The following is a 144179-nucleotide window of genomic DNA, read 5'->3' as shown; positions in this document are numbered from 1 at the left end:
GTATTCCAAACCCAGTAAAAATACACCATATGAATGTCAAGCTCTGAAGGTACCTATCTCCTCATTTTGTGCAGGATAACCCAGCTCATGAACTCTAGGAACAGAACAACATACTCTACCTTTCATAATTGAAAAGCTACACCACTAGTTCAGATTCAAGGACAATCTTTATTAAAAGCACCTCATTAATGTTCATCACCATCCTCCACCAAGAATGTAGTGTTTAAAAGCATATACAGTTTATCAATCTGTTATTTCACAGAATTAACAAAGCAGACTTGGCAAACTGTCCAAAAGCAAACACAGTATACCAAGTTTGTTTCCACCTTCTCTTATGCTTGCTTTGCATGCATCCATTTCTATGTAGCTTACTGAGCTCCTTCATAACAGTCTACCCAGCCTACACAGATTTATAAATCTAGCCTAAAATCAGCTTCTCTTAGTCCTTAATTACAATGACTTCAGCTAGAAGATCAAAGCTTTATACTTCGCTGGAAAACTTGCAGCCTCATAGCCATTAATATTGAAACACAAAGTTTCTCTTCCTTCCTTCCTCCCTCTAAGGAAAAATGGGTATGTATATACTCACCCTTAAAAAAAAAAAAAAAAAAAAGCTGATATCCTGGGTACAATTTTGTTCTACTTAAAAGCAAACAGCTCAAGGAATACAGATAAGAAAAGCATGCTTTCAGGAGAACTCCAAACAAAACCATAACTAACAACCCTCATAATAAAATGCTGACAGTCATCTAGAATAGATAAAAAATAGCAGGGCAACAAACTCAACATGAACCTTTAAATCTTCTGCTTGTCTACAAAGCAAATTCTTCTCAATACTATAAAAAAAATGCAACCCATGTTTCTTCGTAAGTATTTTAATTCTGAACATCATATATGAGCATCATTATACGAATATATGATAGGCAGTGTTTTTAAAAACCAGAATCTTTCCCTCTCATCTGGAGTTTTTATTGAAATTATTTGTTTCATTCCCTTAAAGGAGTGAATTCACATCTAGAGATACAAGTATACAGACACCCAACTGGGACATGGTCTCTTAGAAGGCAAGAGGCCACTTACATCCTGCAGCGTGCAGTGGGACCAAGCTCAGATGTTCTCTCTGCCTTTCTTCAAAGCATCCTTTCGCATCCTTAGTTTTGCAATCAAATAGCTCTTTGATATAATTTTGTCCCACATATACATTCAAATACTTTTCAGTTCAGTTTGACTGCTCAATATGCCAAAATTTCTAATCATACATTCCATCTGTTTTCATTAATTTCTAAGTGTAGTCTAGAAGTAATTGGTAGCCTGAAATTTAAAGCTACAGTTTAAACACGGAACCAATTTCAAATAAAATTGACTAGTTTTGCTTAAATTAAAAATAACTTTAGTGTTTCATATGCTTAAATTGACATCAAGTTCAAACATTGCTGAATTTTTTTTTGCATCAGCCAAGAAAATGGATTAACATCAGACTTCTGACAATAAACAATTTAAATTGGCTGACATATTACAGATTAAAAAGAATAAGAAGTATACAGAAACAAAAGCCACATTTAATAAAGTCTGATTTTTGTCCTAAGTACAAAAAAACCCCCCAAATTAGGGCCTCCTAAGAAAGTATGTTGATTCAAAAGAGTAAACCAGATCTGTTAAAGATACAGTAGTGATATTTACACCATTAACCTTGAGATTAATTGTTGCTGCAAGAGGCTGAAATACAAAAGATAAAGGAAATTATGGATTCTTCTTTGCTTACAAATAATTAGTGAGCTGTTAATACTCAACCTAAAATTAAAATATTTCCTTAGTCAGTGTCCATTTCAGGAACAGCTATGATACAAACACAGGGAACATACAGTATTACAATTCACCAGAATATCTCTGACACTCAGTCAAAAATAAAAATTTCACAACAGAAGTGGAAAGAAAAAAAAAAAAAAAGAAAAAGAAAGGAAAGAAAAAATAAGCAAAGGAAGGACTAACAGGCAAGGAATTGAGTCCTGACAGCTGACTGCATTAGGGAGCTGACACAGGACAGATGTAAAACTGAAACAAGGAGCTAACGAAGGACAGGATAAAGGCTCTTGATTTGAAACAACTACTGTGAGTGGAGGCAAAACCCGAGTCTGAATGTATAGAGCAAGAAAAGGCATCTTCACCAGTATTTTCCCAAACAATTAGAATAGTTTTATTCTTTTGTGTTAACAAAGAGTGTCAGGTGCCAACTACTGCCTCATTAAAAAAACAGAATCAGACAAAAAGTGAGAGATGTTGCATAATGCAAGTCCCCAAGAGCGTAGGCAAAATTTTTCTAGATGAAAAGAGGTCTGCCTTATCACTGTTCATGAAGAAAAACAAAAAAGCCTTACCCCTCACTGCCCTAATTTTTCAGCGATTTAAACTTCAAGCACAACACTTCATGCCTATATACAATTGTACTCTTAATTCTGGTTTAGACAATTTTAGAAAGTCAAAGGCCAAAAACTGATTCAAAACAATCTCAACTCTTTTCAGTTCTCAAACTGAAATGAAAACTGAATTTACTTACTGACTGCCAACTAGGTATAAAAGAAGGATGAAACACCCACTTCTTTAATATTCTTCAATATTTTAGCAACTTTTGACTCAGCAAGAGTTAACTCAGGATACAAATACCAAACTAGAAATACGCTTCGGGCATGCTGAGAAAAAAAGAATGCATCAAACACTAAGTGTCTGTTAAATCTGTTTTGCCATCCTCCTTAATTTGTATCTGATGTTGCTACAGATACTGACCAAGATGTTTAAATTGTAAAACTTGGTGGCTGCGGCATCACTAACATGTTGATAACTTTATATGAAATAAAAAAAATCTGACCTTGGGGTGCTATCACTTCAGCCAGACAAGGCTGCAGCATGAAGAGTGACTTCAGAAAACCCACATAGCACTACTGCTATTTGGCTCACAGGCTAAGCAATGACAGTATCTGCAGTCTATTGTGGATTGTGCTTGTCAGTGTTTGTCACCTAAGGGCACTCCCTTGGATCCTAAATTATGATGCAGTTCAGACTGCAAAGATAATTAATGTTCCTTTATCATGTTGTCTTAAATATTGATACCATCTCTATGGTGCTGCTTGTCATTGGGATTTTTGTCTCTGTAACCCTCAGACTGAATTATTACAAACTGCAATTACACAGATTTACGCTCAAAACCCAAACTATGATTAGCATACAACACAACTGCATACTCAGATGCAACCCATGGAACCAACCAGTTCAGTAACATTTCATCTGCTTTCCTTGGATTTATCTGTCTTATTTTACAGGTGCCACCAAGATAGAAAGTACTGTAATTCTTCACTGCCTTGGCGGTTCTCCTTTATTATCTCTACTTTATTAATTTTCATGACTATGATAATTTGGTGAGGTGAGATCCTGATAGAAGAGTCCTAACATTTAACCTGGACCACATTCAGTGGAGACAGAGATCTCAACTGACCATTACAGAAGAAATACTAACTTACACATGACTTTTGAGACGTGACTCCATGATTAGAGAGTAAGAAAGGTGAAGACTCTTTGCTTTCCATTAGTCAATATATTTTTAATGAGACACTTAAAACATTTTGAGAAGGTTCTAACATACACACAGGGAAACTATTATTTCTTTGGTGTTGAATATAAGTTCACAGAGAAAACATTTATAAAACAAAAAACCACAACATAATTCTGAGCTCATGACTTACTGCATATATCTTATTTCCCTTTGTAGTATCAGAACATTTTCAGGACTGAAATGGAGTCTCCCCAGCTTGCTCTTTTTGCAAAAGGATTTACACAATTCACCTGAGTTTAATTTCAGGTTTTTTGATTAATAAACATAAAAGCCTTGAAACATGGCCAGAAAGACCACTGGATAATACAGGACCCCATTAAGAGGCACTTTACCCAGAAACACATAGGAAACCTGCTCTGCAACAGAAGCCAAAACTTTGCAAAGTACTTTCCCAGAGTCCATTTAGATTTAAAAATAGGTAAGTAGTATTATGATACAGCAGTCACATGTGGTACATTTGATCTATTTTGAGCTAAAATTAATAAGCACTTTGAGAATGTGAAGTAAATTGATATACTAATTGCCATAAAATAAGGCAGAGTTATCTCTCTAACAAACTTGCCAATTTAAATGCATGACTGGCAAAAAATGAAGATACACATTATTTTAAGTTACTAGAAGTGTTACTATAAACCTACAGTAATTACAAAAAGTCACTGTATTGCTGTAAGCTGAAGTCTTCTAAAAAGTCAATTGTTTTATAAATATTTGCAGTGAGTTGTCAATTTTCAGATGAAAGGTGCTTAATAGTGCCAACTCATTTTAAAAAGCTAATAATTTTCCTAAAAGCTCTATTTTCCCTAACAGAAATTCAGAAATGGTTAAAAGCAATACAACTGCTAAGCCTGATTGCATTGCCTCTGCCTTGTTTTTCTGGAACATTGCGACTGAGGAGTGAGGATTTAGACAATCATATGACTCCCAAGTTTTAACAGCCCAGATTTTCAGTGCATCAAGACTAAGTAGGAAGGTCAACAAATACTGTGGTTTGACCTCGTATAGGAGCCAAACTGTATCTACAAACAATTTACATACTGTTATATCATAGCCTGACACATTTCTGTTATTCTTACAAAACACAGATAAGTAAGCTTTTAATGGATTTTTTAAGAGTAGTTCTGAATTTAGCAAAAAAACTTCCTAATAGTTCTGGTGAGCAAAGGCTTATCACCAGTACCTATTCCTTCCTCACGATCCCAAGTTTTCTTTTTTAAACTTGGGGTAGTATCTGTACAAAATGATGTCTTCTCAAAATTTTTAGTAAATTCCTCCAGCTTGAGCATAAAAATATACAAGCTACAAACTGTGCCACCAGAAAAGCTACTGTGTTACCCCTTAGCTTTATTGTACATTCAATAAATAATAAGCAGAAATTCAACTGACACTAGATAAAGTGAACTAATCCGTTATCATCCTATTGTAATACTATGAACATTTATGAATAAAGACAATAACTAGCTAGTAAAAGTTACTGCCTTTTTATCAGAAAACGTTTGCAAATCAAAGTGTATAAAGGAGTACTTTATATAGTATTTCAAACAGAAAACTGTTTTAAAAACATTTATATTTTGTATTTTGGTAATCAAAAGCATAAAAAAAAGTCAGAATTAGCATCATTTTAATAACCTCAGCACAGCCCTCTTTTACACACGCTTTGTAACAACAGATAAGAGTCATGTATTCGTTTTTCCATGGAGTGATACCTCCTGCAGTAGTGTACTGAACTGCCCAGGCAGTCATTCAGGATTAAGAAGTGAAGCAAATAGATCTGTAGGGCTCCTTTGTGTAGGGTGAAAAGATCTACACAACTCTGGGAAGCAGCAGGACACGCTGATGAGGAAGGCTACTAAATGCCATCCTTGAGGAGCGGACACTATCTCTGCTCTGTGACAAGTTTCTTAAACCATATTATTTTCAGCTGCACTTATTGCTGCTTTTCTATCCCCCATGATGACCAAATGGTATTTGGGTGCCCGTTTCACAAAGAAGAAGAAACAATTGCAACCGCCACAAATCTATATAAACAGCACCTGAATACTTCAGAGAATTTAATGTATTATGTGTCCCAAGAAAGAAAGCCTTTATCACATCAAACAGGGCTCCCTAAATAAAGAGAAACATTTTACCTTCATCTTTCTGTGCCTTAGTTCCCTATTCGTAAAGTAGGAATAATAAAACCTCCTCATTTAGCGGTATGTTGTAAAGGTAAATTCAAGGTTTGCAAAACAGTTGTATACCAAGATAATGATTTCTGTAAAAAGCTTCCAAGGAAAATAATAATATGCAGTAAATAAGGCAGACAGATATGCACTGAAAATAATAAATATAAATAAAACTTGTTTAATGAGTACTGCTCAATGTCCTGTGCACTGAAAGTAGCAAGATCCTTTTGGGGGTGGGGGGAAGAAGGAGCATATAATCATGCAATTTTCTCTCTTACAACACACAGGTGCAAGAAAGCTACAATACCCAGGTAATCTTAATTCTGCATTTCCTGCCTTTCAAAATCTGATTTTGGAACATCACTGGGTTTTTTTCTTTCTTTCTCATTTTGATCACAGAAACTTATAGGTTTTTAAAAAAGAAACCTAAAAGACAAGTATGACCTTGTGGCATCATCTACATTAAGAGGTGGTTCATCTGCAGACCCTCCCATAAACCTCTGTCACATCAGCTACAAAAATGTATGTCTCAGAAAACTTTCCAAACAGAAGAATGACAAAATTTGAAAATACTGGGTTCCTTTCATATTTCTGATGAAAACCAGTTCTACTGATCTCCTTGCCTTCTTTTCAGTTTTCTTCCTAATTCTTACATTTATTTTATCTGCAGTATGGTTCTGAACGATACATCTACAGTCACAGATACAGACTTGTACAATCCCCTACCTCAAAAAAAAAGAAAAGAATAAACCAAAGTTGTAACATAACAGTTTAAGAAGTCTCTAATGTCAATATTGCTAAGATTTCAAGGCTACTTGAACATTTCAATTTACAATACAATAGGGAAAATTGGTCCGATACTGCACTGAAGAATTATCTTTTGTTCCACAAAGTGATCAGAACAGTAAGAACATAAGCTGTGAGGAAACTATGGTTTTATTTTATTCTCTGTCCGTTGTATTGCTAAACTTTTGGTAACGTATCAAATAAAATAACTTTCACATAGTACTTCAACGGAAAATAGTTTGAAGTGATGTGTGTGTATTATTGTATAAATCCCAATCTGAACAAAACCATAATGGAGACGTAAAATTAATCAGGATGAAACAGATCTAGACAGAAAGACAGCTTGAAAAAAGGTGCAAGAAAAAAAAAAAGGGGGGGGGGGGATGGGGGGGAGGAGGTATGCTAATTATATCTGAAAATTTCAAGAAAAATCGCAAGAAGAATACATAGGAAGAGAAACAAATTCAATTTCTTAATAAAAACTTTCCTCCTCTCCCCACAATACTGATCTTAATTTGCCCAAGCAAGGAATCCTCCAACTGTTATCAAAGCTCTACAACCATAAAAGTTTATTTTTAAACTGACTTTTTTCAGACAGTAATGGTCTGACAGAACTGGAAGAGTTGCACCAGAGTTTTTTTTTTAAAGCTTATAATTTTATGTAAGAATTGTAAACTTGCTTAGCAGCAAGAAAGCGTCGGGCTTGCAAAATAAACTGACACACTGTCACACTGTGTATTTGGTGGCATGTGATCGCATTCTGAGAAGCAGTTTCTATAGAGAAAGCATATATTGTTATTTAACCACCCAGGAAAGGAAACTGATGTATCAGTTGAAAATTCATGTTTTAGCTTGTTGATTTAAAAAATAAACCATAAATCAACAACAAAGAAATATGATTAAGTAATATGGCAAAAGGATCTTCAGGACAGTACACATCATTACAGCAGTAAGTCAGTCAAGAAAGAAAAAAACCATGCTGCTTACACAAATGCACATTGCTACCTACTTGACCTGAGCTTTGGTTACCTGTTTCCATCATCCACTCACCACTTGAATAGAAATAGGTGAGATGCTGCTCTCTGCAGATTTTCTTGATTCAATCCCAAGTATTTACAAAGAATGTATAAAAGCCTACCTCTACAAAGAAGAAATGAACCCCAGGAGGCTGCTTTAGCCATGCTCAGCCAAAAAATACCTTGCTACATTCTTCACAGCCTGTGTTCCACTGTTTGCTCAAACTACATGTGGAGCTTTCTTGCTGTGTCTTTGACCCCCCTCAGAAACACACATCCACACATCTTTACCAAATGACATCCAGGAACACTCTCCCAAGTGCTATAGCTCTCCTACCTGAAATACTTCACCAGTGTGATGATTGGTATTTTTTACTTGAAAACATTAATGTGATTGGTTTGAGTTTTTGTGGGTTTTTTTATTTAACGAGAACAGAAAGGCTGCATTTTCATCCTTTCACTAAAAATTTATCCAACAACTGTGACAGCAAGAAGGGGCAGCAAAAGAAACATATCTCAAAAAGGTTTGAATAATCCTATACTTATCAGGCAAAGTAAGATACTGAAAACCACACTGAAATAATGTAATCTTTATTCTAAACAAGGCAAATTTTAACTACTATCTAGTAGTTAAAACCACTAGACACCAGAGTTTACTATTTAAAACTTCCTTATTATCCTGAAATAGGAGATAAAAATATCTTCTTGAAATACAGAGAGTTAAAAGTACCCTATGACACCTTGTTGCAACAAGATATAGGTGTCCACTTTTCTAAAAAAGTCGAAACGCCTTCCTGCTTATCTGAATAGGTGCAGGATTTGAAAGGTAAAGTTCAGTAAGAAAGACAATCCTGGCAGCCTGTGGTAATTTTTATACTAGATTTTAGAAGACAAAAGATGAAATAGACACAGTGTATAAACACCTGTTGGCAGGAAATATATAACCCCAATTTAAAATATTTTATTTTAGTGAGACTACTAATAGTGCTTGTGATTAAGATCACTTAACCAAAAGAACTTAACAGAAAATACTCTTTAATAAATAAGATTCATATTTTTGATGTTGCTATATGTACTAAAATAGAGACACTGAATTAAGACAAAGTGTCTCAATGCTCATAATTTTTCCCCAAACTAGACTCTCTTTATTAATAAATCACCAAGTAATACTGCATCATGCAACTGGAATTAATTAAAATGTTGTACTTACATTATCTAACAGAAATAAATTATTTTATTGTAAAAAATGTTTCCGTTTCTTAAAGTGAAAGTGACTTAAAAATGCTTTTCTTAAGAGGCTAAAAGTTCACTGAGATTAAAAAAAAAATATAATTGTACCATACTAGTGTGAACAAATGCTAACAGAAGTAGATCCCTTGCCCATTAATGAAATAATTAAAATTTCAACTTTGAACATAAGCGTCCAATTTTTTTTTTTTCTATCCTTAATCAGATACCCACTTTACAAAATGCAACTACCACACCACCACCACTAGACTGCCAATGATTTATGGCCTATTTACAGGGAGGTTACATATATACCATTATCTTCTGATCAAAATGACTGCTGTTTAGAATAGTAGTATCATCCATACATTCAGAGATTCAAATGAAAAAAAATAAAATTTCTATAGAGTACAAATATTTCAAATACACTATTTCCTTTTATATAAACAAATAAAAAAATATATCTGATTTTTAGAAAACACAACATATTGAAAGACCTTCCTTGAAACAGGCTTATTATTTTGGTTGCTTTGGCAAAATTGATGACTAAGATGTGAATGGAATAATAACTGGCCACAATCTCTACTCTTTTGTGCATCTACTTGGAAAAAAGTAAACTGATCTCCAATTGCACGTAGCATCTCGCATAACTCTACAGAATATTAGTGCATTATTACAGAATTTTAAACCACTAACACACGAATGCTTCAAGCTGTAACTGTTGACACATTAACTACCACTTTGTTCCATTTTTCTAACTTCAACTCAAATGTATCACTCACCAACACTGTACTTGTCAAAATACAAAAAAATCCTTACAAACAACTATCTTACCTAGAGCATAATCACATTTTTTGTAACAAAACTGTTATTCTGCTTACTTTCTCTAACCTGAAAAACCACAAAGTGGTGGTGGTGATGATGGGAAATTTCCTCTTCCCCTTGTTCAAAGATTTTCCTTCAGTTAAGTGAATCCCATATATATACACAGTATATGCATACTTCAGTATAAAGAAGCTGTAAATACCAGACGACTGCTATGACTACATTTTAGCCTTATTCAATTGTAACAACTTGAAGGACCAGATTTATATCTGCTTGTAGGTCATCCTTCAAAACTGTTCTAATTTTGCTGTCCCTTCTTAAATAGTATCACCACTGAAGAAGTACTTGAGAAAAACGATTAGCTGGAAGTACTTTTTAAACAGCAACAATGTCTAATTCTAAGCACGGTATTTTAGTACTTCACATAGCAGTCCTCTAAGTTCAATTCTAAACTATCCAACGCTGTGACAATTAAACTGTGTTTAGACCACAAAACCACACCAGTAAGAACAGACATCTATAAAAATAAAGTATTGTTTTCGTTTGTGGTTCCAGATTGTCTCCTATCAAAGAATACTGCAAAGTTGTTGCTGCTGCATGAGACAACTAACTATGATTTGGATAACCCTCCTCCAAATACACAAAGAAAAAGGAACCTCCCAAACAGTAACAGATGTCAGCAGCATCTGCAATTTAATCTTTCATGAGAGAATATGCTCTACCATATGATGAAACACCAGAAAAAAAATTTAATAACTTTTATTCAATAGTTCTTGATGTAACCACAAATAGGGAGATTTACTGTTTCATCATATTCTTGGGATGCAAGTAAAGGTCCAAGACCTTTATTCTGATGCTCTTGTCAGCAAGGGTCCCAAAGAAGAGTAACAGTAAGGGATTTATATAACAGAAGATGATCAGACCTTTTTTTTCTACTACATCAAGAAGTTAATGCTCCTTATTACCAATAAAGAAAAAATGGGTTTTTACATGAGTCTTTTTTTTTGTATTGTTGTTTTTGTGTTTGGGTTTTTTTGGTCTTGTTTGTTTGGGTTTTTTTTACACATAACACTAGTGTAATTTCTTTATTTTGGAAAAGGAAAAATATTCCTTGTGCTATAATGCTACTTCTGCTATCTATATTGCTAGTAAATAGTTAATATGAACTAATAATAATACAATTTCTTTATTCTCATATCTTTCTTCAGTGTTTACTACTGTCATGACTCTCAGAAAACTGCCAGCATTGTGTCTTACTCCCATAATACTGAATATATTCCATCGTTTGCAACCGCAGCATACGTTTTCCCCAAACTCACTAAATGTCTTTTTTTCATGATTAAATAAATGTACATTCAACAAGAAATCAAAGCGATTTTCATGTAACTCTTGCCCTCTTCAGACTATGCAATCACCATCATGCCATTTGAGAGGAATCCAAATTCTCACCACTGCTCTATTTGTCATAAATGTACCCAATCTCTGTTCTCCCCAACCTGTAGTTGCTTTCTATAAAGCCCTTTCAAGTGCTGCACATGTAAGAATCTCAAGCTCAACAGACTTGCTTTGCTACTCAGCTCCTCTATAACACATCACAGAATACCAGGTTGTAAGGGACCTCAAGGATCGTCTGGTCCAACCTTTCTTGGCAAAAGCAGGGTCTAGACAAGACGGCCCAGCACCCTGTTCAGCTGAATCTTAAAAGTCCAATGTTGGGGAACCCACCACATCCCCGAGATTATTCCTATGGCTGATTGTTCTCACTGGGAAAAATTTCCTCTTGTGTCCAAGTCTGAAGGGACTGCGTGTGAAAGGCTTGCATTTATATGCTTTCCATATTGAACATCTACTACTCTGTTTCCCCAGTCACTGCATGTTGGGCTAGTCCTCTTAACAAGACGACTGGCAGCAGAACAAGTAAGTTTGTATGTATTAGTGGAAATGAATGAGTCAATTTAGTCGGTGGAGAAAATTACAATGTTCTGAACAGGACTGTGGAAAAGCAGCCAATTACTATTTTCTGTTTGGAATTATTTTCACACAAAGAAAGGCAGAACTACCACAAGTTATCTTCTGAAAGTAAGTGTGGTATGGCTACAAACTTTATTTTCGCTTTAAATGAAAAATACATCCTGCAGAAAATCCGTATCTTTACTATTAAGTGGAAAAATTAGTTGAACTGCAGAAAAGTTAAATGCAAGAGATGCCTTAATTTTTCTAGTTGAAGATCAGGCTAAATTTGCAGTGCTTATACCTGTAGCCTTACTGTATCATTTAGACTAGCTTCGATATCTGGTTCTTTCACATCTCTCATTGTGCTACTGCACAGATCTGCATGTGTCTCTTCTTCCTCCTGTTACTCCCTACTCACATGCTGTATCTAAAATGAGTGTGTATGTATTAGTCATCTTCCAGTTTTATTTGTCCTAACAAATACTTGAGCACATTCTAGAGTAATTAAAAATACGGAGAGAAAGTCTGGTGATCCTTCTGATAATTTTGTCAAAATAAATTTCCCTCTGATGACTACGAGGGCAACCACACTTAATAGAACTAAAATGTTACAAATACTATTTTAGCCTTGGTAGTAAGCAAAAACTGGACTTTTGCTGACAGTATTTGAAAATACCATGGTGATGCATATTTTTACAAAAGTCATTCAGACCCATCTCTGGCTGAAGGGAAGACTCCAAAGAGCCCCTCAAATTAAAAACCATCTCAGGTTAACGTATCTAAAAGCTGAGATCAACACTGTGCAATGCTAGCATCTTCTCCTTCTTGTTAGTCAAATGCTTAGTACATTTTATTCAGTGGCAAACTTCACTTACAACAATGCTTCATCCTTTCTTTCGCATCCCTCCTTTGTATCTGTCCAACACAAGGTGGGGCCCTATTTTAAGATAGGTGTATGAAATTAATGGGTTAAAACAGCAGAGCTGGGTGGGAGTAAGGGTTTTAACCATTTTGGTGACACTTCAGAGGAGTCCTCAAACAGCTGTATCAATACAGGAGGAGTGGCAAATTGTAGCTGTGAGCAGAGTGGCAGGGGTGATCAAGCAGGAATTTTTAGTCAGCTTTACTGCCAGAGAAAATTGGTCATGTAACTACTCCGTAAGCAGCAAGTAGAAGAAAATTTCGTAATTATAGCCTCAAACCTCAAGTTGGAGACAATACAAACATGTTTTGTTTTGTTTTTTCAAAAAACATCATACCAGCAAAAATCAGGTTCTACTCTGAAAACACACCTCTTCCCAGCATTAACTATAAAACTGCTTCTAAAAGAGGACCTGAAAAAAACCATTCTAATACCAACAAGTAATTGTGGCTATAACTGATATAGGAATTCAACCAAATCATCATACAACACTGTGCTATGGTTGAAAAGCACAACAGTTATTTGGCCAAATTATGTTCTACATTCCTGCTGTCAATTACTTAGCAAATGCTTTTCTTTAATAAATGACATAGTTTCAAGCATCTGTTTAAAAAACAAACTGACACAACAACCAAAACGCCTCACCACCAAAGAACCCAACTCTTCTGAAGAGAACAACTTTGTAGTATCAGTTTAGCTCCTAAAAATAGCAAGCTTCTAAAGAGACACCATCCATTAAAAAAAATAAAATCCTGTTTGAAGGTATTCAGGTAGCACCTACAATTATCACAATAAAAAGATCATATAGAAGAGTACTGCTTTTGTACACCAAACAATGGACTTCTGCAGTGCAACATAAAACTGTCTTACATCAGACTACAGGAAAACAGAGGCAAAGACCGCTAGGAATACAGTTACATGCACAAAGATTAGGACTGTAGGTGAACGAGGGGCTCACTGTAACAGGTAAAGATGGCTGAAACTATACAACACACCAAGTATACCTGGCATCTGTGGCAGAACCAAAATACAGAATAATGGCTTCGGGTATCTGGGATGAAGCTAGTCATTGGTGCCCTGACCTGCAATGTCACCTCTACAGCAACAGCACAACCTCCTGGTTACAAGATTGAGGGAACTGTAACACCGGGAGAAGATTGTTGTCCCTGTGATACAGACATGCTTCCTCACACAGTATTTCAGTAGGCTTCATGACATCCAGTTCATCTTCACACCTTGTCTTGGAAAATTTCACTATGCATTCACACTTCACCTTCTCACCTTTTACCCTGCCCAGACAGTAGGGAACAGGATCTCCTGCCACCAGGAGAGGCAAGACACCAGGTGCACCGGCTTGTACTCTGGGCTAAATTCAGAGCCCAACCAGGAAAACCATTTTAAAAGAGATGGGCACATCCATACTGCTGTTCATGAGGTCTGAGAGCCTAGCTCCCTCTGGGATAAAGTAGAACGCACACATGTGCCATGGCCTGAGTGGGACAAGTGGCAACCCCTCCTCCAGCTTCTTGAAAACCTCTTATTAAGATGCTTTTCATTTATCTTTATATTTATACACTTCCCCTCTAATGACCTACATGATGTAGGATCTCTTCATCAACTCCACAGGCTCTCACCAAGCTGCAACTAGGAGGAAGAAGCTTCACAGGATGACCCTGACACCCATGGCATTTACTTCCACCTCCTCAGGCAAAGCATCTCTGGCCAGCATTCATCAGCTGCCTCTTCTGGGACTGGAGAACGTGGATGAGACCCACACCATACTCCGCTCAGCGCTGCCTATTTTTATATTTCTTGACCCACACTTCCTTCTTTTACCAGCTGTTGCCCGGTTTCTCTCCATTTCTTTTTCTGAAGTTCCTCACTGTAAAAGAGGGCTCTGATGTTTTATTAGGAATAAACTGCTATCTGTCCCTAAGGAAAAAGCCAATAGAAAGAGTCACTAGAAGCGGCAGCTTAACAAAAGAACAGGGCAAGCATAGGACACTTCTAACTTCCCAAGCCACACACCATTTTACAGATCATATCCTCTACCTATTCTAGACAGATGTCACTTACATAGTAATTCTTTGTATGGAAAACATTCAGTACCTTTTGCCATCCTTGCCAACCTTTTCTTGAGTGTTCACCTTAGATGCAACATGTTTGATATCTTTGTTTCCTACAAACGTAAGAAATGTTACCCAGCAATGAAAACAGGAGGTGGTAAAAAAAACAAACCTGTAGACACATTCATTTAAAGTTCAAGAATGTTCTACCTTGGAATTAAATATAAAAACCCTAAGTTGATATGCAAATGAAATAAATTAAAATTTATTTCATGAAAAATTCTGTATTCTCACACTAAACGAGCAGCTGGATAATGATGTAAGTAGAATCAAAAGAGCAATCTTTTGGCAGAAAGCATGTCATAACAAAATACAGTCTAGATAGAAATTGAACAGTTGTTAGGTATTAGAACAATCCGTGAAAACCTGAAGCTAATTTTGGTTTTGTGTAAGTTTTGCACCTGATCATCAGTCCTCAAGAAATTCAAAGAGGAAAAAAAACCCTGCTAATTTGCAAAAGAACCCGTAGACATCCTAAGAACCGTTACAAAGCACTACACACCCTGAACCTCCCAGGCAGTTCCACATCCCATGAAGCTGCTGTAGACTTAAATTAAATGGAAAACTTGATATTCATATATGCCATTAATTTAAGCTAAATAATCTAGCACCTTATTTCACTCTGAGTTCAGTTCACATAAACAAATACCACTAAAATGTTTTTTTTTTTTTAAGCCAATGGAGAAAAAAAACAGATTGACCACAGGATGCACTGTTGCAGCCTACTGATTTCGGATGTTTAACCCATAATTCCCAAAGCAGAGTGCCAGTGCTGGAAACTGTATTGCATGCATAGTCCTGGATTCCAATGAGACCCCTGCTTCTCACTGCAGAAGTTTTCACAAGGGGCAAATGTGTGACTCAAACATTGCATTTCTTAAAACTGTCTGGTATAAAATAGTCCTCAACAAGTCCATGAAAATATATCTGCTTTTGTCATGACACCTGTTAGAAGGAAATACCATGATCTTTCAAATTCGTTTGGCATGATTTTAGCTATGTAATGCTTTTTCTCTCTCTCACCACCTACCCCATTTTTCAATGAGAAACCCTGATTAAAACCTCCAGACTCCACATTAATCTATGGATCAGTTAATAAAATGCTTGAATGCAAGTAATTTGCATTAAAAACTTCATCTTAATGATAGACTTTGGTGCAGTTAAGTCACATTTTTCCCCCCCGTGCAAAGTAAAGCTAGATTATCATATGCTTAACAATGAGAATTTAAATATACAATAAACCTATTACTGTTACCTGCTACAAGGCAAACAAAGAATTTCGACCTGCCTAACATCATAGTAATCAAACTAACCTTAATTACTATTGCAATGCACCTGCTGATGTATCTGAGTACACACACCCTTAATTATGTCATTTCATGAGAGGGAAGAGCAAACGGATTCTGGGCACAGGCAAAATAACAATCTCTTCTATCTCTGAAGTTTCCATCTTTGTGCCAGAAACAGTTTCTTTGCTTTAATTTCTTGAACCACACTGCTGTGGAAGTCTGTGTGTTTACAGACAAGTGCTAACAGCAGGTGCAGTAGGTTAACAAGTACGTACTTGCTGGAAGCAGCTTAATGTGAATGAAATAAACAAAAAGATCCTGATGTCCTCTGTTTAAACATTACAGTATTTTAACAAAAGGATAGAAGTTAACAAGAGGCAGAGGGAAAACAAAACTAACACTTACCTTCACAAATCACCCAGCAGATTAGATATTCATCTAACAATGAGCTGAAGGAGCATTTTCGATGCTTCTTGTTCTAACATCACAGGTAAGATATTCTACTATTTCAGTGTTAGTCTATCACACAGATACTGTATCTCCCAGAGGAAAGTGTCAGTGCAAGGTAGAACAGTAACTCTCTGCCCTTCCTAAGGGAAGAACTTCACTCAGAATGCTCATCAGGCTTTCTCTGGTAGAGAACAGCTATGTCATGGAAAAGATTTTTGCTTTCTCACAGTGTGGAGGCTCATTTATCTTTCACATGCAGAGTGTATTTATACCTCTATGATTTTCTGCAAGATTTTCTAAAATCCTCAGAACTATGGTTCAAACTACAGATAGATGACATCCCAATGTAAGGAAACACTGAAAACAAACTGGTTGTTTAGTCTGAAGTCATAAAAATGGTGGCTTTTTAAAAAAAAAAAAAAAAAACAAAAGCAAAAAACCCCACCAAACTCAAAACAACAACATGTTTCCACACCTTTACTACACAGTAAAATGTTATGCAACCCAGTTAGCCTAACCCTTACTACATGTGTATCTAGGAATATATATCAGAAACTCATTATATTGCAAACTAGCAAGTCTTCTATGATTACAGATTAACCCCTCTGGGCATGGAAAAGCAGAAAATAGTTTAATGAAATAAAAACTTTGGTACATTTCTTAGCTTAAATATCAAATTGGCAAAAAGAGAACAAACTAAATACAAAATGAAATTTTTTTAAAAAAAAAAATCTTCTAAAATACTATTGTCTTAAAGACCCATACGATAAGTGCGGAGATGGAAAGAAGCAATGTTTTGCTATATCATTCTCCATGTAGCTTGAAAAAGCAAAGTCCAACTGCTAGGTGCTAACGTTTCACACTAAAAACTTCAAGCCTTGAAGTAATTCACTATAAGAACAAAGGCAGTCAGGAAAGGGGTAGTTTGGAATAATCACTTTTCCAAGAAGTTAACAGGGTGAGATCTTAGGAAACTGTTGAGTTCATCTAAGAGCCCAATGCTAAGAAAAGAGACTTCTTTTTCCTGCCACCTCACCATTTCATTGCCAACAGCGCTTTCAGTGCTTCCTTTGAATCTGTCTCTTGCCATCTGACACCTCAGTGAATTGATCTGGCATGCAAAATAATTATAGATAACCCAAAGAGATAAAATCCACACAGTTTTCTGCCTATGTAAAACAGCTTATCACTGGATCGGAAAAACACTAGAATTGTGACCTCTGAAAGGTCTAGGAATAAAAAGAGATTTTTCAACAGTACAAGCCACCAGATGGGCTCAGCTGTTTTGTGAAACCTTACTCTTAGTGGATGTTATTCTGCTGTGACGCTGAAGAAACAGCAAGCAGGATGCCAAAGAGACAGGCTCAACCGAGCACCAAAGAGACTGTCATTTACCGGTACTGATCCTGAAACACCACAGGCAGGGCTACCCCAGTATCTTCCTTTTAGTTCCCTGGATAGCAACATCTGTAAGCATACCTTCAAATTGCTTTATCCCGATTTTCCTGCTACACAGACTAACAATCTCACTTTCATCTCATACTTCCCATCTGTCTACATTCACCTTATTACCCAGAACAGAACGTGTGGGTTTGGGAGAATAAATTGTCTGGTTCGCGTTTGTTCAAACAAAATGGGGTCCTTATTCACGACTAGCCCTCCTGCACACCAGGATAACACAAATAAAATTACACTGAGGAATATATGTAATCCTTTCCCAACCATACCGACAGGGGAGGGAAAGTAAAAAGAGTAAGGTAATTTAATCTTCTAGTTTTGCAGCTCCTAAGACAACACATTTCTCACCTCACTTACCTCCTCAGAGCTCCACTGCTACTGTCCTCTCTCCCATTCCCCAGGAAGTGTTTCTACCTCACAGCATAGAAACTGTGTATGGTGGGAAAAGACTTGCAGTACAGCCTGAAACCACAGCACCACAGCTCTGCTTTCAGCAGCAGCAGGTCAGGCAGCCCCTACTTTGTGCCTGCTATCCAGTCTCACGTGTGTGACGTATCCCACCTGCACTGCTACAATTATTAGTACAGCTGCAGTGAACTGGATCAGGAAGCTGATCCAGGTTAACTAAAGTCCCTTCTGCTTTCCCTTTTCTGCAGGGTTATTTTTAACCTAGATCAATCTCAAATTCAGTTCACCTTGTTGTCTCATAAATAGTTGCTCCAGCACCCTTGAGGGCACAGAGGCAGGAAAAAAGTGGCAGGGGACAGAAAAGCAGAACTGCAACAGAAAGAAATGCTTATAAAATAACACCTTGCACCTGTAACAAAGACAAAGCGTGAGAGCAGCACTGCAGGGCACACTCTTTGCCAAGTTCTAGCCCTAAGCTGCACAAGTTTATAAGAGAAAACCCCATCAACTCAAGGCTCCTAACACTGGAAACTCTGAAAGCTTAAATAACCAGAAGCACTGATTAAAAAAATACTCTACTTGGATCTGATCCGGAAGCCACCTGCTGTTTAGCAGATACAATATCCTTTATTAAACTGCTGTAGTTGTTTTGGTTTTGTTTTTTTTTTTTTTAAAAAAAAAGCTTCTGGACAAACAAGTCCTTCGTGATGTCTATAATAAAGATGCAGGCAAAACACGCAAAATCTGACAGGCATCCAAAGGCCTTTCCAGAGCTTTGTCCAAAGGAGAGATGTGTCAGTTATGGAAGAACTTAACTAACTGGAAAAGACTCCCTGACAGCATTACGCGCAGCGTGGAGCACAGCCCTACACTTGGGCAGGGCAGCCCACACACCAGAACTCAGTGGTGCATCCTTACCGCTTTTCCACTTACTCCTCTGTCCACATTCTGCTCCCTGTACTAGCGAGACTTAATTTTTGAAGCACAGACACAGCCTTAATTACACTAAGGAACAATGTGACTGTTGCCAAAAATATGAGAAATCTGAGCATTTTTCAATACTATTGCCTGTGCCGTTTCTACGAATGTGGATATATGGGTAAATGAACGAACACTAAGGAAAACCAGCATCAAGGGAATGTCAAGTAATTTAAAATATTCTGTCTTTAAAGCAGTCTGAGCCTGTAATACAGCCCTAACTACAACAGCAAAATACATAAACTAATTTATCACTCAGAGGTCCTTCTGACCTTTTGTTATGCTACCACGTGGCTATCACTTACTGAGTGATAGCCTCTCTCTTTGCTAGTCCAAGCTGTGAAGAAGTATTTTGTTTTTAATTAAAGCAGAATTTTCAGATGGTGCATACTGGTAGTCTTACAGCAGTGATTAAAGCAAAGGAATTTTTAGATAGTTCTTCAGCAAGTAATTATAACTACTTCTGATTTTCAGATGATTGAGTTCCTTACTGCTGAAACCTAACTGATCAATAGTGAGACAATACAAGCCCAAAAATATATGGAAAGAAGTTTATGTATGTCTTTTAGAGATGTTATCAATACAGTCCATTCCAGCATCACTGGAATGTATATTGTTAATTACTCTTTATACAACATATACTATAGCTGACATTCTAAACTGTGTAAGCAAGGTTCCAAAAGCTATCCATTTCAAAATCAGAGAGCATGAACACAATGAGCAAAAGCAAGAAGACAGCTGTTGACAAAACTTCACTCAGATCAAAAACACTGAAACAAGGGTCTCTGGAAAAGTGACAGGGAATGAGTAAGCTTGGAATAGTAATGGACACATTCACCTCTGCTTCACCAATTTAAATCTAATCAAGGTCAGCAGTGACAGAGCTTTGCCTCATCCGGTCTTTACAAGAAACAAACTTGTGGTCTCTTCTAGTCCTCACTGAGTAAATACAACAGAATGACCCAGCACTGAATGCACGTGAAAAATAAGAAAAAAAAAAAAAAATCTCAGTTCCAAGAAACGTCCTGAGAAGGTTAAAATCTACTGGCAAAGGAAAATGAAGGTTGCATCTTCCTGTCAAGCATATTTCAAATGAGCACTACTTACAGAATAATTATAAGAGTTAAAAAGGGAAGAATTGACTATAATAGGAACTGTCATAATGAAGATACTGTAGTGGGAACACGTTGGGGAGGAGAAGGAGTGAATGAACATAAAATTCACATGCAGAATACACATCACACACTGTGCTTGGCTATTTAAAGACCACAGAAGTTGAAGTTAGTAGATTAATAAATTTCTCGTGCACTGAAAGCTGGAGATCTGGCTATCAGGTAAGAAGGTACGTGTACAGAATTATGTTTTGAAAATCATATATAGTTTTATTTAAAACATACATTTTAGGTGCAATTTACTGCCACATATTGCTACAGAAAAAGCAGCAAGGGCCATTTAAATCCTGGCTGACACAACTCAGAAGCCAAAACCATGTGGTTTCAAGACCTATTGGAAGAAGTATATAAATCTTCCAGTCACCAAAGAGCGTATTCTAATCACTTGGTCTCTAATCCAGTTTCGTGATTAAAAAGAAACAGACTGTATCACAACCAAGTATTCTTGAATCTAGGGAAAAAAACAAACCAAACAAAACACCAAGTGAGATTACTATTAATTTCTAAACAAACTTTTTGCCCTTATGTACGACACTACCTTGCATATTTAAAGTAAATCATTCCGAGCCATATGCAGTAATTACCTCAAAAATCTGTATTATGTGTATTATTGAGTTTTCTGAAGAAAAAAACCAACAACATAGCTTTCTCAAATTTTACGGTTTGCAGGGCTGACATTCACTCCAGTATAGAAAAAGAGTTCTGTTAAAGTTAAAACATTCCTGTTTTGTACTAAATCAATAATTATCTTTAACAGATTCACTTACTGGATTAAAAAAATACTATGGGACCTTTTTTAAACTCAGAGATGCGTTGTAGTTGTGTTTCTTTTATGCTGTGTGCTACTTTAAGAAATTATTCCAAGATAATGAATATTAATAAAGCTAACATTTTCCTACATTAATTGCAACAAGTTAAGGTAGACTTCCTGTGGCCTTTTTTTTTAAAAAAATAAAGTAATTTACCACATGCTGACATTTTTAACTTCTTTTGCAACCTGTGAGTTTTCTCAGTTACTGTAAACTGAGCAGCTGAAATAAAAACCCTAAAAAATGAAGTGAATAATTAAATGAGTATTAGGATGAGGGATCAAGCTTAAAGAAACTTTTAAGACAACTGACAATTGTGTGTCTTCAGATTTCAAATGAAAAATACTTATATTATTATTCTAAAAGACCCTCAGAATTTGAAGGTGACCGTGGCTTGTGGAAAACCATGAACCCATTTAAAACAGGTACAGAGTTTAAACAGGTATAGAAACCTTAAGCTTCTCTTTAGTAAAGGATCACTTCTAATTTTGGTCCTCCAAATCAAAATCTACAACCTATTAGGAGAACCTGGAAGAGAAGGGAAAGAAAACCCTAACAGACTACACTGAAGCTTTCCATCTTCTGTATATACACACATGTATCTTGCCGTCCCTGTTACGCAAACCTGGTTTACTTTTTTGGTGGCTAAGCTTAAGACACTTAACCAGCATGGAGATCTTTTTCACTTGTAACTTCTGCCCAGAAATACTCTGAAACATTTGCTCCATTCTACTACTGGTGTTCACACACAACTGGTTATATTCCTCTTCACAGCCTGAAGATATTTGAATATACACGGAAAGCTAAAATAAACAAGAAAGAATATAAGGGCCATGGTTAGGTGAACAGCATTTACTGTGCTGACCACAGATAGTGAAAGAGGTCTCAAATTACACTTCATGAACTAGTAAGTATAGTTATCAGTGGAAACTGCCTTACCCTTCATTGTTCTTTCAGGGACCTTAGCATGTCCTTGATCCACACAATACCATACGCTCCACGTGTAGATCAAGGGCATAACATCAACTTTACAAGCCAAACCTGGGTATTTTTATGTTACCACTTCAAACAACTTCATTTTCAGTATCCTTAAGTTTGGACTATGTGCTCCTACGGACACTTAATAAGCAACACAGGAAAACTGGCTCAACGATGCAAACATGTATCAGAAATATTAAAGCCCCCTCCTATTATGTTTCTTTAGTTTTTAGTTGCCATGTATCATAGGAATAGATTACACATCAACTTTCACTGCCAGTAAACCAAATATTGCTTCTAATAATTTCTTATGCATATAGTATTCATATACTATTGATCCTCCATAGTAAGTGAATCCTGGTCTTCCCCAACTGTATGTCAGTGATGATCAATTCCTTCTCCTAGTTACAGAAGCTGTATCATTACAGAGCTTTTTGCTGCTAAATATACTGAGTAATTGAACATTGGAGCTTGAAGTCTCTAGCAGCATTTCATTTTCAGACTCTAGCAAAGTGAGAGTAAGGACTTCTGAAGCAAACTCCTGTAATTTAAAAAACACTGTGTTTGGTAATACGAGAAATAAAACAGAAGTAAACGTTGTGTGGTGTAGTGTTATTTAACTGCACAGACTAATAGCAATACAGCTACCATAAAGTACAAAATGCAGTGTTTTGTCACCTGAAATACTTCCCACAATCCACCCTCTCTCCCTTCACATGTATCTTTATAGGTAGGCTAAAAATACTTCCTATCAGAAATTAACATACTGGGCTAAATTAAAAATAAAACCACTAAACAGTAACGGTCAAATACTCATAAAACGTTTGCATTGTGAAACCTATAATAATAGCGAGGTAAGATGCAAGAACTGCAAAGCCAGACCACACAGCAGAACTGGGAAGGTGAGGCAGAGCCCCTGGTCCCACAGCTGGAGCCAGCCGCGCAGATCCCCGGCCGCCGGAGGAATGCTGTGTGGGCAGGCACCGGCCCTGCAAACCGGGTGACCCGGTTCTACCCCAGATCTCCGTAGTAAACACACAAAAAGTAAACAAACTGCACAAAAAAGAACAAAAAGTAACTTTGATGTTTGAACTTCTTTCCATTTTAATAAAGCCCGAGGAATTGCCAGTAACAAGGGGTGCTGTTGTAGTAACGCTGAGTTTGCACAACTGGCTGCTCTCTACGTCTTGTGTTTTGTCTTATCCATCACAAACATACCCAAAGTTTTCCGCTAGAAGCGAAATAAGGAAGTTAACTTGCTAAAAATAAAGTCTGGGGTATTTTTTCCCAGCAACCGAATCGGCTTTATAGTATTTAAAGATTACGGTGAAAGACTTAGGGAAAACCAAAACAAAACATCCAGCAAAAAGCACCCTGCGATGGCAAGTTCGGATCGACGCTTTTGTCTTCCATTTTACCCAGAGCCAGGTTTGCGCCGACCGCTCTCCCAGCGCGCTCCCCGACGCTGTCAACACGCCGCGGGGCTGGGGCCGTGCCACGGGGCACGGGCAGGCCGCGGGGTCACCGGGGCCGCACGATCCGGGCAGGATTAGGAGCTCCTGACCTACATTCCCCGCAGCGGGATGGAAGCCCTCCCGCCGCAGACGGAGCGTGGCGGGCGGGCGGGCGGCCTCCCCCGCCGGCAAGGGTGTGTTCAGGGGTGGGGAAAGCGAGCCGGCCGGGGTGAGGATGGAGGCTGGAGGCTGGCGGCGGCGCTGACACCTGCCCGCCGCCACCCCGGCAGCTCCGCCTTCTCCGGGGACCGACACCTGCTGCGGGGCAGCCGGACGCGCGGGCCGGCGGCGGCCTCGGCCCAGCGGCCGCAGGCGGATTTATCCCGCTTATTTCCTGAGACGCTAAACCCCGAGGCGGGCGCGCCGAGAGGGAGGGAGAGAGGGAGGGAAGGAGGGAGGGAGGGAAGGAGGGAAGGGGGACGGGCGGCCCGGCGGCGGGCCGGGGCGGGCTCCCCGCGGCGCCGAGCAGGCCGCGCCGAGCTGGGGGCCTGCGCGGGGCAGGGGGCTCGGCGCCTCAGCCGCTAGGCCGCGGGGCCTGCGGCGGCGCGGGGCGGGCGCGCCGGGCCGGGCCCGCCGGCCCCTCCTCGGGGAGCGGAGCCAGGCGCCGGGCGGAGGCGGATCCCCCCCCCGCTCACTCACCGCTCTCGATCTCGTTGCCCTTCTTGGCGGTGGCTGCGTTCCCCATGGCCGGGCCGGGGCGGCGCGGGGCGGGGGGGGGCGGGAGGGATGCCGGGCGGCGGCGGGCAGGGCTCGGCTGGCGGGGCGGCGCGGCCCGCGGGCGGCGGCGGCGGCTGGCTCCCCTCGCCCCGCGCTGGGTCTCTGTGTCTCCGGCCGCCGCGGAGGAGGAGGCGAGCGCTCTGCCCCCCTCCCCCACCCCGACACACGGCGGAAATGACGGCCGGGGCGGCGCCTCCTCCCTGCTACGCCGCCCGCCGGGGGCGCGCGGGGCGCGGGACGCCGCCGTCCACGGCCCCGGCCGCCGCCTCAGGCCGCGGGGCACCGCCCCGGCCGCTCGGCCCGAGGGAGGCGGGGGGGGGGGGGGACTTGCGGGAGCCCGGGGCGGCGCCCGCCCGCGCCAGCAAGCGGCTCGCAGAGGGCCGGGGCGGGCGGGCTGCCCTCGGCCTCCGCGTCTGCCGCTGTGGCGGGGGCGCGGCCGCCTCCGTGTAGCCGCCGCCAGCGCCCGGCGGCGCGGGGCCGGCGGTGCGGGAGCGCTCCCGCTCCGCAGAGGGCGGGCGGGCCCGCGGGGCGCAGCGCCTGGGGCGGGGGCGAGGCGCGCCGTGCCCAAGGTGACCCCGGGCGGCCGAGCGCGCCGCGGCCGTGCGGCTGCGCTCCCCCGGCGGCGGCGGGGAGGGGGGGGGCGCTCGGCCGCCTCCCGCGGAGCATCTTTGGCGGCCCGGGGGCCCCCACCCGCGGAGCTGCCACCGCGGGGCCCGCGGCCGCCGCTCGGGCCGTCCTGTCACCTCCCGGCCGGGCCTGCGTCGCGGCGGCGTACACGCGGAAACTCGCACTTGCCGCCTGTTCACAAACTGTTTTCACATGGCTCAACAGACTATAGAAAAAAAAAATGAACGAGCTGCCAGGAAAGATTTTTTTTTTCCTCCCCCCCTTTTGCTGCCACTCATGTCATAAATAGCTGCAGCTACGCATTTTCAAATGGTATTGTGACTTTCAAGTTGATGATAGCTCTCCTTAAATATATATGTTTACCATGTGAAACGCTTTGAGTGTTTTAGCTCTGGGAGGAAATGCTTATCAAAAAGGAGGCTCTACTGTATGTGCCTTAAAGTGGGGAGAGTGGAGAGCAGAAGTACTAATCTTGCAGATCACAAACCGTATATATTCTGCCAGGACAATTTATGTGATACTCGGCCTCTTCTGGCAGCGTTCTTTCCCCAGGGCTGCAGGCCGCATGAATTGTTCTGGCTGCAGCCATCCCGGCTACCATCTTTCCCAGCAGCTATCAAAATCCTCTCCTGACACTGTGGGCTGCTTGCTGGTGCAGCACATGCTGTCACAGCCTAATACTGAATTACCTTACTCTGTAAGCCAGGGTTTTATACACATAGATGTACTAACGGACACTAAAGCAGATACCTCTGGGAAATTTCCGATCTCCTGAGACCGTGCAGAGGAGGACATAGCATGCAGACACTGGGCAGATCGAGCCAGCGTGTGACTGACTCTACCTTGACAGCGGTACGAGCTGCCTGGGTTATCCAGCAGCAAAGTTTTGCGCACACTTACCTGAATTATCTTGACGCTTATGTTGAAGTTTTATTGATGAACGCTTCAGTTAAGGGACTTTCTCTTGATTTTCACCTTTTCACTTGCATTATCTTGATCTGTGTGATACTGCTTGCTTCAGAGGAGTACCTGTGTTTTTATGATTAAAGAAGCAGTCTCTGGGGAAGCCAGGTCTTTATTACTTTGAAGATTGGAAACAAGACACACAGTGAGGATATAACCTGCAAACCATTGGGGGCGGTAAAGCTGCTACTGTTGAAGAGGACTCTCTCATTTTGCCAAAGCTGGAGTCTCTGCATTCTTTATGCACTTACCCAGAGGTTCAGTGAGCTACTACTAATTCACTCTGCCAGGGAAGGGCATGTAGATTGCAATGGCCAGTTCTGCACCAGGAGAAGTTAAGCTTGGGAAAAGGGTAATTTTGCCATCCACTATCTTGATCACTCAGAGAATGACAAAAAGTAGAAACCTGGGGTGTAGTATTTAAATGTCTGAAGATGTTACAGATAGGTAAAGATGTTACCCCAGTTTTAAACATTTTCCCCGCTCCAGTCATCATCATTTTCATTTTGGCCAGATTGAATCTGAGTCAGCAGATTTTTATCCAGGTGCTGACAGGCATTTTGATATCCTTGAGAAGACAGCAGCAGCATCGCTAACAAATGAGATATGCTGCAGCATCTTTAGCGTATTCTTGGCATTACAGCCTATCCAAATTATGCTGCACAGGCTCCCTGTGTGAGGATCCACCAAGGTCCAATAGCCATTGCTGCCCTTTGGGATTTGGTGGACAAGGATCTGCTGGTCGTTGCACGTACTCCAGGAAAATCCTACATATACAGACATGCACTGCATAGGTATGTGCAGTGATGCATGACACTAGCACTCAAATAAGCACATGCTCTGAACACACATGCAGCACTCATGGATTTGCATAAATGCTATACCCAAAGACTCTCATAATCTAAAACATAACAAATGTAAGTCAACAGTGCTGTGAAACATTAAATGAACCACTTCTGCAATCCTAGCATTACATGTCTAAGCAAAGATAACAGAAACAAGGACTTAGGGCTGGACATTTGCATTGTCATTCACACCACTTACACAATTTATGCCATATTAACAAGTTAATATTTATTAATTAATTGCAGAACATAGCAATGTAGTATAGATTGTTATGTATATATATTTATCATTCAGAGCATCAACTTTTATTCTAGCCCTAATCTTCAGCTTGCCTTAATTTTCTTATATAAAATCCCTTAGTTTTCTTATATAAAATCCTTCAGTGCTGAAATGCCTCATAGCACTGCTCATACAAAAGTAGTTTGTCTTCTTTCTTTCAACACAATTGGTTAAAAAAAATCAAATGCAAATACGAAAAATGTTTTGTTTGGATGTGTTAGAACATTTCAGTAATGGCGCAATATAAGAAATTCAAGTTTCGTTTGTTTTGCTGATCCGTATAGGATTTTAAAAAATAGCTATACTCTAAGAAAGCCAGCTCAGCAGTTTTAGAACTATTCACATTTAATGATGTAGTTTCACTGACTCACAGTGGGTTTTAATCCATTTTTTTACATATTTATTGAGAACTATCAATTAGGAATATCCTAGCAAGACCAATCTTTTTCTCTGAGAAAGCCTAAAGCTCTGTAGCCGATGTATAGTTCCCTCACGAAACTTGCATATTCCGCTCTACATAGACTCAGAACTAAAAATGAGAGGGTCATTTCAGGACAGAAAGGAGAAATTTGTTAGATCAAAGACTCACGTGCTTTTAATGGAAATCACTTTTTCATACGGTAATTACTTCTGGAGCCACATATCACTTCACTTCATAATCACTCCAATTTCTAGATGAGATAGTGGCATTTCTGTAGCAACTACAGCAATTGTTTTCATTACACATTTGAAACAAGTCACTAAATTTAAATTATTACACATCTTAATTTTCTTCCCTCGCATTTAAGGCGTGCCTGCATTGCAAGGGATTGACATATACAGACTGATGGTTTTGCCCATCCGTACTGATAACTCTTACCCTGAGGATGTAAGCTCTGCTCAGGTTATGAATATGTACCTGCCTTAGTTGTAATCTTCTTCATATGGCCAGCCTGCCTTACCATTGCAGCAGTGCCTGTAAATTGCAGAGTTTGAATACCAGATTTGACTGCTCTTCCTCAAATCCCACATTCCTGCATCTTTGAATACCCCTGGCAGCCTCCTTCTCTCTACTCCTAAACAGACTGATATATCTGGCATTTAACTCTTTGTTTTCCTTTCAGTTTGTTCCAGACTGCTGGCACATTTCCTGCCCTCAGCTAACCCCTGCTCTGCCAGCGTGGGATGTTTTTCTAGCAGGTTGCTAACGTGCCAAGAAGCATATGTATCTCTTTGTGAATATGGAAGTTATTTTCTAAATTTTACAGCTTCTGACCCAGAAACAGGAATATTCATCACTGCAGCATAATTTCAGACCTGCCAAGAATATATCAATTATGTCATGTAGATGTGTAAGGGAAAGGATGAAAGTAGGAGTAGGCAATTCCCCCTGCTCCCTGCACTAGCTATACAGAGAGCAATCAGGTACATCCTTGTGCAGGTAAGACCAAATCCACTGATGCTCAGTTAATTCCTGTTGAGGACCCATCCTCACAGTGAAAGGTCTTTTTGTTTCCATAATATCTGAGATTGCCAGCCCCTGAATCTGTAATGAAACTCGAGCAACTTGGCCAACATCTTGCTCTGCCAGATATCCTGAAAAATGTTCTTTGATGCCCTCTGATTCTGAATCCAGAAGGAATCTGGAGCCTCAGGAAAGTATTATGCACACTGTGACTGTTACAATTTTGAGGGACATTTCGGGTCAAAGAAGGAGGGATTCTTAATTAAGGGTAACTTGGGCTTCCTTCAGTGAGACTATGTACATTTAAGCAAGAAGCTCCAAAGGAAGTTTACACCAGCAGCCAACACTTCACTGCTACCACCCTTCCCCTCTTGGCATTAGACGTTTCCCAAGATAGCCGCCATGTAAACATAGAAGCAAAGGGTTTATATATTCCCTCGTTGATTTTTAGCAATACCTACTTCACCACAAACGTCTCAAGAGCCATAAAGTTGTAAGGTGGGGGTTTTTTTGGATGTTTTTAAACATAATTTAAAGAAACAGGTATGTTCGGGCTATGCTTTTGCTGTCAGTATTTTCCCTTGACAAGATAGCTCCTGTCAAACTTTCTATGGATAGTGGCTATATATTCATTCATAGGAGGTGGCAGGTGCTGTCTTGTGGTCAATGTCCTGCCGAGTAGACATGTTTTTTGCAGACTTCCTTAATGGGCATGTCCAGCTGCTTAGTTCTTGGCCTTTATCTCCTATGATCATTCAGGAGAGGGGGTGTAGTCTCTTGCTATTGGCCAAGCAGTGCTTTTTTCAGTTGCTTATAGTTGTTCTGCAGATTATTCCATATTTATAGAAGATACTGCCTGCAAATTTGTGATTCAGAATAAATTGCTAATTACTGTTAAGGAAAATTCTTGCTGACCTGCCTCTGTGACTGACTTTGTGATCCTTTTGGCATCTGTCTGCCATCAGGGTCATTTTTAAAGTTTCCTTATCCACATTGAGAGAAGTCCATTGCTTTTCTACACAGGTGTTCCAAATTTTTTGAATCCATGGTAGATTGCTCAGCCTAAGAAAAGCAGGCTATTTTATATTATCTTGATTTTCTGCTCTTCTGAATAGTTGATTATGTACAAAAATTGAGTAGTAGTCCAGCATTGTATTTGGATTGCTGCACATGAACTACAGAAGGAATGAAACGTCAATCAAAATTGATGGTATAGTTGTCTGACATTAGATTCTAGTCTAGTCACACAGATCTGAGTAGAAATAGTACTTCTGTAGTCAAAGTTATTCAAATGCAGAGCTGTTTAAAAAAATCTACAGTAAACCACCTTCAGGATAGTTGACTTCATTATCTGCATGCTTACCGTAATTGAGAGGTGATCAATATTATACTGATTGTCTGTTCTTACTGTGTATTGAGACTCTGAATCACTTGCCTCTTACAGAATATAGAAGATTAAAACCAAAACCAGTTGTGTTTTTCAATTTCTCTTTTTAGGTCTTTTCTACAGAGATCTCAAGTTAATTACATCTCTTAATTTAAAGTAGACTAAGCTATATTAAATGCCTCAGTATTTATTTTTCTTCAGAATTAAAAATGACCTTAATTCAATTTAGCCTAACTCATTCTGGAAGTGAAATAGGTTATGTTAAATGATGGTCACTTTAATTCTAAATAAGAGAGTTCACACATGGAGTTCACCAGGCTTTTGTACATACTCTGTACCCAATAAATTAGGAATGATGAGGACTAGAAGTCATATATCTAAATCTAAGCTTCACTGTATTCTACTCAAATGCATGTCCTGTAAATCATGTCCCACTGTCACATAGCACTGTACTGGGTAAAGAAGTCTATCTAAAAAGCTTTTTAAGGCATAATCAGCCATTCAGCTGTAATATCTTAGTAGTGCCATCTAAAAATAGAAAAACAGTCCAAGATGTTTGTCCTGGTTTATTATTTATATGTAGAAGCATATTTTTTTAAACAGAAACAAAATCACTTTCCTAAACCTGGAATTTTACCCATTTATCTTTCTACAGCCTGGTGATTTTCTCTTATGGTTACAACACAGTCCTTAGAAATACTAGGAGTCATGCACATATGACTAATTGAAGGTAATACGTCCCATTTGCTCTCGTGGTTATTATTTCTTCTGCACACACCATCTTTTTCTGCAAGTGTCCTCTGTTCTTAAGAAAACAGTCACCCAAAGCAGAGGTGTCAGCAACCTGCAGTTTGTTCATGGTTCAGACCCCTGGCGCTTGCAGTCAAATTAATACAAGCTTTTGCTTAATGTTCAGCTTCTCCCATCTGCTTTATTTGTGTTGTTATTCCTTGCTTATGATTTCAAGCTCTGTGTGCTTTTCTGCCTCTTAATATCTTTGTCTTATGCTATTCTGAGCTCTTGGCCATATCTAAGGTGTCAGAGCACTGTCCAGTTAAACACTTATTCAAGTACTAGTTTCTTGGCAGATTCTAAATTGCCTCATCTGGAGTCTGCTTCTCCCAGGAGTCTATTTCTGTATTATTTCTCTATTTTCTGTTGGAAACCAGTGGCTTTTAAAAATTGGAAGTTGTATTTTAATCTACAAATCTTCTTTAGGTCTTACCCTAAGGCAGGCTAATTCCATGCTTTATCATAACACCTGTAACAGATAAAATTGTCTCCCCAATCTTATAAACTACAGAATACCTTTGAGTTCAAAACATATAACTTTGATATGCTTCATTTTTATTTAGGATGCAAGACGCCTCAGTTTTTTATAACAAACAGCTTCATGAATATTTTCCTTTGCTTGTATTGCTGAAAACTGTTAAATATGCCAAATGCATCAGCACTTGCTGTTTTCAGAAGGAAAACCTCCTTCTGGTTGACTTGCTTTTAAATAACACTGCTTCCAGATGTACGTTGCAGTGTTCTTTCCTTCTTTTCCAGTAGTTTCTGGTATTTCCAGAGTTTGAGTCTTTAAATGCTTCAATTTCTTCTCAGTGTCCTTCTTTGATCTCTTTTTATTGCTAGTGCCATAAATGAAGAGTCATTCCAGGCTCAGAGGATGACGGTAGAGTTGTGTGTGTCCACAGTGCCTTTTCCTCATACTTACAAGCCAGAAAGCTAAACCTCTAAAAGAACATTTAGATCAGTAACCTTTCAGCAGGAGAAATAATAATAATAATAAAAAAAAATTATAGTATCATACTCATAGGTGTGAATCTATTGAAGAAAAAAACCACACCAAAACATGCAAGAAACAAACAGTAAAAGCCACTTGGCATTTGAAAAGAATCAGCCAAGAAAACAACTTTGACAGTTTATTTAATATTTGTAGCTCTATTTTTGGTTTGTGTTTGACTGACAAAGCTAGAAGGAGAAATATCTATGGTGCTAGCCAAGAAGAGCACACAGCAAGAACTCAGCAACACATAGAAATGGCTATTTCAATTTAAAAGCTTTTTCCTCTCAACTCCAGAATCTGAGAAGCCGTTGGCAGAATGTGCTTTGATATTAGATGTTCTCTATATTTGATAGATGCATGACTGATCCACCAAGAGAGAAATAGAATGTTTTCAAGCATTTTTTTAATCTTATGAAACAGAGAACTTTGACTTCTACTTGCATTTAGTCCAAGCCAGATTTTCTTTAAACTTAGTTTCACATCTGAAATGTTGAGCTAATTTTCTAATAATAGTTGAAATAAATATAGTGCTTACAGTGAAACTTCTATTTTTTTAATCCATATTAAAGATGATAACCATGTAAAATACAGGGATTTTTTCACAGGAATGTGAAAGACAAGGCTTTTAAATTAGTATTAGGTATTACCATTTTAATTGTCACATTTACACGAAAGAACTCTATTCATTCCATTCTGTGCAAAGGGCAGATCCATTCCCAAGTAATGTATCCCAAGTAAATGCCTATATATAAAAATTACCATCAAGCATTTCTTGTTTCCGATGCCGTAATTCCTTTCAAATAATTTCAGGTAAAGACAATCAATCAAGGTTTCTAACAAAGGATGTATAGAAGTCTGACTGTGGTAGGGATAATATCTGCACTTATTTGTTATGTCCAGGTGCAATGTTTTAACTCAGAGGTGATGGGATTTTATGTGTAGATTACTTGAAACAGCTGATTTTTGTCCTTTGATCTCTCTCCTCAGAAATCTTCCCTTCTGTGTACTTTATTTTTTATCACAATAAAAATTATCCTCTGATTTAAACATAATTTTCTTTTGTTCTTCCCAGTTTTACTTCTTTATATTGCCAAAATTATATATAAAAAAAAATTCCATTCCTCTCCAAGAAATGTCTCATTCCGTACCCCAAAGACTTAATATGTCTTCAGTCTTGCACTCTGCTTTTCCTCCTTTCTTATCCCTTTTGGTGTCTCTTCAACCCCTCTCCCACCCTGTTCTATTTACTTGCTCTTTCCCTTTATTGTACTGCAAATTTACTACCAGAATAATTATTTTGTAAGGGTCCACAAAGCTAATGAAATTCAGCAGCACACTTGGGTAGTGTTTAGCATCCCTTGCTTCATCCAAAGAATTGGGATATTAGATCTTATTTTCACTAATAGTGTTGAACATAAAGAGATGCAGGCATGTCTAAATTGACCGCGGCCCTACCTGGTCATTACTGAAAAGACAAACCACAGTTGAGGTTTCAAATCCCCTGAGCACACACAGGGGAAAGGCCATAAAAGCCATTGCTGCAGAGAAAATATGTTTGTCAAGTCTCGAATGAAACCTTGCTTTCTTCATACTCAAATGAAGTTTTGCTATCAGCGGTATCAGGATGTTATCTGCAACACTGGGCCTGGGTTGATTTTCTATTTTTACAGCTGTTACTTCTCATAAACTATCTTAAAGAAAATACTTTGCTTACATGCTGTCTTTCATTTCTGCCATACCATTGCATCAATTTATTGCAGAGACAAGTATAACTAGCCATATCCATTCCCTTAAGGTTAGCATAGGATGGTATACTGAAAGGGCACAAAAGACATGTTAGAAATGGTTCTCCTGGGTAAATAATTTATTCCTATAATTTCTTAGGAATTATGAATACAGGTTACATTGCTTTCCTTCAGTTAAAAGTATTTTCCCTATGGAGCACAGGGAAAGGATATTTCCTTTCTATCCACTACCTGTTTGAAGGGAGAACTAAGTGGTTTGTATAATGATGCTTTAAAATGCAAATATAATACAATCAATAGCAATACTTATCATTTATACAGTGCTTTTTCATCCATAGGTGTCGGGGTGAGACATCACATGAAGTCAGAGGCTTCTGAAAGTTTCAGTGGTGTTGGAGAGCAACAGTCCCACGGCAGCTGGGATTCGAAGGGAGGAAAAAGGAGAAAGGCTGGAGGAGGTACAGGGAGAGCAGCAATACCCCTTGGGGAGGACAGCTTTACCCTGTTGCAGAGAGGAGGGCATAGTAACTGGTAAAGGAATGAAATAGTGCAGGACAGAAGAGAATAGGGTTTGAAAATGGTAAAGAGAGGAAAACAAACCCAGGAGAATTGGAGCACATGCATGTTCAGACAAAGGAAAAAATCATCATGTAGAATTTGCCTCATTCAACAGGAAAATATGCAATACGGTCTTTTAAGAAAGAGAAAAGTAGGGGAGGTAACGTGTTTTGTTTGGAGAGAAAAGGTGTTGCTTATGACTAGGAGAACCTGTGATTTTTTTAAAATCTCGGCAATACACACGTGGTCCAGGTTCCTCCCTGCCTGTGAGTCTGCTCTGTGTGTGGATCTCTCTACTCACTCCCTGATGGCTCTGAGTGGAATAATTTGCAGACTTCTGGTCTGGACACAGTCTTTTAGTCTTTGTTTGGACAGCTGCATCACAATGGAGGCCTAATTTTCAATGGGGTCTCTTGTTTTCTAACCATAATTGAAATAATAAATCATAATCACTCAACAACCTCGTCACTATCACTTCTCAGACATAAAAATCCCATGCGATCATAAGAAAATGTAAATCATGTTAGTATTATCTATTCTATTCACAACAATTACAATACATAGTCTGAACCAAAACCAAAAATCATCATGTCTATGTAAAGTATAATTTAGCAGTCTTTTGTTTCTTTGTAGTTGTGAAGACTTTGAAGGATTCTCCTACCCCAGGCTGTGCATTTCTCCATAGTCTGCAAAGTTCCTTTCCTTTTTGTGATTGTGGAGACTACAGCACAGACAGGACAGGCCCCTTTAAATCCCTCTGGTTTATCTGGTTGCTTAGGACAGCCCCTGTAAACATCAGTGGAACAACATGTGGTCTTCAAAAAGCTGGGGACCTTGAGGAAAAACTAGGTCATTTTGGGATGGACGGATCCTGTGTATCTGTACCCATACAAAGAGACATGTGCTTTTGCAGAGAGTTATTTTGGATATTTCTTTTGGAATGCTTCTTGCTTTTATGGTCTGTTTAAATTTGTGATATATGGCAAAAATAAACATGTTTTCTGGCAGCAGCTTTTTTTCTTGTTTTCTATATTGCTTTCTGTTGTGACATAAATATTTACTGATTAAGTGTTCATATATAATGAAAGAATAATATGAGAAAGAAGGCTGACTACAAAAGTGACAATCATTTTATTATTTTATTTTGATAGTGTGTTTTTATTGTGCGTTTTGAGGTGATAGCTTTAGAAAGGTGAAAAGCCTATTAGAAAGCTAATTAAACAACAGCAGGGAAGTTTGAATTAGAGTGAAAATGTTACCCTTTGCAATATGAGTTGCCAATTAGACATAATAAATAGAGGGGTTAAATATTAGCTGATAAATATCTCAGAGCTTGTTCTTACTGATATGAAAGTTCTTTCTTATTCAGAATTCTGAGGAATTAAAAATCCATCTGGCAGTTCCAAGTCCCTGATACTTCAGAACTCCTCTCCTCTCCTCTCCTCTCCTCTCCTCTCCTCTCCTCTCCTCTCCTCTCCTCTCCTTTTTCAGATAATGTTTTAGAAATTAGATTAAAAGTTTATCTACTTTGTCTCCTGTCCTGGCAGTGTTTCATTACAATGAGGTGCTTTAAAAATTATTACTATTACTACTATATATGTTATTACACTACTACTTTTATGGGTTTAAAATGTGATATTCTTCCTATATATTCCTCCTTTTCATCGCTGTCTATAAAACAATTGCTACCTGTGGGAAATACATAGACAGGTGAACCTGGTCATACACGAACTAATTAACTTTGACCTCCATTTTATGTCTGTAATATTTAAGGTTAAAATCTCCATTTAGTTCTTGCTAACAGTGTAGCTCTATAACATGTTCAGTATAAAAATACACCTCTTAAAACTTTAGCTGTGAAAAACTCATGACACAATATCATATTATTTCTTTATAAAACCTGTGGGTTTGGGTTTAAATGATGAAAAAAGTCTGAAAGAGTAACTTTACTAGACTAACTGAATCTCACAAATGAATATTAAGTTATTTGGAACTTATGGCTGAATCCTATGAATGTCACTCTTCCGTTCATTTTTCTGAGAGTGAAAGGAATTTAAAGCAATTCTTGCTTATGTAATCCAAATTCATATCATCTGAAGTCTTATATAGTTTTTCAAATGAGAGCAAAGTAACCAGAATATATAACTGAGTCAAAACAAGGAAAAATGCAGAAAAATTAAACTGAATGTGAATTTAAATCTTGTGTAACTGTGGCTGAAACTTTAAATGGTAAAAAAAAAAGTCTTCATAGACCTGCTGATTCCAGTGCACTTTTTATAAAATGTGAAGTTGTACCGAGTGATTTCTCTTCTACCAACTTTGTTGCAATTGACTTTTAGTCCAACATAGGGGTAGGATGGGACTTGGAGAGTAAAAAACCCATAATCTGCCACTGTCTGTTCTAAATCATTAGCTGAAAAACTGTTTTATTTTTAAACAGAAGCATGGTGCTTTAAAAAAATGAGGGTTATTATCAAACTATCCTTTCTACATTTGCATCCTACTCATTACCTTAAAGAGAGATAAAACAGCTTTGAAGACACGAGCTGTTTTTTGCATGGAATCAGCAAAAACTCAGTGAGATCATTTCATAGTGTAGTATTACAGAAGTCTTCACTCCTCACATTTCAGTTTACTTTATAATCTCTTAATAGTTCAGGCTGATGAATGCTACACAATAAAGACAAATTTTAAATCTCTAAAAATGATAGGACAAGAGTGATTAGACATTATTCAGCCTGTAGAAAATCCCTCTGTTGGGATATTCTTTGTTATTCTGTGAGATAACCCCTACATTGTTTATCTTTTCTAGAGCCAGAACTTCCTGTTGTAAACAGCAAGCAAGATTTGACTGAAAGGGTTAGGTAAACAAAACTCTATTGCTGAATAGGGAAGTTCCTTCTATAGTCTGCATTGAATTTCATGTAACTATTTAGACAAATACTGATTAAGTTAATATGAGATATGCAGTACAAAATTTCCCTGTAAAGGATAAGAACCCCCCCCAAATTTGCACTACAAAATTTCAAAGGAAAGATGCTCAAATTCCAAGTTGCTCTGAATCCTGTTGTATTAGAGCACTGAGGGCACTAATAAGCCTTAATGGCCCTGACCAGCCTCACCTGGAGACTCCCCTACACCCATGGGCTCAGGAGCTCTATGTAAGTTCAGCCCTGAGCCCTCAGCTCTTGTTAGAGCTATGCTGCAGGAATGCTGATCTCCTGTCTGGTCACAGCCTGGCCATGGCCCCTGTTGATCCCTGGCCCGTGGGATGGCTTCCCAGCTTTATATCAGTCCTGTCTCATTGTTCTGGATTTGCCTGGCAATTACTGGCCCTTATCCTTGCCTCTGGGCTGGCTTCCTGGCCTGCCCTTGCACCTGCCTCATCACCGTGATACTGCCTTGTGGTATGGGCTCTTGGCTGGGTCTGTCCACAATCTCACTTGGGTACTGGGGAGCTGGTCCCTGGGGTTGTGGGTTCTCTATTGTTCTCTTAGCAAGCAGACTTATTATTGTTGCCTCCTGACATGTTGCATCTTTGTAATATAAATCTGAGTTCTTAAAGGTTCATTTAATTTGCAGAAGACTCAGGCTGCTGCCCAGAGCATGTGAGTACTTCCACTCAGGGCCTTCCTGTGTACTGTATTTCTTGTGTGCAGAGTTGTCCCATCTAAATAGATACTGATCTTGCATTATTTACTGTTGCATGGCGCAAGCTCACGTTTGGTAGGATTTACTATATGTTGCAAAAGAGGCTGCTATAATTCTAGATTTAACAATTCCTCTAAATGCAAATGGATAGTTCTTGTCCCTGCTACAGTAACTGCCACTTTCTATCTGCAGAAATATCTTGCCACTTCTATCTCCTTTATGTCCTCTGCGACGTCCCAATTTGTGTGGGTGAGAAGCAACGTAGCAACATGTGCTGACTTCAAGCTGCCCACTTTGCCAGGCTGACAGGCGCTCCAGGAAACTGAATTGCCTTGCAGAGGCACCCGAGCATCTGACACCATCTGTAAGCAAGTAAGCCCGGATGGATCAGAATGTGGTACATGTAGTTAGATGTTTCTGCATTATGTAGCCCAGTGCATCTAGTAGTACTGGTATTAGGAAGATTTTTCCACTGTTAATGAAATTTCTTTATCTTGCTGCCCTGGAGAAGCCAGTACTGATTCTAATGTTGTATCACTGTATTGGTTTCTCTCAAACACCTACCTAGTAATGAAATGACTGAATACGGAATTATTTCATCCTTATTTCAGTGTACCACATAGTATAGATACATCTATCATGCCTTTGTAAAGAAGGATAAATATCATTCCTGTTTTACAGGTGAAAGAAAATCAAGTATGTATACTAGAAAAAGAAAAATCTAGGAGGATTCTATAAGCATTAAAAAGTCATTATCATTAACATTGTCACCATTGTAAAATTATTTAATACAATTTTTTATTTTATACAATATTTATTGTATTATTTACAATTTTTTATTTTATACAATATTTATTGTATTATTTACAATTTTTTATTTTATACAATATTTATTGTATAAAATAAAAACTCTTTCTCCACGAACCCAAAACATGTTACCTGTGCAGTTGGAAACTGCTCTGAGGTAGGCCCAAATGAAGAGGTTCTCATATCACCTAGGATTTTTTGAGAATTTTGTATGTAGAAACAGTGAAGAACTAACATATTTTCAATGTTTTAAGAGTGCATAGTAATGAAAACTGAACTTCAGATTAATAGTCTCCATACAGTTTTATTTTGCGTAAGTAAAGATCAACTCTTCAACCGTCCTTTTCATATGAAAAATACTGTATTTCTGTGGTATGAAGTTCTCCGTAGTTTAGCTAATGTAAAGACTTGCATCTAGAACCCAGAGTCTGGAAACAGAGTTGCTAGTTTACTGTAGGAATGCTCTGCAGAACACAAATTCTGAAGATAACTGTATGAAAAAAATGTTTTTCAACTATTTATTAAGAAACATCACAAGTCTAAAAATGAATACATTTCAAATACGCTAAATTTGGTAAGACTTTGACATCTAATCTATTGAGCACATGAATGGGATCTGGGAGGACTTGTGCACTTTATTCTGCCAGGGACTCCAGAGGTCATGTTCCAAGCAGTGTACTGTGTGAAGTAAATTAGACTGATGCTGAAAATAGATTTTTCTCAACCTTGTACATATTTCAGATATCTTCTGTGTGGCTTTTGATGATGTACTTATCTGATAGGCAAAAATTCATTGCTGACATGACATTGAACAAATGGCATTAGAATAAATTTCAATCTGTATCCATTGCCTTAACAGAGATGCATAATATTTACCTAATATAATTGCTCTCACAACATTCCTTGCACAGTATTGTCAAGTGACTAAAAGTTTTGCTTATGACAAAGTATATTAGCCTATCCAAACATATTCTAATATTCTATGCAAAATGATTTAATTCCTTTCTACCCAGCCCAAGTTTAGGTTAACAAAGCATCAGGAGACCCTGATAATGAAAGTAACTGCAGACTTTTCTCAATTGAATTGACATTTTCAAAAGACTTAGAGCTTCTTTAGGTCATAAAGCTTAGATATCAAGTATCTTCCTTAAAAATGGTCATGGTGATAGTAATACCATAGAATGCATAACAGTTGTCACATCAAACTAATGAACTGATACTTCAGAATTATTTCAATAAACCTGTATGGAACAATTTTCAGTTCCACCTGATAAAGTGTGGATTGAAAAAATATTAAGAACTTTTATACTGTGAAAGGACAAGCTAACTGCATGAGAAACAGCACAACTTTGCTGGGGCAGAAATTTCATTCCCACTTTTCTCAGTGATTCCTGACCATATTGCTTAAGGAATGGTTTAATTCCCATGTCCAACTGCAAAGGAGGAGTGGCTTACACCCCTCTACTTGGGCCTGCAAGCTAGCAATAGCATAGGTAGCCTTTAGTAACACTATGTGATCTTACCCCTATTTATGAATATTTATGAAAACTGTTATTACCTGGATGACCACATTAATTTAATTGACCAGCAGATATAAATTTCCACTTTCCTTCAACTTATGCCTCATTTGATGTAATAGCCTTCATACAGTGGACATTTTTTTTTTTTTCTGGCTTGATGGCTGCTCAACAAAAATGCCTCCCTAAACTGCTGAAGTTCTGGGGCTCCCTTTTTCTTAAACACAAGCAGACAGCAGATGGGAACTTGAAGAGATTATTTGGAAAAAACCTCCAAGCTTTGATTACTAAACAGATAAAGACACTCTCAAATGATATTTTGTGTGGTTAAAAATAGACGTGCTCATATCTTAGAGCTGTTCAAAAATATGCATGAACCAAAGGGGCCCCATTAAGCTTGAATGTAATCAACTGTAATCTGTGGATACCCCTGGTGTGACAGTATCTGCTTACATCGGTACTGAATTTCACCCAGAGCATGTTTGGCGTGATGAGAACTATAAAAAGTTATTGTATATGAAATGCTACTTTATGTCAATATCATACTGCTACAGCTCATAAATTCACATTGATCTGTATAATAAAAGATGTTTACAGCGGTGATGAACTCAATCAAGCACATGTTTGCTGATATATAAAAAAAGTAACAAGCTGTCTTGCTGGGCATTTGATTTCCAAGAGATAATCCCAGACAGTACTCTGAAGATTAGAGAGAGGGAAGATAAGAAGCTGTGACAGGCTGGCAGTATCTGTGTGAAACACCATCCCCTATTACCAGGTGTTGGTGCTGCTGGGAAGCTGTTGCATAGATTTTGCTAACGCATGGAGCAGATGGCTTATTATCAAAGAAATGGGTGTTGCTTTTTGAGGCAAAAAATATGTATGGACTAAGAAGTCTTGTGAGAATCCCAAGGGAATTTAAAGTATAGGGAGGGAACTTGAGCTGAACCTTGTTCCTTCATTGGTAATATTTTCTAGTCAGACACTAGGAAATGGGATGTTTTTGACAGCACAGACTCTGTTTGGACATAGTTTTATAGAAAGGGGGAAAAATGCACCTGTTCAGAAAAGCATAATTAACTACTTGGTGAATATATTCCAAGATGACTGTTTTGCAAACAAAAGAAAACACACTTGGAATAGCTAAGTTTCCTATTATACAGCTACATGCTGGTTCAAAGGCTTTGAAACAGGGCCTCATGATTGTTACTTCTAGTGTTTTGAAACTCTCTAATTTTGGCATTCCCCAGCACTAACAGTTGCATGAAGATAGAAGCTATTTCAACAGCAGAAGCAAAATGCAACTTCAGTTTTTCAGGACTGTAGCAGACTGCATCCTACTGCAGCTCTGAAAGCTGATGGTTGTAGTGGACAAGAGGAATAAGTTTGCATTTCAAAACCTATTTTGTGACTTTGAACAAAGACCAATATTTTTTAGAGAATTTAATTATCCTCTTTGTAATTTGAAGAAATGATATTTACTGACTTTGAGATAGATTACATATATGCAGCATTACAGTGCTCATAATTATTCAGGGAGTATGTTACGAAAGACAGGAAAGGTGAAATAGGAACCGTGCTCAAATAAATAATCAACCTTTCTCTGAAAGATACGACTGATCTGATTGACTCCATCGTTCCACTATAACAATTGAAAGTCATAAAGGTACCCAGGATCCCTGGATGGAAAACCAGGAAAAAATCTAAGAAAATTCATAGAAATATGCAGATTTCTAAGAAAGCACATTCTTCCTTTCTGGTTTTCTGTTTTGCCTATGTTTGTTTATTTTTATTTATTTGCCTTTGTTTAAATTCCTAAGATGATCTTCATGCCATAAAAGATAACTTTATTGCTAGTTCTGTTTACAATAATTATCTAGGCACATCTGTTGTCTGAAGTGTATCAATGTTCAATAGTTAAACTAGCTCAATAGTAAAAATAAAACTCTAATGCTCTTAATCAAGCAGCTGTGTATTTAATAGCCTGTTTTGGTTTCTTACTAAATTTTTTTACCTCTGGGGTTTCAACATGGAGGTAGTGAGTACCATCTACTTTCAGAGTGATTCAGAATGCAGATCACATTAAAAAAAGTAAATCTGATCTGCTTCTGGGAAACAACAACTAAAAGCACATTCCGGAAGAGATTAATGCCTCCCAGGAATGGAGATGAGAAAAAGCATTTATGCTGTCAGGCTCTGGTCTTTGCTGGGAGGCTGTCATAGGTTGTGATTTCCCAGCTGAGACCGGCATCTGTTTGTACCAGCCCTCCCCTGGAAAGGAGAAGCATTAGCTGCACCTTGGATGTGAGGCTGTTAGAAAAAGCCTCCCAGGAGCAGAGCAGGGCCCAGTCACATTGCCAAGCTCCAGGTTTGTCTGTGAAGGATAAAGCAACAGCTGGGTACAATCTCTCATCATAAACTCTCATTTGTGATTTGCTGCTCTTCCTGCTCTATAACATAATTCACTCGGCAGAGGTGCACCTCAGACTTTGGGGTGCAGAGACCTGGTTTAGGGTACAGAATGTGGACATACAGTTAAAATAAAGCAGGCAGGATCTGCCGTAGGCCTGAAGCCAGCTTTGACCCGGAGATAACATGCAATGCATGTAAACCATGTAAATGGTTTCATCTGCAGTCAGTGGCAGGATTCCAAATGACTAACAGAAAGAAAATCAAACCTTTCCCCACAAGCATCCTGTAACACAGCTTTCTCATAGCTGTGAGAAAAATAAAGAATGCTTACATGGGGTCAAATTTAGAGCCCATTGCCTCTGCTTTTACATGGGATTTCTTTCATTAAAATTTAGATCTGTTCCTACAAACACTTACCTACGCAAACAAGCATGTGAATTTCCATGAGATTACATGATTGTGGGCAGAAATTCTACGTGCTTCTTTTTTGACTAGCCTAACAAAGGTTTGAGTGGTAAATAAATTATAATCTCTGCATATCAGTAAAAAACACAAACTGCAATCAAACCCAATGAAAAATACCATGTCTGTAAAAAGTAAGAAATTCTTCAACTTTATAAGCTACAAATCCATACCATACATGAGAAAAGAGTCTGACATCTTTCTAGGATTCCCTAAAGGATTTTTCATGTGGCTTTCTGTCCTTAACAATCATTCTAGTATTTGCAAGAAGCCCACAATCTGTTCTTATTAAAATATCAGCTTACCTTGCAAGATGTTAAAGTAGAGCAAAGCCCGTAATGCTGACCAAGTTGCAATTAAATTTTCAACCAACTTCACATCATTTAACATTGTCAATTTTCTCTGTTCCAGTTCTTTCTGACTAAGAAAAAGAAAACTTTAAGACTGCTGAATTTATTTATTTATAACTACCTTAGAAAGTAGTTATAGAGATTCTCATGTAAGGCCTATTTTAGCAAAGAGATTGTGGAGAAAAGGTTAGACTGAAATCAGTTTTAAGGGTAGGTAGTAGTAAAGAATGTGTGATGTAAGAATGTAATAATATTAATAAAGTAAGTTAATTGATAGGAAAACCCAAACGTTAGTAACCAGAGTAAGAGTATGCCTAGTTCCACAGCGAACACAAATCAGCCTAAATCCAACGCCATGGGATTTCCACTGCTTGTGGTTCTGGCTCCTAACCTTGATAAACAAAGAGGATACTACACAATCTATTGAGATAATGGATTAAATTTCATTTTGGCTTTTATTCTTTTAAAGAAAGATTTTTTGGACGTTTCTTATTCTTTTGCTAACATTCTTTAAAATCTGTATTTGACAGACGTTCCTCCATTTCTTGGATCTTTAAGGCACGTACCTGATTAGGTCACGTGCATTATTCTAGGATGCAAAGTATTTCAGGGAAGGACCGAAATGGCTCTTTCAGAGCGGCCAACAGCCGTTACGCACACAGGAGGAAAAACACAGGTGATACGACCAAACGGGAAGGGAGAAAAACTGCTTCGAAAACGCGTATAAATGCGCGCAGACCCACGGATTTCAGAGGGTGACGGCAGGACCCGCGGAAGCGGCGGCCGGGCCACACATCACGGCCGGCAGCCCCGGGGCCGCGCTCCCGCAGGGCCGCAGCCGCTCCCACCGCCCGCCGCGGCCGCCACCGAGTCCTGCGGGCGCCCGGGCGGGCTCCCCGCACCCCACGGCGATGCCCGCTCCGTGCTCCCGCGGGGCGCCGGGGCCGCCGGGAGCCGCCCGACCCGCGCTGCCCCGGCCCGCGGCCCTGCCCGCTCACGGCAGCAGCGCTGCGCGGGCTCCGGAGGCGCCGCCCGCCCGCCGGGGCCGGGATGGGTTCCCGCTCCCGGCGGCGCTGAGGGAGCGCTCCCGCACCTCCGGGCGGCCGCGGCGCCGTTGCTAGGTCCTGCGCTCGCGTCCCCGGGCGGGCGGACGGCGCCGGCCGCTCCCACCGCGCGCGGTCGGGGGGGGCGGCCGGCGGGGCGGGAGAGCTGCCCCCGGCGCCGCCGCCCCGCTCCGCCGCCACCGCCCGCCTCTCCTCAGGCGCTCCCCTCGCTCGTACCTGGGTGGGCGGGTCCGCCCGGCCCGGCCCGGCCCGGCCCGGCCCGCCCGGCCACCGGCGCTGCCCCCGCGCGGGGAATGGTTTCTCCCGGCTCCCCGCCGTAACCTCCCGCTCCTCCTCCCGCTAGTGCCCGGCTCGGCAGGCGCCGGCTCGGCAGGCGCCGGCTCGGGTGCCGCCGCCCGGGAGAGCCCCGCCGCGCCGCCCGCGAGGTGCAGCACGCTCCGCCCGGCCTGGCATCGCCCGGCAGGACCGGAGTGCCCGAGGGCCCCCACCCGCCGCCCCGACAGGTAACGGTGAGGGAGCGGCGGGGCGGTCGCCCCCTCCGCCCGCGCTTCGCCTCTCCCGCCGCCCCCCGCCTGCGGGGCCGCGCTGCCGTCCCCGGGAGAGGCGGCGGAGCCCGTCGTGATTCAGCATCGCCGCCCGCGAAGGAGGGGTGGCGGGGACGGGCAGCCCTGCCCGGCCGGGGGGCCGCGGGCGGGGGCGCTGGGCAGCCGCGGGGTGCGGGTCCCGCCTCTAGCCGAGCCGGAGCGGGGTCTGGTCGCCGGCTCGGGGCGATGCTGCGGCTCGGGGCCGCCGGCCCCCCGCTGCCCCTCGGGTGCCCGGGCCGAGGGCGTGCGGGCTGCGGGGAAGTGCCCTCCGCAGAACCGGGCCCCGGTCCCGCAGCGCTCCCCGGGGCGGCGGCGCAGGGGCCGGCCGCGGCCCCTCGGGAAGTTTCCTGAAGGCAGCGGGCAGCCCTCGTGTGGGGACGGAGGGGAGGGGAGGAACTGCGTGCGTGTCGCAGTGTGAGGAGTAAGGAACGAGGAGGCGGTTCAGGATGAAAGGTACGCGTTTCCTCTCCCCTCTCTCCCAGATGTTGCATGCGAAGTCCATCGACTGTGCCGGTCGCATCGCATGTAGGGCCAGGGCTCGTCGGAGCCTGTTAAGGTTAAAAAGGGATCGTCTGTTGGCAGTGGTACCCAGCGCAGGCTGAAATGTAGAACAAGTTAGATCTCTAGAGATGCAAGTCAAATACCTTCCTGTGCTTTCTGCGCTTCGTTGAAAGCCCTTAATCTCTGGGATCTTCTTGAATTTCTGCTGTTGAAGCCGCACGTAATTGTAAGCAAAAGGGAAGAGCAATTGATGCTGGAATTTGAACACACTGGTCAACTCTGTGAAGCTGACTGAAGGGCTCAGTATTGATGGCTTTTGTGACTTTCTTATGTAATTGCAGTTGAGTACCAAAAAAACCCTAAAGCAAACAAGCACACCCCACCCCTGTTTCAATATACTCTTATTTGTAAATCCTTCATTAGTTTTATGTAGCAGAGGGTTAGTACCTGTCTAAATGATACTCAGAGAAATCTTGCTGGTTGTTTTCATAGCTGAAAGACTTAGAAGCACTTTTCTGTGTGGGAATTGGTTGTCCCCCAAATTCTACAGAGTATTTCAAAATATACGGTGATTTGGCATCAGTAGCAGCTTTTGCCCCTGTTTTGAATACTAGGATGTAGTTTTTAATAGAAATAGGATATGTGTCAATGCTACAGAAAATGACAGAAGCAGTTATTATGCCAGGGTTTTTCCTACATGGTGAGTAAATATAATGTCTACACTGACATATGGAAGTATTATTTTTGAGGCTAGATTTTTCTGAAGATAAGTGTTACAAAGTTTCAGAAAATTACATGAGGTATTCTGTACAGAATATGGAATTTCTTTCATAAGGAAGGAATGGGTTTTTACCTGTAGGTATTGGCAATATTACACAAGAAAGTCTAGAACAATGGTTGTCACTTTATTTTATTTTATTTTATTTTTTTAGAAAAATGCCCCCTTTCTATATTTTTGATGGTTTGGATACATTCCCCATACTTCTGAAGGGATCTGCCCACCAGTTTGGGAGTGTTAGAAGAGGCCAGGAGATGAAGCCTGTCAGCAGTTATTAGGTAATTATTCCGGTAATCTACAATCATTTTAGTAATCCGAGGCTCAGGTTTGCAATCAAATAAGGGTTTGTTCCCACGCTCTTCCGAAGCTGGCAGTGTTAAATTGGCAGTGTAGATTAAGTTGTGGACAAGTCTGAAGAACTGGGAGATTAATTGGTCAACAAGCAGTTAGACACTAAGCCATCTTGCAATCTTTTGTATAGTTAAGATTTTTTTTAAGATCTTTGTAATACTGTATGTCGATAATGAAAGTCATGAATATATCTTTGAAGGTGAAATGTGATAGACTAATGCTGACTGTTGAACGTGCTTGCTCTGAATTGTCAGCATCAAGAAAGACTGAAATATGATTTCTTGATTTGAATCTCCATCTGTGGATATTTATTATAGGTTTTAAAAATCTCTGTAGGATACATATGGCAAATGAGGCATTTCTTGAACATCCACATTTTCTAATGTTCTGGGGTTGTTTCTTTTTTTTCCTTCCCTATGTATTAATGTTGTATTGAGGAGTATTTTTATATTTAATAGATACTTGCAAATGTCTCGTATGAATGGAGAACACATTATTAAGGATGGAAATCCTCAGAAAGCTAAGAAAATTGAAATGCAATCTTAGCATCTGAAATAGAGACATTGATAACATTTCCCAAGCTACCTTGCATTTACTTCTGTAAAGCTTCTGTCTTGTCTTAAAAGATGAGCGTAAGAACATGTTGGAGGATTTTGGTATGTAGGTCACTAATGTTTTTTAATTTTGTGCTATAGTTTTATTAGTGTAAAGACAGCTTATTGAAACCAGCAATGCTTATTTCTAATATCTATAACTTTCTGCAAATCTTTGGAAAACTTTGAGTGTTATTACTGCCTTTTGGGTCAATCCTAAACCATAAAGACACTGAATTGTATCAGTAGGCATTGCATCAGCTGCTGAAGAAAAAGATGAGTGCTTGTCAGTCTTTTACTTTTTGATGAGTTATTTCCATTATCCAGAGTTGACACTGTGACTCTAATGATCTGAGGGGGGAGGGAATAGTTGTATTTTCCTAAAAGAGGTCTAGAGTCTGCATGAAGATAGCAGGAGTTTGTTTTACTTTGCTGTGGTGATTTTCCTAACTTTGACACATCTTACATGTTGCAGAATATTAGCTGGATTTTGTTCTTCCTTTGTGAACTTTAGAATATTTAGCTTCAGGTTCACTTTTATTTTCTACACTCCTAGGAAGTTATCTGGGGTTGTCTGACTTCCGGAAGTAGGATTCAAATGGCCCTTATTAAGCATGAGGAAGCTCTTTAGAGCTCCATTAAGGCTTACCTAAAACTCTGCCAGAACCTTAGCAACTACTCCTTTTGCAGACATTACGAGCTTCCTTTAAAGTTTACTGGAACAAGTGAACCTTTTAAACATTAATATTTAAAATACTAATGTATTTTAAATTTAGAATGGAATTCGTTGATGTCTACTACACTCATGGGTAAGAGAATCATCTGTAATTGAGAATGGATTCAGGAGAAAAAATGTAGTGACATACTGAAGTGGTCAACCATTGAATCTCTTGAATATTAGAGCAAATGTTCCTGTTTTACCATAGCCGCCCTCTTGGAGCCAGAAGCTTTTTCAGAGCGGAATGTTCCATAGTGCCTCAGTCTACTGGATGCTTTTCTTTGTGGTGGTGGATGCAGGAACCTACAGGTTCTGTAGAGGTTGAAGTCTCAGCTTTTTGCTTGTTCCCCACGTTCTTCCTTGCCTTCTCTCTAAAATGTTCATACAGCTGTACGAAATGGTTTTAAAATACTAAGACATTAATTTGTACCCATTTATTGATATTTTTGCTCTTGCCCTGAATTCCATACACCAGGAAACAGGCTCTAACATAATAGAATAAATTTTTGGGTTTGTGTTTTAAAGGTCTAAATAAAGCAGGCATAATGGTTCTTACCTTCAAAATCAGTTTTAGTCAAAATATATATAATATGTAGAATATATATATTCTATATATAATATATATTATATGTAGAATATATATATTCTATATATAATATAAATAATATACATAATATATTATATATAATATATAAGAATATTATTATATTATATTCTTATATATTATTATATATAATATGTATAATATATAATATATTCTTATTCTATATATTCGTGACATATATATATAGAATATATAGAATATATAGAATATATAGAATATATAGAATATATAGAATATATAGAATATATAGAATATATAGAATATATAGAATATATAGAATATATAGAATATATAGAATATATAGAATATATAGAATATATAGAATATATAGAATATATAGAATATATAGAATATATAGAATATATAGAATATATAGAATATATAGAATATATAGAATATAATAGAATATATAGAATATAATAGAATATCTCCAAAATGAAGACCAGTGTATATAGTATTAGTATTTCTTTTCCCAGTGTTAAAAATATAAGCTCAAATAGTTTAAAATGTTAAAAGTATAGATATTAATTTTAAAAAAATCTTTGCTTCAAAGACAATATAATCACATGGGTTTTTGATGAACATAACTTTCTGGGGACATAGAAACAGTACTGCTTTATGGAGAGCCCAAATTAACAACAGTAGTGAAAGAAATACAAAAGAAAACAACATTCTGATTTAGGACTTGGCTTTACACTTCCCTTTTTGTGGAGTGAGTGGCATGCCAATTCCCACTTAGGCTTGTATTTGGTTTTGGAAGGATTCCAGATTGAAGTCTGATATGTACCACTGCTCAAATGCACCTTAGGTGGCTACATTACTGTTAATTGATAGAAAAACTGGCTGCCTAAAAGGGTAGAAGTGCTTTATACTGCAGTTAAGAAGCTGCTTCTGGCCAACAGTAGTAACAGAGTACTAACATTCACTCTTAAGAAGAAAGAAAGACTAAATCCATTTTTCATATATAATAAATGCTACAGAAAGAATTGAGTGGGGCGTGGGCTTCACAGTTAGACACAGCGATGTGTTGACAAGTTTATTTTCATCCTTGCTTAGTAGCAAAATGCTAAATATATTCTTCTTTGGTTACATTAAAGTATGTTTCCTTCCAACTTTGTCCTTGGGTTGACATGTGTTTGTTTTATTTTTAGCCCTTGAAAACCAGCACAGTAATATCCCTATAGGGTGCAGTGGAAGCATTGGAGTATAGCATGAGAAATTGAAATCAGATGCTTAACACTAAATTCATGCAGGTTTAGAGGCAAAGGTCTAGATACTGTTTATGATCACAAAAAAGAGGGGACTGACAGGGCAGAAGATTGTGAGATTTGATGAGGAAATTACTCTTATTTGCTTGCTCAGAGTGGACTTTTCTTGAAAAATACAGAATAGAGCTATGTGATGGAAGTCTGCATTTTCTTTGCTTTTGTGGGTGGTTGTCATGTGTTTATTGTTTATTGACCATGGAATTTCTGTAAATTTGGTATATTGTTTTATCCTTCCAAGTTTATCTTGGTATGGGGAGTGGGAGAAGTGTGCTAAAACCCTTTATATGAATTATTGGTGGAAGAGATCTGAAAGATGTGCAATTTATTCACCCAGGAAAACCCACCCTTTTCTATTACATGTTATTTCATGTGGCTTTTTAGAGGAATATAATATTATCCTAACTTTTTATCTTTATGTCAACCTGAAATCTTTGAAAGCCTATAAATTACTAGTGAGCATTAACAATTAGGCATTAATTTGAATAAAAGATTTTTTTGCTTAAAAATGAACAAGAGTGATGTGAGAACATGGCTTTGGTACACTTTGTACCATTTTTAAAATGGAAGCATTTTCTGAGAAGAATGTTTCTGAGGATGGAGAGGATATATTGAGTGAATAAAATAAAGTGTCACTGCCTGATGAGACAGGAATCACTGCTGGTTTGGACTGTTGCAAGATCTTCAGTAGAGTTGGGAATCTTGTAGGATATTGACCCAGAGCAGCATCCACAAGTGAAGAAGTAGAAGAAAAGTAGGGAACAATACGGAGTTAGATTTGCGATTCTGAACACCAGTAGAGAAATGATGCAGTTAATGACCCCAAGCAGTTGCTTTAAAAAGCCGATATATTACTTTCCTCTGTTTCTTACAGGCATGAAGAGAAAATGAAAGGGCATTGTGGCCTTTCTGCTGAAAGCAACACTCAGGAACACAAACATACAGGAAGCAAGTCTTTGCTATTTTATGAGAAAATGAAATAAAATTTATGACAAATGAAAATAAAAAAGAAGATATATTCTGGTGAGGGGATGTTTGGGAATGTTTCATGTAGATTGTCAGCACTCTAGTTTCATTGATTAAAGAAGAAATACCTCTCGGTCAGTCATGGAACATGCATGCGTAATGCTGTTCCAGCTGTTTGAGGATAATAGATTAATGGTGCAGTTGAGACTGACTCTGCAACAGCTGGCCGTTAGAAAATTGGAACCAAGACAGCATGAGGAGCCACGGGGAAAAGTAATCTCTGGGAAGAGACTTCAGGAGACATGTCCAGTTTTCACTCGCGGTTCTGTGCTTCTGTAGGAAATTGTGTCTCAGCTGGTTGCACTGAGTTTCCTCCTATTAATTTCCCACTGTTTCAAAGCCCTTGAATTAATCTTTTCTTCAATTTTGGAAAATGCACCTGTCTAACCATGGCCCAAATGGAGGCCTTAATCCTTGGAGGGTTGGTTTTTTTACATTTGTTTGGTAGTTTTTTGTTTATTTTAAGTAGAGTGAGATATTCATGCTGAGCAACTTGGATGAGATTCATCTCACCAGTGTTTAGACATCTACAATCTAGATAACCTGCAGCTGCCTACACTGACTATATGTAGGCTGTGTGTGAAGGCAGCCTGGAGAAACCAACTCAAAATGTACAGTGTAGGGGTCTACATTTACACAAATGAATCCAGTGTTGTGTCTTTACATTTGAGGAAAATAGGTGCTTGTAATGTCATCTGTGGGATTTCATTGTATTGTTTTTCCCTACTGATTTGTGTGAAAGGGAGAACCATACTTCTTATGAACTGGTGAAAATGGCAACAGTGGTAGAGCTATTACTGACTTTTCAGGGCCTTGTTTCTTTGTACTTATGGTGCAAATTGCACATTTGTTTGAGTTTTCTGTTTCACTTGAATGGGCTACCAAGAGAGACATTCTCTGTGGTTCAGAGACAACGTCTCTTACAGTTTGTAAACTAAGGGGGGAGGAAGTAATAGGAAATGTCTTTCGTGTATATTGTAGCCTTCACATATTTGACTCCCAGCTTCATTCCACTTGTATATGATTCCTGAAGGATGGTGCTACAGCTAGTAGGACTACAAACAGTTTATGTGAATATGTCCTCCATCTCACTAGAATCTGTCTCTCCACAATACTTTGTTGGGCAGGTGCGACAGTAGTGGTGCAGTTGGTCTTGTCTGGCACATGCGGTGGGCCTGACTGCTGCAAAATTGACACAAGAGAATGGAGTGTGCTTGATTTCTTCAGAGGATTTTTTTGTGTATGGGGTTTTTTTTGTTTGTTTGTTTGTTTTTTTTTTTTTGTTTCCTGTGAGGAGAAATAACCCATTTGAACAGAAGAATTTTCCAAACCTTTTATTGCCAGGGTCCACAGTCCACTGTTATTAAAATGTACTGAGCTGTCAGACCAAACCAATCTTTTCTTACTGAAAAAGAGAAATAATACGACAACGAAAAGTTATCTTGTGAAATGATGTCAGAAAACAGTTTCTCATTGATATAAATTGAGATAGTAAAATAAACCAACCAAATTTAAGAATTGTTACTGGTTTCAGAATACCACAGAAAACGTTATCCCAGGAAAGGAAGTAACATTTCACTTTTCATCACTTCACTTAGTATTTAATTTGGCTTAAAAATTGCTCTGTAAGGTTGTAATCTTGGCCTCACTGAAATCAATTCGATTTCAAAACCTGAATTCCAAGGCTGGAAGAGAATCATAACTGTTTATCTTATAGCACATTCATCTTCTTTAGCTTACTTCTCTGCTATATTTTATGTTATTGTGGTCTTGACCTCATAATTCTACATTTGGAGAAGTTATAGTTCTGGTTACAGTACCTCGTATCTCTGGTATAACTCCTTCCCAGCCACTGAGTCATTTTCTGGTTTTAGATTTTACTTCTCTTTAGCTTATTGTTATTGCTAAATCCTACTGACTTTCTGCCCATGGTGCTTGTCACACTATAAGTAGTGGGAAATAATGCATTATTTTCTTATAACATGTATCATGCCTTTCTCTTTTCACCCAAAACACAGGGAGAAAATACCTAGAAAGGGTTAAGAGAGATCTAGAAAGTGTTAGGGATAGGCTAAATGGGAAGGAGCTGTTCCTGCAGCAGGTCTTTCCCTGGTGTGCCAGTACTGCCTGAAACTGTATCACCTGTCAGTTATTGATAGAAAAATCTCTTTCCAGAGGGCTGACTCTTCATATAGTTTCAGCAGTGCAAAACTAGTGGTAAGTGATTTCATTTTGGTACTTCTACTGCAGAGTTATTTTAAATCTGTTTCCGTATCAGTGGGAGGTCCTGGTATGGCTGTTTATTCTGCAGTATGTAATCTTGTCAGTTAAATCCACGATAAATAAACATTTTACGCTCTTATCGGTAATTTGTATGCAGAAAAATTTGGTGTATCGTCCTGCCACATGCTGCTGCTAAGTTGGTGTTGTTTGGGGTTTTTTTTGTTGTTGTTTGGGGTTTTTTTTGTTGTTGTTTGGGTTTTTTTTGTTGTTGTTTGGGTTTTTTTTGTTGTTGTTTGGGTTTTTTTTTGTTGTTGTTTGGGGTTTTTTTTGTTGTTGTTTGGGGTTTTTTTTGTTGTTGTTTGGGGTTTTTTTTGTTGTTGTTTGGGGTTTTTTTTGTTGTTGTTTGGGGTTTTTTTTGTTGTTGTTTGGGGTTTTTTTTGTTGTTGTTTGGGGTTTTTTTTGTTGTTGTTTGGGGTTTTTTCTGTTGTTGTTTGGGGTTTTTTTGTTGTTTGGGTTTTTTTTTTTAATTTCCTTTCCCTGATATTGCTCTCTATTGCAGACTGTTAATTGAAATACATCACCTTCAGTTTCAATGCTTATGCATTCTATTCACCACATATATTTTGGAATGAGTTCTTTTTCTGGGATTCCTGCTCCTTTTCTCCATTTTTATGGTTGTTCTCATCCATCCTTGAGCTCACAGTTTATCTTTTCTTATAATAGAGAACTGGTGGCTGGACGACCGGGCCCAGAGAGTTGTGGAGTTAAATCCAGCTGGCGGCCAGTCACGAGTGGTATCCCCCAGGGTTCGGTTTTGGGGCCACTCCTGTTTAACGCCTTTACTGATGATCTAGACGAGGGGATTGAGTGCACTCTCCGTAAGTTTGCAGATGACACCCAGTTGGGTGGGAGTGTTGATCTGCTCGAGGGCGGGGAGGCTCTGCAGAGAGACCTGGACAGGCTGGAGCCATGGGCTGAGGCCAACTGGAGGAGTTTCAATAAGGCCAAATGCCGGGGGCTGCCCTTGGGCCACAACAACCCCCAGCAGCGCTACAGGCTTGGGGAGGAGTGGCTGGAGAGCTGCCAGTCAGAGAGGGACCTGGGGGTGTTGATTGACAGCCCGATGAACAGGAGCCAGCAGTGTGCCCAGGTGGCCAAGCAGGCCAATGGCATCCTGGCTTGTGTCAGCAATAGCGTGGCCAGCAGGGACAGGGAAGGGATCTGACCCCTGTCCTCAGCACTGGTGAGGCCACACCTCGATTCCTGTGTTCAGTTTTGGGCCCCTCACTACAAAAAGGACATTGAATGACTCGAGCGTGTCCAGAGAAGGGCAACGAAGCTGGTGCAGGGTCTGGAGCACATGTTGTACGAGGAGCAGCTGAGGGAACTGGGGGGGTTTAGTCTGGAGAAGAGGAGCCTGAGGGGAGACCTTATCACCCTTTACAAACAACTACCTGAAAGGAAGCTGCAGAGAGCTGGGTTTGAGCCTCTTTAGCCTAGTAGAAAGCAACAGGACACCTCAAGTTGTGTCAGGGAAAGTTTAGACTAGATATTAGGAAGTATTTCTTTCCAGAAGGGGTTGTTAGGCGTTGGAATGGGCTGCCCAGGGAGGTGGTGGAGTCCCCATCCCTGGGGGTGTTCAAGAGTAGGGTCGATTTAGAGCTTAAGGATATGCTGTAGGTGGGAACTGTGCTAGGCGAACGGTTGGACTAGATGGTCTCCAGGGTCCTTTCCAACCTAAATGATTCTATGATTCAGGAGCATCTTCTGAATACAGTAAATCTTGATCCATTAACTAGACAAAATATGCTTCTGGAGAAGAGCATGAAACTTTTTCTGTGGTGATATATATCACCTGCACAGTAATCCCTGTTTCTGAACCTGTGAATCCTACGTGAGCTACAAGTACGAAGCCCTGCATCTAGACAGCCAAGCAGTTCTGAAAGTGGTATTTGAAGCTTGTAATTTTTGTCAAGAAAGAAAGAAGTTCAGTGGCAAGTTGGTTATTTTTAGCTGTAATCTCTACTGTGATGAAGGTTTGTTTTAAATGGACTGTAGTTTTGACCTGGATGAGACATGGGTTGGTCTTGTTACCAAATGAGTCTGTCTTAATTATATTCCTAAATTGTGCCACCAGCAGGACTGTTCTGGAACTGAAACACTATGATATAAACACCACAAAAATAATTAGAAATGTCTATATTTACTTCACTGGGCTACAGAGAAATCTTGTTACATATGGCTTGATCTCATTTACACTGCAGACTTGAGACAAATTTTGTACTTGGTGTACATTTCTTCCAAATTATGGAACTGAGAAATTTCCTGGAGAAAAGCTGTTTCTTCATTTGAGCACTCAAAGGAGCATAAAAAATTGGGAAGAATTTTCATATTTGTGAAATAATATTGAGAGTTGTATCAATAACCAACTGTGAATCCTGGTTTATTCTCCATTTATTTCTGTTTGGATTATCAGTGGTCTTCTCCTTCATTCTTATTTGTACTAACACTTTGCATTAAACAATTACTGAAAGATTTATTCTTCTGGTTAATAGGTATGTTGTAACTTTTCCATACCTTTGTATTTATAAATGCATTTGGCTCAGTTTGGTGCATTTCTTTTTTCCTTATCTGTGGTTATCTGGTAAATATAATATTCTCTAGCTACAAAAATTCTTTTGTAGTTTGAAGGGTGTGTTATGTTTGCGAGTCAGAAGCACAAAACAAACACTGTAATTTTCAGCCTAAGATAATAGGATGATTCAAAAAGGATTGTGTGGATCAGTCATGTTTGATTTGGGGTGTTGGTGGTGTGTGTTGCTGTAAACTAGTAAGAAATTAATGTATTTGTTTCTTCTGAATATTTGAAAACCAGTTAACTTTGCTGTTAGCATGTATTTGACTGCATAAGTTTATGCCTTTCTGCTTCATTAAGAATGCACCTTTAAAAAATATAAGATTAACACAATGAAAAATCAAATTGAGCCCCGCTAAATGAACTGAATATCCCACTGCTTTAGCCTCTGGATGAGGGCTTTTATTTTAGTACATCTCTCAAGCGTAGCTCTTAACCAACTCAGAATGGCTTCTTTTTTTTTTTTTTTTTTTTTTTTCCGAAATAAACCCCAAACACACACTCCAGAGCCAATTGCTTTTAAGTGTTGCTTTTTGGGGGTTGACCAAGATGGATGAGGACAGGACTAACTGTGATACTGTTCCAAACTTGGAACTGTGCTGCTTCTGTGATTAAAGTAATGAAGGCAAATAGACATGCTTAGAGCAGTTATCTCCTCACATTTTGGAGTTATTTTAAACTACAGTAAAAGCTACAGAGAACATACTGACATTAGCATTGTAGCTCAGAGGCAATATATGATTACTCAATAAATAAACTGTTCAATACTACAGAGTTGCATTGGTAATGCTGTACTTGCTATTCAGAAGGTACATTATTCTGATCCTATGGATCCAAGCGTTTCCCGGAAAATTAATTTTGATAGGTTATTTTCATGCTTTGTTCTTTTAAGCAAAAATTAAACCTAGTGTGTATAGAGTCTGATGCACTAGATTTTTCTTTCTTGTTTCAGTATTCAAAGTATTCAATTTCAGGTCAATATTTAAGGCATGTTATTTTTTTATACTTTCTGACTACATACTATATTTCTTTACAGGTGAGTAGTATATACATAAAATGTTCCTGTAGTAGGATACTGGAGTCTCATCTCATTACTGATGAGGATAGTGACTCTCTTTTGATCTCCTACAATGGATAAAAATAGCATGACACAGAGGGTTTGAAGCCAATCCAGTCTTTTAAAGGAATTTTTATAAATTGGGTCAATTCCAGTTAGAGAAGCTTCTGAGGACTTGCATCCTTTTGAAAAATATTTTCAAATCAGTGGCACCCTATTGAGCCCCAAATACTAAGATGTGGGGAGAAAAGCATATTTTTGATGACATGTTTTGTAGCTGCTGGAGTTTCTGGCTGGCTTTATCAGCTATTTGTAAAATACTGCCAGCACTGAGTGTTTGTCGCAGTAGCCCTAATGATACTCTAGGCCAACTGTGAATATTTCTGGCTGTCATTTATTCTTTACAGACGAGAAGAAGATGGCACAGTCATTAAAATATATCAGAGGTTTACTGACTCTCATACAACCATGAGAGTATTCCCAGTGGAGCTGAGCAAATTGATCTGTAGTTGGAAGTATCAGTATAATGTGATAAACAATTTGGTGATCACGTAAGAGAACGTTTCTTGTACTTTCATGGTCAGGAAGACTTTGAATAGATGTTTCTTGTGAGTGCACTTGGTAGCTTATTCAAGGGCTGATTTTTGTTTAGCGCTTGCATATCAGGTGCTGAAACTTCAGGCTAATGTCTGCCAATTTATATTTCAGGCTGCTGTGGGAGTGTCATTCTTGTTGCTAAACTAGAAAACATTGTTATGTGGTAGCATGTAAATTAGTATGATGTAATCCTCAATCAGAGTCATCGTGGGCCATGTGTGATGACTGCAGTCCGTGTCTAGAGGTGCTGAAATAGATCTATGAATTGTAGGCCTGTAAAATAGCAGATGGAATGGGGTAGACTTCATGTGAAGTTAAGGTGTGTCTCACAATAAAAAGAGGTCTGTAGAAATTGTAATCATATTTGAATTCTCATATCCCTGAACTTGAGTCTGTTTTGACACCAAGCCAATGCCACCAACTTGAAGCAAGGGAGGCAGAATTTCATATGTGAGGGGGAACCTTCCAAAGATATCCTGTTTTTTTTTTTTTTTCTTGTTCCTTCCCCAAGATCCTTAGTAAATCTCCCCCCAAGGACTATTTATAATATTACAAATCATTGCAAATATATCAGCTTCGTTAAAGGATTAGTGCTTTTTCTGTTATACTAAGTCAACTGTGCTGATATATGTAAAATGTTAAATTGTTTTATCTTGTAGATCCCTAAGATCTTTAGCTCTTGCTAGAGAAATAAATCTTTTGAGATGTGAATGACAGGAAAAAGAAAGGAATAGTTTAATTCCAGCAGTGATTAGTGTGTTGTGTACAGAATGTAAAACACCCTTTAATACATGTTGATGTAGGTTAACATGCTGTAATAAAGAACATAGATGGCACACTGCAAAGTCAAAAGCAGAGCAGAGATGTTCCCATAGATGCCAATACTCAGTTCCCCTCCTAACTCTCCCTTGCTTACCGTTTCCCCTACCAAAACCACACTGTTAATGGTCAGACTTCAATATTACTCTTACACATAATAATTATTTTACATTATCATCTCTATTTCTTTCCTTAGTGGCCATGGCTCTCTCACCACAAAGAGCGTTGGCCCTTCGTGTGTGGTAGTCTGGCAGTCAGCAGGGCTTCCTTGACTTATGGTCCCTAAGACAAATTCAACAAGATCTTTCAGGTGTTTTCTTTAAAGGTCATGCTTCATTTGAGGTGACGGGGTCCAGCCCTCCTATGGGCGGTAGGTATCGTGCCACTTGGATGTTGTTTGTAGAGCTGATGTGGCCGATGCACTCTAACGTAGGGTATGTTTTGAGGGTAAAAATGCCTAGATTACTCCAACATGGTTTTAAATGGAGGTGGAATGATTGTTAGTGTTGCTGAGGTAGGTAGTTACAATAAATAGTGATAGTTTTCCGTTTAGCAGTGTTCAGTGGAGTGTATTGTGATCAGGGGCTAGGAATGCTTTCTGTTCTAGAGTTAGTGAAATGCTGCCCTGCTGACGGGTTTATGGTGAGGTTCATCACTTACTGAAGTGGTGAACATTACTGTGAGACCTATGCAATGTCTGTGCTTTTTTCTGAGAGTAGAACATTAAACCTGGTATTTTTTTTTTGCAGCAAGTGATGCAGATAGATGTTTTCTGAAATTAAGATTTTACTATACCTAGAACATGGTTACACTTTGGGTTGTTTGGACTATTTTGTCAGGATTTTTCATTGCCATTGTGAGTGCTAAATGATGTTTATTAAAAGTTCCCTGCATTTTATTTATGAATTATTGATTTGTAAGTCAAACAGTTTCTTTTCACTTGCCTTGTCAATTAATGTATTTCCTGTGTTTTACTGAACAAGAAAAAGGTTCACGCATTGCCCTTTTTATTGTAGTCTTCTAATTCTGTCTCACTTTCTTTGATGGCCCTCTCTTTCAAGATTCAGAACATAACTATGAAACTCTATAGTACTCAATTTGCTAACTGTATGAAATATGTTCTCACATTAGAAAGGTCTTTTGAAGGGTGAGAGTGAGCCAACAGATAGTCACATTGTGTGCTTTGGTATGAAAGACACTTTGGAGGTCATTTTTAAAAGAGAAAATCAATCTTCAGCTCTGATAGCTTTGACATTGATTTTAAATTTGGCCAAGGATTTGAAATTTCTTTTTGGAAAATGGATGAATGCAAAAAGAAGCAATATTGCTTCAAGATAACACTGAAAAGAATTGCTTCTGTGCCCAATTCTGATCTCTGTATATTGTGAGTAGGAAATGATTAATTCCTATGAAGCTCTTGTGCTGTGATACTCCCACCATCTTAACAGCTTCTAATACATTTCCTGTTTTCTTAATCAGGGATATATACTTGCCATTTCGTAGACCTTTTGTGATAATAAACAGTGAAAGAACTCAGCTCAAAGCTGTGAAGTACAAAGTCGGGAAAGACCAAAAGAAAATCTCCCATGAACTGAGACTGCAAAGCTCCTGGGGCTCTGTGCTGATGTGTGCGGCTGAGTCTTGGAGCTGGCACTGATGGGTTGTCTTCTGACCACACTCCAACCATTTAAGATAACACATCTCTTATGTTTTCCAGCAAAAGGCACAGGTTCACAATTGTAATACAGACTCTGCTTTGCATTGTTTTGAAGGTAGACTGGAAGGGTCAGATAGTTTATGGTTTCAGGCATTGTAAAATTATGTTTATTATATAAGTTGTGTTGGAGAAGGGTAAGACTGATTCTAGGCCTTTTACTGATTGGGGTCTCAAATGGGAAGTGGCAGTTGTAAGGTTAAACACACTAACTAACTTATGGGTTTAGTGGTAGAGTGCAGTTATCATAGCTTGGTTTGGTCATTTTGGTAGCTTGGTAGTTTAGGGAAGTTTTGGAAGTTTTAGAAATGCTGGCTATTTGGATGAGCTACTTTGGAGAATTGTTTTACAGAACTTCATGATTCAAAAAAGTTTTAAGTCATGTAAATCTTGCTGTTTGTATTCTTGTGTAGCTTGTAGCTGTCTCCAGCAAATCAAACTCTGTACATTTTATTGGAAAGAACTGCTGAATAAATGTCTAATCTCACTTGATGGTGAGAGTGAAGGGCATTGGAATTAATAGATTTAATTTGACTTCAGAATATTTTGAACCAAACCCTGATGTGTATGCATTTTTAAGCCAGCTGACAGATAGCCTTTTAAAAACAAGCTTATCACTTTGAGCCATTGAGCTTCAGAATGAGGACTGCTTCTTGCATTTAGAATTTATCTGTAGGAGTGAGACCTTGACACCATATTGTTCTCTTAGTGTGTTACAATAAAACTGTTTGGCTATGCTTGCTTGTAGCAGGAACACTTCAACATACATTTTGTCAAGACACATTAAAAAGAATTGTGAAGGGGTATGAGGCTTTTAATTCTGCAGTTTAATTACTGCAAATTGCTACTACCTTGCTATTCAAGAATGGTACTGAAAAATGCATTTTTCTCTATTATAATTTATGTTAATGTCTTAATCTCGTTTTCAATGTGGATTTTATAGTTTAACTCCAGATCAAGAGTGGATTATAATTTTGTATAACTAGTAAACAACAAATCTCTCACTATGTATCTAGACTCTCACACTCTAAGATTTAAGGGAGCAAAAACCATAATTATTTAGGTTTAGATTGAAAAATGAACCAGAACTCACATGTTCGCTAGGTCAGTGCTCTGATTCACTTCTTTCTTTTTCATGTTTCTTTGAAATTTTTGTTATTTTAATTTTCCAGCTGATTGGGAAGTGGGGCTTGCAGTGATGAGATGTTGTTCTTCTGTCCCTATGGTCATCTGCCAAGTTCTGTAACTCTGTCTTCAGTAGGTCTCCGTTTCAGAGTGAAAGCTCCTTATGTCAGGAGCTTTGTGGCTTTCTTCCCAGCTACTGGGCGTTTCCAGACACTTTTGGCAGCATTGAGTAAATTGCAATAATGGTCTCAGAGGAAAGCAGTCTGATAGTTTTAAAATCTATTCTAAAACATCCACTGTTGGTTAGTGATTACTTGTCTGTACACAAAGAATGCAGGAAATGAAAATAAAACTGACAGTCCAGTTTTTGTAGCATTTTACTTAGGTAAATAGGAAGACACTTAAGAAATGTTAGTTGTCTTTGAGAGGTCTTGTCATATGCGCCATGGCTTAAAATCTGAAGTCATGTTTTCAGTTCATATATGTAAAGTTAACTCATGGAGCTTTTCAAACTGGTCACCAGTAGTGTCACAATAGCTAGAAGGAGGGAAGAGATTCACATTAAAACCAGTACATTGAGTGATACAGTGTTTGTCTCTGCTTTGGAACATGGAGTATTTTGATAGTAGATGATTCTACCATTCTTAATGCTTAAATAGATTAAATCTAATTAGAATGTGCATATGCAATCTAGTCTCTTTTTGCTAGGGTACACAGTAGTGGTTTCATAGTTACTGGTATGGTCCAAAATAGCTTGAAGAATCTCATTGACTTGAATGTTCTTTGGAATAGATTCTCAAGTTGCACCACTTTATTTTAAGTTTGAATTTGACTCCCCATTCTCTATTTTGATCTGATTAATCCAACCTTTTTCTGGGATGCTTACTCTTTGAGAAAAAAAAAAAAAGGTCTGATGCCATGCAATTCCTGTTTAGAGATTAAAAATAACCTTTTCAGCTCCACACTGCATCAGGATGTGAAGTGAAGGATCATGAAAGGCAGAGGCCACTGATGAGCAGTATGGAGCAGATAATTTAAGAAATAAGAAAGGGATTTGTTCAAAAATACTTTGTATAATCTAGGCATGAAGAATATTTTTCAGGCAATTTAATAACTTCTTATGATATGCTTAATTTGTGTAATAGCAAAAAACCCTCTTAAATCTTAATTTTCTACAATATATTGCAACTTGTTATCAAGGAAACATGGATCAATTCTATTAACTATGAAACCACTTATTCCCACTGTCCCCTGCCCTTCACCCAGGCATCCTTGTTCCTTGCTCAGACTGTTCCCTTAGATGGACTCAAGTATCTGCTTTGGTCGCTGTCTGTGTGCAACACTTCCCTCTCCAGGAGGAGTATCCTACCTCTGCTGTCCCTGGAGGAAAGAAACTGCCTTTTTTTTTTCTTCTTTTTTTTCTTTTCTCTCCCTTCTTTTTTTTTCTTCTGTCAATTTCTGGGACAGGATTGTGTGCAGTGTATCTCTCTTGCTGGCTCTCTCACATGTTTGCCAGGCAACAGTAAAGATAACATCTAATCTTTTTTTTTCTTTTTGTTTTTTCCATGGAACACTTTTATTCAAAGTGCTTGTTTGTATAAGAATGTACTGACCTGATGATGATGTGTTCATTTCTTCTTCACAAGCCTTTCTCCATTTGTACGTTAACCATTTTGAATCAGTATGGGTGAGCAACAAACCTTCACCAATTTGTGTGTATTGTAATTTTAGGAGAGAAATGGTATATACAGAAGAAACCATGATCCTTTTCTGTCAGAGTGTGAATTCAGAGATTCCCAATTGCTGACTTGCGAAGGTTAAGTGAGCTCTGTCAGTCCCAGTTTGGAACTAGAATACTTTCTTCCATGTTATTAAAGGCAATCTCTTAGAAACAGGCCTTTCAGGTGGGTTATAAGAGGGTTATGCCTCTACATTGTTGTAGCTGGATGCAGGTTATAGGTTTTGCTTATTTTATAAGTAAAAAGTTGTCACAGTTATAAGAACTGGCTCAGAATTTGGTGTAATCATAACCTGACAACGCTGTTGCTGGTACTGTTGTGTGATCCAGTGGGCCCTGCAATAAGCTTTGCCCATGTATGTGGCAATTCTCTCGGGGCTGCAGTGGCTGCCTGCAAAGCAGTCTGCGCTGCGAGTCGTCTTCTTCAGTGTGCCTGAGAGCGCTGTGCTCTGGCCTGGGAGTAGAGCAGGGTAATAATAAGTCAAGAGATGTGAGCTAGAAGAAGGTGCCTGGGGAGGACCTGGGAATGTGGTAGGTCTGGGGTGGTTTCTGCTGTACAGAAGTCAAAAAGAGGAAAGACATCTGGGAGCTCATGGCTGCCGGGGCGGGTGGCACTGCAGTGTTGTGTCTCTGTTCTGTCAATGTGCACCCCTCTCCTTCCAGCTCCCTCCCCTCAGCAGCAGCCCTTCATTTATTTCTCTGAGATGTATTCCTGTCTCTCCCAAGTGACCCATTCCCCCAGTTAGAGAACTGCTCATCTCAAGTATAGTCTGAGGAACAGTTGCAGCATACTTGGGAGGACTGCAGCTCCCTCAGTAGCCTGATCTTAGGTTTTCTTGCTGTAGAATTGTAATTTCTTGTGGTACTGCCCTGGGGACATACAAAGCATGGAGGTCTAAGCAGGAGCAAGTCTACTGGTCCCGTGGTTTAGCCTGCAACTCACAGCTAGTGTTCTGCGTATTATGTTTGCCCAGATGAGATGCTGTACCTCTCATCTGTTGCTTGACGTGATGGGAAGAAAAGCTGAGACTGTCCAATTTCAGTGGAGCTGTATTTGCCCTTTGGAAGGAGATGGATCCAGTATGAACAAAGGAAAGGACTGCATCTTATGGAAAATATTTTTGAAAACTACTGATTTAGAACTGCTGGTGTTCTGGTATTTAGTGAAGTGGTTGTTTGGAGATCGGTGACTTAAGCAATTGTAAACCAATTTTGAATTATTATATACAAGCTTAAGGCAGAATACAGTTTAACTTTATTGGTATAGGACAGTGCTTGTGAAAAGTTAATACCCTAGAGTATGTATAAATACAGAGTGCAGTAATGATCCCTTTTATTTTTGAAGAGTTCAGTTTAAATCAGGATTTGACAAATAGACTGTGTGTCTTTAACAAGATGTGACATCATTAGAGGAGTACGTGGTTCAGCTCTGGTGATAAAAATTGTCATCCATAATCTTGTCAAGAAAAGAGTTATTTCAGTGATCAGTTTATAGAGATTTTTTGTGAGAGTCCAATTTGTTTTCCATATGGACAAACTTCTAACTGTCCACAGAACAAAGGTGACCATTAATCTTTACCATCAACTCATGATGTGTGCTAACAAGTTTGGTTGAAAGTCATAGACCTTGAGTGTTTCTACTTAAACCTTAAAGACTATCCTCAAAAGAGTAGAATAGTTTCTATATAAAGAAAAACCAATAATTCAACACTGTGGTGTGGTTTGGAGCTTTATGGTCGTCTGCCTTCAGAATACTATGTGTTAGAGTAACTTCGGGCAGATATTTTTCTGTTACTATAAGCTGAATGAAAGTTCTGTGAGCTGCTTGGTATTACTGTATCATAGCTTGTAAATCATGCTGTGTTAGTAAGGGCTGACGTACAGGGAATACTAGTTGTCTTGACATTCTTCCAAATTTGTTAAAAGTTTTTAGCCAGTACAGCAGAGGCACAACTGCTGTGTATGTGCATAGATGTCCTTAATTGACTAACAGATGTACTTCAGTATTATTCTCAGGAACTAAACATGTCTTGTACTCTGGTGGTATTCTTAGCTTGAGAAACAGATAACATGCAGTATTCAGTGAGTCATTGTGCCCAGCACTGCTTTTCCTTCACAGTGGTTTTAAGGAGGATGAGTGCTTTGCTTTCCCATCTCTGTGTCTACTTTTAGTAGGCCAGCGGGCAGGAGGACTTTCAAGCCACTTTCTCAGATGATGGTACCCAAAACATTAAAACTTCAAAATGGTTTGCCAGCTTCAGTTCAATTTGGGGGGATTTTGTTAGCGAATTCGGGTTCGGTAAAGTATGTTGCAAGTAGGTATGGCTGGGTGTTAACTGCTATGCTGTCAAACATTGTATCTGTGTATAAAACCTCTCCTGTTCTTTCTGGATAAATACACAGGGTCACGTTTTGGTATAATTAGTAGCATTCCACTAAATGGACATGAGGGAGGTTTGGTTGTTTTATTAAAAAGCAGAATTTGGCCCCTAGTACATTGGCAACAGTCTTAAAAGACCTATAATCTGTTCTTTTTATCCTCTTGTGTTAAGGGACTGTTAAGGGTAAATTTCTCTCTTGAAAGACAGTAAGATCTTGCAGCTCAAGGTATCTGCTTCTATATTTTCTTACCAACAGAGTGACTTGTTCAGAATATAATTGTATCTCTCTATTTCTTACCTTGATATCTGTGTACACACACACATATGCAAATAAAAAATGAGGATTTGAAAGTAAAGATTTGGTAATTTTGCTAATGCACATCTTGTCCAATCTTATGGCCAGATATGTTTCGCATCATAAGTCATGGCTGAATTTGACTTTACTGTAATTTTCTGCTATTTATAGCGGAAGAAATTCCTTGTGCTCTAGATAAAGCTATTTAAAATAAGTTTTGCAATCAGTACAAGTGCCAATATAAACCAATCTAAAGCTAGTGTAAGGAACTTTAGACACAAATACCATTGCAGAAAAGAAATGAAAGCATTTAAAAATCAGTAACTTATATTGTATATATTGCAAAAACTTGTAGATTTGTTTGAGGCAGCCTGCCAAAGACAGCATTTGTTTCCTTGCACACTTTGTTATAACAGTGCTGCGTGCCTGAAAACATGTAGCAGTGTGTTTAGAAGTAGTTTTGTTCCTGAAGGTTTTTTCCTAATATTTTAGCTCATTGTTCTAATATGCTTAAGCTGGACCTAAAAAACTTTTTAATATGTAGGATTTTTCACATGTGGTAGTGAATTCATAGAGAAAAAAGTTTGACATTTTGCATCAGTGTAGACATGAAAAATAACATTTTATGCAAATAATTCCTCATTTTAGAAACTGACAATTTAGATACTTGCCAATGCAAAGTGTCTTTGAAATTATGTGTGTTGTGTCATGAAGCAGTCATGAAACTGCAGCCTGTGTTATCAAGTGATTATTGGATAGTTGCTTTAAAAAAACGTTGAAAAATGAAAAAGTAGAAAAAGGTGATTTCAGTTATTTCCGATTTGGTACGTGAAAACGCATAGTACAGTGTGTCTGATTTAAAATTTTTTATTATGGTTTAAAAGGACTATAAATTCATGAACTTCGTGGAGATGAAAGTTTGCAGTATTGATTGAATTCAGTTACCTATTTTCATGCCCAAAATCTCCCATGCAAAAATAAAAAGAAGGAAATGAGGAAATATAATCTCATTTTGAAAATTAATACTGCAAAATTGTTTCAACCAGAAACAACTGAATTGTAATTAAAAGTTTCATATCTATAACACCTTGATCAATATTTTAAAATAAACATTACTTTTGACTTATTGCTGAAAGCATTTCTATATTTAGTATTCTGCTGTTTATATTTTTCAGGATTTCTCTATAACAAAGTCTCTATGGGTTTTTTTTTTGTTTGTTTGTTTGTTTTTTTAACACAGATATCTATCCATTCCAGAACTAATATTTGCTACAACCAGAGGCTGAAATGGTATGACTGGAGCTTTAAATAATTTGTCTTTGACAGCTCCATTATTTTCTGAGAACTTGGAACGGAATTTGGGCTCTGCTTCTGCACTATCCTGTTATAATGCCATCCTTGCCTAATGAGGGAGGTATGCTAGTCTTGGATTTTTAATGCAGCCTATTAATTATTCAGTATACATGTACCTCTAAGTTGCAACAAAGTAAATATTTGTATTTTTAGTTTATTTGTGTATGAAAAGATATAAAATGTTGATAGTTACAACATTATTTTTCAAAGATAACCATGGAACTGCTTCTCTGACTTTGAATTCGGAACTACCATTTCAAAGCACAATTAAAAGAAAAGTCAGAAAGAAGAATGGAGTCATCACTGCAAACGTTGCTGGCACAAAATATGAAATTGGTAGGAAGCTATGTATTTTGTTTTCATCCTAATAGCCATTGACCTGAGTGAATTACTAACTAATGAGGTGGTTTAGTGGACTCTGCATCAAGCTACAGTGAGACATTTCCAAAGGATTTTCTTTTGTAAGACACTTTTGTTCTTTTTTGGTAACATTGAGTTGACAGCTTTGAACACTCCATTTATTACTCCCCATTTGTTACTCAGGGAAGGGTCTTAAAATGCAAAAACTTAAGTAATCAAGAAGGCTGTGGAAAAACCTTCTAATTATGAGTTACTTATGTGTTTGGAAGCTTATGCCTTGAAAGATGAACAGTGCAAATTTAATGTTAAATGCTCTAATTATTATGCAGAAGTTTCTCAATAAAATCTACTAATGTTTTGTATTTTGATGCTTGGGACTACTTCAGAAAAATCTTTTCTTCTAGAACTTGTTTATGCCTGGCACACAATCAGTCTTTTCTCTTTTTTAGATTAAAATAGTAACTATTGTACCTTGACTAAGGAAGCATTCTTGTCCCCTGTCTGCAGTGACATAGTCATCATTGTTTTAAAATTAACATAAGTAATAGCCAAGATTAAGTCTAAAAGCAATACAAGTAAACTTTTACTAGATGATTGTGGAATGCCCTGAAACTCTTTAGAGTTCCAGTCAGTGGTTGTGGTCGGATTTCAGCTTCGGTACAAAATGCTGTGACGTTGTATTGACAGGTTTGCAATAGACTGAGGGTAATATTGCAAGATAAATAATAGCTTGTGTGCTAGCATTGTTCTTAGACAAAGATTGAATATTGGAAGTGATTAAAATATTGATTTATTTAAATTTTGAAACGAATCTATTTTAGAGATAAAAAATATTCCCTAAGTATATTATTTCTCTGTAGTACGTGTAGTAATACGAGAAATGGGATTTGTGAAAACACGTGATGAAGATGAAACAGCTAATCTTATATGGAGTGATTCTGCTGTGCAACAGGACAAGATTGCTGAACTTCGGAACTATCAGGTAGAGTGGTAGTTAGGATTTCCGAGATGTTTCAGTAAACTGCTGCAGTCCTGAAACGTTCAGTAATGTGTCACTTTTGGTCAGTTATATTTGTATGGAGAGAAAAAAAACCCAGCACAAACCACCACCAAACAGACTGTAGTAAGGCTATACCACTACATATTTTTAAATGCTGTTCTGTTTTCCAGAGTTATTTCTTCATACCACTTGGAATCTGGCATTTAAATATTTGGGGCTGTTCTTTCATGTTTTTGTCTGCCAGTTGGGTGCTGTGAATGATCAGAGCTTGAAAGAACATCATTTATAAGTTGCTCATAAGCTTTTAAGCAGTAAGTTAACAAGCAGAGCTCTCTCCACAGTTTGTGTGAATAAATAGTTCCTTTTTTTACCATTACTTTGATAGCATTCTTTGTTCCTAAATATGTGAATAAGAATATGATAGTCTTCTTTCATGCCTGAAATGAAATGAATGGGCATGCTTATGTTGGTGGAGGAGAATACAACTTACAGCATCTTTGGTATTATGAAGAATGCATAGTATAATGTGAGATATTATCTTAGATAACTTATACATAACACTAATTTTATTTGCCTGAGCATGTAGTTGAACATTTTAAATGGTTGTATTGGGTATGCCAAGAAAGCTAAAAAGTCCCAACCAACTTTCTTTTTTCTCTTTCCTCAGAGAATCAACCATTTTCCAGGAATGGGAGAGATCTGCAGGAAGGATTTTCTGGCAAGAAACATGACTAAGTAATCTTTCTTTTAATATTAAGTAATCTTTTTGCCATAATATTTAATGCAGTACAATACTGAATTGTTGCTTGTAAGGTGTGTTTATTTTTACTAAGAGGCTGACAGGACCAAGAATAATTTCCAGAGTTCCTTAAAACTTTGGCTTTGATCCTGGATCTGTAGCACTGGTGTGGGCTACTGTATCTCTCCAGTTGACTTCAGTGGAAAATGATGTGGGTTCAGTTCTTTGTCTATGCATTGCAGAATGTAGGAGAGCCTTAAGTTATTGTATAATACACTTAAGACGCATGTCCTGTAATGGTAAAACGAAAGAATAACTAGTATGTGGATGGATATTATTTGTCTAAAATTATTAAGAAGTATATTTTTGTGTATATAAAACTTTAAAAATATGAAGCATCTTACTGTTTATATAAGAAATAAGTCAGAGAGGCTCATTTGTCTTATTATAAATTCTCCTCACTCTAGTGGAATAACTGGGTTCTGAGGAATTACTCTAGCTGAGAATCTGTGGTGAATAAAACCTGTAGGAAAACAATACTAAATAATGATTCAACAGCCTGGCAATAAGGAAGAGTTTTGGGATAAATGTGTGTGAATGTCTTGATTCTTATAATCTAAACTGGTGTAAAGAGCAGTTATTAACAGAGCTAGTCTTTTGGCCCCTAATGTTACCTACACAGCATTTCCTGTTACCAGAACAGAATTTGTTTTCATATATTAATGTGATATCTCCTCTCTCTCTGTTTCCTTTTCTGTTTTGTAACTATGACACGTAACATGTAGAACGTAGGCAACTGTTATGATGCAAATATTATGTGCACTGCTATGTTGTCTACGTCTCCTACATGTGGGCCAGAACTCCCTTGTGTCAATAAATGCTACACAAACACTTTTCACTGCCCTTTCCAGACTAAAACTCAAAGTGAAAACACAGAGACAGAACACGGAGGCAAACAGCTATTTGGAGAGGTGTTGGAAACAGTGGAACAGCATTGGTCAGCTTGGTAGGCAGTGGTGTCCCTGTGTATTGCTACAGTTCTGTGATTTTTTTTTTTTTTTTTAAAAAAGTGCAAAATGGACAAAAGGCTTTTGTTATCATGCACACATTGTTTTCAAATACAGTCTGTTTATACCCCTCAACCTGCTGAATTCTGAGTTTCAAACACAGTTTAAAGGTACTCAGTGTGGAGATTGCACATATTATAGGTAAGATGGGAATAATTTCTCTGTGAAGTCACAACATATGTGTTTTGACTTCACTTAACATCAGTATATATAGCAGGGTTTTAATCAGTCTGTGTTTTGCAGTACTAACCTCACAATTCAATACTTACTGTTCATAATTTCTAAAAATCAGAGTGATACGCTTTGAGACTGCTTATGAAACAGACATATGTATGTGAAATCCCAAGTCAGCTGGGATACATGGTTGGACAGGCTGTTGTCTGTAGTTGAGGATTTTGTTCCATACAGCTGCTCCTGTGTCTTACAATTTATTAGAACAGGATTGTGCAGAAACACTAATTCTATTCTCTTGCTTTTCTGCTGCATGCAGTCTTTCCTATTCCTGTCACTGAGTCATATGGAATAGCTTCATTGGGAGTCATGAAACAACTGCTGAGAACTGGTGGAATGTAGACTTCCCTTTTTCTTTTACTTCTACCTTTGTTGTTATACTGATCTCAACCCTTCCATTTTATGCAAGCTGTTGGGAATGGAGTGAAAGAACAAATCTACTTGACTCTGAGAGGCAAATGCTATTCGGGAGGAATTGCACTTCAGGAATTCCTCTTGCAGTCAATATCCGGGCACTCTGGATCACAGGTCAATGCGGTTTTCACATGCAGAATGGTGGAATGGAGTGGTGTAATGTGTAGTGTGTGTAATATGAAAGAAGACAGCACAAAAAGTGTAGGGACACAGAGTAACGAGCAGATAGAAGCAGGAATGTAACTGAGAACAAAAGGAGGCACAAGCATTGTTTTCAAGGGGAATAATCAGAAGACAGAAAAGAAAAAAAATAGAGCTGCCATTATAGGGCCAACAAGATCTTAATTTCTGTAAATGGTCTCTTAGATGAGATCTCCTCATGTGAAGGATAAGTGGGGTTACAGAATGAATACAGTAAGTGGAGGAGAAGGTGTACAGGATGAATGGGAAGGGGAACAGATGCATGTATGAGAGTCTTCTTTGCATCACCTTTGTTGCTTATGTTTAAAAAGTTTGTGAACTATCATGGACCAAGATTTGTTCTCATCCATACCTATCCACTAACCTCCTTTCATGCTTGAGAAGTCAGAGGATCTTGAAACACCGGCAGTGGAACTTGCGTTATTAGACTGACAAGTCATGTCTTTAGTACCCTACGTTTCGTTCAACACCTTTGATTCTTTCGCACAGAAAGCACTCTGAGAAATGAGCACAGACTGACCACATCTGTCAGCTAAAATAGCACTCAGAAGAACAGTAATTTGCTGGTAAGGACTGCAAATGCTAAAGGATAGAACAGCATAGTGAAAAAGTGGTTACCCACAGCAGTGGATAGCAGATGTGCTGGAAAATAGGGCTATTGTAATGGAATAGGTCTTGGTTCCGCAAGCTACTTGATGATGTTTCCATTTCTGAATAGGGCCAAGCAGGGAAAGAACAGAGCTGAATTCTTTCATTGGAAGTTTTAGTGAGGACCAGAACTTGTACACAATGGTTAAGTATTTTGCTTCGTATTATTAAGTGTTAGTAGTCTATCCAGTTATGCATAAGATAGAAGAAGGGATACGGAACTCATGTACTTACAGTCACGAAATAATATATCTAGAATACCATGAAGCTATATTCAATGAGTACGGGGTACATGTATTGAAACCTGTGAGTAAGTTGAATGACATATCTCTGTCGGGTAACACTCCAGGATGCATATGATAAATAATTTGGAGAGGAGTGGAAACTAACACAGAAATTGCTTTTTGCCTAAAAATAGGATAATATCTATTAATTGCTATTTAGTTAGAAAGGTAATAATATTTGTAAATATATAGTAGATGGGGAGTAGTTTAAAAATATGCATGAATCATGAGTTATCTATGTTTTCTAAAACTTTTTCTGAATATTTGATGGCTTTCATAAAACCAAATTTGTAAAAATAATAGTTACAATGAAGCTGCAGAAGCACTGAACCTCATGCAGTACTTCAAGACTACTGTAGCTATTGTGGTTTCTGCAGAGTGTTTGTTGGGTAGCTGTCTAAACAATTTGGTGACAGTGTATCTATTATACCAGTTGGGCTTGGCTACAGTCCTAGCCTTACAGATGTGGTTGGCGGCCCTGTTTTTTCCATTAGTGTGTGAGCCACTTAAAGAAAAAGTGTCTAATGCTGCATCAGGAGTATTATGTAAGCTCAAAGTAGAAATGAAAAATTGAAATGATATTGTAAGTCTCTTTTACATTTAAGTTATCCTGATGCTGTTAGTTTTTCTTACAAAAGGAGAAGTATACCTAAATCTAATTAATTAATTAAAATCTAAGTAATTAATTAAAAAGTATTAGAATTCATCATAGTGCCATTTAAAAAAAAAAAAAATTAAAGTGGGGAACCTCCGATGTCAGTTAATTTATTTTTAAACATCCAGGGTCTGTGGATATTTGTATTTTAGATGTGTCTGCCCTGTGTTACAGAGTGGTTTTGAGTTACCCGAATTATTTTCATATGAGGTTGTGTATGAAGTTTCAGGTATTCTGAGTACCCGAAACAAGCTGTCTGCATCAGTATTTGACTCAGCAAAAACTAAATTTATTCTGCTGTGAACTATGGTATACCAGTCTGCATAGTCCCATCAAATTCACATTGCTCCTATAACTTGGCTGTTAAGCAGTATTAAAGCTACTTTGTTTAAAGCTAACCCATATCTATCCAGCCCATATGGCCAGTGTGGTGTGGGTATATGCTTCCTATCTGCCAGATGCACAGTTTGGGTGATGGAAACTTCTAACTGAATTTTCTACTGTTTTTCCTCTTCTATTTGTCTTTTCTGCACAGACAACAGGGCTATAAAATGAGTTATATTCACTACCTCTGCTGCCACAACCATTAAAGCAGGGAGATCAGGACCTTGCTGCATTCTTTAACCAGATTCAGTTTCAGAGATTGCTTCTTATGATGTTTTAACTTTATTTTTGTTTTAGTTCTATTTTTTCCTCCCCTTGTCTTGCTTTGTGTTTCTTTGCTTTCTTTTGACTAAACAAGGTGCTCAGGGAATTTTAATCACGATATGCTGGTAACAAACACAAATCCAAGCTTGTGTGTTTTTTGCCCTGTGCTGGAGGTGCATCAGCAGTTGCTTGGTCTGTGTCGAAGTATATTTACTACAATTCTTTATTTTTGAAATTCCTTCAAAAGACTAGAAAGACACAAAAAACTTTTAAAATTGCTTACATTTTAATTTTAAATTCAGTCCTTGTTGTTAATATTTTTTGCACCTGTGAAGAAACTCCAAATATCCCAGGTCCTCTTTTTGTGTGTGGTGATCCTCATACACCCCCAAAGACATACCTGTATGAAAATTAAAATATTTGCCAAATATCCCCAACCCTCCCAAGGAAAAGAGGAAAAAAAAAAAAAAGTAGGAACAGGAATCTAGGAATATATTGGGTAGAGAAAGATCTATAATCAAATGGACTATTATTTAGTTTAATATTTCTAAGAATAGGAATAGCATTAAATCATCTGAGTTACTGAACAAAAGCTGTAACGGGAGCAAGATGGATGCCAGTAACATAATCAGTGAATACGATAAACAAAACCGCACAGGATAGTCTGCTTTTGTTGTTCTAAAGTATGCATGCAAGTATGTTATAGAGCTCTAACTATTCTTAACAACTGCAGAAGTTTGCTTTCATATTACAGCATTTTGCTAAAAAGGATTTCTTGTCAAATTGTTGTAAATGCTTTTTAATCCTGAGGACCGAAACATCAAAGGAGTTAAAAGACTTTAACTCATTTACACTTGTTTTGCAGAATGATCAAGAGTCAGCCTCAGGAGTACAGTTTTATTCCTCGAACATGGATCTTCCCTGCAGAATACACACAGTTTCAGAACTATGTAAAAGAACTGAAGAAGAAACGTAGACAGAAAACTTTCATAGTCAAACCAGCTAATGGTGCAATGGGACATGGGTGAGTTGCATGTTAGCTTTAGTCATCTTACCCATTAAAGGTGACAACGTTAACAGAAGCTGTGTGTTAGTAAGAACATTGTATTTCCAGTTGTATGATGTATGAAAGTTCATGTATTGGACAAAGGCTTAACAAGCAGAAACAGCTAAAATATAAAGCTAAATCACAGGGGTATTTTATTGTTGTGAATGTGGTATAATTAGGGAATGCATTTTCTGATGAAGCTCAAATAATTCTTAAGATCAGGATTATTTTTGTTATTAGTTTATCTAAAAAATATATTGTGCTTACCCTTAGGAGTGAGTTTGTATTGGGTATAAATGGCAGAGTTTGGGTGGCTGTGGGTTGTAGAGTGCTCGTGTGAGAGAAAGTATCTTCCACAGCTCTGAGACCAGCCAAAACTGCAGTCAGTCAGAGAAACACAAACATATTTAAGAGTAGCAGCCATGAGGTGTAGGAGAAACAGAGGAGACACTGTTGGGGGTATGGCTGGAGGTGCACTCTTGGAAGGAGGTGATAACCATGCTGGAGGAGGGACACCCTTGAAGAGATTGCAACCTGCAGTTTAGTTGAAACAGTTTTGCCTATGACAGGGCTGCACAGTAAAAAACAATGACATAAATATTGCAATTTGATTCTTAACTCTGTTTTTGTTTTTAAATATTTCAATTTTAGCTTTTCTTGCTTCTAAAATCAATTTGGATTATAGAGTATATCAAAGCTATTAGTTCTTAAAAATATATTGGAATTATATATTATATATATTATAGCAGAGCCCCCAAACTTTTTCTGTTTTTTTTTGTCCTCTTGATAAGGGCAAAGATAAGCTGAAGGGAAAGGTAGTGTAGCAGCATAATCTAGAGAAATGCCTGGAAAGTACTTCAGTATGTTAGGAGTATTCAGCACCAGAACACTGAAATGCGTCATAAATAATAGTGGGTAAGATTAAGACAACAAAGCTATGGGAATTCAGGGTTAATAATTATGCACTGAAAAATATTAGCTATTACAGTTATTTAAAAGTCTGTGTAGTTATGTACTGCCAGTTTATTGTCCATATACAGACCACTTTACATTCTAATGTGGGGAAACCGGAATACAGAAATACTGAGCTTCATCTATCCTATCCTTATTCATACTGATCAGTGTCCTGCTTTAGTGAACATCATCACTAAGGTTAGCACTGAAAGTTCTTTGCGACCTGTACCTCGGGCAGAAGTTGTGACAAAGACTGGAAGCCTATTTTTAGAGCTGCATGGGGAATAATCACAGAAGCTGGGGACTGGTCGTTCTGCCAAACAATTTCTAAGTGTAGAGGGAATCCATTATTACAAACTGTTGAACCAAAGAAAGCAGAAAGTTATTTTCAAATGGCTCACTGCCTTTTTTCATCCAGTAAAGCACCATAAAGGACAGGAAACCAAAAGCCATGTAAGTGAATGGGACTTTTGCTCTACCCTACAAATCGAATATGCAAATTTCTTTCTCTAGGTAGACTTTAGCCTCGCTACCTGGCTGGACGACCATGAAAATTTTGAAGAGTAATGTCAAAGTTCCATGTTTTAAAAATAACTTCTGTTTTTACTAGGATCTCTTTAATAAGAAATGGAGAAAAGTTACAAGCTCAGGATCACTTGATTGTTCAGGAATATCTTGACAAACCATTTCTTATGGAAGGCTACAAATTTGATTTACGTGTGTATATTCTTGTAACATCCTGTGATCCATTAAAAGTATTCTTATATCATGATGGACTGGTGAGAATGGGCACAGAGAAGTATCATCCTCCCAGTGACTCAAATTTGGTAAGTTGGAGTTCATGAATAAGCAATAAATTAGAATGTAGACTTTTATCTGTGTAGTGTTTGGAGGAGGTAAAATAAGTTGTGACATGAGACTTAATTTGGTATTCATCTTGTTGAACTTTTGCATTGTCACTGAAGAGAAAAAGTTAAAATGAAAGATATTTAACTCATGCTTTTGTATCAAAATCACAAGTATAGCCATATTATTGCTTCTGTATAGAAATTTTATATGAATTTGTATGTATGCTAAAGAGTTTAAATATTTCCTAAAAGAAAGTAAACAATGTCAATTATTGTCATTCAACCCAGAAAAAAATCAAGAAAATAAGTTCAAGAACAGTTACATTGCTTTTGTATTTATCTGAGACTCAGTTTGGGGTGGGGATAAGGTTTCTCTCCTGCTGGATCATTGTTTAACATCACTGAAGTTTAGAGCTTCTGCTGAGGATCCTGCAGTGTTTCAGCCGTTGTGTTGGGAACCTGTGCAGAAAACAAACAGTGCTACAAAAGACCAGTGCATGAGAGTGGTCACTGCAGTCCCTGAACCTGAGGGAATCTGCTGCTGGTGCTGTTTGTCAGTGACCGCCTCAGCAGGAAAAGGAGTATGTTCTTGACAACTTTAGGACAGTGCAGCAGGGCTGCCTGTAAACGTGCAGAGAACCCAGAAATAGGAAGGGAGGTGCCAAAGTTTTTGGACACTTTAATCCTCCTGTTCACTTATAGCATCTTCCCCTGTTGAGAGGTGTAACCTCTCTTCTGGCAGAGACCAAAGTGCAGATGTCTGTTAAGAAAGAAGTAGATCTGAAGCACTGGGAGACATCAGTAGACTTGAGTTTCTTATACCTCACTCTGTCCTCTGTAGTTGCTGTGTCTTTCTTCTTCCATATCATATGCTTTCAGAGCTGCTTCGTTGTAATTATGCAATAGACAACGCATGAAGAACCTTTTTCTCTACTTGTCACTTAAAATTGTCACTATATCTTAGGGCATCTTTGAAGAATGCAGGTATAATTTGGAGCCCAGTACAAATGGTATATTTGGAAGAGGTCCAATATTATATTTGGAATAGTTTGCTTTTAATATTTTTTTTACTGTTACTAATCTCAGCATTAGCAGCACTGAAATACGCTGTGAGGAGATAAACAGAACAGGCAGTTGTTTCTGTGTTCTCACAACTGTTCATGTTGTAGTTTGTCTATTGTATGAAATAACCTGGTTTATCACTAATGACATTGTTCTTTGGATGACATTGTTCCACAGTGACATTGTTCCAGATAATTTCAGACGAAAGATTAATTCAGATGTTTAACAAAATACTTTTTTTTTTTTGTGATCTGAAAAAGAATTGCTTTTGTCTGAAATAATTTGAATTTCATGTGAAGATGACAGTTATAATGACGCAAAACCAATAGGTTTCAGAATGATTCTCAGAGTAGTAATTGGAATCCATGGGAGAAATTAATTACTTGCAGTACTAATACAATATATTGTTAATTAGCCTGCAATTACATTGATTGGCTTTGTTAATTTCATTAAGGTTTTTTTAAACATAAGTAAGTGCAGTGAAATAAATGACAGCAGAATGTTATCTGTTGGCTGTCTTATCAAAAATGAATTGTAACAGAAAGGCTTATGGTCAGCTTAGAATATCAATTAAACTCAAGTAAGGAATCAAACATGACAGAGGATTGTCACTGTGATAAGGACAGTTATCATGGTAGCGAAATGGAAAGCTGAATATCTGTACTGGAAGTAATGTAAACGTAATCATGATTTATAGATTGGCCTTGGCAAGATAATATTCTTTTTTTTTTTTTTTTTAAATGCAACTGGTAACATGCTAACATCTATTGCTGGTGACATTTTGCTCCATAAAGGAACTATAGCACTCAGTCATTTATATAATGTATATCTTGAAATTTACCTCCCTCTGATGTATGGCTACCAGCCAGTCAAAAATGAGCAATTTTGGCAGATACCAACATGGCAGATGAGTTTATATGTAAAAGATATTTTAAAGTATCACTATAATGAGAACATTTCTCATAAATAAAGTACAGTGAAAACTGAAATGTGGGATTGTCTATGAAACAGATGCCAGAGTGTTTTTTAGCACTTTTAAAGTAGCACTTCAAAATACCATCTTTATTGTTTGCTTCTTGTGGAGTGTAATAATTCTGTAAGTTATGATAATTGCTCTTCACTTTTTTAGGTAGCTGTTTATATACGACCTGTACAAATAGCAGATATATCCTATTGCCTAACCAGATGTTGTGTGGTAGGTCAATTGACTTCAACTGGCTTAAATGAGAGCACAGGTTTTTATAAGCAGCCTAGAACATTCAGTAGATGAAATCTCCAAGAAATCTGCATGTAGTGTATTTATAAATATGAACTGTTTGACTGTGTAATTGTTGATTTAAATATTTTTTTCTTTTAATTATTTTGAATTGACCATTCTAGAGTTGTATTTAAGGTTTTTTTTTAATGTCTTTTCTCTGTTTTCAGAGTCAATTGTATATGCATCTGACTAATTACTCTGTCAATAAACATAACGAACACTTTGAACGGGATGAAACAGAAGACAAAGGAAGCAAACGCTCCATAAAATGGTTTACTGAGTTTCTAGAAACAAATAATCTTGATGTCTCCAAATTCTGGAGTGATATTTCAGTAAGATAAAACTAATACAGTTTATTTTGTGTATTCTTACAAAATTAATTGCTTCTGCCATCCACTTTACTGGAATCCAAATGATTTTTGAAACTTTATTAATCCAGATTCTCAGCAATGCATGCTACAAAGGACATACTTGAAATGTTTATAATGTTTTTTAAAAGACTAAATTTAGAGTGTGATTATAGATTTAATGTTAACTTCTTCTGAGAGACAAAAGCCCTTTCAAACAGTTATTCACATAAATAATATGATACAAAGGAACCATCGCATTTAAATTCTTGGAGACTTTTCTAGAGTATAAAGTGCATTTTATGTGTGAATATTTACAAAATTGTGGTCAGCATTGCATATACCTGTGGACTTGAACCTGTGTGTTGAAGTCAGTGGTTATGTTACCAGGTATCTTTAGGTGAGGAGCAGACCTAAGATTGTTAGATCTTAGGCACCATCTGTAAGTGTAGTCCTGAGAATATTTATTGAAAATTACATTCTAATAAGAAATGGGTGAAGATTGGTTATACTATACTTTGTTTCCAATGTGCCTTGTGCATTTAAGTTATTACATATCTAAAAGTACATATGTACTATGGAAAGTATAACAATATACTCTAGAGCTATATAAAAATATGTATCTATTAATCCATAGGAATAGCTTATTTGTCTAGAAAATATTTGGTATTTTAAACCTTATTTTAGTAGATACTTTAATGGAATTTAAAAGATTAAAGTATGAAACACATTAACTTCATATATACTGGTGTCTTCTGACAAATTTTTCTGAAAAAAATCCCTACAGGAGTTAGTCGTGAAGACTCTCATAGTTGCAGAACCACATGTTCTTCATGCTTATCGGATGTGCAGGCCAGGGCAAGCACCAGGAAGTGACAGTGTCTGCTTTGAAGTCCTGGGATTTGATATTCTGCTGGACAGAAAACTAAAACCATGGCTCCTAGAGGTAAACCTCTTTAAACAAATGTAAATTTTTAAGAGTAAAGTTAACTAAGCCCCAGCTGAATTCATATCTGTGTAAGAAAGCTTCCAAAGAAAATCTGTGCATTGCAGGAGATACTGTTGTGGAGTACATAGGTGGTGCTTTTTCTGCAGCATCCTTATGGAAACAATGCCTTGCAGTGATTTTTGGAGACTCAAGTAAAGGTAATTCTTTTCCTGGAGGAATGCTGCATTTAGGTTGTTTTTGAAAGTTATAATGAGAAATGTGATATTATTAGCTGAAGGACCTTATTTATAGCAATTGTGTGCTACATAGATTTCCTTCATGACTATGGCTCTGTAATACAGCTCTGGCAACTTTTGTGAATGTATGGTATTAATTTTCTGGGTTTGGGGATATGTGTTCTTTTTCTCTCCTGTGGCTCTTAAAAGCACTCATGTAAGCAGAGGAAACTAGTTCAGTGTGCAGTTGGCGTGAATGCACTGGAAGAAACGTTTCTCCTTTCCACTTTTATCTCTTTCCACCATTTCCCTCTTGCCAAAACCCCCTTAGGGGAGTGAATCATTTGTTCTAACAGTAGTAACAAGTACTAATCACAAGGCCCTGAATGTTCCCAGTGTTATGGGAAAATTGCCAAAATAGGATTAGGATGGTAAATCTAGTTTCATGTTTCCATGCTTCATGTAGGTTTTCTTTTATAAAGATAGCTTAATAAACTACTATAAGAAATAAATTGTGTAACATTATAATGACTCTGCTTTCCTGAGATAACTTTTCTTTATATTGCCTTGATGCGATGTAGCTTTCCTGCTTCTTCATGCCACTGAACTTCCGGAACCTTCTGCCGAAGTGAGGGCTGTGGGAAATGCGTGATTGCCATCTTGTGGCACCAAATGTTTCTGGCAAGCATCTGTGCAGTCCCGGCAGCCTTCCATCATTTCTGAGTAGAAACAACTATCTAGATGTCCCTTCAGTTCCCAGAAAATCCAGTTTCACTCTTTGACCAAAATTTCCAAGCCAGGTTATTTTCTGTAAATAGGAAAATAATAGAGCTGAAGTTTTTGGATGGACTTCAGCCTTGTTCAGCCTCATTTGGGATCACAAAGTTGTGATCACTGGAGAGAAAGGTCACATTTTAATAACTGCATCAAGTTCAGGGTACCCAACTTTCCTGGTGATTTATGTGGGTGAGAGAAACTTACCTTATATACAGATCCACAAACGTATTACTTAGTGTAACTGAACTAGCAAAATCTATTCAAAACTTTGCTATCAGTCCCATTAAAATGACTTTGAACATCTTAAGCCAAAGTATCCAATTATTGCTAATTCCTATTAATGAAGTAGCTAAAGCTCATGTACACAAGCTTTCTGTTATCTGCTCCTTTCTCTTGGTTATGCTTACCCTCTCTGTGCCCCTGGAGATCCAAAGGCCAACAAGGGGCAGGAGGGGCCGTACCTCTCCAAAAAAAGATAGGTGAGTGGTTATAGCAAGTTGTGAGTGTCCTCTGTTCTTCCTGGTGAAGATTTCTTCCTCTTTGCTCTTAGCTTCACTTAGGGTTATTTTTATTCATTTGCTGCCACTGTCCACTTACTGGCTGTTCATTCACTGGCCAGCATTTTTGCATTGTCTCCAAGTTTTACCATAAGTGGTTTGTTTAACATTTCCTGGATTCTGCACTGTGTTCTCTTTGTTATCCCTAGACCCAGTGTTATCTTGTTCACAAGGGCTCATTACTTTAGTGAACACTACTTGGCCACTGTAATCGGTGTATACCTTGGGGTCTCTGGATTTTCAAGACCTTCGCTATCATTATTTGCTTGTACTTTTGGGGCCCCTCACAAAACCCTTTTTTGTCAACATCTTCAGGATGTGCCTTCCTGATCAAATTACTAATGTCATGTTAACACAACCTGTTCATGTGTATGTCCCAGTTCTTGGGACATTGAACTCTAGTCTCAGCCAACAGATCCATATACAGTGCTTTGGTAACCAGTTATTATGAATATCCACTGGGACAGTATTGCTGGTATGTTATCAGAATTATTACACTACTGTCTTACAGATTAGTCAGCAACCATATTTCTTGTCTGGAAACAAGGGATAGCAGCATGAAAAATAAGGGACAGTACTTTCTTTTAAGGGATGTTTTAAGAGAAAAGCACTCTTCTTAATGTTCTTGCCCAGGACTTCTCAAGATTTTGACCCATGATCACATTTGACAAAACAAGATACTTTATTCCAGTCAATATTTAGTCCCTTACATGAGTAAAATTATATGCTAGTATCAGCTGAATATATAGGATATAGTTTATAAATATGTGTATATATATAAAAGAAAAGCTGTAAAAGCTCAGTTGCCCCTTGACTCAAGAGATTAGCAATATTTAGAACCTTTACAGTTACCATTAAGAAGAGCAACTGATGAAACTACTCATCTAATTCTTTTGTTCAATCTTTTCCTTTTAATTTTATTTTATTTATAATGAAGATGACTTTCTTTCAGTGGTTCTTGTGCCCAGGCAGCCTTTCCCTCTGTTGCCTTGGAGAGCCATTTTTGGGGATCTTTCTCCTGCTGTCTGCTGGCTTTTTCCTCTTTCTGACACTTGTCCATGGGTTCTCTGCTCTCAAACAGTAGCAGTGAATCCGCTAAGCACACATGGCTTTAACTGGCTCAATATTTGCTTTCAGCGTAGCTCCTACTGTCCATGCTTTTCTAGTTAATAGAGTTAAAAAGAGTGCAGTTTAATATATAATATAGTATTACTGTGGGCAGTTGCCCAAACAGCTGATCTAGTAACTTGCCTCTATCTGGTGGCTGTGTCTATTAGATGAGATGTTTTTGGTTGCTGTTTGGATGAGCATCTAATTTATCCCAAGCAAACCATACTTTTACACTTATCTTGCAAAACTTCCTCGCGCAGGGACTGCACAGTGCTTAAACTGATCAATATACTGGCTATGAGATGTCTGCTCTCCTCTTCTCCTCTGTGGAAGGTATGCTCCCTGCCCCCTTCCCTGTGATGACACCAGTGCTTGTAGGATTCCTTCCTGAGATAATCAAGGACCTAATGAAAAGTAATTTTTTGTGTGGATTGTGGGATCAGCTTCCTTACTCTCTGTGAACCCCACTGCCAAGACAGTGAAGTAGGCAGAGCATGACAGCTTGGATTTGTATTAATTTAAACTTCTGTGGTAACCAGCCTTCTGCTTAAGCTAAGAAAAAGGTGGCTAGCACTCTCACAGTTTGTGAAGTTTAAAAATGTGTGATTAGAGTGAACTTCATGATTGTGTCTAATCAAGGACATCCTCAATGATAGCTACACGGGCATTCTGTGTAGTAGAATTTTTATGGCTTATAAAGTTCTTTCGCTTTTTGAATTCTATTGGCAATCTCAATCACTTAATAAAGAATGAGATCCTTTCCAAAACATTCATGCTGTTCTACAGATTGAACAGAGATTAAACCCCTGTTATTGAAAGGATGTAATATTTTATTCAGTTGGTTTTAGGTTTATGAAGTCATTCACGTAGTCTTTCTTTTATATTTGAAAGGCCTTTTCAATAGGTATGTGTGACAGATAGTGGAAAATTTCTTTTCCTACTCCATGTTAGTAGGCTGCAGCAGTGGGAGGTGAGAATATGCTCTTTGACTGCTTTGGTAAAGAGGTTAAATGCCAGACTGAAATTTATCCCATGTCTTGGTGAAGAAGAAAATGATGTATCTTACATACAGAGTTTAATTTTTGTAAAATCAGAATCCTTTGCAAATGTAACTGTGGATGGGAGCCTTCACAGGAGGTACTTCAATTTATGCTTCTTAATTTAAGCATTACAGATACGAGGTCCTCTGCTGACAAGTATGTATTTATGAAATACACTGAGCTACACAACATCTGTGCTTACAAGCCGTTTCATTAATTATATATGCTATATTCAGTGAAATTTTAATTATGAAACTAAAGTTGAAGATTTTAGTTGGAGGAATTAAAAACTACTGTGGACAGTTCTGTTCTATAGCTATTGAAGTCATAGAAGGTAAAGAAGCTAAAGTATCATTACCAGTAAAGCAGATATTTGGGAGATAAATCTGTGATATTGTAAAAAGAATAGATTTAAGAAACATTATGTCCAGGAGTCTATATAGAGAAATATTGAATGTGTTTATCAAGCAGTTTTTCTGTGCATTGTTGTATACAACAGATTAGAAAATTTGAAGTTTTGAAGGTAGTTTCTCCAAAGAAGCGTGATGCCAACACTGCCATAACTCCTAAATTCATGGTGTAAAATCAGTCATGGGTAGATTCAACCAGTTAGCTGCTAGTTTAAGAGTAGTGCTGATCACAGAAGATACTAATCTAAATTAAGTATGTAGTTATTTTATTCCTCTGAGTGAAGTCCTAGGTAGTTTATAATATGAAGACACTGTTAAGGAAAAAGGCATTAACCACCTCTGAGAACAACTGAGTGGAGCATTGAAAAGGCATTGTGTGGTGAGACTGTAAAATGTTGTGGTAGCTGGTTTAGTTGTGCCTTTTGCAGGGATCATATTATCTGTATGCTCTGGAGATTAGATTATCTGCTGCATGTTTCTTTTTTTTTTTTTTCTGGCATTGAAGAGGGCTTTTCTACTCTAAAAATGTTATTTGTGGATTAAACCCTTTGTTTTGTGATTTTAATTATAGTTTCTTTCAGATTTACCTTGAGTATAGGTGGTTCTGCACATCAGAGAATTATGTAGTGGGTTCAGGTTATAAAGTATTGGGTAGCAATGCTGGATGAAGATATTCCCTATTTGTATACCTCCCATAATTCCATCTACACTTAATGATAAGTAAACATTTTAGCTGACACTTAAGATCAGTGGTCAAAACTGTCACTTGAAGTTTCTGTTGTGAGAAGGGAGATGTATGAAACAGATCAAGAGGGTTAAAGTGAAAAGTTTGTGACATGTTCTTGCACATAGTCACACTAAATCAAGAGGCAGTTTAAGTATACACACAGATAGTTAGTACAGAATACCTAATGAACTTTAAATTCACACCTGCTTTCTGTCTCTTAACTTTCTGATGTAACCAGTTGCTTGGATCTTTTTTGTACTGGACCTGCATCTACTGCTACCTGAAACATATTACACCAAGCCAGTAGCTATCCAGAGCTGTATCACTGTTTTTACTGCCCCTCTAGTTACTCTTCAGGATTGAGGTCACAGCAGGATTGGGATTTCAAACATTAGTCATTAATGGTACGTCAAAAAATTGAGGATGCAGGTGATACAGCATGCTCCAGTTTTAACTATGAATGCCATAGCTTTTCAGCCTCTTAAATGACTGCATTAAAGTGGCAGAAACCTTAGTGTGGAGAGATTGTGTAATGTCTCATAATAGCATTTGAAATGCCTTTTTGTGTCTTTCCTAACCTTGCTTCAACTTTCTGCTTAATAAACACAATCAGTATGGTTTTGTTTGTTCAGAAGAGCTAGATGTAGTTTTTTGGCAAAATTCACCCTGTAGGAGAGAAACATTTAAATTATTTTACACTTCTCACACTGTTAATTCTCACTGGTGCTCATATAAGTAATGCATATTTATAACATTTTTATTAATGCAAATTATTATACTTCCAATTGTTGTAACTCTAGGAAGTACCTAAACTAAATATAAATACAACAGTTTGCATTTTTGTGTGCTCTCAAGTTGGGTGCTTCAGTGCTGTGTAAGTCTGTCTCTGTGCATCTCTAGGAATTCAGTACTGGACCAACATAGTGTTCTACATGTTCCTGATAAGTCCTTGTATCTAACTGCAGTCTCACTGGATTTATGGATTCATTGTACATAAAAAATTAGAAATTAGTTTGGTGGAAGTTTTAGTAATACATTTCTGATTGTTCACCTGTTTTTTAATGCATTGCAAAAAACATTATTTCAAAGTAGAACATTTTTAGTTGCCACGTGTTCATTAAAAAATTCAATACGTTGCACAAAACATAATTTTGTTCACTACCTAACATTTCTCCTCACTAAGAAGTTGGGGCTTGATTTTATATCTCTGTTTTCAGTCCAGTGAGCTTTTTGCGTACGTAGGTATTTCCTGGACAGAAGCATAAGGTTCCATATTGGATCTTCATGCATATGTTTTTAAGCATACATAAATCCTTCCTGGATTAGACAATACGGTATCTCAAAATCAGTATGTTTCAAACTTATTTCAGTTATCAGCTGTATTTAATCAATGCAGCTCTAGTTAAAGTGTTTTGTTTAAGCTTCATATTGAAAATGAGAACCAGTGTGTCTGTGGTCTTGTCAACTGCCACTATTCTGTAATGAAATGTTGGGAGAACTGGCTTTTAATCCTTGGGTTTGTTTCTCTGAATGTTTACATGTTTGCTTAGCTGAAAGTGGAACATTCACATTTAAAAAAAAAAGAATGTCAATAAATGTATGTATTGTATCAGTACATACAGTATAGGAAAAAAAAATTGCCTATGTGATGGGAGGCTTAACAGGTCAGTCTAAGAACATTGGTCAATTAAATATTTGGATGAAAGTCTTCCAGAAAAGAAAATGTATACACTTTTCCACTGTATCTGCTGAATTTTTGTGATTTTTCCTTCAGCATCAGATCTCATTGCTCACTTTGCCAGCCCGTCTGCAAAACCAGCAAACAAGCTGACTCTCAAAGCTAAAAGGCACCCTTTGGATATAAGAATAGGTGATGGGTCATCTGACACTCACCAACAGGACAGTTGGTGGCTCACCAGCCTGAGTATTTCTGTCCCATGACTGTAGAGGCTCTAAGATGCTTTAATGTATCTAAAGTGTTACAGTTTTAATGAACCTCTTTTGCCCTCTGCTTTGAACATACTAACTGCATCCCACTTCTTATCTGCATGGGGCACAAGGTATTATTTTTCAGTTCTGAAGCTCTTTAGCTGGAAAGATGCCAATCAGAGAGGGACCTGGGAGTATTGATTGACAGCTGGCTGAACAGGAGCCAGCAGTGTGCCCAGGTGGCCAAGAGGGCCAATGGCATCCTGGCTTGTGTCAGCACTAGCGTGGCCAGCAGGGACAGGGAAGTGATTTTGCCCCTGTACTCGGCACTGGTGAGGCCGCCCCTCGATTCCTGTGTTCAGTTTTGGGCCCCTCACTACAAAAAGGACATTGAATGACTCAAGCGTGTCCAGAGAAGGGCAACGGAGCTGGTGCAGGGTCTGGAGCACAGGTTGTATGAGGAGCTACTGAGGGAACTGGAGGGGTTTAGTCTGGAGAAGAGGAGGCAGAGGGGAGACCTCATCGCCCTCTACAGCTACCTGTGAAAGGAGGTTGCAGAGAGCTGGGGATGAGTCTCTTTAACCAAGTAGTAAGCGATAGCACAAGAGGTAATGGCCTAAAGTTGCACCAGGGGAGGTTTAGACTAGATGTCAGGAAGTATTTCTTTCCAGAAGGGGTTGTTGGGTGTTGGAATGGGCTGCCCAGGGAGGTGGTGGAGTCCCCATCCCTGGAGGGGTTTAAGAGTCGGGTTGGCATAGCGCTGAGGGATGTGGTGTAGTTGGGAACTGTCAGCGTTGGGTTAATGGTTGGGCTGAATGATCTTCAAGGTCTTTTCCAACCTAGATGATTCTGTGATTCTAGTATCTGCCCATTTTGTAACCAGCATTGCTCTTTCACTGTTGAGGTGAGATTCCTGCTTCTCATTAGCACCCATTGTTCACGTATGAATTTTTATACCAGCCTGGAAGGTGTTCCTAGAAATATTGACACGGCTACTTCATTATCTCTCCTCAAACCTTTCCAAAAACTGAAGTTCTGCAGGGGCTTCAAAGCTTGGCAGTGGTTATATGGTGGTTGGTTGAGTTTCCTGGCTACGTGATTTAGTCTCACTGATTCCCAGTTACATTTGCCTTGTTCCTCTATATTTATGGTAGTGTTTTTCATCTCTTATCCCATTCTTTGCTTATAAGGTTTTTGTTACTAAGACTTAATTATTTTATGTTTTCACACTATGTGCTGATTTAATAAGCTAGATCTCTAGGTGTTGCTGTAAAGCGTAGCTGAATAGTTATTTAAATATACTTGAGAAGACCTCGAATTACGGCTTATTTTTGTCTTTATATAGTTGTTACTTTTCAGAGAAGTATTCAGAGTTACTTTCAGACTGGGAACTAGGAAAGAGTTTAACTCTTCATGTGCTGGACTATCATAACATGACACATAGTTTGTTGTAATGTTTTTAACAGCACTTTGCATGGTAAATTTTCAGGTTGCAGCAACAAAGAATAGATTAGACTGGATTCACAGTGCCAGCACTTGAATGGTGTTCATTGTAAGTGTCTGGATAACTTGGTAGCTGGAAGGTACATCTCCTGTTTCCCAGTATCTGTGAAACTTAGTGCTCTATTTTTTAAACAATACAAATGGAAATGAGCTTCTTGGCGTGTATTCTCTTAATCTGCTATATTAGAAAGAATGTTTTTTCCAGAGCCTGTTACAATAGATGTGTTCCCCGTGAATGTGAACGTTCCTGAGTCTTCTGTATCTTGTTTTTTCAGATTAATCGTGCCCCAAGCTTTGGAACTGATCAAAAAATAGACTATGATGTAAAAAAAGGCGTTCTGCTAAATGCATTAAAGCTTCTCAACATACGGTAAACTTGTCCTCTTTTCTTCAGTTTGGCTCTCTCTGTTGCTTTGTTTTTTTTTGGTTTTTTTTTTTTTTAATTATTTTTTAATTTGAACTGGACTAGGAGAAAATGAAGACTTTTTTTTCCACCTTCATATTTTCAAAATATAAATGTTTCCATTGCTGTCAGTTTTCCTATTGAAATTAACCCAAATTTAATTTTTTTTCTTGCTCATGTGCTTGCAAAAAATGAGTGGTAATAGTAATTTTCATGCTTTCTTTTTTAATGGTTTTTCAAACAGGTCTCAAAGTGGGGATATGAGTGCACTCGTGGGCATGTGGCCAGGAAATTTGCTTTGGCCAAAGTTTCACATACAGTCAAAAGCCGTACCCCTGTACAGGAAAACTTTGTAGTTGGGGTATGTTGGAAAATAATCTATGCTTCAGGAAAACAGATACCATTATGTTTGTACATTAAATTTTAGTACAGAGTCATTACAGTACGCCTTAAAGTGTTAAAATATTGTAGTCATAAAGTTAATATTTACAAAAAGATTCTTAATGAGTGTTCAATTCAAATTTTATATCCTAAACCGCACATGACTGACTGGAAAATACAGATGATATAATTGAGATGAAAGTGCATCTCATCTCAGCTGAATTGGATTGACATATCTTAGTATCATCTGTGTTTCAGGACAAGTGATAAAAGGAGAAATTTAGCTCAACAGAAGGCTGAGGCTCAAAAAAGACTGTATGGTCAAGGTTCAATGAAAAAACTGTTGCCAGGTTCCTCAGACTGGGAGAAGCAGCGCCACACATTGGAAAGGAGAAAAGAAGAACTGGTAGGAAGGAAATAAAATGTGCTGTTTCTTGTCCATGGCTTATGCTATCTTTGTTTTAACTGTCTTATTTTCTTGATTTGTAGAAGGAAAGACTTGCACAAGTACGTAAACAGATTTCTAAAGAGGAGCATGAAAATAGACACATGGGGAACTACAGGTAACTATTTCTGGTTATATTAGTATGAAGTATTCAGTGCATTCTTTAGGAGTAATGGAAACAAGTATTTGTGGTAGATGATAATTTTCTATCAAAAATGTGTAGGCATTCGTAGAAAATATATACATGTACACCAGGTAGTAAGGTTTTTCTTCAGATAGTTCTTATTTTTATTCTAAATTTTTGCATGCACTTAAGAATTTATATGACATCAGTCACCCTAGTGTTTGTGTAAGATGTTTGCTTGAAAGACATGATTGTTCACATCCAGCGTACCAAGAACCATGACTGTCATTATGGACCTGTTCTGTAATCTCATACGATGATTCTTATCTCTGGGGCAGGCAATATAGGTGAGTGAGTATTCCCCTATAAAACAAAAATAAATCTGAATGTGATCTATGAGGTTTGCCAAAAGTTCAAAAGCTTTGTTGGTGCTTCCATCATTTTTGATAGAATGGCATTTGAAGTGTTCATATTTCTGCACTTTGATTTTGGATTTTAGTATGCTTAAATGTAAGTATCTTCGAATTCCTTAGTGAAATACATTCAAAAGGAAGCTTTAACTTGTTGGCTATAATAGAAATAGGTGAGAAAACAAGAGGTTTTTTGTTTTATGATGTTTTTATTATTTATTGATATTTGCTACAATGACAAGTGAAAGGAAGGCCTATGAATATTTGGCGAAAGGGGGCGGTGTGTGGCTGGGAAGAGATGATGAGAGTATTTACCCACTCTTTATAACATTCATTCAGGGTATGGGATGTCTGAGTTCACATCTCTTATTCCAAATTCGTCATAATGCCTCAACTGCTGTTTTTCATTTCTGCTTTTTTTGAGCAGATGTTCTATAATTCCCAGTAAAGTTCTCATTTAAATAGACATTTCTGTGAAATTTTAATTTTTGATCAATTAACATTTTGCTACAAGAAGTCTTTCTTTGTAACATTCGCAGTTTTAATTACATCCTTTCTCGACATATGTAGAACTAGTATATCCAAAAAAACCCACAATGAAGCAGGTTTTTTTCATTCTACTTAAACAATAAGAAAAAAAAATCGTGATTCTTTAATACATTTTGCTTTTTCAATAACTTCAAAGTCTAACTTTTAAACTGATCACACTGTAGGTTGCTTATTCACTTCTTGTCTGAAATGAGCCAAATGTTCTCTTTATGTAGCTTTTTGGTTGACGTAAATCAATAAAAATACAAAAAAATTATATTTCCTCAAGAAACAGTGAAGTGTCAGTTCATGAGCCATGTGCACATGTAAAAGGGCAGGACAGCTTCGTGTTTTCTTATTACCAAATGTTTGCAGGAAGGCTGAAGAATCAGTGGAACCTGAGAAGTAAAGGAATCTTGGCTAGAGATGCAGAGAAATTTTATCTGAGCATTATGCAGAATTTTTAGCTTGTGATGTTCTCCTGCAGAGTAGGACTAGCTTCTGTCAGGCATTGCCATAGAATTATAGAAATTTTGAGTGCTAGTATTGCTGCATGAAGTAATATTGCTTTGTGAATAAAAATCCAGAGAAACCTCAATCAACCCCAGCAGGCTTTGATTTAATATATGGATTTCATCTCAGCAATTGGCTTAGTCACATGTCTGTCTGCAAGGACAACTAGCTCACTGATTCCAGTAGGAGTTCTGGGGTGGTCAAAGTGGAGGAGCCATGCTTTCAAGCTTCTGTGAATTGATGAAGAACTGAAAAGGATGTATATCTCTTTGAAATGGCCTTTAGCTGCAGTGTATTTCTACATATATTTAAATGAATATCCTTTCTTTAAGGTATTGTTATATGGCATTTTTTCAGCTGTAGAATCAACACCATTAAAAAGTGTTGACTGCAACTAGATTAGAGCTCCTACAGGTGTTTCATGCAAACTGGAACCATCTTCAGTTTGCTCTACAACTGCCCTTAGTCTGATGGGGTCATAACTATCCTTTTTTTTTAATTGCAACAAAATCATCATTAAATATACCTTTTCAAGAAGGAGAAGACTAAAATGGAAGGAAAAAGAACCTTGTAAAGAGTTCACAAAAGATCCACAAAAACATAAGTCACATAATGCCAGTCAGTATATAAATGGTATCTATGCTTTGCACAGTGCAGACAGAATTAATTTATGGATTACTCCTTACAGTACATTAGAAATTAGTCTTCCACCTTCATCATTTCTGGCTGTGTTTCAGGCATTCATGACAAACGGATTGGAGTGGTTTTCTTCAAAGCCCATTGTTGCTTGATGAGCATGAATAAATCACTAAGTCCTGCTTCTCATGTTGTCATAATCCCCTTACCTGTGATTTTAGAGAATAATGGCATAGCTGCTCTAATGGAAAAATCAGTCACCCTGTACATCCATGTATCAGAATTTTTTTTTTTCTTATAGTATCTGTTTCTTCTTGTTGATTGGAGGATTCCATTCATTTGGAGTATTTAGCAATCAAGTGCAGTACATAGTCAATCTTTAATTTACATCATGCCCATTAACTCAAAGCAATTGCTTAGATTTTCACTGTTTTGTGTCCTTTTATTGCTAATACAAATTATTTTGTGGCTCTGAATTTTACATGCAATATTTGGTTAATATTTCATGAATCATTCACACCTGCATGCATCATTCACACCCACTGAAATTTCAGATCACTGCAAAACTGAGTTTTGGTATATCTCTGGAATGACCTGCATTGTATTTCTTTTGACTGGCTAATTGCTGGTTTAGACATGAATGTATTCGGTGAGTTAGAATTAGATTTAGAGAGCAATGTTCAGAGTATATATCATATCGTATATGTCATTTTATGATATTATATAATTGTTATAGATGGGATGTGTGTGCATTATGGAAGAGACCATGAATTAGCTGCATTACTTTTGTTCCTAGTGTTTGATAAGTAGCTCAGCTTCTATCTTAAACTCAATTTTTTTTTTCCCTATTTTAGGCGAATTTACCCTCCTGATGATAAGACATTACTTGAAAAGTATGAGAGTTTGTTAGCCACTGCTTTCCAGACATTTCTTGCTGGGAGAGCAGCTTCACTTCAGCGGGAAATGAATAACCCTTTAAAAAGAATGAAGGTACTGAAGCACCAGAAGTATTGTCTTTAGGAGTTATTGATCTTGGAATTCATGACCTTGTAGATTAGTTTTATGATAATCATGTGTGATGGCTAATAAATAGCATTTGATAATGTTTCCATCATTATGCAGCTTGTGGGCCACATCCTTGAATCTGGATGAACTGCAGTGGATGCAGGGTGGAGACAGACTAGATGGCTTTAAGCTACTTTACCATTTCCCTGATCCTCAGCTGTATCCCTGGCCAAACCAGAGGTTGGCAAAAACTGCTTTTCTGCTTTTGAGTTGGTCATTGCCACCTCCTTTCTCCAGTAATGTCCCCAGCCTATTCATCCACTTGTATGGACTGAAACGAGAGATATCATAAAACCAGCTCCGCCAGTTTAAGGCATAGAAAAACTCTGCCTGATTGCCTGCTTACATAGTCAGAGACAGTAGGAAAATGGCTATATTTAAAATAACCAACTAATGTGATTTAATTTGAAATCTGAGAAAGCATTTCCCATCTTTGTAGTTGACATCATCCAGCACTTTTACAGAAATCTTGTTCAAGACGTTCTTCAGACTTTTATCTTCAATAAATGTTAAGACTTGATTTTACCTTTTAATTTCATGTGGATTGCAAGTGGAGATGCATGCATCAGAAGAAATACTTTTATATCCTCCCATGGAGGGATTTGTGGTTTTATTTCAGGAATTATTAATCAAAGTAATCTCAAATTTCTACCACTTGGTGCTTGAATTTTGGAAGGATAGGGTATGGGTATATCCGGCGTTGAAATAATTGTAGTGAAATTCCTGTTTCTAGGAGGAGGACATTTTGGATCTTCTGGAGCAATGTGAAATAGATGATGAAAAACTAATGGGAAAATGCACCAGGCAGCGAGGACCTAAGGTATTGGAGTTTTAGGTACCAAATTTTTATTTCAGTCTGTAGAGAGGTAATCTCAGAATTTTAAGTGGGGAAATTAGCTAGCTGATAATAGTGGAAGTTTTCTTCCTCCAACTGCCATTAGCTTTTTTTTTTTTAAGTATGAAGAGAAGCATAACTACCATTTGTCCAACTAAATCCCATTAAAATTTTACCTGGATATGAGATCCTTCTTTTCCTCTGTAAACTATTTTGAAGAATTGTGCATGGCAACAACTGTTGTACTAGAGATTACTTGATTTCAGTGTGTGAAATTATTTTTATATCCATAGCCTGTCTCAAAAGAATGCTTTCATCTTTAATCGATTAGTGCCGCTAAGGAATTTTGAGATCATGGGATAAAAGGCACTGTGGAAGCTCAAAGGATTAATTATGACTGTGATGTATCTGTAGCTTCCTTACTGTACAACCCTTTTAGCAAGTATATCTTGAAGCCTGTTTTGTATCCAAAAACTGCTTTTAAAGTGAATGTATATTATTTTTAGCTTGATGCTTTCTGGTTGTATGCATAGTTCATAAAAGCCTTTGCCTTAAATACACTGCATATCTCTGTAAGCCAGTAAAGATAAATAGTTGGGGCTTGGCTAAAGTATGTTTCTTATGTCCTGAAAATATTTTAGATCAAGTCTGCTTGGAAGAGTCTACATTTGTATTCATGTTCCTGAGCTCTGATGGATTTGTTTATGGATACATCTACATTTTTTTACAGCATTTTATGTTTCTGATGACATGGTGTACAAATCTGGGCATTTCTTTATAAAATGAATACTGACAGTTCTACTGAGCTTGCAGGGGTATGTGCAAGAATCCAAAGAGCTACATCTTATTATAGGTGTGCATACTGGAAGGAAGATCTGCATACCCAATCTGGTATTACAATACATTTGCAGGAAGCCCATTACAAATACGGGGATTTTGTGAGCTAGTGCTTTAATGGTGGTGGATTCAATTAAAGAAGAAAAAAAAAATTGAGTCCACCCTAGCAACACACTCTCAATCCACATTCTTCAGGGATTCTTTTCCTTGAAGTTTTGTTTTCAGTTCTTTAACACAGGGTCACTTAATTCAAGTTTAACAGTTCAGTCATGTTTTTCCTTTTTCCAGAAGCCTATCTTTTCTCAGCAGCCCCCAGAGAACATCTATCTGGTTGACTGTATGCACACAGACTTGCTCTATACTGTCTCTACACTGGTTGCACAAAAGCCATTCCCAAGCTGGAGGCCATAAACATTTAATAGGGTACTGAACCCAAATTGAGAAACCTCTCTTAATTAGTTTCAAGATGAAGTTTGATCCATTTATGGGTGAGACTATATGACATGGTCTTCCTTTATAGCAGGCAAATGGATTCCATAGTTTACATGCTGTTCTGCCAACGAAGTGTTGTTTGCACTTACAGGAGAAAGGAAGAATTGCTTATGACCAAAATTCCCACTCTTTCTTGCCATAAAATTGATGACATCAAAAGGGAAGGCAATGAAGTTAGCTTATCCAAGGAGATTGTTTCTTTTTCTTGCAGTGTGCACACTTCATGCTGTACAGGATCTCTATTCCTGCATCTTTTTTAGGGTCCTGATATACTTCTCAATAATTTAAACCATGCCTACAGTGAAGTCATGTGACCGGAGACTTCCCTGGTTGCATAATATCCTATGCACTCCCTTTGAAATACAGATGCCCATTGCGGATGGTCCTTGTATCTTTTCACCAAAAGAGCATCACCTCTTTCCTGTAAGGGGTAAGGTGCATATGGCTAATAATGTGCATTTGATTGGCCCCCTTTCTGTAAAGGGTCTGTTATGAGATACGTAGTATCTAAATATATATCTGTATAGAAATCTGGTGAGTGAGGTGGGCAGTATAATTTATTATTGCCTGTCAATCTATCAAGTGAGAGAATAATCCAGCTGTAAGACTCATCTTCTTGTGGTCATGAAATCCCACAAATAGCGACCCATTAACATATCAAAAAGCTAACAAGCAAGATCTAATAGACAAAACAAACGTGAGGGAACAGTACTTTTCATGTCATGTTACCCACATGAAAGGTTCTTTCAGAAGGTCATAAAGTTCTGTCCTCCCTTAAACATCAGTGTCTGAACTGCTGACAGAAGCTACTGTTAGGAGGTCAGATGCTCTGCCTTGGACACACTCTGTTTCTCAGAAAAAGGAGCAGTCATGACTCAGAAAATTAGGTACAGAACAGCTGGAATAGTTAGGAGAAGGTTTTTTTTCCTCCTCATCCTCCTCCATACACAGAAACATATGTAGACATATGCATTAATATGTACATATATATATTTCTCTGAGGGGTGTGTGTGTGTGTATAAATTTTGCATGTAACAACTATTCCATATTTGCTACGAGTTTCAGCCTTATTTTTATCTGAATGTGATTAGGAGCTCAGAGTAGAAAACAAGTCAAGAATTTCCCGGAATGAAGGCATTTTTGCCTGCGATTAAAACGTTACTGAATTCTTCTTAAATTGAGAAATACATTCTGGAAATGTCTGGTTTATTTGTAGCCTCTAGAGGGCACCTTATACTTACACACTAAGGTTTACTCATGTTTACTACATTGCACCTGTTTGTGCAGGAAAAAGAACTAAGGAAATAACAGATATTTTAGAGGACATGAGCAATTTCTTTTATTTTTATTCTTCTGATATAAAATCAGATGAGTTTAATCAAGGAAAAATCAGGTTAGCATAAGGGGGAAAAATCAAGGTGATGAGAATTGCCAAGCAATCAAACATATCTTACTTTAACAGATCAGTTTAAACCCAGATCTAGCTATTGTTTAGCATTATTGCTTTTTTGTAATTTCATTGACCTTTTTATTCTTTGTTAATTGATGTGAAGTCTTGGTCAGGATGTTCTTACTGTTTATTGTAGAATGTGTGAGGAACATGCATATGGTAAGTGGCAATGAGATCTACCTTAAAGCCCCTGTGAGTTTTGATTGAAAATGTTTATTATACCCTGTATAATATAAATCAGGAATGTCTGATCAATATACCTGTGATACACAGCATTTCATGATTAGGACAGCTGTGTCCGAGAAAGCAATAAGTGTTGAGGCACCTTAATTTGTCCTTTTGGCAGGTAGGTAGATATCAAAATAGTATTTGTGTTACTGAACAATTGCCAGGGCTCTCTTCAATGGAATTTTCTTCAACTCTTCCTTATCTGGTCTAAGAGTTTGCGCTTGCATAAAGATGCTCTCACTTCTAAGTTAGTGGCAGAAATCTCTTTCCTTCCTTCCCTGGAATAGAAGTTCAGGTAGCATATGTTTAATTATTAAGTGTATCTTGTAGGAACAGTGTGTTTGGGGCTTTTTTCTATTGTCCTTCACAACAGATCTTGGTGCATTACATTACGCTAAGATAACAGGGTAATTTAAATTCATCCCAAGAGTTCTTTTATTTCACTCTCACTCAAAATATGTTCAGAAATCATGATACTAATATTTTTAAATCTGAGTTTTAATTGCAGTCCATTAGATGACTAGGAAGATGAGGCCATCACCATAGCTTCTTATAAGTGACAGTTACTAGAAAGAAAATGTGTAGGGGAAAAAAAATGACCATATGAACTTCCTTAAGGTAATAGATATAATGGAGGATAGTGCATTTTTCTTGTCTGCCTGATGGTAGATGGAAGAAGGAAAATTTTCATTTGTAGTTTCTGTTCTTGCATCAGTTTCTCTGTCTCATACTTTCTGATTTTTGTCTCCCAGTATCCTTAGTAATAGCACAAGATTAATTACCTAATGACACTGAATCCCATCTGATATGGGACACCAAATACACCTAGCATAGCTTGCTATGTTCTTCCAGTTTCTGCTTTATTCAGGATGTGAATCAATCACTTTCAGAAGTATACCAGCCAGAGTTCCCTGATGTATCTCTTTACTTGATGTTGGTCACTATTAAACTATAGCTTCAGTTACTGCAAATATCAGTGAGGGATTGAAACTGATTGTAAATGTTATTCTGTATCACTTGATTTATGATCTCAAACGATAATTCAGTATGTCTGGTAGTGTAAGTCATAGCTGAAATAAAACAGTTCTTTTTCCCCTTTACTGTATTATGCTGCTCTTCATCTGAGAGAGATCAGGATTACTGTGTAGTGAATTTCATGAAACATTTAAGCATTTATTCTAAAATTAAGGACAAACTTCCAATCTAATTTGAGAGGGTTTAAATAAGTACAAATGAACCTGCCTGAATCAGGAACCTAGTGTGATACTAAAGTGTTCTTTTGGCATTATGAAGGAATTCAATGTCTTGGGTGTTTTTTCTTTAGCCCTTGTGTTCAATGCCAGAAAGTTCACAGCCCTTAAGAAAACTTAAGAACTACAATAGTGATAGTAGCTGTGATAGCAGTAGCAGTATGTCAGAATCGGGAGAAGAAACTGAGAAGGAAGATCACAATGAAAAAAAAGAGAAAAGAGTTTCATATGATCTTGAAGAAAATAAATACAAATCTTTGGAACGATCAGGTAAGTTAAATGATCACTTTTCCAAGTAAGTTTGGCATTCAAAATGAATTATGTAAAATGTTTCAGTATTTTATAGTGTATCAATATTTGTAACTCAGGGTTAAACGCTGGTTTGCTGGTTTCATCTTCTTTAAAATCTTTTCTAAATCAATGAAAATGCATTTTAAAAAAAGTAAAAAATGAATATTGTATTGTCAAGAACGCTAGAGAGAAAAATAAACCTGGGCTACATTTGGAAAAGGTGTGAATGTTCCTCTTTGCTTTTAGATTTATTTTTTTTTGAGCAGATTATTATTTTTTTCCCTGTAAAAGGTAGTCGTATTATGCTTGAATTTGCTGGAATATAGAAAAGATAAAGTAATGTATTTGGAGACATAGAGAAGGTAATATATTCCAGATGAGATCCCTGCACAGATTTCTTTTTGTGATTGGTTTCTTGTTTGCTGCAGAGCATTGTTCTGTGGTGATTTTTTGTTTTAGCAGTGTCTTGTCTCAAATTTCATCATGTAATTGCACACATATAATGCTGCTTCTAAAACTTTAGTTTTCATAGCAACATCCTTTATTTAGCAGAAGGCTGAATTAAAAAACTGTATGGCTGTGCAGAAGCAGATGAGGGACACCAGATCTCCAAATATGGGATCCATTAACCAAATTTTCTCTCCTGCTTGCATATTCTTACAGTCAGGAAGTCACACGCAGTAGCTGCACACTTTTTGACCTATAGGGCATATGTACTCTGTCATAAAGCTGATGCATGTTATAGAGGACTGGAGTCTACCTGATTAAAGCTGACTACAAGGAAGAAATAAATATTCTTACAGAGTATGTAAAGTATGTATTATTAAGGGATCTGACATGACTGACTGCTACATGTATTGTTATTAGTCAACATACATTACAGTACGATATATGTGCACAAATGTTGGTCGTATATGCTGTTAGTTACAAAGACTGAAAAAATGGGTGAGAATAATAAATACTTACATTGTTCATTTAATTTGTCTGCAGGTAGAATGAACTGGAAACCTTCAATTAAAAACATCAAATCTCCATTATATTCATCTCCCACATCATCCACAGGTCCAATAAGGCGTTCTGTAAGCTGCCCTCGTTCAATATCAGTATTGACTATGCAGTCACAGGCAGCTGAACAACGTCCCTTTTCAGCCAAAGCATCTCTGCAAATCCAACGTGCGTCCTCGGTGAATAGATCGCATTCTTTAAATCGTAGCCCATCTTCGGCCAGAGTCTCTCAGACACCCAGCATGGGAACTATGAACTCTTCGGGGGTGAGTTAACACAGCAGTTTCATCCAAAATGTGTTGCATTTCTCTAATACTCAATAAATACCTTACTAATTTTTAAAGTGTCAGAAAACTTGAGGTAAAAAACTTGTGATGTTTCAGTGTTTCTGGTGCAGCAGTACAGATGTCACATTTTGTAAGAATGTAGATAGAATGTAGAATCTCAGAGTTTTTGTGACTGGGAAACATTCTCTCCTAAACAGTTTTTTGAGGATAGAAAGAGTTTTTACCTTTCTTTAAAAGTTTCTGTGATTTGGAGACTGCTGAAATAAGGATGTACCTACCTTCAAAATCTTTACAGTAACAAATGCATTAATATTTCAAAACCAGTATATACTCCAAGGGTAAATACATTGTACCAGAATAAAACATTAATAAGACTTTGTATGGGTGTTCGTTGTAGAAGAAGGTGTAATTAATTTTCAACCTACTGTACCTATTTTGCATACACTATACCACTGCAGTAGAGCTCTGCTTCCAAAGTGAACAATTTAAAATTTATAGATAGTTCTTGTCTTTAGGATCTGCCACTGCAGTGTGTCTCAGACGCCATCTTTTTTTTTTTAAAGTGAAGATAAAACTTCTTTTATTTTGAAGCCAGTCCCTGAGACAGACAAGCATTTATACTCAGGCAGTCTAGCTAAATAAATAATTGAATAAATAGATCACATGAAACACCTTTAGCTGTTTAGAATTTGTGTGGTTAGTTGTAATTTTACAATGTACTTCTGAACAATACATTTTTTTCTTTTGTGATTGAACTGTCATCCTCTCTGGTATCTCCTTTACAGTCCAGGCATTTCTTCTTTTGTGTTTGCATGATGGACTGCATATCCACTTATCCCTAGGTAGCATTTGATGGGATCAATCCCCAGCTTCATTCAGTATTGTACTATGTGCTGGTGCCAGTCTGTTTCCATTCATAATTTGGTGCCTGACCTATATATTTCATCACCTAAATAATTCATCTGGAGATAGGGAAAAACAAATTGGCACTTTTAACTCATATTTGCACCTTTCTCTATTGTGGTGAGCTTTGTCAGAAATCCTTTCATAATGCTAATTAACTTGCTTTGTAGTATTTACTATCTCTAATCATCATTTTTATCTGGTAGAACACTCATTGTCTGTTTTGCCTGTGAGGTTTTGTCTAAATGATGGAAAAGGATCCTTTAAAAGTTGTGTGCTGACATCTTGTGAAATACTCCTTAACATGGTTTTCCATCTCTAAAGTCAGCTAATAGAATTGGAAAGACATTAAGATTGTGTCTTCACTGCAACGTGTTCAAGGTATTTTTTATCACATTAGCTATCTCAAGTTTAAAAAGTACCCTTTTATCATCAAGATGTACTCTGAGAGTTTAATGAGACAGGGCTAATGTAGATTTTTCTATTCACATTAACTTTATATCAAATACAAATTACTGAAAGATTAAAAACAGTCTCTTACCATCTGACATTAAAAATGGGCTACTCACTTAAATTAACATTAGTAAGTAACCATACTCTCTTTTTCATTGAGAAAGCTCCACCACAGAAACGATCTTGATATGCAGAACAATTATGTTGGGTGACAGAGCTTAGGTCACGCTTCTTAAAATAATGTGAATAAAATTACAGAATGGATAGGAACTACTCATAATTTAGCACTGTATTGTGAATGGAACTCTGTTCATAATTATTTTTGCAACTAAGAATAATATACTATATATTACTCCTAGAATAAAATGAAAATTGATAAACTGTAACTTACTAAGAAGAAAAAATTTGTGCATGATGAAGTATTAGTTTATCCTTTAGGCAAGAAAAGAGTAGTATATTGCCATTTTTGGAGGCTGCTGAGATCCAAATGTTCTAAAGGTATGGAAGCTAAGTTTATAATAAGCCATTTACAGTTGTGAATTACAGACATATTATTACAGCAGTTACAAACAAAAATGGATTTGGAAATGTTTGCTATCTTATTTCAGCCACATTATTATGTATCATATAGCAAAATATTTTGTTATGCTTGGATTTATCACTTACTTAAGCAAAAATAGCCTTGAGTAAGTATTGTAGTTCTTATACCAAGATGTAGAAATGTCTAAAAATTCTGAATTTCACTCTTGAAATAACATGAAATTAAGCCTACTTAGTCTTGCAAATGCAAAAGTAAAGAACGAGGATCTGAAATACGTCTAACTAGTGTCTAAGATTTAAAGAAAATCCCCAAACCCTCCAGGGATAGTCTTACACAGACACTGTAGGAATTCAAGCTGGTGTTGCTATAAAAAGCACTGATACTTTAAACAAAATCCTGGACGGTCAAAGGCACTGTCAAAGCCACCACTGACCAGAGTAGGAGCAAATGCTTCCTGAAGTCTTGTCACAATGACGTCTAATTGGCAGTTTCTGTTAAATTGTTGCAGTGAAGAACTGAAAGAGTTTTTAGACTAATATTTTTTTCATTATGTTGAATTTAAATTCAAGGTCTGTTATCTAGATTTCAAATTTATATTTTAAATGGTGGGCATATTAGTTATCGACTATATACTTGTTTATTCTGTTAAACAAACTTACATTTCAACTGTTTTTCTTGAATTGCTTGACAACCATAAGTAATGGTGATGCATTTGTGTACAAGATATATGAGTGTATATTAGTTATGTATTAGATAATATGTCTATACCCTTTAATAATACATTTTATTTCACCATATTTAGAATTTATTTTTGTCAAGGAAACATCTTTGTAATGTGATCTAATGTCACACCTGAAATTTTTCCTCTGCTTCATATTGGTTTTTAGAGTGAGTCTTTGCTGCAGCAGAAAACAAAGGAGCAAGAAGTTGCTTTGACAAAAGAGACTCTTCTGATTATTAATGACATGAGAATGAAGTTCCCAGGAAAAACAGATGAAGAATCAGAATTAATTATAGAAGATGTAAGTAAATAAGAAAGAAGAGTAATAGACTACTAAAACAAAGGAAAGTGTAAAGTTCAGTTTAGGATTCATGACCTCCTGTGGCCTTAAAACTTCCAAAACTCAGGATAATTCAAGATTTCAAAAGCTTAGTGCAGCACTGAAAATGTTTCTATGTCTTTATAAAATAAATGAGAAACAATCAGGAAGGTTAGGAAAATTCAGTTTTTCATTGTGGAGAAAGTTCAGACTTTTTAAGTAAGCTAAGGAGAATGTTACAATTCATATTTCATCTGATATTGTTATTGTAGATCCTGACGTGTTTGACTTGCTCTTGAACAGGCATACTAGAGAATTCAGAATGATATGCTGCAAGGCAAACTGGAACTTTTCTAGTCATAAAGAACATGTCACAACCTTTTTGGCTCTTCTAGTCTGCCAGTTTACCCTTTCTTACATCCATTGTTGTCCTGAGCCTCATAATTTGGTATCAGAGACATGTGAAACAATGCCCAATCTAAAGGACAATTAAAAAGCAACACCTAATATTAAGGTATATAAGCCGAAAATACATTGTATCTAAATCCCTTTTAATTATCTAGCGCAAAGAAACTAACATCAGCTTGGAAAGGAAAAAAAAAAAAGAATATAGAAATTATTTTCTCAGTCTAGTAGAAATATGGAGGGGTCTAGTGATTTAACACCTATATTCTGATGTAGTAAGTACAGTCCACAGTATGTTAAAATTCATCTAGTTCATTATCTGGTTGGAAATGTCCTTTGCTCTGTGAGCTTCCAAAATGATATGTCTCTAGTAATATCACAGAATCACAGAGTTGTCTAGGTTAGAAAAGACCTTGAAGACCATCCAGTCCAACCGTTAACCTCGCACTGACAGTTCCCAACTACACCACATCCCTCAGCGCTATGCCAACCCGACTCTTAAACCCCTCCAGGGATGGGGACTCCACCACCTCCCTGGGCAGCCCATTCCAACACCTAACAACCCCTTCTGGAAAGAAATACTTCCTGACATCTAGTCTAAACCTCCCCTGGTGCAACTTTAGGCCATTACCTCTTGTCCTATCACTTACTACTTGGTTAAAGAGACTCATCCCCAGCTCTCTGCAACCTCCTTTCAGGGAGCTGTAGAGGGCGATGAGGTCTCCCCTCAGCCTCCTCTTCTCCAGACTAAACACCCCCAGTTCCCTCAGCCGCTCCCTGTACGACCTGTGCTCCAGACCCTGCACCAGCTTCATTGCCCTTCTCTGGACATGCTCGAGTCATTCAATGTCCTTTTTGTAGTGAGGGGCCCAAAACTGAACACAGGAATCGAGGTGCGGCCTCACCAGTGCCGAGTACAGGGGTCAGATCCCTTCCCTGTCCCTGCTGGCCACGCTATTGCTGACACAAGCCAGGATGCCATTGGCCTTCTTGGCCACCTGGGCACACTGCTGGCTCCTGTTCAGCCGGCTGTCAATCAACACCCCCAGGTCCCTCTCTGACTGGCAGCTCTCCAGCCACTCTTTCCCAAGTCTGTGCAACTACATCACAGTGGAAAGGAATTCTCCTGTAATGATGGTTGATTTGGATGATTCTGGAGGATAGCATTCATAACTAATTCGAGTTTCTCATTTTAGAAGCAGAAATAAAATGCTTCATTACATTTTCTCTTGCAGACTTGTGACAGTGTGTTTACATTTATGTACGTATGGGAGCATGTGTGTGTATGGACTCCATCTAGTGGTGCTTTCTCATACAATGTTAGCATGGCTATAAATGCACTTTTTTATTGCAGATTTCCTTTATAAATTTGTCTGTTTTTTAACCAGTTTCTGATGGGGAAACAATATTTTGTTGTGTAAGGAAACAAGTAATAGTATATTAGTTGTCAGTGAGGCAGAACTTGTTGTAGGTCTGGAATGGAATAGAAAGGTAAAATAACAAAATGAAAATAAAACGTATGTTCACAGCTTGAGTTATTTAGGTAGCATTTAGACATCATAAAAGGAGAGTATTGCAGTTCATATATGATCATTTATAGAAAGGATGGTTTCAAGGTATGTCTGATGTCCTTTATGCAGCAAAAACCCTTCACTATTTAAATATATTAACAGCTATGCATTATTGAACTTATCACTGTGTTCATGGAATATGAGCTGAGTCAATCAAGACAAATTTCTGTTTGCTCTGTAGCATACAACTGTCATTATCAGGTGGAAAAGAGGGTAGGATTAAACTGAAACATTAAGAGGGTAGGATTAAACTGAAACATTGAATATGTCTTTGCAGGTGTTCCCCCACATAAATTTGCAAGTATATTTCTATTTCTTTTAGAGAACAGTTCTTTTCACCGGGGTCTTTGATGCTCACACTATTTAGCATTAGAAATGCTCATTAATGAAATGCCAGCTTTCAGTTATTTTTATGTGTATTTCTTTTATCTTGTGTTTTGCAATGACTACAGATTATGGATAATTGGAAGTATCATAAAACAAAAGTGGCATCCTATTGGTTGGTAAAACTGGATTCTGTAAAGCAACGAAAAGTAAGTGACATATTTTTCATTTTCTGTAGACCCTCTGAAGTAGATGCGTAGCATTGTTTCTACTGATGTTTAGCAGTAGCTGAGAGTGACTTGATGCTAAAATACTGGCTATTAATACTAATATATATATATATTAATTCCATTGCAGGAAATCATGTTGCTCCATATTTAGATAAGCATAATTATCCTGGAATATAATTTCAAAAGGAATTTCTTAAAAACTTAGTCTGCTGAAAGAAAAGCAAACAAATAAATGATTAGTGGTTACATACCTGATTTTTAGCAAACATTCTTAGAAGTGTATTGATTCAGCAGATTTGATTGATAAGGGATAAACCAATCAGCAGTTTCAGACCAGGCACATTGAAACTTCATTAGAGTTAGTGGTATTGCACTTGGTTATTTGAGCCTTTGATCCACAGTATTGCAATAGATCTTGTTGAATAAAAAATAGACCTGCCACGCAAAGATTACTGACATTGTTATAATGTTCACCCAACAGGTTTAGTCTTGCAAAGGACTAACTATATTTGTTTATTATTCTGTCTTCGCTCATCTGCTTTCTAGGAGCTACTGTTTTACACAGAATCTAGAGAGTTATTAATCTGTTTAAAACCTGACATACAATAGTATGTGACTCATATCTGTATGTCATGTATCAGTCAAAACCATCTTCCCAGTGTAATATTTATTTTCCTTATTGTAGCAGAAATTATATGTTATTAATACTTTGATGCCCCTAAAGCAGTATTTTGGGTCTTTCTCTGCCTCGGTCACTGACATTATGTGGATTAGATATCAGGTCCAGGTATTTAATCTCTGTGTGTCTCAGTTTCACAATCTATTTTTATGGACCATAAAAGAAACTAACTAAATCAAAATGCTGCATATATGATAAATACTGTAATTGGAATAGGTTGTTAAATTGTTATAGAAGAATGGAAGAAAGATTTCAGATCCTCATCTCAAATTACTTTTTATAAAATCAGAAGTATGATCCTCAGTCTTTCAAATTGTATTTTGTTGGAATTGCATTAAATGCTTGTATTTTCTTAGTGGACAAAGAGCACATGTCCATTTAATGTGATGTCATATGATAGAAATATATTTATTCAAGTTAAGTTCAGATATTAAATGGAGTATGAGTCCACACGGCTTTCTAAAACTAAATTAGGCATGACAAACTGAAGAAGAACTTGGAAATGTAAGAGGCTATAATTTAATCAAAATTCTTCTCAAACCATGTGAAATGGCAGCACAGATCTATTATTTAGCAGAATTATTTCTTGTGCCATTGACAGGAGTCGGTAGAGCAACCAACTTAATTGGCTGAAATGGTGTCATTTTTTGTTTGACCTCTACAGCTGTTCTGCTGTGTCGTCCTTTGCTTAAAATGATCTCTTATTTCTTTTTAATTACTGCTGTAATCCCAATATACATGCACATAAATCTTTTCCATTGTGTGCATATGGCAGTTGTAGCCTTTTGCCTACAACCCGATAGAGTCTTAGTGGGGGCTTGTAGAAAACAGTGATGGAAGAGACAGACACATACATACATGCATAGATAACAGGGCCCAAAAGTCACACTGCTGCTGCAAAGGAGGTCTCATTTTCTCAGCAGAAAACTTTGGGACAGTTGGAACTGGTGGTTGATGTGTTGCTAGAATTGATTTCTTTAATCTGTGATGCCACAAGTGTGGGAAGAAGTGTCACCAGATTGAGCCCATTGTTGCAACTGAGATACAAGGGTTTCACACAAGACTGGTTAACGTGTCTCTTTCAACCCTTCCCCATAGGTCATTCCCCAGAACTATGGGAAGGAATTGCCACAGGGAGAGTGAGAAATCTGCTCTTTGAGGAACTGAGGCTGTTTATTACACATTCTTCAACTGCCCTTCCTAAGATCCTTTTGGCCATCTGGTTAATTTACCTGGGTTTTTTTACTACTTTTTTTTTTTTATTAGTCCAGTCAGAATTTTCTCCTTTAAGCAGTCAGAAGGCCTACAATAAAGGGCGGTTCTGTCCTTTATTTGACTGATAGTCATGTAAAACCAAGGGTACACATACAAAGTCAGGATGATGCAGGTTGATAGGCTAGGTAGTTGTTAGCAAAAACTGCACAATCAGAAATGTGCATTTCTTTGCTCTTCATGTGAGGACATCTTTTACAACTTTGGAGACTTATAATTCCTGAAGCACTAGTGGGCCCTTCATCTTTGCTTGCACTGGAAATGATTTACCTTTTTTTTTAAACTGCTTTTAACCTCAATCCCTTCAAGCAATCAGATAGTTATTCTTAGAAGGGTAGTTTATAAAAACGGATTAACTTTGACAATGACATTGCAGCTGAGGACTGCCAAATGTGTAAGCTTTCGTTGATTTGAAAGAAGTATGTTTTATATTCCAATGAGGTGGGTAAAGGAGAAATGAGCTCAAGGTGGAGAATATTTATGCTAAGTAAGGAATCTGTCTCAAAGGTACCTTCTGCAACTTTGTGAAATGCAAAACAGAAACTCAGTCCCCTTCACTATACTTCCTGGGAAATTCTAACACAAGAAGAAAATAGCTGGGCAATGTACTAGATTTCACAGTGTTTATACTTGACAGCTATATTTGCTTAACAGTTATCCAGCATGATGTAGAAAAATTAGATTTCTGCTCATATTCTTAGTGTGTAATATTCTGGCATTAAAGCAGAGGTACAGGAGTCATTTAGATGCAAGTTGAGAGTAAACCGATGAAATCAATATGTGCTAGAATGAAATTTAGTCTCCCAAGACTTTAAGGAAAAAGAGACATTTGTATGGGAGGAGTTGTGACTGCTTCATGTTACATCACTTTATATAATTGCTTTAAAAGTATTTTGATGGTTACCAGAGGGTTTTGAATATGCTCTTTCATAACATCTTGTTCTGTTACACCTAGATAATTGGTTATGTTAAGGTAAATGATGTATATTGAAGTAAAGAGAAAGATGGAGGCAAACTAAGGAAATTAACTTAGAAAAATGTGGATGTAGGTTTCATGAAGTTCCAGCTCTTCTGCAATGCCTTGTCCTTTTCTTAAATGGATGATTGAGGCCATGGTTGCAAATTAAGAACAAGTAACTGGGACATTTCCCCCTCTGGCGTATTGACAATATAAACAGAGTAAAACCAGCAAGAAAATGTTGTGGTTTGGGTTTTTTTTTTTTCCTTCAGGGTACCTGGCACTTGCGGCTGGCTTTAAGATCTAAGGTTCAGTCTTAGTTTTCTTCAACTCCAGGTGCTAAAGTAAAAGAAAAAGCTCTACATTGGCATCATAGTTCTTAGCTCATGTCTTTTGGACTAGGGAGAGAATATACATTGGGTGCAAACTGTTCTGTTTTACACAGGAAGATAAATTACTATTAGCCAGTGTAACATTGCAAAGAGAGGTATGGTTGATGTTTTATGTAATTTAGGGACTTAGCTGATTCAAATGGGTGTACTCAATCACAGCTACTGTCTATTTGTGTGGAAAAACCTTAATCAGGTGAGACACAAGGAAGAGGCTGCTTGATAAGCATTAAGACAGTAGGCTCTGCTGAGGGGATATCTGAATATCTGGACCCATTCCACAAGTGTGGGGCAGTCTAAAACCTGGGTTTAGTTCCTGCAGTCACTAGACAAGATTACCATTTTTTGGTTATGACTTACTACTCTTTCTATCTCACTCTGAGGATGAGGCCACAGATGTGGTTTTTAGTGTGTTAGACACCTGCGTTCATAAACATTCCAAACAGAGATGACAGCATTGTATTTGCATTGGGTTATTATGTACATGGAATTAGTGCAAGACCTATGCGTGCAGACTAATCTAAGGTTTTCAAGAAAGAGCTTAAATAACATGTAAATAATTTAGTTCATTGAGGTTGTCATTATTAGGTACCTATACACTTTCTGCCCGTTAAGCATTACTCTTTACTACACAGATTTGTTGGGCTATTGCAAGCATTTTGTTTATTTATGCTTTGTTTCCTTCATCAGGTCTAATCAGACTATTTATAAACATCACTTTGTTATGCAGAACCAAAAAATTGCTTCCATACTTTACTGTTCTACTAAATATCCTTCACTTTTTGAGAGTCAGACATTTCACTGTGTGAATCAGTTTGTCATGCATATCTGAGTTTCCTGGGAAAGTACTGTACCTTGTAATTTGCAACATCTTATACCAAATATAACTCCATTGCTTCACAACCCACTTGAGTCTGACTTGTTTTGAAAGATGCTGTTTTGTGTGAAAGAGGCAGTAAGGCTGTCTCCTTTACAGGAAATCACGTTGATTTCACTGACTTTTTTGTTAATAGGTTACACGTACCATAGGCTTTTTTTTAGGACAGATTTTACACTGTTCAGAATGCCAGTGTGAGGCCTTAATACTACTTTGATTATGAAACTATTCACAATCTTACTGATGTTATCTAAATAGACAGAAGCCAAGATACTGGAGCCTCTTTTCTCTCCTGTGATTATGGAGGGAACCTAGACACCTGACTTAAGAGAATGTGCAGATATTTAAAAGCAGACAAGATGAATCCTCCCTTCCATGTCCCAGTTCAGTGGGATATGCAAAGGTGTTTTCAGGAGGACTTTGATTAGTTGGATACAAAACTGCCTATAAGTGTGTGTGCTGAGTAGCTAGACTTACTGGGTAAATCTCTTGGTGCTGTACTGAATGCAGCTTAGTGTTTTTGTCACCCACATCTTGTACACTTGCATTTAAATGTAGTCTGTATATAATAAATCAGTTGCATTTCTATAAACATTGCTATTTTAAACATCTTGCTGTTTATTTTCTTACTGATTTCACTACACTGTTTCCTGCATGAAAAGTAAACTAAAGTGGTTTGACCTAGGGTAAGACTGAGGTTAAACAGACATTAAACCAAAAGCAGTTTATAGCTTTTCAGGACACTTTAGTTTTTTTATAAACTAGATGGTATTTGAAAAGGAAGTGGGAAAAGGAGATAATCTTCAAATATATGATATTTGGGTGGTTAATTATGTTGCTTCTGGTCTGTAATTGTGTCCATTTTGTTCCTTTTTAAACTCTTGTTTAAATGAGCTAGTATTGAACAGACTGAAAAAAAAAAAGAACTTTTCTGTAATAAAAATAAAATATTCTGATTTGGCTTTGCAAAATGTTATTGACAGAAAAAGTATATCATAAAAGTTTGCTGATGAATGCATAGAAAGGAAACAAAGACATCTGTGGGAATTTATAGCTATGCAGTCATCTGTGCATGTGTGTTTGTATGTGTATGTGTGCAGTGAATCAGTGAACAGTTGGTTTTAGGTTTTGCAATATGCCTTTGCTCTGATATGCTTGGAATACTCTTTCCTAGGTTTTGGATATAGTCAAGACAAGTGTTCGTGCAGTTCTGCAGCGTGTCTGGAAGGCTCCAGACATTGAAAATTTACATCTGTACCGTCTCTTTAACCGTGTATTTAATCGCTTACTTTGGAGCCATGGTCAAGGTCTATGGAACTGTTTCTGTAATTCAGGGTAAGCCTATTTTTCTTATCTTAGTCTTCTTCATAACTTCACAATTACAATCAATGCTGTCATACTTTGTTGCTCATTTTCATTCAAGAGAATGCTGTAATTGAACTTATTTTAAAATCATCTAAAGATATTATAATTAGAAATCTAATAATCTAGGCCAACTGTTTCAGTAATGAATCAGACATTTAGTAATGTATTTACAAATATAACAATCCAAAGAAAAAAATCTACTCTTCAGAATACCTGAGCTTTAGGTCAACTCTTTCATTGGATGGTCCAAAATTTTGAGGCCAGACAACTGTAATCACGATTTGTGGACTTACCATCAACAGAAATCATTGTCATATTTATTTGAGTTCAAGACTTACAATGGAAAAAGTCACAAGTGCAGCTGACATCTCTTGCCAAATGCAGTGTCAGCTCTCTGATTTACAAATGATGAGTTTGAATTTCTGTGCTTGATTACATTCAGTGTTTCCCATACTGGTGGGAATTTAAGTATATGCAGAGAAGGAAATGTCCACACTGGAGGTAAGCAGATGTTTTTAGTTTGGGTAGCAAATACGAGTTTTCTATGGGGAAAAAAAGATCAGGCCATATATTGAAAGTTCAATATCCTACACTTCAAAATCTACATTCCTGAAATCAGAGGCATTCATGTAAGGATAGGTTTGGTGGCTCAGATCTTGGGTATAAAATAATTCTACCCAATAATTCTATACCATAAGAATACAAATGTTTAAATATGACAGATGTTGCATAGAAAAAAGACATTTTCTCTATAAGTATATATAATATATAAACAATGTGAGAGGTTTTGATTAGCTTGCATAAGGTGTTCAAAGAGATTTATTGCAAATAAACTACAACAAACACAATGGTATGCTGATGGATATTGTATGTACCAAAGAATCAGGTCAATATGTGCGTTACATATGGTCATTTATCACATGTAGAGAATGCATGGAATGCACTTGTTAATTGTTTCCCAACAAAATAGATAACAACACGGATCCTCTCATTGCTGAAGACTTGTTGTTGTGCAAGCTCTTGGGATTCTACATACTTTTTTTCATGGAGATGGGCCATGGGAACATGCAGATAATGTCAGCCTTAAGATTTGCTAGAGGTAGTTACTGGGAATGCAGCACACTCCAAAAGTTAAAGTAGGATAACGAAAGATTTCTGTGTTTCCAATCTGAAACCTTTTTTTTGTATCCTCAGCAGATGCAAGGTCTCTTTTTCATGCCAAAGTGTGAAGTCTTGAATCCAAGCTCAATTTTTGTTGTCATAAAATACTACAATTACCTTCCCTTTTAATAATGCTATTATTTTTTTGAGTTTTACTTTTAGTTTTACAATCTTCTAATATGCATGAAAATTTTAATTTGCGATTTTTTTTCTCTACAAAGAATGTTTTTTGTTCAAAACCCTTGAACAACTCTGCTGCTCACTTGGCTTGGGAGGAGGGTCTTTGAGCCAGCAAAAGGGTTCAATAAAGAGTAGAATTTCTCATCTAGCAATAATTTCATTCATGCAGAACAAGACTCAACTGACTCCAAAGTGGACCTAAATTCTTTGACAAATATCCAGTTCCTTGTAAGAGAAGCTGCTGCGTTAAAGATTTTAAAAATACTGTAAAACAGAAATACCCAGTAGGTGTAGAGATCACTCTGCATATTACTTAATACAGAATTCACAGAAGAAAACAGACAGGCTGTTTTTACCTTCCCAGTATGTTCTTTATTCAGTTACACTCATTCTTCTTGCCACGTAATCCACAACAGAGAACTCATGACAGCACCTCTGTAGGAGAGAGGCTAACTTATCATCACTCTTCCTTAGAGTTCATTGTGCCATTTTTAAGAACAGATTGGAATAAACACAGGGCATGTGTAGAATCTGGGGAAACACGTCGGGAAGGGGTATTAATGTGCTAATTCAGAAAAAATGTGAGTATATGAAAATAGATTAAGGAATATAGTACTTTGACTATTTGTAAGATTGGGAGAAGAGCAGAGCTAATAGCCTTAAGGTTTCCTCTTGCTAGTTAGATCTTTGTTAGGCATATGCTATTTCACCAAAAAGAACGAACAAAGAAACAAAGAAAACTTCAGTGAAAACAACTGTGATGTAGATGGCTTCACAAAGCTATGTTTGTTTTACTGTATAATAAACAAAAAGAGAAAACTGGTAGAACCAGTTGACTTCAGATAGTTGTAAAAAGCATGACACATAACTGACAATATTGCACAGTCAAGAATAATACACCATTCTGGATCTGGTGTGGACTCCATGATGTCTTACTAATGTATGGAAACTAAAGTTACAGCATAACAAATTAAGCTTCCTTGGGTAACAGTACTCTGATCCCTGTTGACTGCAGTATGATGGTATATGAACTGAATCTGTGTAGCACATGGAGGAGGTTGCACAAGAACATGTTTATGGAAGCTCATTAAAATTCACATATATATTTCTTCAAATCTGAATCTTTATTATTAGAGTAACTGTATACCACTATTTTCATAATTGGCCATAGTTATAGCAGGCCACATATTATTCTTCACTGCTAAAATCCCTCCTAACTGTCGGAAAGTGAACACATACGTCAAAGTCCAGAACTTAAGGGATTTATCAGGAGAGTTTCTTCCACAGGATTTTAAAGATTTATGGATTGAATTAGAATATAATTATGTGTAGCACTGCGAATCTGTTGAACAAATGTAATACTTAGAACTTCATCTTGCTGCTTTCTACCAACCATCACATGACTTCATGAGGAAAGAACGAAGACTATAGATTAATTTCCATGTAACAATACATGTGGAAAGTGCCCAAGCAAGAAACAATATTGAGAAAAATATATTAAAGAAAATAGTAGCTCTTCAAGTTGTAGAATTATTCTGTTTATGAAATGAAACAGTTTTGATGACTTAGAAATTATTTCTCAAACAATTAATTCTGTGGATAATAACTAAGGAGAAATACTTGCGTCACTTAAAAATTGTGTGTGCAGTGGAAATTCTGTAGGACTGAACAGTTTCACCTGGAATATATCATCTAGTCTGAGGAGCCAGGCTGAAAAATCAGTTAGCTATACATACAGCTTATCTTTTAGACATTATTATTCATCATTCGATACTAATACAGTGTAACTTTAAAAATCTCAATAGGCAGAAGTAAGTTTGCTAGTTCTTTAATGTTGTTTTAAGGACAAACTTCCTATACCAGGGTTGTGAAATCTGCTGATCATGGTGGACAAGGCTAAATCATCCTGCATGCTATTTCGAGGCCAGATGCAGCAATTTTTCCTCACTCTGTGAAGTGCTTCTTTCATAAATGAACAAAACCCCTCAAGCTTACAAACCATCTGTGCTACTGGATGATGTTTTCACCAAAACAAAGTTTTCACAGGGACCGTGTTGCCTTTAAAACAGATGTAATGATCTGTAAGCTGGTCAGAATTTTTCACAAACAGGAGTGTTGAGTTATATCAAAAGAACTATTGTCATCTTCTGTGGTAAAATATACCTGCTTTATGGTGGTATGGTCAGGTTTGGGGTTTTTTTGGAAAGAAAAATGGCCTTTTAAGAAGACAAAAGCATGATGGTCTGCATTTCAAAAAGGAATGCTTCTATAGATACACTTTGCAAGTTGCACTTAATTGTAGCAGACCAATCTCATATGACCAGATGGAATAATAAAGTAGTATTTGAATGACTAAATGAGAAGCTCTCCTCATATGATTATTTGGATAAGGAAGCAGAGTGCATACTAATCTCCTGTAAATTAGTTTTGTATTTGTTTTTTACAATTATATACTTAAATTGGAAGAAGAGTCCTATTATGCTCTGTAGACATTTAGAAATAATTTATTACTTTTATTAATTCCCTTAATATCACATCACATTCAGGTAGTAGCCTCTTAAAAATAGTGTTTTTTGTTATTCCTGCTGTAAGGCACATATACATATGTGACAGTAAATCTTTATGTGCTAAACCTAAGTAACGGCCCTGTAAATGCTTTAGGGAACAGACCAAGTGAAAAATGGCTGTGGACATTTCACATATGAAGATTAACTTAATTTGTATTTTGGACTTAGCATCTGACACTATTTGTGTTAAACAGCATAGACCTTTCCTGTAAACAGGCAAGGTCATGCTTTTTCTCTTGTTCCTCTATTGTTAAATCTGATATAAAGCAGTAAAGCTCTCAGATTGCAATTTGTGACAGAAAAACACGAAGTCATGTTTTTTTCTGTAACAGGAGCTCTTGGGAAACCATATTCAGTAAAAGCACAGAGGTGTTGACTCCTGAACAGCTCCAGTGTTGCCAACGGATAGTACAGCTTTGTAAACACTGCCTGCTGGTGGTTTACAAATATTCATCAGATTCAAGAGGATCCCCTACAGGGACTAGCCCCCACTGGGATGGTACAAGGTACACATTTCGATATTCTCCTCCTGAACTGTAAGTATAATACTAGAACAGGTTTCAGTCTGTGTTGCTACCACTACACGTTAAGACTAGTTCACTATGTATTTAAGACAAAAAAAGCAGACCCCCCCCCAACATTTCCCTTCATCTTGAGTTTCTGTCATTCTGATCTCTCCAGCCCACTCATGAAGTGCTACTAAAAGAAGACCTGATACACACATTTTATGTGAAACTACACTTACTAAAGTCTTGATTGCCTGCTGCCCAAGCAGCTGCAGCAACGGCTTTCCGTAAAGTGAAGCCTTTCCATAAAGTGAACTGAAAATTTCATTTCTTCCCCTTCTCAGATTCCTCAAAGTCACTGATCCCAGATTTGCATTCCTAGAGGTATCCTAACATGTATGATACTTCTGGCTTCACATTCGCAGTGGGATGCTATAGGGGCACAGGTCCAGCCAAGGGTCAGGTAAGTGCCATCTGATTTACTGTATTGTACAGTTTTGCAAAGTTGATTTCCAAAACCTCCAGATTTGAAAGTTTTATTATTTCATTTTACAGAGCAAAAATGTATTTTCAAACCTTGCAAAACAGCATCATATAGTAAAAAAGTTATTTGGCACTTACCTGATTCTCCATTGGCTGGTTTAGTTCTTCAACTGGATATAATAAGGATTATAATATTGTCAGTATAGGGATTACTGAATATTCTCCAACTGTGGAACTCAACGATCTGCAGTTTAACAGTCGTAGGTGGAGAATTAAATGTAAGTTTCAAATTACTTAGGTTCCAAATTCTATCCATAATGGCAATTTGAATTATTATGTGCATAAACTTACAAATGCTTTGTTTATATAAAACATCTTATGGACATTATTTCATAGGACGGCTTTATGAGTTAAATAGTACGTGAAAAGCAAACCTTTGATATATTATCTGTTAAACTTATTTTATGGCTTAATTGCTTACTTGCTATATCTCAGACTAGTTATTTGATACACTGAACCCATTTGTTACTGGCAAATGGACCTTAAGTCACTCCAACGTAATTTAAAACCAACCAGAAACTGAATTTGTTTGGTCACAGCAAAAGTATGTAAGCCACAAAACAAATCATATTCAATATTAGTATCTACTGAGCACGAGTATGGTAAAGTCATTTGGATTAGCTAAGACTAGAAAATCTTCAGCCTTGAAGTTTTTATTGCTTTTATCTTAATACTGCAGAAAATTTTTCATCATGACCAACCACAGACTACTCAAACCAGTTGGATTACACTAATGTACTGCATCTAACAGGCTTGCATTTGGAAAACAGTGAAAGGGATGGTCCAACAGAACTTTCTCATTGCCAGTTTCTGTGTTTCTTTGAATGCTGAATGGAAGTTTATTCATAAATTTCACAGGCTAAAGGAATCTAAGCCCTCTATGTCCTAAATATCAGTATGTCTTCAGCAATGGTGTGTCATGACACCATTAAATGATTAAATTCACAGGTTTTATATTAATCTCCACAAATATTACATCTATACTGGGGATATAACAAAATGCCAGTTGACATATTCTGAATTTGTGAAATGAAAGATATGTATAGAAATAAATGCTCTTGCCCTTTATGCCCCACAATTCAAGGTAATGAACTATTTTTCTAGAAATGGGAGAACCACAATACTATTTCACTTTTCATCTAGGTTTCTGTTTTTAAATGATATAAGAAACTGCGCTGCTAGTAATAGTTTTCTTGACTCTCCATAACGTTGTGTGAAGTGCACAAAGAGATCAGAGTATAATTTAATAACTACAAGAAATCAATTTTTTCAAGACTTTATAAAATCTAATTTGAAGAACTTTGTTTTTTCTGAGCACAAACCAATTTTTTGTTTGTGTTTATGAAACAAATGTTTGTGAAACTAAAGCTTTCAAAGATTACAAATAGCTTGGAATACCTTGAAAAATTTATTTATACAGGAGAGAGGGAAAGGTAATGAAAACTGCCATAGAGGTCTTTTTTTACTTCAAATCTCAATCCCATCTCCTAACTACAAATCCACTATATGTCATGAAGAGAATGAAGAGTAGTATTAATGTAAATGTGTATTAACATAATTAATAAATGTCATAAAGCAGAGGTAGGACCCAGTCTGGTGACATAGTGAACCATCAAGCTCACCACCTACCCCTTCTAAATCAGACTTCATTTTTTTGTAAATTGTTTAAAAGAAATGTATTGATGATAATATTTTTATAACAGCTTTTTTCAAAGCTTAAAACATGTACACTTTCTTACATAGTCTGCCATTGACAGTGTGATGCAACTTCTATCCATGTGATTAGTAGGATCAGTCTCTTAACTTATTCATCATTAATCAATGTCATTCACTAGAATGATGCAACAATTTTTAAGCAATAATTTATATGTTGTGTTAATCCATCCTAACATTGATATAATTCATTATGAAATTCTGATTCAGTGTGAATGTTACTTTTGCACACTCACTATGCTCATCTAATGATTTCTATGATTAACTATTAAAAAATAACATGAACAGATTTGAGAATGTATATTAGGCATATGATAAGCTATTGTTTGTACTATTACACAAAAATACATGCTACACAGTTGCCTGAATTTAAAAGGTAAATAGTCACTAATGTTACTTGCTAGGTTGTAGCATCATTGTTTTTTGCTTTACTAGAGTAGTGACGATAGCATGTATATTTTTAGAGAATTAGAGCTGGAAAGCAAAGCTGAGATCTCTTGTGTTTTCCCTAATCAACTTTTTTTACAACCTAACTCTTTATAAGGTGGTTAACATAAGTTGTAGGTTTTACCCATTTTAAATTAAATAAATGAGACTGTAATAACAGAATAATGTATGAAATACTAATTTTTGGTGGTAGTGTTAGACAGGATTCCATTGTTTTATTTATCCTCTTACTTTAAACATAAAAGAATGGAAAGATGTTTGATTCTCATACATTGTCTTGAAATTTTGCTATGAGTTTCTCTGAATTTAGATCTGTTTCCTGAGTTAGCTAGTGCCTAATGCCCTGTATGTTTTATAAACAGAATTTATTGCACATAATTTATTGCATACAACGATTATAATGTATGGTGTGTGAATAACTAATTCTTTTGCTCTTGAATGCCACTTTGCCTGTAAACTCTGTTGTATTTTTCATATCCTTTCTAGGTATTTATTGCCAGGACCTTCACTGCTCATCATGAAGTCATCCTCATCCAACCTTAGCTGCAGTTCATCTGGAATGCCTCGCCCTAACATTTTGTTCACACACAGATACAGTCACTTGTGAAGCAAAAGGAAGGTTGCTGTTCTTTGTAAATAATGGCACTCCATTTTTTTTCAAATTAAAGTTTGTGATGGAGCAAAATATAAGCACTGTTATATATTTACTACCATATTATGATAACATTTAGCTGAAATCCTACTGTAAAAGCATAGCTTTTCTGGAAACAGAATAAACCTTGTTAAGTTGTTTACACACATGTGAATGTGTAGATCTTGCTAGGTTTGTAAGTAATGCCTTCCTACTAGAAATGTTATTTTTGCTGCAGAATATATAAAATGGAATTGATCTTGAGGATCTTATAGTGTTACATTATTTTGTAAGTACTATAGTTTGAATTGAATATTATTTATTGTAAAGTATACTATTTATTGTCTCAAATGTAATTGATCCTTTAACAAGGCAGATGATTAAGAAACTAGTAGAACAGTGAAACTGTTACAGACATTGAAAATCTGATCATTTCTTAGACATGTTAATACTCCCCAAAACTCTGTAAACGAAACCTGAAGCAGACTTCTTTTTATTTCTCCTCTGAAATTACAAGTTCTATTTAATGCTGCTATTTTTCTTAAAGGATGTGGTATAGAATCTTTTAGCCAAAGTGAAGGCATCTAGTACACAAACAGTAAAAATATCAGTTTAGGCATTCAGTTTCTAATTGGATTCTTGTAATAAAATGGAAGCCTATGTTTGTTACCAGGTTTTCATTCACATTACCTATGTCCTGTGCCTTTAGCTTTCCTGTGGGAGCAAGCAGTCATCTGCAACTTGCACAAGCATGCATAGTGCATAGTTTTTCTGTTTTACTGTGCAAGTGGTAAAGCAGACATTTTTAGGAAATACTGCAGCCATAGTGTATTATTTCAACCTTAAACTAATTGGTTTGTTGTAGGTTTTAGCATACAATCCAGTACCTACTGTAGAAAGTATCCTTGCAATGGATGGTATTTTCTAGATTGTTGACACCTTTAAATGTTGGAAATCTAGTTCATTAAAGCTCTCATTTAGGTTCAGCTTCGTGGGTCTTGTTAAAGGGCACAAAAAGAAAATGAGCCAAAGCAGGAACCTAGCATTAGGAAGATTTGTAACCTGAAAACATTATTCGGGTTTTGATACATACAGCCATTCATCCCACTCAGCATTGTGCCATATGAGCCTTATTCATTATAGAAATAATTATTTTTAAAAATCAGTTAATCTAGATTTAAAAATTAATTCAGTTTTTTAACTGAGTAAAGAATGAAGTAGTTATTATTTACCAAAGACTTGTTTACTTACCAGTCATGTAACCCTGAAACGTGTTTGTAAATTATCAATATACTTCAGGTATACTTAAAAAAATAATTTGGGGGCTAATTATCCTCAGGAGCAAGTGTATTAGAGGTTTTTGATATCCAGAGATTTAAGATAAATTTAAGTGACTTAAGAGATTTGAGACTGAAGTTGTTTGGAAATGACTTTTTAAAATGTCAGTCACTGCATACATAAACTGGGAGTTTAGGTGAGATTTCTGATGCCTGTGCTGTAGTGCCTCAGCTCTAGAACTGCAGGATATATGATAACGAGACTATTTGTAAAGAATCAGAGAAAAACCTCTTGAGATTAGCCAGATATAATCAGTCTTCTGATCTGGTAAAGTCTTCTTCATTTTTGTGGTAATACTAGTTTAGTAATACAGTATGTTCACATGAATTGTTTCTCTCTTTTGGCCCATACCGTGACTACTGATAAAGTATACTATGGTTATCTGTAAGACCTAATAAAAGCTGTAAATTCTATCATCTTGGGGGAGGCTTCCATTGTGTTCTGCTTTTGGCCATAAGGAGAAAACCAGCTTCCAGTTTAGCTTGCCAGAATCAGTCTCCCTCCGCCCTGCCCCCCCTTTTTTTTTCTTCTTTTAAACTACGTTATGATCTCCATTCTCGGAAGCCAGTGCTGGGATGAATCAATCTGTATAGAATACTCTGCCAGCAGAGAGAGGGATATGAACCATACCTATGTGGAATGGACAGATCTAGAAAAAAAATACATTCAGCATGTACAAAAGTGGACCAGATGGTTGGTTTATGTCTGAGGTTACTTAATATATTAATATTTCTGATAAACTTCCCTAAAGTGGTACTGTGTTCCTAATAATGTGTGAATCAATACGTTCAATAAAAGTAATGCTACTCCTTCCTGCCAGCTCCTCACAACCAGTGCATGTGGTCTACGGGTGAATTATGGACACCAGGTAGTGCCGCAGGTGGAAGTATTTACTCCTTCTGCAAAACAGCAGCATACTTCGAGATCAGACGAGTGGTCCTAGTAAATGAGCCTTTAAATAGTGATTAGTTCTGGCCTTGGGCTCTTGCAGGCACCTCCGTGGCTGAACCTTCAGCCTTATGACCAGCAAATCTGGTGACCCCTTGTCTTAGCCCCAGTGTTGAATCTTTACTTGGGAAGCCACAAATTAATCCGGCATGGAGGTGTGACCAACCTCCTAACTGCCTTCCATGGTACAACAGGATCTCACGTTGTGTGAAAGTTGTAATTTTAAGGAAAAGAACACAATTATTTTTTTTTTTAACCACCATAGGTTGATCTTTACCTTACTTTACCCATTTGACATGAAAAATGTGTTTTATAACGGTGTATGATAATCATAGTAACTTTTTAAAAGCCCCTCTGCTGCAGCAGTAAGATGCTCCGCAGCTTTAAGGCCGGCGCTGTGCATTTTCAGGCTGACACGGGCCCGTGGGGCCTCCCCGCGGCAACGGGGCGGGAGCAGGAGCGCACCTGCGGCCCGCCCGGCCCCGCCCCGCCCCGGCGGGTGTGAGGAGCGGTGCTGAGTTTTATTAATCACTGAATGTCCAGGGCCCCCTGAGGGTTAGTCAGAAATACTGCCCTTTGCTGGAGGTCTTTTTTTTGCCGTTGCATGCTCGTTATTTGTTCAGAGCAGCCTGGAAGCGCAGGCAGCGGCGCCCCGCCAGCCTGGCATGGCCCGGCCTTCCTCCGCCCGCTGCCGGGAGCCAGGCTCCGCTGCCCCGGGAGGGCCGGCAACCCGGCGCTGGGCTCGGGCGCTCCCTCCGCTCCCCCCGGGCCGCCACCGGCCCCGCGGAGGGACAGAGCGGTGCCCCCGAAGGAGGCCGGCGAGGAGGCGGCGGCAGGTAAGGGGCAACAGCGGAGGGGCGGCAGCGCTCCGGGCTGTCACGGTGCCTCCCTGGTGTGGCGGCAGCTTCTTACCACCTTGAAAAGGCTTCATGCGTTGTTTGTGGACCGGAGAGCAAGGAAAAGCTGTTTTCGAAAGCGTTGCTTTGCGAAGTCGTGTTACATAAAACATCTCCTAAGGATGCCATTCGGTACGCCTCAGCCTTGGGCCAGTGTCCTGTCTAGAAAGGAGTGTCTTGTCCTCATTATGGGAAAATTAGCCTCTAATTATTGATTGTCTGTACAGGAAAGTAAATGAATCAGCTTTTAAAATCACATCTGAATGGTTCCTTAGCTGGTCTAGCGGTTCTAGAACAAATGCACTTTGAAATGTAAAACCATAGGTTTACAGTTTATGACTTTCCTTGTATATTCAAGGGGAAAGATTGAATTGACAGTTATAACATCTAATTTAGGTGTTAGCAAACGTGAATATTTGCAAGTTAGCTTTGCGTGCAGTGTTAAAAGTTAACTCGAAGCTGTTGCATTTATTCCCATTTTCAAGAGAAAATAATTCACTGTTGAATGGCATATTTATTGGAAAATCCTTCACTCCAGCATTTGCTAAAAACATCTGTAATTTTTTCCGTATGTGGTAAAATGCCCATGCATTAGTTGTTATTCTGCATCTGTGCTGTTTTCTGCCAGCCACCTCTGTGCAGTTCCCTACTTCGTTGAAACGGCTTGTTAACATAGAAGAGTCTTTGTTGGTGTATAAATACCTGTAGCACTTTAGGGTGCTTAAGGAAATGAGGGGTAATTTTACCATTTACAAATATTGAAGAAGAGAAGATTCTGCTTGTGGGGGGAGCAAGACAGGTACATTCTTGGTGTGTTGTTTGTTTGTTTTGGTTTGTTTGTTTGTGTTTGTTTTTTTTTAATTTATCCTTATTTTTTCATTTAAAAGAAAAGGCAACATTTACTTAGTAAGGAGAACTCTTAATACTGAACTTAGAACTGCCCTCCTTTTGCCACAATGTTATTACTAATACTATAAAATAATACAGTTAAAACTGCTGTGTATGGCCCGTAAGTGCCCTCTGAAGGCTTCTGCCTGCTCTTAGTGCTATAGAGCCAAGCGGACAGAGCCTGTGCCCAGCCGCAACAGTGGCTTGATAGGGATGCCCACAATCTCTCGGTCTGCCGTGCTGGTTCAGGTGCCTGCACAGCAGTTGGTCATCCTCTGTGTCTGCCCCTGTCAGGAGTTAGCAGCAGCATCGCAAAGGGTAGAAAAGCATAGCAAAGTGACTGATACCTGCCTTCCCTGCTGCGCCCTCACCAAACCACTGCTCATGGCTGCTGGGCCTGCAGTTCTGCTGAGCAGCATCACACGGCGTGCAGCTGCAGTGAGGTTTGGCAGCGCAGGCAGTTCACTCGCTGCAAAGCATGGCTTTGAAGGCTGAGGGTGGCACTCATGAAGTACAGCAGAACCTGAAAAGGGTATCAGAAGTCAAGACATCTAGTGAGAAAATTCATTATCTTGGAGTGGGTTTCACATTAAAGGTTTTCCTTATGCCCATCTTTGTGGAAGTAATTTGCTCTATTGCAGTAGAACAAAAGACTCTTCCATTTAATGCTGTGTATGATTTTTAACTGAGTGGCAGTGTCATCTGACCATTATAGCATTATACCCACTCAGTTGTTCTGGCCACAATTCCTCATAATCCACAATTTCTTTTAGAAGCTTCTCAGAAGGACATAGAGGACCCTATTTTATGAATAGGAGCTTTCCATTTCAGGATTAAAAAAAATGGCATGCAATACTTGTGTTGCAAATGTCTATGCAGTGCACAGATTTTTTTGATCTGGCTTGAGTATTAGAAGCAGTCTGGTTGTCATTGCACAAGAGCAATGGGATTAATTTACTTTGCAAAGACAAATACAGCTCTGAGTGACATGAGTGGACTCAGCAATACTCAGCAGTGGTGCATCTGGCACACGAATAGGCGAGATGAGAACTCAGTGTGTTTCCGGGAGTGCGCACCTCGCCCTTGCGTGTAGGCCCCTCTGCCGAGTGCCACATGGTCTCAACTCTCACTGAAGTTGCTTCCTTGCAGCTCTGACATTTCTTGCTTTGCCAGAGGCTTGTGGGCCACATACAGCTGCAGGTTTCATTAGTACAAGTGTGTGTTTGGTACAATAACTGATATGCAATACCCCTTACAAAGGCAGTAAATTAGTCAAACAACTAAACATCACTAATGAGAAGTAGGGCAAATTGTTCTGTACTTTCTTCTTCTCCTGTTCCATATTTGTAAATGGTAAAATTACCCCTCATTTCCTTAAGTGCCCTAAAGTGCTACAGGTATTTACACACCAACAAAGACTCTTCTATGATAAGGAGACATTTCAATGAAAGTAGGGAACTGCACAGAGGTGGCTTGCAGAGAACAACACAGATGCAGAGTTAGGGGGTATTGTGCAGTGTAGACATGTGTTTAGTAACTGACTGTGTTGGTAAACAGTCAGCGATCTCAGAGATGTGTCAGGCTTGGAGGAGCTGGACTTTCTTCCAGCCCAGCTACCGTTTCCCATTCAGCCCCATTAGGCCATCACAGGTGTTCTGCGGAGTAAGGCCACTGGGCATGCAGCCTCTTCCCTCCTGTGCAGGGTGTGTGTTGTCCATGGGAGTGGGCTTTTTTTCATGTTTGTGTGGATGCAAGCTATTTGATTTATTTTATTCTGATTCAGAGAATGAATAAAGTAGCTGCATCAGAATGACATAATACTAGACAAATATGCTGTAGGGCAGTTTAAGTTCAGTCCTGTTGTTGTTGGTTGCTTTGCTGTTTAATACATTATGCAACCAGAAACAGTTAAGAGAGCTTACTGGTGTAGTGAAAAATAAGTTCCTCTGACACTTAAAATAATTTCTACCAGTATTGGTAAGATGGACCTGACAGCATCTTTCAAATCTTTAATTTACTGAATTTGTGGGATGATTTGCTGACTTAATCAGTGTGATTGCCTACAGCTGTTAGGTTATACTCAGGGTGCACTAAACTTCTCTATGTTGCATGCCAAGCGTAATTTGTGTGTACCTTTGTTTTTGTCTGCAGTGGTTTCAGAGTGTGTGTTCCTCTCTTGTCTCTACATCCTCTGGTTTTGTTTTGAAACACGGGATGTGAACCAGAGACAGCTCCCTAACTTCCTTCATCTGTGACATGCCTTTTGGCATGCCACAAAGCTAAATGTTTTGCTCCACAGGTGTGCCACTGAGTATGGCAGTACGGGGCACAACTGGGGGATAATGGGATTATAGGTAGCAAGAGATTTTTTTTTGGGGGGGGGGGGGGGGGGGAAAGCAGTGTGCAGTGCAGTAGTTTTATACTTGCCAGTTTACAAGCTGTTGGTACCTTGCTTGCGCAAACCCTTACAGCTGCCGGAGTAGCATGGCTGTTTGCTGTGGTAGAGGAAGGCGCTACTAATGCAGAACGCTCTTTCTGAACAGTGAGTTTGCGCTTTTTCTTCCCTTTCTTCCTCCCACTGCCAGCCTGCTCAGCAGGAAGAAGCAGTGAGTTTTGTATGTCTTGTAACTTCCAAATATTAACAAATGTGGATTTGAGGAAAAAGATTTAATGGCAATATGAATTATCATCTACTGTGAATCAGTGTTCAGACTATTCCAGTATATATTCTCATCAGTGTCTGAATACAACTTTTTAAATGGAAAATATGTTTGAGTTGCCCTAACACTATCCAATCAATATACTTTGTAATATCTCTGCCTGTTATATCTCTTCTTTCAAGTACACAAATACATGTATTATTAGTGATAGTAGAAAACCTACTTAGAATTAAAAATCTGAAGTAATTGGATGACTGCTCTTACTTGAGAAGCACCCATGTTGGGAAGAAGATTGGCTCCCAGCCAAGCTTTTGGAATGATGGGATCTATTTCACAGTAATTTTTTTTTCCTCCTGTACAGGCTGCAACAACACAGTGAGGATAGCTTTACTGGCTAGTACAATCAAGTCAAGTAAATAAAATTGGTATATGCTTTTGTTTTAGTTGGCTGCTGTATAACCTTTTCCATAATTCTGGGAGGACAATTGTATATCTTCTTTTGTATCAACAACAATAACAACATCCAGTAACACTAATATGCATATTCTCATGTCAGCATTTTTGTTATTTAGGAATTTGTATCTCACCTGCGTTGCAGTTTAGCTTGCAGAGCCTCAGCAGGAAGTATAGCACTGTACTGTAATTATTTAGTCAACAATAAATTGTACTTTCCTGTGTTGTGCTATGGTGTTTTATTCTTTTTAAGCAAAACATTGTACCTTTCAGAAACAACTTTGCTCTCATTGCACGTTGCTCTTCAATATAGTCTAGTAATTGGAGTCTAGCAATGCTCCCTTCTTGTGTCCGTAGCCCTATAAAATTTAATACCAAGTTTTGCTGTTCTGTGGGGAGAAATGGTTTCACCGGTTGGTTGTGTTGATCTTAAACTACTGAGAGATTATTTCTAGTTCTGGGAACTGTGTGCAGAAATCGGAAAGCAAATAAGCCATACAACGATACACCGATGTACTGCAGGTTGCCCACTGTCATGCAGCCTGCGCAACGTTCTGTCTCACCTCTGGTCCTCAGCACATGTCACTAATGTCACCAGTTACACTGCATGCTGTAACCCGCTCTCCCAATAGCAAAGATGTCGGTAGCAGGGCCTGCATCGGGCAGAGTTTGTCAATCTGCAGGAAGTCCCCTCCCTCCCATCTCTCTAATGCTGGGCTTCATTTGTATTTTGGTTCTGTAAGTCTGCATGGGCAAGCTTATAAAAAATAATTCTCCTTTCTGAGAAGGGGGGGGCTGTCTCAGCCTGCAGGATATGCTTGTTCAAAACACTGACGAAATAATCCATTTCCAGTGTCAAGGCCTTCAGCACAAAGGACTAAGGTTTTGTGGTGCCATGGCAATAAGGGAATTACTTTAAGCACTACTGATGATTTTTCTTAACTATTATTATTATTACTGTTTTCTGCAAAGTCACTGGGGAAGGAAGGGAGATTTTTCCCAAATTAATTTTTTCTTGTTGCCAAGGTCAAGTGAGAGAGCAGTCTAGCAATAATTACCCTAGCCTTTTTGTACTGGTAATTATCGGTTACTGGGAAATATTTCTTCTGGAAGCTTTCATTCCTGTGGATGCTCTTTAATCAAATAATGCAAACAACACTACCACTACTTAGCTGAGGACCAATTCATAAGGTAACAGTAGTTTTCTACAAATTAGTATTAAGTAAGTATCTATTAAAAAAAAAATAATCTGTCATTACTTTAGCAGGTGGAATGTAAGGGCCAGCAGCATTTGTGCAATCAGGTATTGAGAGACAGTAGTTTGAGAAGCTTTCATCTACGGGAACTACAAGACAACTAGGCATGCACCGAGCCCTTTGGGGTTGGTGGTTTCTGCCCTCACAGGTAACCAAAGAAACCCTGCGCTGCTCTGCACCTGCCCTGCTGTCCCTTTGTGGGAGCTCTGGGAGGCCCTGAGAGCTGGGGGCAGTCAAACCGCTGAGGAGATGGGCTTGGGCAGCAGGAGCGAATGCGTTTCAGTTATCAGGCTGGCAGGTTGCAAGGAAATCTGTCATGATGGTTTCTGGAAAACTGTATGCTTTGAATCGAGTTCAGTCAGGCTTCACTGGGTTGTAATATTTCTCAGGCTGAGTAGTTGCTAATATGAGGGCTTCTTTTCAAAGCGTGGTGAATGGCACTTAGTAAAAAATGCTTTCAGGATCAAGCTTATAATTGTCACATGCAAACATACAAATCAAAGGTGGCATCCTTAAGTTACTAATTTTTAAAAGCGGTTTGCTTTTCCTACATATTTTGTGTGACATCATATGAAAATTACAGTTTTTATATCTTTTTAAAATGCAACATAAAATGTTAGTGTTACTCAGGAGGTTGAAATGTCACTAATCTGTAACTTGTATGAACTAAGTGTGTCACAGATAATTTGGGGCTTAATTTGCAAACCTAATTCACGTAATCTTAGCGATATGGGAAATTTGCAGTTGTTTGGAAGAGAAAAAGGCAGATTATCAGAGGTCTAGAAAAGCCAAGCACTTTCTAATTACTGCTCTAGTTAAGGAAGGAGAAACCCAAACTCTTCTCATGCTCCCCCCAAAGGAGTTCTCTAGTTTAAACCAGTATTTGCAATTAAGAACATCAAGTAAAAGAATTATATAATGCTGCTCCATTTTGCTTTTACAAGCTTAAACTTTTTCTCTGTTAAAATTGAAAGAGGAAAAAAAAATCAAAAGAAGGATTTAATTAACTAGTAAACTTGAGTGTTTATCAACTGTAAAAATGATTTCTGTAGCAATAGGATATAAGTCAACTTGAAGATTTTAAAGATCAAAGTTAAAATAATTGCAAAAACAGTCATTAGCTATTTATTTATTTATATTTTTAATTGAATTTTTAAAGCTCAGTATTTCAGGATATTTTTTCCCCACTTACTATGGGTTATTGGGATTTGGTATTTAACCTTGCATTTATTCTGTAAGCTGTAAATTAAAAGGCTAAATAATCTGTGTGACCCTTAATAAAACCTCAGTAGTAGAAAGTTGCTCTCAGATATATCAGCTGTGTCAAGGGACTGTAGCCAGCAAATTTCTGCCTTCTGTTCACGTTTGGACTCAACTGTAACTGAAATTGTTTCAGTTAAGGAGTAGTTTTAGATCAGCAACAGTATATTAACTGGTCTGAACTGTGAAGGGTCATGGATGTAACAGGCTGCACCCTACCAGCTGCAGAGAGCTCCAACCTGAAAGAGTGAATGGAGCCTTAATTTTCCCTTCCCCTTGGTCTCCAGGCTGCGGCAGCTTCTCTCCTGCTGGCTTTCAGGGTAGCAGAAATGGAAGAGGGGTGGGATGCTGAGCTGTACGGGGTGGTCCTTCTTGGGGATCAAGAGGCAATTCATAGTGTTGAGTAGAAAATCGCCTTGCAGTTTGTTGAGGCTGGTTTCCAGAAAGATGCAGCTGTGAGTGGCATTCCATGGAAAGAGTGATTTTACAAACTTGAGGTGGGATGTGTAGATGTCACTGTGACTTCTTCCTTGTTAGCAAGCATTAGACCTAAAGTTGTGTCAAGTGTTTGAGAGATTGAGCTCTTACATATTGCAGTTGTAGTTGTTCTCACAAGCGACAAGTCTTTATCTGAGGATAGCAGAAACCTAAAAATGTTCTGCAATTAGTCTGTGGGACTTCATGTACTTTTCCTTTAGAGCAGCACTGTCTACTGCCTGACTCAAAGTGGTTGCACAACCCCTGCAAGCAGTATTCAAGTGAGGAATGAAGAATTATGGCTGTATAGCAAATTGCAAGAGTACCCGGTGAAAGTGCATGAGCAGTGAGTGTAGATACTGAACACTTCAGCTGTGATCCACAAGGTTCATCCCCGTCCTTGTGCTGAGCCCAGCCATCTCCTCCTTGTTTTTTGCCCTGAGGTACTCCGAAGTAATAGTGATCTGATAGTAGGGTTGAGTAGAATGTTTCCTCTGTACATTTTGCTATCCAAGGTGTGGTCCTGTGGCCGCATCCTCATGGACAGACAGATGCCCAAGGACAGTATTCTGAAACCGCTCGTAGGAGGAGTGGACTGAGAACAGCTGCAGCAAAACATTTCTCAGGGGCCTCCCATAACTTCACATCTGTTGATCTGGGGCCAGGTTTAAGTTTCATGTTAGATATGCTTGTTTGATACCTGATTTAAACTTAATTATCAGTATGAATTATCAGTAACTGATTTTTTTAATTTAATGAAGATAATGCTTCAAATAAGCGTTAGCCCTTACTTTAAAATTGTTTTTTGCACTGTGATATTTTCTCTGTGTTACTAGTGATCACCTTTTGTCTTCTATAATGTTATAACTGAATTTTTTCATATCAGATTTTCATTCTGGTGCTTTTGATATAGGTTTTCATTATTACAGTTTATCTGATATCCTTTTGCCTGAAATACGTTGTTGTTTTAATTTTGTTGTATGTTGCAAAGATACACATTAGGGCGGTTAGTTAAAACAGCTAAAATTCTGCTCCAGAGGTGTGGTGGTGTTTATGAAGTACAGTTTACATTCTTATCATTCATGACTTTGGCAGAATTGTTTGACTAAAGTATGTCTCCGCTCATCTCTCTCCAGTATTTATATGTAATAATTAGTTTAAAGTTTCATTCATCAGGATAGCTGCTTTAAGTGTGACTTCTTCCAGTTACTCCTGGGACAGCAGCTGTAGTGGGAATACTTATCAAATGGCATGGTCACAACAATTCTCCTGATATTACTCTGTTCTGTGTATGGATGCAGCAATTAGCTACGCAAGTTCCCTCAGATTTTTAGGGAGGTTTTAAAGATGTTCAGAAACTGATCTGATTTAACTCTCTCACTTGCTGTGTGATTTCCTTTGATTTACAGATTAGGTGGGTACATCTGGATTGTGCAGGATAAACAGCTTTTTGAAAGACATTAGAAGATAAGATTCTTCTAAATATCAGTAAGTTTTGTTTTGTTTCTAATGCTTATGCAAAATCTAGGTGTTTGTTGTTCACAGAAAAAGGAGGAAAAAGCTTTCAAACTGTGGTGGCTAAAATTATATGCCAAAAATATTAATACATTTCAGTAAAAGAGAAAGGCGTTAAAGGTGCTGAGCATTTAATTTTGTGTTATTGAAATCCAAGGGAACCATTAAGTGTTCTCCTATGTTAATGAAGAATAATTCTCGTCTCTTTTTACACGTGTATGTTTGAATACTTTATTTTAGGTGCTTATTTAAAGATTGTCCTTTGTTGATTAGTCTTATTCACAAAAATAAACAGAGAAAAGTATTTGCCCTCCTTTAGTACCTGTAAGCCCATGTGTACCCTAAGGATTAATCTTTTTAATTTAGATTATTTGCCCCAAATGAGAAATAGCCTGAAGGTTACTTGGCCCTGTATAACTACCACATGGAATTGGTTATAAACGTTATTACAGCAGTTCTGTGCAGCCCAGGTGGAAAGGACGGGGATTATTATTAAACATTTTTATAGCACAACAGATGCACATGCAAACAGTCTAACACAGAGGAGACAAAATAGGACAACAGCTGAGGAAAACAAGAATATAGAGATATCACTGGGGAGAAAGGGTCAGGTAAGGAAGAATTTGAACCACATGGTTTGTGAGGGTAGGAAGGCCCACTGAGGGCAAGATGCAGAATATACAAAGTGGGAAGGGCTGTGTTAGGACATGGTGCTAGATCTCTTCCGTATGAACAGTGATGGGGTTCTCTCAATGAGCTAGAATATGAAGTGAATGGATCAGTTTGTTTTCATTGTTGTGTTCTGTTTATTCTGCCACTATACACAAATTACCTGTATTTACACTGAAATTTTCCGTGAATGCTTTACTGGTTTGCTGGTCTTTGCTTTTCCTGCCCTAACCTCAAGAGTAGTAAAGTACAGCTGCCATTGTCATATGAAATAACCAAAACAATTTATTGTAATCTTTTTTTTTCCTAAAGTGTTCTTCCCTTTCAACATATGTATTTTTGATTAATATTTTTGTGCATGTAGATATGATATTCATCACTTTACCAAAGTAGTCTGTGGCATATAGAACTTAAGCCTGATGAAGGAGCTAGGACAAAAGCAGCCAACTTTTTGCATCATTAGGCATTTCTTAGCTGAAATAATAATCAGCTTTTAAAAAGTATTTGAAATAAAACCCTAAGGATTATTTGTAAGACCAGTTTTGGAATTAGAATTGAATAAATATTTTTTTTAAGGGTTGGAATTGTTGAGCAGAGAAATTTGTGTCAGTACTGCGCATTCACCAAAAGAGAGCAACATAGGCACACTGTACGTGCTTAAGGCAAGTGGCCATTTTACAGTGTAAGCAGGAACATATTGTCCTTCGTTTCAGAGTCTGTATTTTACCTACCTCTGAATGTGATGGATGTGGTGCAGTTATTTGTTAGGTTTATGGCTACTGATGATGTATGTTTTATGGATCATATTTTTGTCTTTCAGATGTTTATATATTTCCTCATTCATTATGATTGCATTTAGGATACATGTTTATACATTTGCTGAAACATTACTGCTTTCTTTCCTGTTAGAAACTTTTTTCGACAGCAGACGGCATTCATGAATTTTCTTTGGCTGAAGTCATTAAAATGTACTTAATATTTCTAGTTTCTTAAATGCTTTGGCATAATATCAGCTATGTTTTTACTGACTTGAGAAAAAATCTGCTAGGCCTAGAAGTATGCATTTTTTGTAGTATTAATGGTTGTCACCATCCTGAGTGTGTAAAGACAAGACAATTCTATTTTACATTCAGTTTCATTCTGCTGAATAATCTTTTTAGCTCCAAAGCTAATAAATGCACTCAGATATGTCAAGATACTTATTTAGATAAACATGTGAAGTTCCTTCAAGTCTCTTTCCTAAAATACAATGTCTAGCTTTAGTTAGTAACTGAACTGTTTCAGCCCAAAACTCAAGACAAGTGATCCTCAAACTAAAAGAGCAAGGGCTTTGTAAAAGGGGTTGTTTTCAGACAAGTACTTACCTGCAATGTCCAAAACGTACCTGTCTCACTTCTTGTAGTTTGGGTTTGGAATTTGTATTAGCAAGTTGGTTGTTTACATTGCCTATATATTATTATAGCTTGTGGTCCTTAGTTGGCATAAAGAAGTTGGTGGCATGATCTTGTGACCTCATTTTAGAGCAGCACTGGATTCTAGGATCTATGTAGGTTGAAACAAGGGTAGCTCTTACTGCAGCAGGCAAGGGAAAGGGGGAGATGTGCAGCAAAGTCTGTCATGTGCCAGGCTGAGAAGGGGAGTTTTGTCCCCCATCTTGTACACAACAAGAGAACGAATGGTTTGACTCCTTTCTCCTTGTTTCATTTCATGTGTAGTCCAGAGGTTAAACTAAAACACATTCAAGTTTGTTGCAGGTATTTTTCTGCTAAGCCAGTAGAAACTAAGTGTTGTAAACTTTCTAGTCGTTTCCAGTGTCCCAATAATAGATATTTCTTCAGCACAGTAACACTGACTACACACAGCAGACCTGCGTCGGGGAGGGCATACTGTGAACTGGGGCCCTCGGGCAGTGATGGTGCCGGAGGACCAATGCGCAGCTTGTGCCAGTGGCCGCGCAGCTTAACAGCACGGATGCCCTCAGGCGAGTCCCGAGCTATGCAAAGACTCTTGAAAAGATCCTGTAGTCAAAATGGCTTTACTAGGATTCGCTTAAGGGGGTCCAGCAAAATGTCAGCTGAATGACATCTTCAGGCCTGTGGAAGAATGGAGGGGGTCAGAGAGCAGGAAAACAGGAAAAAAGGAGGTGCTGAAGAATTGCTGTAGCAAAATCAGCATCCTATCATGTTTATTAGAAATGTGGATGATGCACAGTAGCAGAAATGAAACATGAGATGTATGTAAAATAGGAGTAAGTTTGAATCTAACGGTGGCCAGAGGCAACGCAAATGATACTAAGTTTTTAATCGTTAGAAACCTCACATGAAAGGCTTCCTGGAGCCACGAAGTGCCAGGTGTGTGGGTCACTGGAAAGAAAATTATGTTCATCCGTAGCCTGGATTTTTGAATATATGTACCCCTATTTACTTCTATTTAAAAAATAAAAAAACCAGTTAATTTCAGAGTTCAGTATTCTGTGGAAGTTCCCTGCAAAGAACAAAAGGGTAGCTCTGATAGATGCTTGGTGTGGGAATGGGAGTATGTTGGGCTCTGGAGAGCTAAGCAAAGATACAGCAAGACTTGGCTGTGCCGGAGGCTTTGAGCCTGTGTTTGTTTGTTGTGGTGTGTCTGTTGGAATAAGTAGCTCTTCATCTGAGACCTCCGTGCACAGAGAGTGACCCTGTGTGTGCCAGGCAGACGCTGCCCCTGAAGAGCCACTCTCACATCTCTTCGCCAGCTGCGCATAAGCGTTGGATTGAACCTGTTTTTCACTCCCACTAGAAGACATGTCTGCATAAGCTGCCCAAAGTCTAAATGTAGGGACTGCATGTAAATAAGACAAAATGTGTATATATTTACAGATCTACATGCATGTACACACATGAATTTTGCTCAAAAGATTTCAATCCAGAATTCTGAAAGAATAGGTTGTTCAATAAAAGTATGTTTTTCTGACTATGAACCAAGACATCATCCTTTTTCCAAATATTAACAGGCTAAATAAACATTTGAAAGAGGCATAGACTAATAGTTCTGAGGCTGCTGAAGTGTTCAGTACTTAGGACTCTGTATGCTTCATATCTGAGATTGAAATAGAGTATTTCTGAAACTCCTGTTTCAAAAGCATTGTCTCTTGCAAAATAATCTTGGCTAGTTTTATGCAGAGTGGCAGCACACTGATTCTGTCCAAATGAGAGGTGTTTAGCATAGTTTACAAAACTGAATTCAGAAACTGGCTGCTGTCGGACCTTGTGGATCACTTTGTTTTATAGACTGAACTTGCTTTCCTAATGCTGACTCCAAATATGTGACAAGAGTATTCTCTCTTTCTGAATTAATAAGATTAATCATGGGTTATACAGCCAGGCTAGGGAACCCAGCTGAGGGAGGAGCATTTGCACGAGAGGCATCTAAATGAGAGACCCTCATGGATTTCTGAATCTGCATTTTTATACGTAGTTCTAGATGAAGAAAGGTATTTCCTAGGAGTGATTTTTTTGGTGAAAAATCTTGAATTGTTCAACTGACTGTTCTTTTGACTCAATAGAGTAGATGTCTGTGTATGTACTCAATCAATCAGCAATTAAACTGACTTTAGTGTGAATGCCAGTGGTACACAAATTTGTGTGTATATATTGAGACAAAATATGACTCAATGTTTCCAAAGTTTGTACAGTTCCTGTGAAGAAAAAGGTGCTTATCCTTCACTAATGAGTTTTATGTTGGTCAATATAATCTGCAATGTCATTACTGAACCAATCTTATTTAGAGCAAGGTGTATAATTTTCATGACTGTTGTTGCTCTGTTCTTTTACCAGTGGAAATCTTCCGCTCATGATGCTCTGGTTTGCAGAAATGCAAACAGCCAAACAGTGAAACTACCGGTCTTAGACCAAAAGTTCTGGCAATTTTGGGTGAAATGAGTTTGTGTGGCTGAGAACATGCTGCCTTTAGGTTCCCACTCACTGAAAGCAGGGAAAACTTTAAAAAATGAGTGCCACTGTGCAGGTGGCAGATGTTTCTGAAGTGGTAAGCAAATGAGTATGTCTACGCTGAGAGCTTCATGTGCTCAGGAAGTGCCCTAATATACTCTGCAGCTGCACAGAAATTTCTTGCTTTAGCCTGTACCCTTTGAGAGTAATGGGTTAGTGCTTGAGACCAGAGCCCTGTTACTCCAAATTGTGATAATGTCAGCATAAAAAAACAGGGCTGATCCTGGAGAAGGGAATACTTTTCATGGTCATTTTGTGCTCCTGTGAAGGTCAGGTTTGGGAGAAACTTAACATATGTGTGTGTGTGTATATATAATCTTTATTTAAAAAAAAAAAATCTGCCATCTGTTCCCCCATATTTTGGGCATATTTATTAGTGATCCAAATATATAGTGGTGTTCCAGATTTTTGCTGATTTTTAGGCTGCTTCTTTCTAGTTTCCATCTATTGACAACTGTTTACTGCTCATCTGTCTATGCAAAACAGAGCCTAAAATGCTTTCTGCAGTTGGTAATGGAATTTCTGGCAAAGGTAGATTTCAGCTGCTAAGAGAGAGAAATTACTGGAATGGGAGAGACTTCCAACTCAACTCTTGCTGTGTTTGCTTCTGTGATTTGTTTGTGTAACACAGTACTGCAGCTTTTAACACCTCAACAGCCCTGTGTCATCTGGTCCCCTGCTGTAAGGGTGAGATGGGTAAAAGAGCACAGCAGGGGCATGAGAATTGCAGAACTTGAAGATCAGAATTGACCAATACAGAACTTACAATAATTGTTTAAATTTGTAGTATCCAACTGGTGGTGAATGATGGCTTCAAACTTCTGCTTCTCATAATAATTTTAATGCAGCTGCAGCTTTCCAGCCATGTATGATGTGACTTTGGAGATTGGTCATTGCTCTGCAGTCCCCTCAGCAGCAGGATCTGGACACTGCTGCCACACCACTGACAAGATGTAACTGTGTTACCGAAACAAAGCATGTGAGCAGTAGGATATTAGGTATTTTTCATGAAATTGTTTTGGCTTTTGTTTTATACAGAAAAGCTTCCTAAAATCAGCAGTCATTTAAAATGCTTTTAAGCATATCACTGAAATGTAACATGAATGATTTCATATTTCACTGCTATTCTTTGCATGCTGTCTGTGATTCCTGGCTTTGCAAATTATAGCTAAATTAGGCCAACCTACAAATCCTGATATTTTTGCATAATCTCTGTTGTGAACAGTAAAAGCATGTGTATTCTGCTAATCCATATTCAGATAGAAGCCTGCAGTCAGAGCGCTAAATATAACTTGTTTTTAGGCCAGGAAAAATAAGTTATCATTTTTTTCCCATGAAAGCACACTTTGAAGCAACTGAAATATTGCCTATTTTGTGTGTTTTTGTTTTAAAAACTATTTTAAATATTCCACAGCAGACATTCTACCCACAGAAAACAGCAGGAGAGTTTTTTTACATAATAATCTGACAGATGTGTCATGGTATCTAATCCCTTAAACCTCCAAAGCCCTCTGATAGTGGATGTTTTAAAAGGCCAGATTGAAAAGCATGCTGCTCTTTTATTGAGTCTTTGCCTTCAGTGCCCATTCCACACTCGATCGCTTTATTTTGCTAAAGCAGAGTACGTGATAACTTCAAGTCAAGAGAAAAAAAATATCTTAGAAAACAGAATTAAAAATACAATTAAAATAATTAATGCCAAATGAAAACACCATTTAAAAATCTGCATTTACATCTGGATCTTCTCATTCAAATCTTTCTTCCGTGCTTTCTCTGAGATTCTATCGAGAAGTAAATCAATAATAATTACACACAGAAAACGACCAGCAGACTTGCAACTGAACCATCAAGATTTTCACATTCCTTAACTATGCAACCGTATAATCATATTACTGTAACTCTTGTACTCTTTCGTCTCAGGCCTTTCTGTGCCTTTGAGCATCATGTCTGAGTACTCTGTAGGCCATTCGAAGTGGGTGACTGTCTTCTACTTGCCTGGGTAAGCACCTGGCATACTTTTAAAAATTACAAAGTCATTAGAATAGTCATTGCCTCTTAGGTCATTTTAGCCTTTTCTTTTTCAGAGCAGTTATAGCTTTACTGATCCAAATGTCAGAGGGAACATGAATTTAGAGGATGGGGGTTTCAGTTAATCATGTTAGATAAGTTCCCCTGATAGTTAGATACAGCAGCGTACAGCCTTATTTCAGCTACCAGAAATCTTGGATAACCAAGGTTCAGGTAGTGAACATCACAATGCATGTGACTGCTGCATTGTTTGCCATAAATCTGTGTTCTACATAATTAAAAAAATTACATGAGAGTTGGATCTGAACTTATACCCAAACTTAAAGGAAGCAAAGGTTTAGAAAGAAAAGCTGACTTATTTGGCGTTTTTGTCATTAGCAAAAGTGCAGCATGGTGTTAAATGTGTAGATGAAAAACAGTGTTTTACAATATGTAAGAACACCTAGAATTTCTTTCAACAATGTTGTTAATGTATGTTTTGATAAAGTCATGGCTTTCTGTTTTTTATAATCCTTACTACTTTTAGTAAGGCAATTATTTAGAGCTATTTCTTTCAAATGTGAACTGACTTGAGATATCTCACCTGATGAGGTTATCAAAGATTTGTGAAATGACACTCTGGGACTGAGAAACTAATCATCTCTTCTTTGATGTTACAAACCTGTCTGTCTTTTTCATGAATGCAGCAGCTAACCTTGACTTTACACATGGTCAGTTTCTACGTTTTTTTACAGCTTTTATAAAAGAAGCATTTTTCAGCAGACTAATCTTATAATGCAGTGATTTCGTTTTCATTGAGGATTTCTCAGTGATTTTAGTTCTGTTCAGGCTTTCTACAGAAAGACTTGTAGGTTAAAGTGGTTCTGCCAGTCTAGCAAATGTGAAATACAAGGTTAAAAAAAGTCTTTGTTATTTAAGAGCCACATTGCATTATGGACAAGAGCTTTCCTTCATGTAGAATACAGTGCTGTCTAAGGATGGCCTCCATTCACTGTACATCCCTTCTTATGGGGGCAGGCTTCCTCTGTACTTCCTCTGTTTTTCTTGTGGAGAATTGATGATTTTCAAATTTTATTTTATTTTATTCTATTTTATTTATTGAGGGAAAAATTAACATTTTAACATTTGGGCTTAATATTACAGTATCCTATAGTGTGCATATTCCTCCTATACTTGTGAGACTGGATAATGAATTTCAGACCCTCGTCCCAACATTCACAGACACTGTTTGGGAATGGAAATGAGTGATACTGTGTAAACGTTGCAGTCCAGGCAAATCTGAGAGCACCTTGCTTGATGTAACTGTTCAGGGATATAAAAGAGGGGATAGTGTGGAAGAAGTTATCTTCCTTTCAGGCTGAAGCAAGTGAAACTTCTGTTGGTTGTTTTGATGTTAATTTTACTGTATGTTGAATAATAAAGGTTTTCAGAAGTGAGGGTTTCTCTTTCCATAGAACTGTTTCATTCCAGAATTAGGTGGTTTATTCTGTATGTCTGTCCTTTTGGTACTGTCCTAACAACTGTAATAAAATAGCTGTTACTGGGGAATAGAATGCCTGCATGGAGAACTGTTACAAAACCTCAATTGTACATTCTTCCGCAGCTATTTTGGTCGGTTTAACTTAGTTAATACACCCTCAAGTCTAATACTTTTTCCATTGCTGGGAACACTCTACTAGTTAAGTTAACCAGTTAAAGGAACACTGTTGTCTTGAGTTCTGTAGTATATAACAAGGTGAAGGGTCTAGTCAATTCTTCTGTCTTTCCAAAATTACAGATATACCTTCCGCTCATGTATACAGTATGCTAAAGGAAAGGAAGAAGCTGTGAATAAAGTGCTTTGGTTTTTAGAGGCTCAGACTTTCATTGTGACTTTTGAATATCTTGGACGCAGATTCTCAAATGTACTTGAATAACCATGTAAGGCCTTAGACATTTGATTTGCCTTTAAAGTGGCAATGACATTTTTAAAATCATCCAGCCCTTGCTACATCCACCAGTTCTGAATACCTGGTAGCCACCATTTGTATGAAACCTTCACTTGAAGCTGGAGCTGTGTAAGATGACTAGAGAAGCTGAATCGAAGAGGCACTTTCTGAGCTGAAAGCAGCTGAAACCAACAGCAGGGAGGCTAGATGCTGATGTGTTCTGATCAGAATGCGTGCCCAGAGTGAGAAAAACTCTGTTTTGTTTTGTTTGGTTGGTTCTTTTTTACTTTGGAGTACGAATTTAAATTTGGGTCTCTAATATCTTAGGATAATATTCTAGATACTCACCTGTAGATAAAATATCTTTTCTCATGAATTTTACTTATATCAAGCAGAGGAGTTCCAACAGGAAAGAAAAACCTCACACCAATATTTTGGTGGAGTGGGGCTTTGATTTGTGTTTCATCTTGATGGTTCTGAGGTAATTAGTTGTGGGGTTGGGTTGGGTTTTTTTTCTGTTGTTTTAGGAGTAGGTTTTATATATAAAGCAGTGGTGGGCTTTTGCAGGTGGATAAATGGAGCCTGGCTCTGTATTTTTAGTAGATGGTTAATAGGTAACACTCTGAACTGGATGAATCACTTGGGCACCTGGGCGTGACTTCTTTCTCCTGTGTTTCACCTCTAGCTGCTGGGAGCTTCCCCCCCGGTGGCAGTGCCCGATGGGTGGGAGTCACACAGCCCAGCATTAGCTGTGATGCTGCTCTTGTGGATCAAGCCCTTAATTTCTCTGCACCTCTCCTCTCTACTTGTAAAACAGAGAGTATTAACAGCCTTCATCATGTCAGTGTCGCATGGTGAAGATTAGAAGGTGTTCAGGTGCTGCATTGTGCTGCTGGTAGGGACCATGCAGGTGTTTCAGCCAAGTGTGAAGTGGCTTCACTAAGCCAGCTGCAGAGGTGCGCTAAACCGGCAAGTTCCCACATAACTTAGTTTTGGTTTAATCTACTGTTTCTATTTGCATCTTTATTCAAAACCAAATGTTTTTGCTTGATGAATGCCCAGCTTTCGCAACTGTCCTGAATTTCATGAAACGTGACTGTGAAAGTCCTTCACTGTTCAACATCTACTGTCAGATTGTTTCTGTCTAAATACATACATAATTGCTTGGGAAAGGTGTTATTAAATGAATAATCGTATTTTTGCCTGTGTAATTATCAGATTTATTACATTCCTTTCTTAATTTTGATGTACATTTTGACACAGTTCATATAACACGTAAGACATTACCTCTGTGATTAAGTTTCAATTTTGAATAAAAGCAAGATTTGATTTTTTTTTTTTTTTTTTGTCCTGGGTCCTGAATTTTCCACTCTGCTAGTGATACTTACATCAGATGTATTCAGTTTACAAATAGGAAAAAGAGAGTTATTGTAACTTACTACTCTTTATATTTTTGTGAACCCTTTGCTACATTGTTGAAGCTCTACATTTAAAAAAATGAAACAGCCAGTTCCCTGATTCTAGAATCCTGTTACACCACTTCCAGATGTTACCACATGCAATATTTTACAACAAAGCTAAGCCTTGTGTTTCATTGCTTTGGTTACTGAAGGGGCCTTCAGGAAGGAAACATAAACCAAAAATTTCTAGAATAGATAAAAGCTGAAGGACATGAGGATGCGTAGGCAGTGACTTCAGTCAATGTATTATCCTGTTCCCCTGAAAATGGGGTAAGAAACACACAGTTCCTACCTGAACATTTAGGGAAATTACAGCCAAGAGGTACATAGGCTGCTCCTCTGCCTTAAGTCTATATTCTGCTGGATATATAACTACTTTCATTTTAAAGAACTTTCACAGGTTTACTGCATTTATTTATTAGCAGAAAGGTTACAATCACTGAGAAACTGTTGAAATGTGCCATGGCCCATCTGTCCCCAATTAAATTCACTGTTATCTTTCTACATCCAAAATTTAGATGCCTGAAAATCATGCAGTCAGCTGGCTGGCTATAAAATGTTGTGGGAGAGCATTCATACAATTTCTTACATTGAAACTCTGGTTTTTTACAAATGAACTGATTGTTCCTACAGACAATTGAGACCAGACACGGGAATAGCTATTTGGAAGAGATATGGTCCTGCTCTAATAAATAGTTATTTAAAAGGGATATTTTAATCTAACTTGATGTAAAAAATAAAAATAGTGTTGCTAGCCTAGAGCTGTGGATTTCTCCAGTTACTTAGAGTTAGGTGGCCTGTTGGTAGTAAGGTTGTGCAGCAGGAAAAGCCTGGCTGTGGGGGAGAGGAGGTGCAACAGCCAGGCATGCCCTTCTGAACTGGCAATTCTGTGCAATTTCTGTGGGATGGTCTTTGTGTGCCATCACCAGCAGTAAAGATTCATCAGGCCAAATTCTGATATTGCTTGCATCTGTGAAGAGCCCATGGGCTTACGCAGGTGTAATGGTTTGGAAATTAGTGAAATTAGTCAATAATTCTGCTGGCAGTTCAGGAGGACTAAAATTCACAATCCTGTGCAGTTGGCCGGTGTGATTACCTGCACAGGGCTAGCAGGAGTAGGAAAGATATGTCTGAATAGACATTTGCAAATGCAGCTATTGGTTAAAACTGGTATTATCTCAAGACCACTTCTAGTGAACGATTAATCAAGAAAAACTAGAAATACTAGGTTTAGTTTTGCTGTGTGACTCTTCTTTATTACCATTGTTACTTTGTCATGCAATTAGCCTGCTGTTCTCTGGGAAGGCACACAGTGTGACAGCTGTCAGTGGTACCTACTTCTGTTTAAAAGATAAATAAATTTTAAAACTCCATCACATCTTGTGTTGAATGTGGGACTTGCGTTATGATACTTTTGGGGGGGTGGGGTGTCTTTGAAAATGTGTTGTGGCTTGAAATCAGAAGGATCAGAAGCTGGGTAGTGTGGAAACTTCCATACTATGGATGAGTTACAGAGGTTTCTGACTTTGTGGAGTGAGGGTTTTGTGTTACTGTTTATCTACTTGGTGACTGGGGCACGTTTGCAGAGACCAAAAGCAGTGGGTGCCGCTATTTTAACTGTTGTTGCAGAATCACAGTTGGGGTAAGCAGGGACCTCTGGAGGTCACCTAGTGCAACCCTCCTGTGCAGAGCAGGGTCAGCCAGAGCAGGTTGTTCGAAGCTGTGTCCAGCTGGGTTTTGAGCATCAACAAGGATGGAGACACTGCAGTCTTTCTGGGCAATGTGTTCCAGTTTTCAATTGCCCTCACAGGAAAAAAGGTTGTTCTTATGCTTAAGTGAAATTTCTTGTGTTTGTTATGGCCAAGGCATGTACAATCTGGGTAAATAAACCCTGTGGTTAGAACACTGACAGCCTTTAACAGCCTCTTCCCCCTTCTCCACCCTCCCAGCACTTGTCCGTAGCAATGATTGCAACTAGTACAGCACAGGAAGATTTAAAGATAATGTTTTGTTGTGAAAAAGGCCTCACTAGGAGGAAATGGACTTGATTTTAATACTGAAAACCAATATTGACAAGTGTGTACTATTCAAGCCCGACTACTGCTGCAGCTCTTTGCTGGTGGGCTTCTGTGTACTGAAGTTCAGAAAGAACACGGGCTCCTAATCAGGCAGAGCTGAAGCCTGAGATGGGCATTAATTTAAATATGTAGGGATAAAGTGGCTCTAGTCTCCATTTTGGGGTATTTAATGTGATAGATGTAAAAGGCTTCAACACAGTAACTCCATTGAAATGAATGGAGTAGCCATAGCTTGTAACATTGGATGGGTTCCTGTCCTATCATTAGCAGTCAGAGTTGTTTTCGAATTTCAGATTACAGTAAAGTTGCTTCCCATGTTTGGATCTCAAATACTAGTAGTTTCTGAAGGTGGCTATGGATGTCTCTGCATATGTTTTCCATTGTGCTTCAGCTGACGTACTATTGCAGCTGCTGCTTTACGGTTTATTCCAAGAGTTGTAATTTTTTTTTCCTTCTGAAGCTGTGTTCCGACAGTGCTCCCCTTCTAACAGTTCGCATGGAGAAAACTTGTTGAAGGATCAGGATCTGAATTGGGACCAGCGGTCTGTGCTTATTAACAGAAATGCTTAGGGAGTGCAGATAGGTTAATTGAAGTTAGTTGTGTGTGACCAGGTTGGTTTGTCTTTAATCTCTTATGTTTAAATTTTATATGCATGAAGACAATTAATCCTCTTAACTGCTGTAGACTTTGAATGCTTAGTAAATAAGTGGCCTCTTTAATTGATGCTGTGGTGTTTGCCTGTTTAAGCCAAAATAAAAGAGCTACACTGGGCCTTGAGGGAATCTTCCTCAGTGTAGTGAGAGGTTCTATTATGTAAAAGGCTTAAGAGTCTTCCCAGCTCATTATTTTTATAGTACTGTCTGCTTTGCTCTTTTAAGACAATGCTCTTTTTTTAGCATCAACAATTTTGAGATTAGAGAGCACTTCCTGAGTCAAGGCAAATTGAGCAAGATATTTCAGCACTTGACAATCAAAGATGCACTTCTCATGCATGCAGGTTAACAGTGCTTTCTTTTTTTTTTTTTTTTTTTTTTACTGAAACCCAGAAAGGTATTATTCTCAAGTAAAGGGCTTGTTATCTTCGCAGTGTGTACAGTAAAATAATAGTCCAGAGCTTATTCCTTTGCAGCAGATCATGGAGTGTTATACAGTCTATACCTAGGGATGACTCACTGGCCAACTGACCAAAATACTGATATTCTGTACCAATAAATCTGTGTAACAGTTTTAATGAGATGTGAAGAATATATTCTTCACTTTTAACTGCATCTTGAATTTTGTTGAGGTAGCATGTTAACATTTAATTCACTGAATGCCATGTTAGTGACAGTTAACAAACACATCCTTGTTTATACCAGGTTTCACATCATACCCATGTTTCTTAAATCACTGTTCAACTGCTGTTTTACTTTGGCCTGTGTGGTGAATAGATTAGAGTAATAAGATGGAGGGGGAGAATCCAAAATTTAGAGATAATTTTTCATACAGGAGGTATAATGGAGAAAAGGGCTGTTGTCTCATTTATAATGAAATCTGAATTCAGATGAGTTTCACAGTAAATATTTTGCCAGGCTGCAAATGTCCTCAGTATTATGCCAGACAGCAGCTGAGCACAGATGAGTTGTTAGTGCCTCAGCTAGGCTTTTTCTGTAGGTGTCACGCTCACTCACTGCCTCAGCTTGATGCTGCATAGCTGTGCTCTGAAGTTCTCAGATCTGATCACATTTACTTGTACATATAATTGTGTTCATACATGATTTGCTATTAAAGTCAGTCATATTTAATAATTTTGGGGAACTAATAATCTACTTTAAGTACAGTCTGTATTTTTTAATAACTTTTCTTTGAGGTTCTTAATTTTTAACACAACTTTTAAGGTCAGTGGTCCGACTGTATAAATTATTAAATAGTTCTGAATTTTTTATAACTTTCCCCAGCAATGCAGACTGGATTTTCCCTTCTCTTCACAATTTCTGGATGTGCAGTATGGAGGGTGATACTGTACATCCTTTGTTTTTGTTTCAGATCATAGTTCCTGGTGTGAAATCCAAGCTCTCATTTTACTGATTATAATAGTCACATAGAGAATATTTTGCTCCCTCCCAAAAGAGCTGACCTGCTTCTTTAATCTGTGAGTTTGAACAGCAAGTATCACGTTCATCCTTTGTATGGGGCTTCCTCTGTAGCGAAGCTGAGGTACACCTGTGGATCAGTTCTCAAGGCAAGGGCCGGGGCTACCCCAGAACAGCACTGCCACAGCAGAATTTAATGGTCTGCATTTCCACCAACTCAGAACCTGAAGGTCCTGTCCTAGGACAGACTTTACTCCTCTGAAATTGTGAAGCAATGCAACACCACTTGTTCCAGCAGGGTAACAGTACAGGGGAAAATTTTGCAAGGCAGGAAGTTAAGTTGAGATCCATTTGAATTAATTGATGAACTGGTCAGAAGAAAGATGCAGCCGTATGGAGATTTTGCTGCTAACAAGTAGAGAGACACCTGTAGTATATCTCTTAGATGGCTTTAGATTTCTGTAGTGATCTCATGTTTGATTTTGTCTGCTGGAGGTTCCTGGTGGGAGATCCTTATCTTCTGTACATCACCCTGACTGTTTCGCTTCAGCATCTATGTGACTGAATCTATCGCTGTGTCGTGGCAACCCCATGGAATGTGTGCCTTCTCTATACTCTTGCTCTCTAAGCAAGGATCAACCTTTAGCAAACACTTGGCAACCTGTGAAAAAAACCTTTATGATTGGGTAGGCATG

The 144179-nt window shown here is 38.0% G+C and overlaps 2 protein-coding genes across 12 annotated transcripts in view; one reads left to right on the top strand and one right to left on the bottom strand.

Annotated features, from left to right (window-relative positions):
* Window positions 1-24589, bottom strand: part of PRKACB (protein kinase cAMP-activated catalytic subunit beta) — a 79866-nt gene extending 55277 nt beyond the window's left edge. The window contains exon 1 of the mRNA XM_074906487.1: window positions 24317-24589. Coding sequence (XP_074762588.1) covers window positions 24317-24362 — 46 coding nt within the window. The 5' untranslated portion in view covers window positions 24363-24589. The remainder of the gene's footprint in view (window positions 1-24316) is intronic.
* A 19301-nt stretch (window positions 24590-43890) lies between these two features.
* Window positions 43891-119319, top strand: TTLL7 (tubulin tyrosine ligase like 7). Of its 11 annotated transcripts, XR_012633677.1 has the most exons (24): window positions 44628-44798; window positions 46313-46436; window positions 66540-66713; window positions 66863-66988; window positions 67873-67994; window positions 68680-68747; window positions 73765-73923; window positions 75512-75728; window positions 78237-78401; window positions 79204-79362; window positions 87909-88003; window positions 88676-88823; window positions 88907-88980; window positions 91928-92063; window positions 92872-92958; window positions 97305-97500; window positions 98512-98792; window positions 100041-100097; window positions 101598-101732; window positions 104179-104259; window positions 109630-109790; window positions 114061-114234; window positions 114579-114697; window positions 117424-117550. XR_012633677.1 is itself a non-coding variant. In XM_074906480.1 (23 exons), exons 3-23 carry the CDS (start codon window positions 66689-66691, stop codon window positions 117542-117544), a joined length of 2817 nt encoding a protein of 938 aa, XP_074762581.1. In that variant the 5' UTR covers window positions 44628-44798; window positions 46313-46436; window positions 66626-66688; the 3' UTR covers window positions 117545-119319. The 11 variants fall into 11 exon arrangements, 10 of the variants coding, with proteins under 10 accessions (XP_074762580.1, XP_074762581.1, XP_074762578.1 ...); XM_074906480.1 differs by lacking the exon at window positions 114579-114697 and having other exon boundaries at window positions 66626-66713; window positions 114061-114264; window positions 117424-119319; XM_074906477.1 differs by lacking the exon at window positions 114579-114697 and having other exon boundaries at window positions 66557-66713; window positions 114061-114264; window positions 117424-119319.
* The last annotated feature ends 24860 nt before the right edge of the window (window positions 119320-144179 follow it).

Source organism: Athene noctua, chromosome 5 (assembly GCF_965140245.1).
Source record: "Athene noctua chromosome 5, bAthNoc1.hap1.1, whole genome shotgun sequence".
Classification (NCBI taxonomy): Eukaryota; Metazoa; Chordata; class Aves; order Strigiformes; family Strigidae; genus Athene; species Athene noctua.
Note: the sequence above shows the minus strand (reverse complement) of the source record. Positions and strands in the feature narration are given on the sequence as shown.

Excerpts from the sequence above, each read along its gene's own strand:
- TTLL7 (XM_074906479.1), top strand. The coding sequence starts at position 66,689 with ATGCCATCCTTGCCTAATGAGGGAG. Across the intron at positions 78,402-79,203 it reads AATTCTGGAGTGATATTTCA|GAGTTAGTCGTGAAGACTCT; the intron begins GTAAGATAAAAC and ends AAATCCCTACAG. Across the intron at positions 88,824-88,906 it reads AAAGGAGAAAAGAAGAACTG|AAGGAAAGACTTGCACAAGT; the intron begins GTAGGAAGGAAA and ends CTTGATTTGTAG.